At 32.3% G+C, this 129,588-nt stretch overlaps 10 protein-coding genes across 12 annotated transcripts; 3 read left to right on the top strand and 7 right to left on the bottom strand.

The window, feature by feature from the left end:
• Positions 1-10,906: 10,906 nt before the first annotated feature.
• LOC110619407 (3-phosphoinositide-dependent protein kinase 2) lies at positions 10,907-16,819 on the top strand. Of its 2 annotated transcripts, none has more exons than XM_021762835.2 (11): positions 10,907-11,696; positions 12,776-12,956; positions 13,099-13,151; positions 13,597-13,698; positions 13,768-13,876; positions 13,961-14,039; positions 14,255-14,420; positions 15,040-15,174; positions 15,277-15,440; positions 15,956-16,178; positions 16,295-16,819. In XM_021762835.2, exons 1-11 carry the CDS (start codon positions 11,463-11,465, stop codon positions 16,460-16,462), a joined length of 1,614 nt encoding a protein of 537 aa, XP_021618527.1. In that variant the 5' UTR covers positions 10,907-11,462; the 3' UTR covers positions 16,463-16,819. The 2 variants fall into 2 exon arrangements, with proteins under 2 accessions (XP_021618527.1, XP_021618528.1); XM_021762836.2 differs by having other exon boundaries at positions 10,909-11,696; positions 16,479-16,819.
• A 2,036-nt stretch (positions 16,820-18,855) lies between these two features.
• Positions 18,856-19,953, bottom strand: LOC110619408 (metalloendoproteinase 3-MMP). Its single transcript, XM_021762837.2, has one exon. The coding sequence runs from the start codon at positions 19,883-19,885 to the stop codon at positions 18,959-18,961; it is 927 nt and encodes a 308-aa protein (XP_021618529.1). The 5' UTR covers positions 19,886-19,953; the 3' UTR covers positions 18,856-18,958.
• Positions 19,954-25,306: 5,353 nt separating this feature from the next.
• LOC110619037 (metalloendoproteinase 3-MMP) lies at positions 25,307-26,351 on the bottom strand. Its single transcript, XM_021762296.2, has one exon. It carries the CDS (start codon positions 26,337-26,339, stop codon positions 25,413-25,415), a length of 927 nt encoding a protein of 308 aa, XP_021617988.2. The 5' UTR covers positions 26,340-26,351; the 3' UTR covers positions 25,307-25,412.
• A 5,968-nt stretch (positions 26,352-32,319) lies between these two features.
• Positions 32,320-33,479, bottom strand: LOC110619036 (metalloendoproteinase 3-MMP). Its single transcript, XM_021762295.2, has one exon. It carries the CDS (start codon positions 33,395-33,397, stop codon positions 32,471-32,473), a length of 927 nt encoding a protein of 308 aa, XP_021617987.2. The 5' UTR covers positions 33,398-33,479; the 3' UTR covers positions 32,320-32,470.
• A 4,940-nt stretch (positions 33,480-38,419) lies between these two features.
• LOC110618618 (metalloendoproteinase 3-MMP) lies at positions 38,420-39,605 on the bottom strand. Its single transcript, XM_021761794.2, has one exon. It carries the CDS (start codon positions 39,517-39,519, stop codon positions 38,593-38,595), a length of 927 nt encoding a protein of 308 aa, XP_021617486.1. The 5' UTR covers positions 39,520-39,605; the 3' UTR covers positions 38,420-38,592.
• A 7,771-nt stretch (positions 39,606-47,376) lies between these two features.
• Positions 47,377-49,733, bottom strand: LOC110618608 (uncharacterized protein HI_0077). Its single transcript, XM_021761782.2, has 4 exons — positions 49,525-49,733; positions 49,309-49,428; positions 48,421-48,651; positions 47,377-47,920 (listed from the first exon to the last, which is right to left on the bottom strand). The coding sequence occupies exons 1-4, from the start codon at positions 49,717-49,719 to the stop codon at positions 47,531-47,533; spliced, it is 936 nt and encodes a 311-aa protein (XP_021617474.1). The 5' UTR covers positions 49,720-49,733; the 3' UTR covers positions 47,377-47,530.
• Positions 49,734-58,531: 8,798 nt separating this feature from the next.
• On the top strand, positions 58,532-67,529 carry LOC110618679. 2 transcript variants are annotated; one of them, XM_021761893.2, is made up of 2 exons: positions 58,532-58,945; positions 67,210-67,529. In XM_021761893.2, exons 1-2 carry the CDS (start codon positions 58,664-58,666, stop codon positions 67,345-67,347), a joined length of 420 nt encoding a protein of 139 aa, XP_021617585.1. In that variant the 5' UTR covers positions 58,532-58,663; the 3' UTR covers positions 67,348-67,529. The 2 variants fall into 2 exon arrangements, with proteins under 2 accessions (XP_021617585.1, XP_021617584.1); XM_021761892.2 differs by lacking the exon at positions 58,532-58,945 and adding an exon at positions 59,560-59,946.
• Positions 67,530-71,019: 3,490 nt separating this feature from the next.
• Positions 71,020-76,044, top strand: LOC110619658. The gene is made up of 7 exons (XM_021763189.2): positions 71,020-71,938; positions 73,318-73,450; positions 73,553-73,606; positions 73,687-73,778; positions 74,904-75,139; positions 75,222-75,392; positions 75,506-76,044. Exons 1-7 carry the CDS (start codon positions 71,232-71,234, stop codon positions 75,601-75,603), a joined length of 1,491 nt encoding a protein of 496 aa, XP_021618881.1. The 5' UTR covers positions 71,020-71,231; the 3' UTR covers positions 75,604-76,044.
• Positions 76,045-80,694: 4,650 nt separating this feature from the next.
• On the bottom strand, positions 80,695-83,846 carry LOC110619356 (protein PSK SIMULATOR 1). Its single transcript, XM_021762750.2, has 2 exons — positions 83,643-83,846; positions 80,695-82,970 (listed from the first exon to the last, which is right to left on the bottom strand). Exon 2 carries the CDS (start codon positions 82,950-82,952, stop codon positions 81,156-81,158), a length of 1,797 nt encoding a protein of 598 aa, XP_021618442.1. The 5' UTR covers positions 82,953-82,970; positions 83,643-83,846; the 3' UTR covers positions 80,695-81,155.
• Positions 83,847-90,837: 6,991 nt separating this feature from the next.
• On the bottom strand, positions 90,838-118,566 carry LOC110608052 (GABA transporter 1). The gene is made up of 8 exons (XM_043958180.1): positions 118,431-118,566; positions 118,211-118,347; positions 116,091-116,321; positions 115,600-115,697; positions 115,304-115,490; positions 114,984-115,114; positions 114,573-114,809; positions 90,838-91,319 (listed from the first exon to the last, which is right to left on the bottom strand). The coding sequence occupies exons 2-8, from the start codon at positions 118,326-118,328 to the stop codon at positions 90,939-90,941; spliced, it is 1,383 nt and encodes a 460-aa protein (XP_043814115.1). The 5' UTR covers positions 118,329-118,347; positions 118,431-118,566; the 3' UTR covers positions 90,838-90,938.
• Positions 118,567-129,588: the final 11,022 nt, after the last annotated feature.

Genomic DNA, 129,588 nt, shown 5'->3' with positions numbered 1-129,588 from the left:
AGAAAGAAACAAAAAGACACAAGTAAAAAGCAAAAGATGATGGAATCAATGTAAATCAATGCAAAAAATAACCTAGTAATACCCCCACACCTATGACAAACATTGTCCTCAATGTGTAAGCATATATATATAAAAAAAAAAAAAAAATTAAGGAAAGAAAGGGAAAGGGACTTCCTGGCCTGTGGGTGATTTGGCCAGTGATTTGGGCAAGCACTGGGCAAATCACTGGGCAAATCGCTATCTGTCACGGTGCTGGGGCAGAAAATGGTCCACCAGCAGGTCCAATAGGTGCTCCATCCTTTGCATTCTGTCTTTGATTCTGGTGAGATGAGCCTCCACCGAATGGTCTTGAGGTGCCTTTTATGTCCTCCAAGGTCCACCCAATTGCTTCTTTATGCTTCCTCAACACATCAAGGAGCTTTTCGTCTTCTTCTTGGCTTAGCTGGTTAGAAATAATTACTGGAAGTGAATTTCCAGCTTCCAAGTAGGCATATTTGAGGTGGCTGGGCAATGGTTTCAATTCTGGTGCAGTTGCTGTTTGTGCTGATTTCTGCTGTTTGCTGTCTGATTTGGGCTGTGATTTGGGCAGATTATCTGGTGATCTGGGCAAATCACTTTCTGTCAAGTCTGTCTGCTCCAGTGATTTGGTCTGTGATTTGAGCAGATTATCTGGTGTTGTGGGCAAATCACTGGGCAAATCACCCATATCCAGCAAGTTACAGCAGATTGCTGTTTTTTCTGCTTCAGTGATGTTGCTGTCCACTTCTCTTTCCTTGCAAAGGCCATCATAAAGTAAATTTTCTTGTTCAAAATCAAAACATTCTTGACTTAGATCATCAATAACATCGAGGCCATAAACAGGAGAAACATCATTGGGGAATTTCATGGCATCATAAACATTAAATTTGATAACTTCCCCTTCAAACTCCATAGTCAAAGTGCCATCATGCACATCAATTTTTGTTCTTGCTGTGCTCAAGAATGGTCTCCCAAGTAAGATGTCAGAGGTGGTGTTGCTCTTGTCTTCCTCCATGTCAATAACATAAAAATCTGCTGGAAAGACTAATTGGTCTACTTGCACCAACACATCTTCTAGCACTCCCTTGGGGTAGACAACAGATCGATCAGCCAATTAGATCATAATGCTGGTGCCCTTGAGTGTACCTGCATTCAACAAGTTAAAAATAGAAAGAGGCATGACATTTATTGAAGCTCCAAGGTCACACATGACCTTCTTTATTCTTATGTTGCCTATTTTGCATGAAATGGCAAACATTCCTCTATCCTTGCATTTGGTGGGAAGTTTCCTTTGAATGACAGCTGAGACACACTCCCCCACACTTACCTTTTTATGTTCAGCAAGTTTCCTCCTATTGGTGCATAGCTCTTTGAGAAATTTAGCATACCTTGGTATTTGTTTGATAGCATCAAGTAGGGGTATGTTGATTTCCACTTTGCGAAGTGTCTCCAATATCTCTTTTTCCTCTTTCTCCTTTTGGGATCTTGCAAATCTCTTTGGAAAGGGAGGAGGTACCTTGAATTTCTCCATAAGTTGCTGTTTCTGCCTTTGACTGGATTATGCCTGGTCTGTTGATTTGGGCTGATCACTCTCTGCCTTCTCTGGTGATTTGGGCAAATCACTGCTGGACAGCTCAGTTTGCCCAGCGATCGGGTCAGTTTCTACTAGTGAATTGGGCAAATCACTGCCCTGATCACTTTCTGGCATAATTTCTTCCATGGCCTGTTTTTGCAATTTTTTAGCTTTGTTGTCTTGCAACTCTTTTCCACTCCTCAATGTGATGGCACTAACATTTTGTCTTGGATTTATCTCAGTTTGGGAGGGTAGCTTCCCTTGAGACTCAAATTTGCTCATTGAAGTGGCCACTTGGCTCACTTGTTTCTCAAGACTTTGCACAGTATTTGCTAAATTCTTCACAATCTCTTCAAGAGGTGCATTGGGGTTCTGAGGTGCAGCTTGAGCTTGATTCCTTTGCTGGTAGCTTGGATATTGATTTCCCCTTGCATAGCTGAAATTTGGATGGTCCCTCCAACCTGGATTATATTGCAGATCTCTTTGGTAGTCATGGTAGTGGTCTGTCCTAGCATAGCCATAGCTCATATTGTCTCCCCAACCTGTATTGTATGTGTCAAGGTAGGGATTATGTCTTGGCTGTCCATAGAATCCTTCAAATGCATGTGCTTGTTGAAGTTGTTGAACTTGTCGAGCTTGACCATAATTTCTCACAATAGAGGTTAGTTCAGAAATTTGAGAAGAGAGAAAAGACATACTTACCGTAGCCATGCTTGTAAGGTCTTGGCAGTGTGTTCAATTTCTGGATCGTAAAAAAGAGCTTCTTTACGATCAGCCCTGATCATAAAAGGAAAATACGTTAGTTTACATCAATTCCCCGGCAACGGCGCCAATTTTTGATAGGCGGTTGTCGAAGCCGTCAAAAATAAACCTATTAAACAATCAACAATAAACTTGTAGATAGTGGCAATAGGGTCGAACCATAGGGAATTGACACCAATAATTTTCCTAATAATGACTAGGTCAAGTAAATAACAAGTAATTAAAAGAGGGGGGTTTTGATTTGATGATTAAAATTAAATAGCAAAAGAAAGCAATAATTTAAATAGATGAGAATTTCAATGAGAAAGAGATTCTAGCTGAAGTGTGAGTCTAATTCAGTTTGTTCAGAATTGATCATTGATTATTAAAGACTCCTATTTGATTTCAATAAATCAGTTTTGGTTGTGGAAGACGCTTCTCACAATCCAAATTCTTCCTTAGTTCTAGTTTGATTAGGAAACATTCGCTAATCAAACACTAATCAACAAGTTGCCAAGGAACGTCCTTGGGGCATTGTAGCATCGAACAACTGTTGACTGCATTAAGACTTAGAAAAACCCAATTCTATCCTTGCCAACCGCGTGGTCAAATTTAGATTATGCAACTTGATTAAATGTGTATTTGAACAACCTAAGCAATTACGGACCTAAATCATTCAAACAATATTACTTAAGCAATTTAAAAGCAATGGGCCCTTATTGATTCTAAAAGCAAAGTAATAATTATGGAAAAGATCAGTTTGCATAAATATTGAAACAAACAAGAGTTCAACAATGGAGTATTAAACCTCCCAATTCATCACAAATCTGAATATTCTCAACTTCAACTAGAAAAGGAAGGAAATTAGCCACTCATGGTGGACAAAATACACAAAGAAAAGATGAAAAGAAGAAAAGAGAATTTCTGCAGAGTTTCTGGTGCTGAGAGATGATGCTGAGTTGCTGACCAGATGATGCCTTTGCTGGTTTGGAGGCTCTCCTTTTATAGCTGAAGAATTCTATCTATCTAGGGTTTTGAAATCCCTTTTTGATTTGGTGTTTGACTCCTCTTTTGATGTTGAATTTAATTGCAATTGGAATTCCTTGGATGAGAAGCTCTTTCGTGGCTCTTGGTTTTATGTTGGTAGTGATTGGGTTGGATTTGGACATCTGAAAATTCGGATTTCTGTTTTCTGCCCAATTTCCCGCTCTGCTGTCAGTTTCTGCTGTCAAAGTGATTTGCCCGGTGATTTGACCAGTTTCTTCAAGTGATTGGGCAAATCACTGACCCAATCACTTTTCTGTGAATCAGTCCAGTTTTCTGTGCTCTGTCTTCTGCGAGTGATTTGGCCAGTGTCTTCGAGTGTCTTGGGCAAATCACTGCCCATATCACTTCTGCCTGTTGCCTCCAGGTTTCTGCTGTCAAAGTGATTTGCCCGGTGATTTGAGTGTTTTGGGCAAATCACTGACCCAATCACTTTTCTGTCAATTTTCTGCACTTTTTCTCCAATTTTCCAATTTCTTCTTTTTCTGTAAAAACAAGATAAAAACCATAAATTAAACTAAAAAATGTGTAAATAAGCAATAAAAAGGATAATAAAAATGCGGCTAATTTATGCTTGATCAGCTCCTATTTTTTCTACTACTTTCATCATAATTTTAAAGTAGTATTCTCCATCTTTATGTGTCACATTGGATGGATCAACAGACTTGTGGAACACTGTGCCTCTATTTGAGTAGACTAGAAAATTTATTATATTCATACATGTTGGCCCACTCCAATCATCACACATTATAGTAACTCCTATTTCCTTCCATTTCTCATCAAATGAGACTATATATTTTTTTATTTTATTGTACTCATCTTTCAGATAAATTTCTGCAATTTCATAAGCACTAGGTGGATATATATTAGGCTCAATTTCTGCTGCTATTCTTAAAAGTGGCTTTGTCTACAGTGACTCAATAATGCTAAAAGGAAGTCTATTATGTACAACAAAATTTTCAAATGCTTTCAACATTTTCTCCTTCTGTGCTTTCAACATTTTCTCCTTCTGTGCTTTCAACCATTTAGTTTTTACTTTTGGCTGCTTTTGTTGAGCTTTCCCTTTTTTTAGCTCAACTTCTATGGCAGCCAACCGAGATGTCGGTGTAGATACTTCTACATATCTTTGTGTTTCTCTACCTCTTTCTCGTGTAGTAGCAAAACGATCCAATACCTAGCTGCTACTACCACCAGTATTAAATCTAAATCCATTTCTCCTTCTAAATTCATTTTCTACTCATCTTTTAGAAGAAATTAGCTTGAAGTGAAGTAGAATTTAAAAAAATAAAAAAATATAGGAGCTAAAACTAAAAATACAGAAATATTAACTCACCTTTTAGAAGAAATTAGCTTGAAGTGAAGTAGTTAATGGTAGATCTAAACTTGTATATGAAAAATCTTTATAAAAGCTTGAGATATTTGAGAGAAAAAGAAGATGAAGTTAGAAAGCTTAGTTTGAAATTTGAACTTTTGAATTGTTGTGCTGCTTGCTGGAGTTTTTTATTAAAGAAGGAAAAAAAAATTAATGGTTGACTGGCTCCAGCAGAAAAAGATGAAAAGACTCTAAATTCTTAAATTTGTATTAAAGTAACAGTCGTTATCATAACATCACTATCGGTAACGGTCATTACCGTTACATAACAACCGCAACTCAAGAGGGGCTGTTACTCTTGAAACTGTTACATAACGGCCGTTATTTAAAATATTGACTATAACAATACTTATAAAATATTTTCTATATTATGATTAAAACCCAACGACCCCTTGAAACCGTTATATAATGGCTATTACATTATGTAACGACCATTATTTAGAACTCTGACTATAACAATACTTATAAAATATTTTCTATATTATGACCAAAGAGTAAATACCAAAGTTATTAACAACATCTAAACCAAGGAGGAGTATTGAAGTTACAATTGGGGGTGAGTAGTATTCGGTTCAAATCGAAAAAATCGACCGAACTGAATTAATTTAAAATTTTGGTTCGTTTTTTATTAATTTCAGTTCGATTTGATTTTTAATTTTAAAAATTTTGATTATTTCGGTTCAATTCAATTTTGATCAGAAAAAATAAAAAAATAGAACCGAACTGATTAGTGATAATCATATATTATTTTTAATAATATAGAGAAATTAAATCATATTAAGGTTAAAATATTTTAATTAAATTTTAAAAAAATAAAAATAAAGTGTAAAAAAATTATGCACTTGATGCTCACTTTAATCCTTAAGATGCCACATTACCAATTCATAATTTTGAGTTGAAATTTGAGAATTCAAATTGAACAACTATTTGTAGGAACTTGCTATTCAAATAGATTTGGCATTACAATTTTCTAAGAAAAATGCTACTAAAGTTTCTTTGAATTTGCATTCAAATACTACACTTTAGAAATACTAGTTGTACTTTGATCAAATGAATTTCACCTTGCACCATAATACAATTGTACTTGCATTTTAATTTCTAGGACACATTTTACTTGAACCAATTGTACAAAACATATTGCAAATTGTTTTAGTACCATCATTCAATTGTTTCAATGCTATGATCACCATTTCTTCAACTAAACCATAAGCCATTGTTATTATAATATCAAGAAATAATAGACTAAAGCTTATTGACTTTAGTATGCTCTACTTTTGCATCTAATTCCTAAGAAATAATCAATCAAGATTCAATTGTACCTCACGTCAGCAATTCAATCTTAGTTGCACACTCATATTTCTCATTGTACATTAGAAATTTGCATTACATTTCAAACTCATAAGGCATTCCCTTTACTTTTGCAATGATACCTCTTTAAATTCTAGTAAAGCAACTTCCACAGAAAATTATGCCAAAATCGTGTTAAGCCACTAACTATATAATGCTAAGATGCTCCCTTAAAGATCTCACCTGTTGACGTATTTGACATCTGCTTACTAGATTTACACCAACACCACACTTGCATCCTAATATTAGATATGCAACTATGCACAGATCTTCATCATTCATTCTTAACAAGTTTTATACAAAGCTCTTCCATGTTGCTACATTCTTTTACTGTTCACTAACACATCTTTTTCAGGTTCTTACAGCACTTATGTTAGAGCTATTATATCCACCACCATTGCTATTACTACTAGGTACTTTGCTTGTTTTCTTGTATAAGTACTAGTGTCCCTTTTTTCTTAGATTAACCCAAACTTCCTTATAATGATTTTTATCACCTGCATTTATCACTTTTGCGTCCAAAAGTGGTATCAATGGTTCGCCATTCACTAACATTACAAGCTCTTCTACCTGTATGTCATCTTTTATTGTCTCATCTCTCAGGTGAGCTCTTTTGTTGCACGAGTTAGTTGTTTTGTCTTTCCGTCCTTTTACTAACTTGTTTTGTGCACAGACTAGCACTAATTCGTCAAACTCCTTCATTAGTCTAGTTATGCCTTTTGTTTTTATTGGCACAACAATGTCTACAGTTCTAAGGTGAGCATTCTCAAAACTAAAGACATTCTTACTTCTATTTGCTAATCCTCACTTCTCTTTACTGCAGGGCCGCTCTCTAATCCTCTTTGCAGGCCTTTGGTACTTGTCTAGGTCTGTCTAAGCTTAGAAGAACTAGCACTTTATGAGCTACTCTTGTTGTCTAGTTTTGATGAATCACGACTTCAGTGATGGTTAATCCACTGTGCCTTAGGATTCACGATGTCTTTGCCAATTTTGCATAAAGGTTGGAGTAGATGGATTGACCAGCTACGACCATATTTCAAGCCACTACTGAGGCAATTAGGCATTAAAATGGTAGTTGAGCATAATTTGGGTGGATATTACATGGGATGAACACTTACTAGAGGTACTTCTCTTGTTATGATATAATCACCCTACAGGATGTGGTGGCAATAATGGGATTACCAACTATTGGAGAGGCCCTGCCTGCCATAGTTGTCCATTCTTTCTTGGAAAAGATTATTATTTCCACAGCTATTCCTTTGTGAATTTTATCAAATCTCATGTCGGCTCTAGCAATATTACTGAAGAAGAGCATGTTCTATTTCTCCAAGGCCTTATCAACAAATTTGTCTTCTGTCTTACTTTAAATAAACATTCTTTAATGCTTCTTTATGGTTCACAAAACCTCTTTCAAGTATCTGCTTTAACTCTACACTGTTATTTTCATAATCATTTTTAACCTTTCTCTTATTTCAACAGGTCATACCTTGAACTTATGTCCACCACTAAAGAAGGTTAAGGCAACCACTAAGAACACTTTTATCTGCTGCTTGTGCAGTGTTCATGAGGATAACATGATAGACGAAACGTATTAGAGTTGTTCATCTCCTGCTATACACGTTAATAAGAGCGATTCTGAAGTTCATTTGCCACATCTGACTGCTTTGATAGCACAAACTGACACAATCTAAGATTATGGTTTCTAATGTTTATGACAGAAACGATCAATGTACTAAGATCATAATTGAAACACCACTTTATGGAAATAGAATTGGTAGCAAAATTCCAACAGAGGATGAGAAGGATGACTCCTTTTAAGTCCATGCAGCTCCTATACTCTTGCCCTTATATATCATTCTTTTAACATGCATAATTGTCATATTTCATATCTTTCAGTAGGTTAATCTTTTTCTCTTTTTCAATTTTGTAGAGCTAGTTGGTATTTCTTATCCATCTTAGTCCTGGACTGTTCATCGAGTCTCTAGGTTGGATAGTCACTAGCCAAGTTGGATTTCTTTTTTTTTTTTTCTTTTTTTCCATTATAGAGGCTCCATCTACTGTTCTAGCTTATTTCCTCAGCATACTGGCATTCTGGCTAAGCAAATGAAGCTAAACTACCTTTTCTTTATGTCACTAAATGGATTGATATAAACAACAAGTTAACTGTTGAGGCCTTAGATTCTAGCAAAGCCATTCTAGAGAAACTCCATGTGGAGCTGTACTGCCTATTCAAAACTACTAAGACTTCAGCTCAGATGATTCATCCTCGACCATTAGCTGAAGAACTTCCAAATGCCAAATACCAAGCTAGAGTGATCGCAATCATCCATAGTGGCTATAGATGATCAGCTTGATTAGATCTTGGAGGACATTGCAGCTATTCAACATCGAATGTATATATAATTATTTAGTTCTCTAATTTCCACTAATAATTATTTAGTCTTGCAATTAATGGGAAGGAATAAATAGATAATAATTTGAAAATACTTAGATTTTTCAGTCTATTTTTGAAAATAAAGAGATTGAATAGTTAATTTCATTACATCACATAAATTAAACAGTAATTTTTTTTTCTTTTAATTCTGTCAATAATTTGATAGAACTGAACTACTATATTGATTTTTATTAATTTTGAATAGGTTCTAAATTCAACCCTGCCGAATTAATTTTATGTTAATTTCAGTTTTTCCCTAGCTTATTTTTATTAAAAATTTATAGTTCTTTTAAATTTCATTTCATCAAATTACTTTTTTTTTTAAATTTTATTATTTGTTAAACATTATATCATATTAATTTCTATCAGTTTCTATATTTATGTTCATTATATTGGTTATTTTAATAGTGAATAACTATTCATCAGTGGTAATTAATAAAATATTATAAGAATTAATTTTTTATAATTGATTCCATCAACCACTAAATATTAGTATCTTAACTCAGTCAAAATACTGATTATTAAATTATTAAAATTTTAAAAATTAAATTAAATCGGTAAAATCGTTTGATAATCCGAATATAACTTTCTTTTACTAATCCTCTTTAATTCTAAAATTCATTGGTTTAAGATTTTTTAGGTTAACTGTATCCATCTTTTTATATTACTACTGCTTTGAATATTTTTCAAAATCATTTTAGTGCATTTAAATTAAAATGTTGATCAAAATAATTTTCAAATTAAAAGGTTAAGACTTGTTATCTATGGAATGTATTTTATAACTAGGTAAATTTATTTATTTAATTTTTGATAAAAAGTGATGCGGTTGAAATAATGATCAATAAAAAAAATGTGAAGAAGTCAGCGTCTGGTTAGAATAAAGCTGTATTACGATTGAAATAGTCAGCGTCTGGTTAAAATAAAGCTGTATTGCGATTAGGCAATCTGCAAGAAAGAGAATGTAAAGTGGTTGACGTTTACGGTTATCACTTTAATGCTCAAATTAATAAACTAAAGAGAATGACAAATATAATATAATTGCTTAGAATTATATAAGAATTGTATATTTTTATCTCTAATCATTAATTTTTATATTATAAGATAAGGGAGTTAATTATAGTATTTTTTGAAAATCCGATAATAATGTGGTTAACTTGTTAATAAGAGATTTTGTCGATTAATTGATCGAAAATTTCCTGATTACCTGCATAAAAGAAGTCTGCTGGATTATAACCGCTAATAATCTCCAATAAAGACGAGTTTTGATAAAAAGCCGAAATTTAAAGCGTTCAAATCTTTTTTTTATTTAGTGAGACTGAATATCACCTACTTAGATATTTATCATATTACTCCGTCCTCATTTACCGCGAATTTATTTAGATTATTATTATTATTATGTAATCTCATAAGTTATAAATATTTATTTTTATATTAATCATAGTAAGGTTAGATAATTAGGTATATAAATATTATTAATTTTATATTTAATTATTTCATTTTATTTAAAATACATTGATAAAACATAAAATAGTCAATGTAGAATACAAAATGATTTAATAATTTTGATATAAAGCAACTTTAATTAAGAATAAATATCTTAGTTTCGAGTTTATAAATTATGATTTTAATAATAATGTTATAAAGGCTAAATATGGTATTATCCAACGCTTCGTTAAAAAACAAGTCTTTAAGGTTACGAAAAAAGGAAATTTCTCAAAAAAAAAATTCTACTTATTTCTAAAATTTTATTTTCAAAAATTTCGTATAATAACCTAATAAATGTATTTAGTTAAATCCATTCTTTACAATTTTTTTTATAAATTTAATTTAGGCTATATTCAGTCAAAATCAAATTAAATTAAAAAAATTAAAAGATTAATTTTAAAAATTTAAAAATTAAATTCAATTAATCACTTTAATTTAATTTAATTTGATTAGACCAATTTAATTAGTTAAATTTTTTAATAAATTTTTTAATTTTTAATATTTTATATTTTAAAATTTAATTAAAATATTTTAAATTTAATTTTATTAGTAGTAATAACTAATTAAATAATATAAATAAGAAAAAAAATAAATTTTAAATTACAAACTATAAAATTTAAAAAAACTCTTCAACTAGATATATTAATTTATATAAAATATTCAAAAATAATTATTCAATTCTATTTGGCTTCGTCAAAATTTTTAATTGAAATAATTAAAATTTTTTAAATTTAAAATCTAAGGAAGCTAAAGAGAAAATAAAATTTAAAATTTAAAATTATTAATTTAATTGATTTTTCGATTTAAATCCAATATGGTAAACCTAAGTTTGGTAGGCTATGCTCTCTGATATGATATACCCTCTTAATTTTCATTGAATGAAAGCGTTAAAGTTACTAATCATGGATGCCATTAAGCATGGCAAAGGAGTTTCTATATTCTAACAGAGAGAGAGAGAAAGACTAGGAAACTAAAAAAGAAAAGGAAAAGGAAAATTGGAAGCTTGAATGAATGAATGAATTATATCCATCATTGAATCTCATGTTTCTCCTCTCTTCAATCCCCAAACCTCCCTCTCCTCCATCAAAATCCACCTTCCCTCTCCTCAATTATAACACATAATCCACCTTCTAGGGCTTTGAGAATTTTCATCACCAAACCAAAAGCTGATCACGTTCAGATTGTGCACATATACCCATATATATGCATATGTATATACATGAGAGAGAATCTTATTCACCTTTTCCTTTTATCAGAGAATATAAAGAATCGAACTTTCCCTCTGTTTCTGATCCATTGGCTTCTCTTTTGACTTGAAAACTCTCCTCCCAAGATTTCTAGACTGAGAAATTGGGTTTTCTCTTTGGGGAGAGAAACTGGGTATTGGCTAATATTTATTATTATTATTTGTGGAGATAATTTGATAGAGATACAGAGAAAAAATACAGATGTTGGCAATGGAGAAAGATTTTGATTCCAAGCTAAGGATTCAGAGCAGCAATAACTCCTCCTCCTCCACCACCTCCTCGTCTCCTTCTTCCGCCTCTTCTACTTCTTCTAATAACACCGACACTGGGAATGTGCCGAGATCTAAGAGCTTCGCATTCAGGGCTCCTCAGGAGAATTTCAGTATTCAGGATTTTGAGCTTGGCAAGATCTATGGTGTTGGTTCTTATTCAAAGGTTTGATTTTTCTCCCCTTCAATTTTTTATTCTTCCTTTTTTTTTTCCACCTCCTTGCTCGGATTCTGTTATGTGGGGTTGATAGTTCGTTTTGTCTTTATGATAGACTGGTGGGTTGTATTGGTTTGGTTATAATATGTTATTATCTATTGTTTACTTCATTCATAAACCTGTATATGTGCGATTTAATTAAATTAATACCAGTTTGTAAAGATAATTACTTTTTTGCTATTTTTTTTAATGAGTAATAGTGCTTGATTATGATAAAGAGTCTTTTTACAATGAATTCATCAAGTGGCCATTTATATATGTATACTGGAGCAAAGTAGGGTGTGCAGGGACATGGAATTTGATTATTTCAATTATTTTTTTGCTTCTGAAAACATTGAGGCAAGATGGGAGAATGAAACTTTGAATCTTAGTTACCTGTGATGTTGATTCTTCAATTAACAAAATAAAACATGTGAGGTTCTTTTGGTTATTCATATCTATCTACATTCTCATGTCTCTGATGCAGCCAATGAAATATGATAAGTGTAGGAGCTTTTAGTTATTAAAAATTAAGGCAAAAAGATGAACTGTTTTGGTGTTGAGAACGTTAGATTCAAGAAAAAGATTGTTGTTTTGAAGGTAATATGTTATTTGATCATCTTAATTGATCTGGTATGTGGATTTTAGTAGGACTAAGGGTCTTGGACCTTCTAAATAGAAGGTTGATATATCATCTTATAATGCCTATTAACTAGTAATGTTAAAAGGATATGCAAGTACTTATCGGAGCAATCCATAACTTAACCCTTGCTTGGTGATGTAATCATAGGTTATATATGTGGGCAACCTGTCTTTTTTCTTTTTTCTTTTTATCTTGATAATAGTGTTCATCTTGGGATTGCTATAAGATACATACACATCCAAATTGCTTTGGTTTTGGTCTGGATGTGTTGGATGCTTATAAAATAACAGAAATTACAGGTCTTTGCATTTGGAGGAAAATGGTTTTAATATGAATATGATCAATGGTCTTTGAGTCTCAGTCAGTGATGACTTACTCTTGAGTATCATTTTAATATATCTGTCAGGTAGTGAGGGCAAAGAAGAAGGATACTGGAGTAGTATATGCCTTGAAGATCATGGACAAAAAGTTCATCACCAAAGAAAATAAAACAGCTTATGTGAAGTTGGAACGCATTGTTCTTGATCAATTGGATCATCCAGGAATTGTGCGGCTATTTTTTACTTTTCAAGATTCTTTTTCACTTTGTAGGTATCCTTGGTAATAATATTTTCCAAATTTCAATGTGCTTGATTTGGTTGCGTCCTTTCTTTAGCTCCAACACCGAGTATTATGGTTTCTTTTGTTTTGTTATTATATGAAGTTTGTCTCATTTATTATATCTTGCAGACATGGCACTTGAATCCTGTGAAGGTGGAGAACTTTTTGACCAAATAACCAGAGTAAGATAATATAAGAAACTCTTGGCAGCATTCATTTCATTGTGAGAAAGAAGTTCCAACTTTCCTAGACATTGGCTGCGACCATTTGTGAATACCAGCCATCCGTAACATTTTCATGAAGCATGGAGCCTGAAAAATTGTGCTTTTAAGCATGCCATTTGAATTTTTTTGCATAAACATGGCGAATCTTACTGTGCATTCTTGGATTGCAAACTCAATATTGTTCTAAATACATCTACATTATAGCTCAGGTGCTTTCTTTAGGATGATTTTTTCCCGACATCAAGATTTGCATTTGAAACTTATTCCCTATCTGTAAGATGCATAAAATTTGCAGATCTGAATGTTCATAACTTTGAAATCTGTATTTTATTTCCAGTACATGGTATGTCACTTCCTCTTTTATTGCCAATAGCAATTATGAGGATTCTTTGCACGTGTGCAGAAAGGCCGTTTATCAGAGGATGATGCTCGCTTCTATGCTGCAGAAGTTGTGGATGCCCTTGAATACATACATAATATGGGGTTAATACATCGAGATATCAAGGTAACTTCCTATCATGCATGGACTTTTTGGTTGGTACCTGAAAAATGCTAAAAGTTTCTTAAATTGCAGCCGGAGAACTTACTGCTTACAGGGGATGGACATATTAAAGTTGCTGATTTTGGGAGTGTGAAGCCAATGCAAGATAGCCGCATCACTGTTCTTCCTAATGCAGCCTCTGGTAATGCTAGAATTCTGTCACCTTTAAACTGTTTGAGTATGTTTCTGAGTCTTGGATTAAGTATTTTGTTGTTGCTCTGCCCAGATGACAAGGCTTGCACATTTGTGGGCACTGCTGCATATGTCCCTCCAGAAGTCCTCAACTCTTCTCCTGCAACATTGGGGTAAGAAACTTCCCTTAAATAAGCCGAGCATGCTTATTATGCTAAAATATAATTACAGCTGGAATAATATTATAGGAGCATTAGGCATTTGGTTTATTTTGTGCTAGGGGTAACTAATTGGTGGTTCTTGTAGTTAAGATTCTCAATTAGCTTTGCTCTTAATACGTCTTGCTTATGTAGGATAACCTTTTTTCTTTTTGATCAAATTCGAACAGAAATGACCTCTGGGCACTTGGCTGCACCTTGTACCAGATGCTTTCCGGAACTTCTCCTTTTAAAGATGCAAGTGAATGGCTTATATTTCAAAGAATTATAGCCCGGGATATAAGATTTCCTGACTATTTTTCGGACGAAGCTAAAGACATCATTGATCGGTTATTGGTAAGCTACAAAATTAGACTCTGTTTTTGGCATGAATTTTTTTTTCTTCTGTATTAATTCTACTATTTCAATTATTTTCAATTGTTTTATAAATTATTTTCTTCTTTATCTATGCATAAAATGGGTGTGTACAGTGTAGAACTGAAGATACATGCTACATTCTTTACGATGAAAATTGTCCGAAAATGGAGTATAAACAGACAATATTAATTTACTCAACCATATGGTGGGTATGCTCTAAGGGATAGCATGTCTTGTTATTGCTTTAAAAAGCATGGGAAGTGAACTTTTTTTCTTTTTTTTCAGTTGATGATGTGTACAATGTCGATATTGCTTTTTATGTATTGGCAAGCAAACATGGGTGTTGATGTTAAATTTTTTAAAGGCACATAACTAGTTGACAAAGGGCTAAGTTTTTTCATGGGGCTTCGCAGTCTTGTTTTTATAAGACATTGATACTACACGTCACAATCAATGCTTTAAGAAAGTTATAGATCATATATCTTTTATTTATTCTTTTACTTTATTGCCAAGTATCAATCATTAGTGATTAGGGAGCCCTTTATGAGTTATGAAGTTCATAATTGCTTTCTTTGTTCGCCATGCAATAATATTGTAGGATGTAGATCCCAGCAGAAGACCTGGTGCTGGATCTGATGGTTATGCTGCACTCAAAGCGCATCCTTTCTTTGAGGGAGTTAACTGGAAGAACATCAGAGGGGAAACTCCTCCAAAACTTGCTTTAGAACCAGTGGTATAACTTCAATTGCGTTTTATTTATTTATTTTTTTCATCCTTCGCATTTTTCTGTGTTGAGATGCTAAGATCTTATGGTCTGGCTTTATTCTTTTTCCAGGCACAGTCTGGTGAGGGTGATCATAATGATGAATCTTCAATGAATCCTACAAATGCTGGGGATGGATCTGTAAGACAGAGTGATGGAAACCTTGGAGCTTCAGCTGCTGAAGCAACTGCTTCTGTAACTAGACTTGCCTCTATTGAATCCTTTGATTCTAAATGGTATTGGCTCAACACCCTCCTTTGGTCCATCATTGCTGTAATCTTTTTGTTTGATTGTCTCTTTTTTATTTTTTTGTTCTTACCTCAACGAATGCTTTCTGATTCTTTGCATGCACATGTTGTTTGTACCTGGTAAGATACATTAGCCTTTGATTCTCTTGTTGCCTCTCAATTCTTAATAGCAAAAAAATATTGTAAAGGTAGAAAAATATACTTGGGACTTGCTTGGTATATACCCAATCTGTTGTAATATGACTTTCCCCACAATTTACGACCCCCAACGTTGTGCATTTATATCAGTTTAAGGATGATCCATGGTTTTAAATCGCGGTTACGGTCGTGAGTAATGAATCAGTTTTGTGTCCATCATAACATAACAGTAACAGCCAGTCTAAAAAAGCTTGCAGAGTATGAAATTAGTAGATATTATTTTCAGTCTTAACTTAATGGCATTTTTGCAAGTTCTCTTTGGACTACATATGGTGTTTTAACCCCTTGGTTATGAATGCTATCAGGCAGCAATTTTTGGAACCAGGGGAATCTGTCGTTATGATCTCAATGGTGAAAAAATTACAGAAGTTGACAAGCAAGAAAGTGCAGCTTATTCTCACTAACAAGCCAAAATTGATTTATGTGGATCCTGCAAAGTTACTGGTAAAAGGAAATATAATTTGGTCTGACAATTCTAATGACCTCAGTGTGCAGGTTTTAAGTCCTTCAAACTTCAAGATCTGTACGGTACGCATTCATTTCTTCCATCATCTTCCTCAAAGTTCCTTGTATGCTAATGGAACCCTTGCCTGAAAACAATTTTGAAAACGAGTAAAATCCTTTCTTTTTACCTGTGTATATAGCTTGCTCAACATGGCATCACTTCTACATTTCAAGGTTTATGCAATAACATTCTAGTAGCTTATTACCTTAATACTATTAAGAAAAAATGGATTATATCCCCGTATCGACCTCTCCTCTTTTTTTCTATTGTTGTCCGCTGTTCAGTCTTCTGTATTTCTGATTCCTAGCTGTGTACTGATTCAGCCAAAGAAGGTAATGTCATTTGAGGATGCAAAGCAAAGGGCATCACAGTGGAAAAAGGCGATCGAGAATCTTCAGAACCGGTGAAAAATCTGTTTGTGATTTTGACAAGGCATTCTTTAAAATGTCAAGAAATTGTAGAAGAATATTGGGATTCTTACACAGTTGATATCCCTGTAGATTATTTATTTTGTGAAAGAGATTGAAGATGTGCATTCCACTTTCATCAGTGTCTTATTGTAAAATGCATCTGCCAATTTAAGGGTTTGTAGGGTTCTGAGGTTCAGAACTTGTTTACTGTATTTAACATTACAACACATCAATGAGAATTTCTTTTCATGAAATCCTTAATCCCATGAAAATATTACCACTTTGTTTTTTCTTACCAATTGACATGAGTTTGCTTGGAATGTAACTGAACTTGTCTTTAATTTTTAGATTCTTTCTATGATATGATATGGTACTTGGACTCTTTGGGTCTTTTGCAAAGAAACTCTTTAATTTTCATTTAGCTAAAAAGTTAAATTTGCTACTGCATTTTATGGTAAGAGTTTAAAAATTTTTATAGAAAATATTTTTCTATTTTTTCACACATTTGGTGTATTAAAAAAATTAATTAACAGAAAGTACTTTATTGGCTAAAAGAAATATTTAATCATGTGCTAAAAAAATAATTTCTTAAAAAGAAAATTATTCTTTATTTTAAAAATTTTATAAATATTCATATATATAAATTTATTTATATATTTTATTTTTTAAATTAAAATTAAACAATAAAAAGTAAATTATTTTATTAAAAAATATTTTTTGGAGATTATTTTTCATAAAATATATTTTTTAAATAAAATATTTGATAAATATAATTACTTTTTACAAATAAATAGAATTTAGTGTCTAACAGACCTGCATAAAGATAGCAGATTACTCAATTATGGACAATTTATTATTTAATCCGTTTATTATACTAAATTTATGAGTTGGTGTTTTAATTTTAAAAATATTTTAATATTTTAAAGTCTATTAATTAATCTCTCACCTCAAAAATCTATTAAATTAAAAATAAAATTTATAATAATATTAATAAATTTACTAACTGATTTCAAAATTCACCTGAGTTCATAAAAAACAATTATGTAAAATTCACAAATAAATTCGAAATCTCCTAATAATTTCAATAGATTACTAATAAATTTTAAATTCGTAATACTTTTAATTTATTATTATATTTTATAATAAATTTAAAAATTTATTACTCCTTTTTATAATTTTTATTCAATTTATTTTTCATACTATTAAAAAATATAATTTTTTATTAACTTTTCAATCATATTCATTTAAAAAATATTAAATTTTATTAAATATTAAAAAATATTTTGATAATTAATGAGAGATTATTTTAAAAGTAAAATAAAATTGTAATAATTAATTTATGTATTAACTATATGTGAAAAGAAAAATAAATAATAATTTTAAAATAATAAAAAAATGATGGGCAATAATTACGGAATAGAGAGTAATAAATTTCAGAACACTAAAATTACCGTAGTAATAATTTTTGGAATGGATTAAAAATATATTTTTGAAATTTAGAAAAAAAAATACTACATCTTTAATGATTAGGTTGAAAATCATTGAGAACATAGCTTAATTTATTAAGGGATAGAGTATTTATTAGAAGAACGATGTAGTGTAACTCTCCAAAAGTCAAGTTTTAGCATAAATGCTAAGAAGAATATTTTTTCAAATAATTATCTAATATTATATTCTCTTTCATACGATTAGTTGATTTATTATATGTTTTTAATTAATTATTAATCGATATATTTTTTTATTAATGAAATAAAGAGTGTTAAATAATTATTAATTACATCGTTTTGCTTCGCAGTTTTTATACGGTTTTTTAAAAAAAAATTTATAATTTCAAAAGGATTTAAATTATAATGTAATAGAAAATGATAGGAAATAATTAATTTTAAATTTTATAGCATATTTGAATCAATTTTAATTTTTATTGTCGATATCTCATAGAAAATCAGAATAATTTTTCGGAAAGAAAATTTCAAAACGCATGACTTTTAAAAGGGTAATAAGAGTCTATTACAGAATTTAAAATGAAAATTTCACCGTTTTGAAAATCAATTTTATATTTTGATTATTTTTATAAATTTTTAAAATTTTTTATTATAAATAATTTTTTCTGACTGTTTTGATATATTTTTAATATTTTAAAAATTTTAATAAGAGTTTCGACTTCTGGTCTTTAGTTTCTATTGTTTCGTTTTAGCTAAATATTACCGGTTAAAATTTCTAACAGAGTTTAATTAATTCTATATTTTTCAACAGTTATATGATTTTTTTATATATATATTTCTTGGTGATATAAATGAGAAATATTAGAAATATTAAATTCGAACAATATAGCACCAAGCCTTCAAAGCACATTGGACCTCAGTTGCTCTTATTACAATAAAATAATGCAACTATTACTGCAATCCATACAGAGTACGAATTCCTTGAATATCATCAGTACCCAATTCCCTTTTGGTAATCCCATAATCAAAGGTAGAATACATTATAGCATTTCGATCCTCACTATGGTCAAGACCCAGAAGATGCCCTATTTCATGCACTGCAACTGATTCCAAGTCCACCTCATTAGGTCCAGGATTTGCACTCCATATCTCATCTCCATCAAAATGGCACCTTCCATTAGTTGGTGCAAATGCATGTGCTAAAGTCCCTGATATTCCATCAAAAGGGTTCCCATCTCCATGGAACCTCCTGTGAAATCCAATCTCGATTTCTGCCTCAGAATTAGCATCAACTTCCTCGAATGTGAAGTGGGTAACTTGTGCCCATCTCTGAAATGCTTGTGCACATATGGACCTGAAGTTTTCAGTTCCAGGGACTTGCACACTGGAACGAAACCTGTATCTTAAATGGCTTCTCTCAGCTGGCCATCTTCGGGGTCCAGGGAAGAAGTTGAAATGGGCTACTGAGTGGATGGATTTGGGATTATGGTAGTGCTTGTTTGTGCCATTTTTGACAACATCTGGCACCCCACATCTAGGTTTCGTCATTTGAGATACTGTATTATTGTCTAAAACTCCTGTGGCTTGCAGGTGATAGTAGTGTTGGTAATCCTTGATTGCTGCCTCCAAAAGATCATCAAACTCATCATCATTTGCATGGTTGTTGCTGTTACTTTTGGCGTAATTCAAGTACCCAAATTTCTCAAGATATCGTTTAAGGTCCTTGAGCCCACTTATAGATTCACCCTTGTGGCATCCCTCTAGGTGTTGGATAAACCCAAAAGGATTTCCGCTTGGTTTTGATTGGATTCTGTTTGGTAACTGAAACAAGAAGAGGAGCAAAATAGCTCCAAAAAGTTGGAAGTTTTTAGGAATCATTGGATTGAACTGCTAAAATTCTCCGACTACCAATCAATTGAGGTTGGAAATTAGTGCTTTTGCTTGGTGGGAATGAATGGAGTTTCTGTATCTATTTATAGTGCTTAGTTTCTATATATGATTAGTAGGAAAGACTTCTAAAAGTCTTGTCTTCAACAAGGGGTTAATTTAGACTCAGGGAAAATGCTTAATTTCTATGTTAAAGTATATGAAAATTTCTGGCCATCAGAAGAATAGTCTACCTAGTCTTCCTCTTTAATTATTTATTTATTGATGTTTATCATTTCCTAGTAATTAATCTCATTAAGTGGTCTTATTTTCCCGTTGCCAATAAGGAAAAGCAAGTGGGAAGTCAATCTAATTATTTAGTTGCTTGGAACCCACTGCCCTTGACGCACTACAAAGCCTTCCTAAAAAATGAGGAAATTGAGAAAATTATTTGTTCAATCCAAATTATTGATACACTCAAATAAATTGTTAATTTGCATATTCAAAATTTTATATTAAATTTTGGAGACACATACACGAATTATTGTTAAATTTTGGAGAAACATACAGTTTCTTTTTTTTTTTTTTAAGTCTGTTTTTACTTTAGATTTAGGAGAAAATATTGTCTTTTCTCTTTTTGGAAAAACTTGTTATTATATATATGAATTGTTTCGTCGTTTCCAGTTCTTTTTTTTTTTTCTCAATTTATGTCGACAAATCAAATCAACACTTTTAAGACATTCTTATTAAATTCCTTTATAAACAATGAAAAGCAAGTGGGGAGAAAACTATTTCATAGGCATTATTGTTATTGACACTCTAGAAGGTCTTCTAACTAATTAATTATTTGATATCTTTAGATGGATGCAAGATAAGTTGATCTGATGTGAATTAAATAATAGTATATCGTTTTAACTTTTAATTTAATTGATTAAAGCTAGAAATAAATCATCCAATTATTTTAGTATTTTTCGAGCTCGAACTTTTTAATCTGAGTTTCTCGAATTTAAATTTAAATTAGATTTATTATTATATTAAATAAATTTTTTACGAGTTAAATTAGGCTCATTATTATATTAAACGGGTTTTTAAAGTGTCGAGTTCGAACCGAATTCTATTATAATATTTAATTTTTGAATCGAGTTGAAGTCAGTTTGAGGTCGAGTTTCCAAAATTTTTTAATAAACAAATGTGTGCTTTATAAAAATTAATTCGACTCGATTCAATTATATGTCTGATGAATGTTTTTTTTAAGTGTTTTTCGTAAGTTTTTTTTCATTATAGGAAAACTTAAATTGCTTAATTCAACGATGACTAAATTAATTTAATTAGTCTTGTAATATGGAAAAACAAATTGAATGCATTGGCATAACTCATTGCTTAAAAAAAATTAGGAGCTTAATTTTATTTGAATTAAAAAAATATATTAATTCAAAAGGAATAAATTGCAATTGATAGTGCAGTGTAAACTGAAAGCTAATCAGAGAATAATCACTATCAAATTAAAAAATGTTTTATTTACCTGTTAAATATAATTGATAATAGTTATTGATAGTTTATCGCTGGTAATTAATTTTAACTGATATACCTTATGTGTTTTGTATATTATGTCTTTTTTTTTTTTTTTGAAATAGGGGTTGGAGGAGTCAAACCTTAGACCTTTCAAGGCTACAGGATGCACTTTCCACCAGGCTAAGCCTGCTTTTGTATACTATGTCTAGACATATAAAATGACTAATGACGATATTATTAATTTACTATGTTAATAAAATAAATATAAAAATATTAATTTATTATATAACATATATAATATAATTGAAAATATAATTATTTTTTATATGTATATAATTTTTATTATATAATAATAAATATTATAACCAATTTAATTATTATCTATAGTTTTTAATTTATATACCATGTATTATAATTTTAAATAATTTATTAATAAAAGATCAGTTTGTAAATGGAGCAACCAAATCATCCATCTTCGTATTGATTTATTTGTATTAGGTTTTGTAATTTTCTCAACTTTTACACGTATAAAAGCTTCTTTTAAAATCCATTCTTCTGACTTAATTATGTTTTTTTATTAAATAAATTTAAAAACTATAGTATTTATTTTTGAAATATTAATTTGTAAAAGAAGTGTTTATTATTGTGTACATTGAACCTTGAATGCATAAATCATGATTTTATAATAAATTTTGTTAATCAAAATAAGAGGAATATATTCATATATTATTTTATAATTATGTATTTTGATTTGTAAAATAAGTTATTTTAAAATAATTTTTAATAGGTGTCGAATCCAATAAAAATAAATCATGCTCTTATTATAAATAATTATAAATATAGTGAGTAGGATTAAATTCAAAAATTACTGTTTAATTTTATTCCTTGATAAAAATAAGGGTAAACTACAATTTAGTCCCTCTAGTTTAGTGCAATTTAACATTTCGTCCCTCTGTTTTAAAAAATCATCAATTTAGTCATTGTGATTTTTAAAAATTATGCCATTAGTCCCTCCCGTTAGATTTTCAGTTAAGTCATCGTTAGTTTTAGTTAAAAAACTAAAATACCCATTCTCTCACCCACCTCATCAGTCTATCAATGGATTGTGTTTCTTCAAAACTCTTTAGAAAACAACTCTAGCAAGACAACATCATCAACAATTGTGGCAGAGAGTGTTTTAAGCAACAGATCAAGCAATGGTAACAGTAAACATTAAATGAAGCCACCTACTTCTACCGAACACTTAAGCTACAGATTTTGATCACATATTTTGCAGCAAGTGTATTCTTCAAAGATGATGGACAAAACGACATCGCAAAGCATGTCGGAACTGGAAATTATCCAGGCACCAGGCGGTAGCGAGCAAGGCGAAGACCTTTCTCCATATTTTGAAATCGAAAGACAACTCCTTTTGCTACGGATATCTTCTCCAGTTCCATTCACAAGGACACAGAGATAAAGAGCGATCTTTGAATAGGGAGAAGATATGGTGAAGGTACGGATGAACACGGCCGATGTGGCCGCAGAAGTCAAATGCTTGCGTAGGTTAATCAGCATGCGCTGTTCTAATGTCTATGATCTTTCTCCAAAGGTTCTTTCCAATTCTCTCCAGCTATTTTCTATCATGGAATTGCAGTCGATGGAATTGTGGGTGAGAGAATGGAGTTCTAGCATCCATATCTGCAAACCCACGAAGCAAAACTCTCGATTCGGGCTTTTTTTAGGATGATTCGAAATGAGTACTCCTCCATCTTCAAGATCCTCTATCTTAAAAATTATGCTATTGGTCCCTCTGTTGTGATTATCAGTTGCTTATTTAAAAAAATTTTGTTTTGATTTCAAAATCTGAACATCCAAAGTGGGATCCAAGACCAAGTTCTTTGGTCTTATCATGTAAAATTTCTTACTAATTGTCTGTAAGATTTCTTTGCCACTGTTAACTTAACACCCTTGTTTTTCTTGTGGAAGCTCTAGACATCCATGGCAACAGAGGACACAATTCCATGATAGACTGATGAGGTGGATGAGAGAATGGGTATTTTAGTCTTTTAACTAAAACTAATGGTGACTTAACTGAAAATCTAACGGGAGGGACTAATGGCATAATTTTTAAAAATCACAGTAACTAAATTGACGATTTTTAAAAACAGAGGGATGAAAGGTTATATTTCACTAAACTAGAGGGACTAAATTGTAGTTTACTCTAAAAATAAAGTAAAATAAAATATAAAAGTATGGGGTTTTAGATTAAAGAGATTTAATTGAATGTAAAAGTAAACTAATTAAGAAGCAAATAATTAAAGAGATTAATTAGATTTAAAAAATATTTAATTTCGAGAGTATCTTGGTGTTAATTTTCGAGATTGATCATAGATGCAAGAATATTTAAATTAATTTCTGGTCAGCTAGTTATAATTATTGACACGTTCTAACAATTTAATTTTTCGTTAGATAATAGACTAAAAAGGATCAGTTTACTAATTAGCCCCTAATCAACAAACAAACTATATGATAAATTTAATAAGATTTAATTTGATAACGGCATTTAAAATTAGAAAGACCCGATTCTAACCAAGAAGGTCATACCAGCGCAACTATGAAATCATAATATCTTATTTCACAATAAAATATTGTTTGTCACAAATATAAAACTCACAAATAATTACTGACTAAATGAATATGAATGATTATATGTTATTTACTCAATTGAGCAATTGGATAGATTACATCAACTAAATAAATAAAATTCTAAAGAATAAAAGAATAATATAGAAACTAGAAATAAGAAGAGACTAAATGAATTTAAATGATTATATGCTATTTACTCAATTGAGCAATTGGATATATTACATCAATTAAATAAATAAAATTCTAAAGAACAAAGGGATAATATAAAAACTAAAAATAAGAAGGATACACCTCGAAAGTTCCCTAACTAGATAAAAAAGATTTGCCACCGTAACTCATGTCGCAACCAATTATAAAAGCAAAAAGGTAAAGTATAAGAAGTTTCAAAAGTTCTCACTTCAAAGAACTTTTCTTAAGAGAAATAAAAAAAATCTAGAAGTAACCATCTAAAAGTTTTTTTTCTTTCTAAAATCAATTCTTCATAAACTGGTTTCTGCAATTTAATAAAGAATTAGATATGAAAATCCCGTGATATTGCATAAGTTATGCTACAAATCTGTGTACGCTTAGTCCAAGGTTTACTCTATGGTTTTATTTGCTTCTCAATGAATTCTATTTGCGACCATGATTTGAAGCGTGCCTAAGATTTATTTCATGACTCTATTCATTGCTCCGTATAAGTCATTTAATGTAAGTTGTGCTCACTGTGTGTGAGACGTACTCAAGACTAGCTTTACGACTCCAATTCTAATTCTTGTCTAAACATTCAAAATAAAACTTTTCTTTTCAGAATGAATAAAATCTGTCAATACTACAAAAGGAAAAGAAATAACTATAATTTAACAGAATCAAATCAAATTAAATACGTTAAAATATATATTAAATAGGCAGAATTTGCATCCTATCACTTTTATTATTTAAGAAATTATAAAATTAAGATAATGGTGAATCTCACTACAAGAAACTTCTGCATTACCAACAAATTTTTTCATTGGTAATCTAATAAAAATCCATTGATAATTTGTTTACCAACGGATTACAATCCCTTATTAAAAAGCTTGTCAACGATTTTTAAATCTATTAGTAAATATAAACATATTTACTAATGGAATTTCCGTTATTATTATTAACGGATTTTAGATTTATAGTAAATTAAAAGAAAAATAATTTACTAATAAATATAAGATCCATTAATAAATCCATTAAAATATTATCAGTTAAAACTCTTGACGAAATCTAATTAGTCCTATATCATAAAACCTTTAAGCAGCCATGTGATTCTTTTAACCGGTGATATAAGGGAAAAATATTAGAAATATTACATTCGAACAATATAGCACTAAGCCTCCAAAGCATATTGGATCTCAATTGCTCTTATTACAATAAAATAATGCAACTATTACTGCAATCCATACAGAGTACGAATTCCTTGAATATCATCAGTACCCAATTCCCTTTTGGTAATCCCATAATCAAAGGTAGAATACATTATAGCATTTCGATCCTCACTGTGGTCAAGACCCAGAAGATGCCCTATTTCATGCACTGCAACTGATTCCAAGTCCACCTCATTAGGTCCAGGATTTGCACTCCATATCTCATCTCCATCAAAATGGCACCTTCCATTAGTTGGTGCAAATGCATGTGCTAAAGTCCCTGATATTCCATCAAAAGGGTTCCCATCTCCATGGAACCTCCTGTGAAATCCAATCTCGATTTCTGCCTCAGAATTAGCATCAACTTCCTCGAATGTGAAGTGGGTAACTTGTGCCCATCTCTGAAAAGCTTGTGCACATATAGACCTGAAGTTTCCAGTTCCAGGGACTTGCACACTGGAACGAAACCTGTATCTTAAATGGCTTCTCTCAGCTGGCCATCTTCGGGGTCCAGGGAAGAAGCTGAAATGGGCTACTGAGTGGATGGATTTGGGATTATGGTAGTGCTTGTTTGTGCCATTTTTTACAACATCTGGCACCCCACATCTAGGTTTCGTCATTTGAGATACTGTATTATTGTCTAAAACTCCTGTGGCTTGCAGGTGATAGTAGTGTTGGTAATCCTTGATTGCTGCCTCCAAAAGATCATCAAACTCATCATCATTTGCATGGTTGTTTCTGCTTTTTTCGGCGTAATTCAAGTACCCAAATTTCTCAAGATATCGTTTAAGGTCCTTGAGCCCACTTATAGATTCACCCTTGTGGCATCCCTCTAGGTGTTGGATAAACCCAAAAGGATTTCCACTTGGTTTTGATTGGATTCTGTTTGGTAACTGAAACAAGAAGAGGAGCAAAATGGCTCCAAAAAGTTGGAAGGTTTTAGGAATCATTGGATTGAGCTGCTAAAAGTCTCCAACTACCAATCAATTGAGGTTGGAGATTAGTGCTTATGTTTGGTGGGAATGAATGGAGTTTCTGTATCTATTTATAGTGCTTAGTTTCTATATATGTTTACTTAGAAAGACTTATAAAAGTCTTGCCTTCGACAAGGGGTTAATTTAGACTGAAGGAAAATTCTTAATTTCTATGTTAAAGTATATGAAAATTTCTGGCCATCAGAAGAATAGTCTACCTAGTCTTCCTCTTGAATTATTTATTTATTGATGTTTATCATTTCCTAGTAATTCTCATTAAGTGGTCTTATTTTCCCGTTGCCAAAAAGGAAAAGCAAGTGGGAAGTCAATCTAATTATTTAGTTGCTTGGAACCCACTGCCCTTGACGCACTACAAAGCCTTCCTAAAAAATGAGGAAATTGAGAAAATTATTTGTTCAATCCAAATTATTTATACACTCAAATAAATTGTTAATTTGCATATTCAAAATTTTCTACTAAATTTTGGAGACACATACTCGAATCCTTGTTAAATTTTGGAGAAACATGCATACAGTTTTTTTTTTTTTTTAAAGTCTGTTTTTAGTTTAGATTTAGGAAAAAATATCGTGTTTTCTCTTTTTGGAAAAACTTGTTATTATATATATGAATTGCTTCGTCCTTTCCTTTTTTGTTCTTTTTCCCTCAATTTATGCGGACAAATCAAATCAACACTTTAAAAACATTCTTATTAAATTCCTTTATAAACAACGAAAAGCAAGTGTGGAGATCCTATTTCATCGGCATTATTGCTATTGACACTCTAGAAGGTCTTCTAACTAATTAATTAATTAGTATCTTTAGATGGACGCAAGGTAAGTTGATCTGATGTGAATTAAATGATAATATATTGTTTTAACTTTTAATTTAATTGATTACAATTAAAAATAAATCATCAAATTGTTTTAGAATTTTTCGAGTTGGAGTTTTTTAATTGAATTTTTCGAATTTAAATTTTTTAATTCAAATTTTCATATTAAAGTTGAAATTAGACTCATTATTATACTAAATGAGTTTTTTATGAGTCAAGTTATTAGATTCGTTATTATACTAAACGAGTTTTTTATGAGTCGAGTGTGAACTGAACTCGATTATAGTATTTAATTTTCGAATTGAGTTTAAACCAGCTCGAGGTCGAATTTTTAAAATTTTTTAATAAATGAATCTAAATTTTACAAAAATCAGTTCAGTTCAGTTTGATTACACTTGTGTGAATATTTTTTTATGTGTTTTTTTAATTCAAAGAATCTTCCATTTTTCCATTCAAAGAACTAATCATAAAAGCAAAAAAGTAAAGCATCATGAGTTTCAAAAGTTCTCCCATTCAAAGAACCTTCCATTTTTTAAACGAGAGTAATCCTAAACTAAAGAGAAATAAAAGAAAATCTAGAAGTAACAATCTAAAAGTGTCATTTCTTTGTAAAATCATTTCTTCCTAAATTGATTTTTACAATTTAATAGAGAATTAGATATGAAAATTCTGTGACATTGCATAAGTCTGTGCATGCTTAGCCCAAGGTTTACTCTATAGCTTTACTTGCTTTTCAATAAATTCTATGTGTGACCTTTATATGAAGCATGCCTAAGATTTATTTCATGACTCCATTCACTTCTCACTATAAGTTAACTCATATAAGTTGTGCTCACAGTATAAGACATGTTCAAGGCTAGATTTAGGACTCCAATTCTGATTCTTGTCTAAACTTTTAAAATAGAATTTTTCTTTCTAGAATGAATAAAATTGGCTAATATTATAAAAGGGAAAAAAATATTCATAATTTAGCAAAATCAAATCAAATTAAATATATTAAAACATATACTAAATAGGCAGAATTTGCATCCTATCACTTTTATCATTTAAGAGACTGTAAAATTAAGATAACAGTCAAATGATTGTTAAGAAATTTTTGCATTATCAATGAATTTTTTCGTTAATAATCTAATTAATTAAAATTTATTAGTAATTCGTTTATAATGATTACTAATGGATTACAATCCGTTATGAAAAAATTCGTCGATAAATTTTTACCAATAGTTTTTAAGTCTATTAAAAAATATTAACATATTTATCAGTGAAATTTCTGTTATTATTACTAATGAATTTTAAATTTATTAATAAATTGAAAGAAAAATATTTTATTAACAGATACTGTTGATAAATCCATTAATAAATTAATAACAGATTGCAATTTGTCACTAAATTCATATTAAAAATTTAAATAATTTAAAAATAATTATTATTTTAATTAAATAATAAATTTTATTATTAATATTATTTTTTATTACTTCAATAAAATTTAAAATTATATTATTATTGTTACTAAATTCTTAATTTATATTCAATATTTATTAGAAATACATAAAAATAAAAATAAGAGAAAAATAAATAATATAGATGAAGAGAAAATGATAAAAAAAGAAAATAATAAAAAAATAAAAATTATGAAAAAAGAAGGAAGAATGAATATAGAGTAAAATAATGATTAGAGAAATGAAAAAAAAGGGACAAATAATTATACAAGAAAATAAAAAAAAAGAGAATAATAGAAAGAAATATTGATAGAAGAAAAATGATAAAAGAATATAATATGAGAGTAATTAATGCCCTTATTTGGTATGCAATTCATTAAAAAATTCAATTTATTTCTGAAAAAATTCATTTATTTAGAATCAATTTAAATATAATAGAATTCAATTTAACTCATTTATGTTAGACAAATTAATAATAAAATTTAATTTAATTTAATTCATTTATATTCTTATTATTTTTAAACAAATATAAATATTTATTTTTATAAATAACATTCATTTTTATCACAATCATTATTAATATTTAAAGTTTGAATTTTACGTAATTTTTTACCATTAAAATATAAAAAATATTTTTAAAATTAATAAAATAATATAATAAATTTGTTAATATTAATTATAAATGCATTAAATATTAATAGTTACTATTAAATTAAAATAATTTTTATAAAGAGTAATTATTAATTAAAAATAAGAAATAAATTTAAAATTAAATTTAAAAAAAAAATTCAATGGCTAATTAAGTAATTTTGATGTAACTTTAAATAAAATTTTTTTTTTGTAAAAATTCAATAATTTTGGCAAAATTTACTTTTAATTCAAAATCAATTCTCACGAAAATCAAGAAAATTAAAATTTTATATTATTGATTGTACCAAACACAAAAATTTAATAAAGGAATTTATTTATTTTTCGAATTCTTTCAAAATTTGACATTTCAAATAAGGGCAATATGAATGAATTATATAGAAAATGAAGAAAATGAGAGGTAAAGGGAAGAAAATGATGGAAAAATAATGGAGAAAGCTAAAAGAAAATTATGAGAAAAAAATGAAAAAAATAATAAAAGAGAAAAGAGAATGAGAGAAAAAAAATATAAGAGATAGAAAAGAAAATAATAGAAAAAATAAAAAAATTATGAAATAATAAAGTGAAAAAGAAAATAATAGAAAAAGAAAAAAAATGAGAGAAAGGGAAAAAAAATAAAAAAAAATGATAAAATGAATGAGTAATAAAAGAAAAAGAGATAGTGTTATATTTATAAATATGAATTAGTAATGGATTCATAATTCGTTACTAAATTTTACAAAAAAAGAAATTAGATTTTTTCTCGACGGATTTGAAATTCGTCATTAACCGACAACTATAAATCTAAAGAAAAAGTAAAAATTTTACATCTGATTTCATTTTAAATTTATCAATGATTTACTAATGGATAACATCGATAAATTTAATATTTTTTTAATTTATTAATATAATAATAAAATTTAATAATAAATTTTTAAATTCGATAATGATTTTTTAAATATATTAGTAATAGATTTATAATTTGTTATTAATTTAAATATTTTTTAGATTTACTGACATATTGAAATTTATTAGTAAATTATCAAAGAATTTACTAATAGGTTTTAAATTCGTTAGGAAATTTCATCACCGATTATTTTAATTATTTATAAATTACCACTCATTTTTAAATTTTTTTAATAATACATATAAATTATATAAAAATTACTAATTAATTTTTAAATTTATTAAAATTATTAACAGATTAAAATTCGTTGATAAAATCTGTGGATAATCCGAAGGTTTTTTTATAGTGCATAAGGTAATTCACATTTTATAGAGAAGAACTAAGTAACTTTGAAATAGAAAAACCTATGTTTGTATGGCAAATTTATTATTGAAGAATTATCTTGTTATAATTTTTCTCTAGATGGATTTGTTAAAGATATATTTAAAAATAAATTAACTTTTAGAAATCATTTTAATCGATACTTATCTTGTTTAGGGATGTAAATGGGTAGGGTACCCGCGAAATTGAGAGTACCCAAACCCAAACCCGATTATATATACAATTCCCGAACCCGTCCCAAACTCGTTTAATATTTTAATTTTACTATCCGAACCCGTTCCAAACCCGTTTAACAATACCCGCACAATACCCGAACTCGATACAAACCAGCAACTCAGCAAATAATTTTTTTAATTTCATTCAATGACAAAACCAAATAAACTATCTAACAGTTGCACAATTCAGTAGGAGGAGAAATGTTCAATGACAAGAACCAGCAACTCAGCAACCCAACAAATATTGATTTATAATCAAATAATTAGATAATTGTCCATAAATTTTAAAAATCAACAGTATTACATTAATCAAATAGCAAATAATTAGATTTTTTAATATATCCAAATAATCAGATTAATAGTTTATAAATTATAAAATTCTTTAAGAACATACACATAAAAGATCTTGAAACCTGAAGAGAGTTCTAGTCAAAGCAGATGTCGCCGATTGAGGAGAGAAGGGTTGTCTCTAGCGTCAGTGAAGTGCGGGGAGAGAAGCGTAAATTGAAAAGAGTAGATTTCACCCGACTAGGAAGAGAGAAGGAGATATCGCCGACGTCGACCGGGCACAGGGAAGAGTTGTCTTCAACTGGAAAGTCGGAGATGTCGCCGCTGGAGAGAGAGAAGGAGATATTGCTGACGGAGGAAAGAGAAGATTTATCGTCGACTGGGGAGAGAAAGGAGACGTCGCCGGTGACGACTGGGCTGCCGGCAGTGAAGTGGGGGAGGGGCGTGGCTGAGAACTATGGGAAGGGAAGCGAGGGAGAGAGAGATGTAGATGAAGAGAGGAAAGAGTAAAATAAAAAAATAAATTAGAGATTAGGGTTAGTTTTGTTAGTATAGTTAATCGGGTTCGGGTAATGGGTATCCGATTACCTAATCCCGAACCCTACCCGAATCCGAGACGGGTAAAATTTTTCAAATCCGAATTCGCCCAAATCCATTTTGTAAAAACCAAATCCGTCCTAATAGGGTTTGGGCGGATCGGATACCCATGAAAACCCGCCCGCCTGCCATCCCTAATCTTGTTATAATTTTTCTCTAGTTGGATTTGTCAAAGATATATTTAAAAATAAATTAACTTTTAGAAATCATTTTAATCAATACTTATAGTTCCCGATATTGAAAAATCATAAAAAAATCTTGGGACTTCTGCTAAAATTTAAATCAAATCCTTCTACATATTGAATATTGATTTCTCTGTTTTAATTATGTCTTTCCACTAACTAAATCTAAAAATTATAGTATTTGCTTTTAAAAGATTATTTCGTAAAAAAGTATTCATTCACTTGTAATAAAGTTGGTAAATTGAAATAGATGGAATACATATATATTTTTTAATTATATATTTTAATTTGTAAGATAAGTAATTTTATCATTTAAAAGGACTGTAAAATTAAAATAATAGTCAAATGGAAATAAAATTAATGCATTATACAAGTTTAATTAATTATACTCAATACTGATCATTAAGACATTTGATTTTTTTTTTTTTCTTTTTTACATCTTTGTGTAGAGATTTTATAAAGAAGTCATATAGTTTTAAAAGGATTTGAAATTACAAAACCATGAGATTTCTTTTATTTATATATTTCCTAGTGATACAAATGAGAATTATCAAAAATATTATATTCAAACTACGTAGCACTAAACCCTCCAAAGCATATTGGATCTCAGTTGCTCTTATTGTAATAAGAATAATGAACTCATTACTGCAATCCATACAGAGTACGAATTCCTTGAATATCATCAGTACCCAAATCCCTTTTGGTAATCCCATAATCAAAGGTAGAATACATTATAGCATTTGGGTCTTCACTATGGTCTAGACCTAGAAGGTGCCCGATTTCATGCACTGCAACTGATTCCAAGTCCAACTCATTAGGTCCAGGATTTCCACTCCATATCTCATCTCCATCAAAATGGCACCTTCCATGAGTTGGTGCAGTTGCATGTGCGAAAGTCCCTGATATTCCATCAAAGGGGTCACTATCTCCATGGAACCTCCTGTGAAATCCAATCTCGATTTCTGCCTCAGAATTAGCATCAACTTCCTCGAATGTGAAGTGGGTAACTTGTGCCCATCTCTGAAATGCTTGTGCACATATGGACCTGAAATTGCCAGTTCCAGGGACTTGCACACTGGAACGAAACCTGTATCTTAAATGGCTTCTCTCTGCTGGCCATCTTCGGGGTCCAGGGAAGAAGCTGAAATGGGCTACTGAGTGGATGGATTTGGGATTATGGTAGTGCTTGTTTGTGCCATTTTTGACAACATCTGGCACCCCACATCTAGGTTTCGTCATTTGAGATACTGTATTATTGTCTAAAACTCCTGTGGCTTGCAGGTGATAGTAGTGTTGGTAATCCTTGATTGCTGCCTCCAAAAGATCATCAAACTCATCATCATTTGCATGGTTGTTTCTGCTTTTTTTGGCGTAATTCAAGTACCCAAATTTCTCAAGATATCGTTTAAGGTCCTTGAGCCCACTTATAGATTCACCCTTGTGGCATCCCTCTAGGTGTTGGATAAACCCAAAAGGATTTCCACTTGGTTTTGATTGGATTCTGTTTGGTAACTGAAACAAGAAGAGGAGCAAAATGGCTCCAAAAAGTTGGAAGGTTTTAGGAATCATTGGATTGAGCTGCTAAAAGTCTCCAACTACCAATCAATTGAGGTTGGAGATTAGTGCTTATGTTTGGTGGGAATGAATGGAGTTTCTGTATCTATTTATAGTGCTTAGTTTCTATATATGTTTACTAAGAAAGACTTATAAAAGTCTTGCCTTCAACAAGGGGTTAATTTAGACTCAAGGAAAATGTTTAATTTCTATGAAAGTATATGAAAATTTCTGGCCATCAGAAGAATAGTCTACCTAGTCTTCCTCTTCAATTATTTATTTATTGATGTTTATCATTTCGTAGTAATTCTCATTAAGTGGTCTTTTTTCCCGTTGCCAATAAAGAAAAGCAAGTGGGAAGTCAATCTAATTAATCAGTTGCTTGGAACCCACTGCCCTTGGACGCACTCATTTCCTAAAAAATGAGGAAATTGAGAAAATTATTTGTTCAATCCAAATTATTAATACACCCAAATAAATTGTTATTTTGCATATTAAAAAATTTTATTACTAAATTTTGGAGAAACATACAGTTTTTTTTTTTTTTTTTTAAAAAAGTCTGTTTTTACTTTAGATTTAATTAGCAAAAAATATCGTCTTTTCTCTTTTTGAAAAAACTTGTTATTATATATATGAATTGCTTCATCGTTTCCTTTTTTGTTTTTTTTTCCCTCAATTTATGTCGACAAATCAAATCAACACTTCAAGACATTCTTATTAAATTTCTTTATAAACAACGAAAATCAAGTGGGGAGAAAACTAATTCATCGGCATTATTGCTATTTACACTCTAGAAGGTCTTCTAACTAATTAATTAATTAATTATTTAATATCTTTAGATGGACGCAAGATAAGTTGATCTGATGTGAATTAAATTAGAATTTATGGTTTTAACTTTTAATTTAATTGATTAAAACTAGAAATAAATCATTAAATTGTTTTAGTGCGCTCGTTTAAGTGGAGTTTCTCAAATTCGAATTTAAATTAGATTAGTTATTATACTAAATGAATTTTTTACTAGTTAAATTAGGCTCATTATTATATTAAACGAAATTTTCAAAGTGTTGAGTTCGAACTAAATTCAATTATAATATTTAATTTTTGAATCGAGTGCAAGCCAATTTGAGGTTGAGTTTTCAAAATTTTTTAATAATCGAATGTGTGCTTTATAAAAATTAATTCGACTCGATTCGATTATATTTCTGGTGATTTTTTTTAAGTGTTTTCTGTAAGTGTTTTTTCATTATTATTTGCTTTTAAAATATCAATTTATAAAAGAAGTGTTTATCCTCGTGTACCTTGAACCTTATGTCAGGAGGTAAATGTATAAATCATAACTTTGTAATAAATTTTGTTAATCAAAATAAGAGGAATAGATTCATATATTATTTTATAATTATGTGTTTTATTTATAAAATAAGTCATTTTAAAATACTTTTTGATGAGTGTCGAATCAAACAAAAATAAATCTTACTCTTATTATAAATAATTATAAATATGGTGAGTGGAGTCGAATCCACAAGGGACGATTTAATTTTATTCGTTCATAAAAATAAAGTAAAATAAAATAAAAATAAAATATAAAAATGGGGTTTTGAATTGAAAATATTTAACTGAATGTAAGAGTAAACTAATTAAGAAACAAATAATTAAAAAATTAATCAGATTAAGAAAATATCTAGTTTTGAGAATATCTTAGTATTAATTTTAAGGAATATATCCAAATTAATTTCTAGTCGGCCAGTTATAACTATTGGCACAGTCTAACAACCTAATCTTTCCTTATATAATAGACTAAAAATATCATCTCACTAATTAGCCTCTAATTAACAAATAAATCACCTGATCAGCTCAATGAGATTTAATTTGATAATAACATTAAAAATTAGGAAGATCTGATTTTAACCAAAAAAACTCACACTAGCACGACATGTTATTCCACAATAAAATATTGTTTATCATAGGTGTCAAACTCACAAGCAATTATAACTTTAATGAATTTTAATAACTTTATGTTATTTATTCAATTGAGCAATTAATCAGATTACATCAACTAAATAAATAATAATCTCAAAAATAAAGGAATAACATAGAAATTAGAAATAAAAATGAGAATTAAGATTGATTCGATCTCACAATTCTTGTAAATTACACCTCGAAAGTTAAGAGTAAATTACACCTCGAAAGTTTCCTAACTAGATAAAGAATATTAGCTTATGGAGCTCATGGTGCAATCAATCATAAAAGCAAAAAGTAAAGTATTAATATTTCAAAAGTCTTCCAATTCAAAGAATCTTCCCTTTTTAAAAGGAGTAATTATAAACAATCCAAAATTTCCAATTCTTTCTAAAATCATTTCTTTCTAAACTGGTTTATGCAATTTAATAGAGAATCAGATATGAAAATCTTGTGGTATTGCATAAGCCGTACCCAAAGTCTGTGTACACTTAGGCCAAAATTTATTTTATGGCTTTACTTACTTCTCAGCAAATTCTATCTGTGACCTTGACATGAAGCGTGCCCAAGGTTTATTTCATAACTTCATTCACTTCTTAGTATAAGTCATCTAATACTACAAAAAAGTTACAATTTACCAACGGATTTTACTAACGGATTTAAAATATGTTAGTAATAATAATGAATTTACTAACGAATTTTAAATCCGTTAGTAAATTTTAATGTAAAAAATTTTGTATAAAAATTTATCAACGAATTTGAAATCCTTTGATGATCTATTAGTATTACTAACAGATTTCAAAATCCGTAAGTAATTTATAAATTTATAAAATAAGTAGTATTAAAATTTACTAACGGACTTAAAATCCGTTAGTAAATTCGTTGGTAATTCACTAACGGATTTTAATCTGTTAGTAAATTTAAAAAAATGTTTAAATTACTAACGGATTTAGAATCCATTAGTAATGTGTTCAAAAAAATACTAACGGATTTGAAAATCCGTTACTAAATTTTAAAAAAAATATATTGAATCTATCGGATCTGTTAGTGAATCCGTTTGTAAATTTAAATTGATATCCCGCTTAAAATTGACGTTTATTTTTTAAAAACTCACATTTTTTTATTACCAACGGACTTAGTAACGGATTTGAAATTCGTTAGTAATTTTTAGAGGGAAAAAAACCCACTTTTATTTTCGAAATTTAGTAACGGATTCAAATCCGTTATTAAATCCGTTAGTAATCCATATTTACAAATATAACATCACTTCTTCTCCTTTTATCATTCATTCATCTTATCATTTTTATTTTTTTCACTTTCTTTTATTTTCTCTAATTTTCTTTTTTTTCTATTACTTTCTTTCAGTTCACTTTCTTATTTCATTTTTTTCTTCTCATTTTTTTTATCTCATTTTCTTTCATCTCTTATCCTTTTTTATCTCATTTTCTTCCCTCTTCTATTATTTTCTTTATTTTCCTCTATAATTTTCCTTTCACTTTCTCCATTTTCTTTCACATTATTTTCTTCTCTTTCTTCTCTAATTCTTCATTTTCTCTATAATTATCTCATTTTTTTCATCTCATTTTTTTTCTATTATTTTCCTTTTATCTCTTATCCTTTTTTATCTCATTCTCTTCTCTCTTCTATTATTTTCTTTATTTTCCTCCATAATTTTCCTTTCACTTTCTCCATTTTCTTTCCCATTATTTTCTTCTTTTTCTTCTCTTATTCTTCATTTTCTCTATAATTATCATTCATATCATTTTCCTCTCATATTATTTTCTTCTATCATTTTCTTTCTATCATTTTCTTTCTATCTATATTATTATTCATATTATTTTCTCATATTATTTCCCTCAATTTACTAACGGATTTAAAATCCATTAGTAATAGTAACGGAAATTCCATTAGTAAATCCGTTGGTAAAAATTTACCAACGAACTTTTTAACAACGGATCGTAATCAATTAGTAATCCGTTGGTAATTTATTTACCAATGGATTTTTACAAGATTACCAACAGAAAAATCCATTGGTAATCCATAAATGTTTTGTAGTGTAATAGAAGTTATGCTCACAGCGTGAGACGTGCCCAATGCTAAGTTTATGACTTCAACTTAAGTTTTTACCTAAAACTTTCAAAATAGAATTTTTTTTCAAAAATGTCTAAAATCTACAAATAAACTTTCAAAATAGAGTTTTTTTTCAAAAATGTCTAAAATCTACTAATATTACAAAAAGAAAAAGAAAATATTTAGCAGAATCAAATTAAATTAAATATGTTAAAACATATGCTAAATAGGCAGAATTTACATCCTATCACGTTTATTATCTAAGAGACTGTAAAATTAAGATAACGGTCAAATGATTGTAAAGTAATTACGTTTTATAAAAAAAACTAGATAAATCTGAAATTTAAAAAAAAATCCCTATGTTTGTATGGCAAATCAATATTTATAGTTCTGGATATTGAAAAATCATAAAAAATTCAAGGACAGAAACTTAAATCAAATCATTCTACATATTGATTTATCTGTTTTAATTCTGTATTAAGTTTTATAATTTTCTCAAGTTCTATAATTACACAAGCTCCTTCTAAAATCTATTTTTCTGACAGAGTTATGCCTCTTTTCGCTTATTAGATTTAGAAATTATAGTTTGTAAAGAAGTATTTATTCATTTTTACTTTAAACCTTATGTTTTGAAGTAAAGGCATAAATCATGATTTTGTAATAACCTTTACAAATCAAAGCAAAAAAAATACATGCATTTATAATTTTTTACTTACGTATTTTGATTTGTAAGATAAGTAATTTTAAATAATTTTATCATTTAAAAAGACGGTAAAATTAAAATAATAATCAAATGAAAATAATATTAACGTATTATATAAATTTAATTAATCATACTCAGTAACGATAATTAAAATTTGTAAATATAACACCTTTAAGAATCGCCGAGAATGAACTATTATAATCTTTTTTTTTATAAAAAGTTTAATTCGTACATAAAATAAACTTATATTAAAACATTTTATTGTTTTTTTTAACATCTTTGTGTAGAGATTTTATAAAGAAGTCATATAGCTTTAAAAGGATTTGAAATTACAAAACCATGAGATTTCTTTTATTTATATATTTCCTAGTGATACAAATGAGAATTATAAAAAATATTATTATTCAAACTACGTAGCACTAAACCCTCCAAAGCATATTGGATCTCAGTTGCTCTTATTGTAATAAGAATAATGAACTCATTACTGCAATCCATACAGAGTACGAATTCCTTGAATATCATCAGTACCCAAATCCCTTTTGGTAATCCCATAACTGAATCTAGCATACATTATAGCATTTGGGTCTTCACTATGGTTTAGACCTAGAAGATGCCCGATTTCATGCACTGCAACTGATTCCAAGTCCACCTCATTAGGTCCAGGATTTGCACTCCATATCTCATCTCCATCAAAATGGCACCTTCCATGAGTTGGTGCACTTGCATGTGCTAAAGTCCCTGACCTTCCATCAAAGGGGTCACTATCTCCATGGAACCTCCTGTGAAATCCAATCTCGATTTCTGCCTCAGAATTAGCATCAACTTCCTCGAATGTGAAGTGGGTAACTTGTGCCCATCTCTGAAATGCTTGTGCACATATGGACCTGAAGTTTTCAGTTCCAGGGACTTGGACACTGGAACGAAACCTGTATCTTAAATGGCTTCTCTCAGCTGGCCATCTTCGGGGTCCAGGGAAGAAGTTGAAATGGGCTACTGAATGGATAGATTTGGGATTATGGTAGTGATTATTTGTGCCATTTCTAACAACATCTGGGACCCCACATCTAGGTTTCATCATTTGAGACACTGTGCTATTGTCTAGGACTCCAGTGGCTTTCAGGTGATAGAAGTGTTGGTAATCCTTGATCGCTCCCTCCAAAAGATCATCAAACTCATCATCATTTGCATGGTTGTTGCCGCTATTTTTGGCATAATTCAAGTAGCCAAATTTCTCAAGATATCGTTTAAGATCCTTGAGCCCACTTACAGATTCACCCTTGTGGCATCCCTCAAGGCGCTGGATGAACCCAAAAGGGTTTCCACTTGGTTTTGATTGGATGGTGTTCGGTAACTGAATCAAGAAGAGAAGCAAAATGGCTCCAAAAAGTTGGAAGGTTTTAGGAATCATTGGATTGAACTGCTAAAATTCTCCGACTACCAATCAATTGAGGTTGGAAATTAGTGCTTTTGTTTGGTGGGAATAAATGGAGTTTCTGTATCTATTTATAGTGCTTAGTTTCTATATATGTTTAGTAGGAAAGACTTGTAAAAGTCTTGCCTTCAACAAGGGGTTAATTTATGAAAATTTTGAATAGATGAAATTATTAAGTCTATCTTATTTTCATAATTCATATATGTAATTTATTTATTTATTTATATAAATAGTTTTTAAAATTATGAAATATTGCTGTCAATATATATAAATATCTGAACTTCTTGGTCTTTGCTTAGTCTTTAGGTTTGTTTTTTAGTCTTAAGCAAGTACGACCTTCTGTTTACTTTGAACAAATAAACTGTTCAAAGTCTTATTTTCCCATTTGCCAAAAATGGGGAAATCAGTCTAATTACTTAGTTGCTTGGAAACCACTGCCCTTGACGCACTACAAAGTCTTCCTAAATTAAATGAGGAGAGGAGAAATCGAGAAAATTATATTCTCAATTTAAATGATTAAAAGAAATAATAAAATAATGTAATTAATTTAATTTAAGTAATAAAATAAATTATTAAAAATATTAATTATTGACATTATAATTTTTTATCTTCTCTTTATGATTGTTATCTATTATTTGTTATTTATTATTTTATTTTAATATAATTTAAGACATTGGTTATAAAATTCATAGTTTAAAATATTAACATATAAAATGCCCGGTTCAAAGGGCAAGCCTCTTGGTCACATGATATGGGGTACCAAGGACAGAGTCTTGCTGCCTATCACAAAAGATTTTTTTTTCCTATTAGATAATTTTATGAAAAAAGGTTTTTGCCTTAAATCGAATCAGATTTGGTTTCAGATTATATTTGATTTTTAATTAAATCGATCTGATTAAATAATTCAATTCGATTTTAACAATCATAATTTAGCTTAAATCGAATCAGATTATATTTAATTTTTAATCAAATCAATCTTACTAAATGATTCAGTTGGATTTTAATTATCAATATCAGATTTGTATTAAGTAGTAATTTTTGTTTGCGGTAAATCAATTTTATTATATTTTTAATTTGAATATTAAATTTATTTTTTTAAATATTATTAAACTCCCTATTATCTTTTATTGCAGATTTTTTAGCTAATTAATTAAAATATTATTTTTCTTTTCTACTTCTTACATAATCTAATTTTTCTAATTCAAATTTGAAAGATTTTAAGTATTTTAACTAATACTAATATATTTAAACCAACATATTATATGTAAAATTAATTTTTACTATTTCTAATGATTAAATATAAACTTTTTAATTATTTTAAATAGAACTAAATGTTTTTCCTTTTCTTACTTATTTGTCTTTTCATGAAATTGAATAATAAATAGATATTCAAGTATTTTGTATTAATTCAAAAAAATTTAAATATTACTATAATATTATTAATTTTAATTTTAATTTGTTAAATATTATTATTATTATAATATTATTATAAGTTGCCAGTATTGAAAATAATTTACATATTTTAACAAGTAAAAATATTTTCTAAAAAATAAATTAATTCAATGCTCTAAATTTTTTCTTTTATAATTTACATGCTTTATTAAAAATTAACAATTAACATGATTAAAAAAAATTCTACAAATTAAAATATATTAGAAAATACTGACAGTATAATTAGATAATAACTAAAATAATCAAAATAAACAAATATCTCATTAATAATAATAATAATAATATAATTCCTTAAAATTAATAATATATTTAACAAATAATATTTTAGTTTAAAATTATGGTAAAAAACTAAACATGTGTTTTTTTGAATGAGATTAATAAAAAAAATTGGACAAAAGTTATTAGAAAATAGAGAAAAAAATATTTTATATATATATTTTTTAACCTCTGAACCTATAATAACAGGTAATAATGAATTTTATGATAATAAAATCAAAATTAAAAGAATTTTAAGAATAAAATTTAAGTTGAATGATAAAATTAAAAATATAACCAAAATTAAAATACTGCATGTGAAAATTATCTTAGTATTAAGTGAATTTTTGGTAATGGACATTACTGTATTTACTAATGAATTGATATCTGTTACTAAATCGTATAAATTAAAATTATATGCAAATTTAGTAATTAATTCGTAAATTCATTATTAAATTAATAATAAAATCTAGTAACGAATTGAAATTTAATAATAGATTGCAATTTATTATTAATTCTATTTGTTTCATGAAAATATTTTTTTAAAAAAATTTCAAAAAGAATTTTTCAAGGAAATATTTTTTAATTTTTTTTGTAATTAAAATATTGAGAAAAATTAATTAACAAAAAGAAAATTTAACTCATTTATGAAAAATAATTTTCTTTTTTTTTAAAAAAAATATTTTTCATGAAAATTTTATTAATATCTTTATTTAATAGATTTATTAATATATTTTATTTTTTAAATTAAAATTAAACAATTAAAAATAAATTATTTTATTAAAAATATTTTTTATATAAAATATTTATTAATACAAATTATATTCTACACGTACGGAACCTAAATTTTATAATGGATTTGGCAATTCATTATTATATTTGTGAGTAAATTTAGCAATGCATAAAAATTTATTACTAAATTATTGTTAATAAATTTTGAAGTGTTTTTTTTTTTTTAATTGGGAATTGAAAATTAAAAATTGAGAATTGAGAATTAAAAGTGTAGAATTTGAGAACTCTTAAATTTACTCTGATACACTTATCATCAGACTAAATATATGTGAGTTCAAAATTATATATATATATATATTTTTGACAAGTTGACACTTTACGATATTCTTATGGTGTGGTCTTAAAATCTCTTCACAAAACAACGAGCAGCAAGTGGGAAAGAAAACTAATTCCTTGGTGCTACTGCTATTGACACTCTAGAAAGTCTTCTAACTAATTAATTTATATTTTTTCTTACATTTAATTAATATGTAATATATATGAAAGTGAGAAATATTGGAATTATTTAAAATATTCTTAATCTTTAAATTATTTATAATAATATTTAATTTTTAAAATATTTAATAATTTTATTATTTAAATTATGTTTAGATTTACGTAAAAAAATCTTAAATGATATATAAAAATAAAATAAATTTAAATAAGGATAATTTAAAACTAAATAATAAAATTATTACTAAAATTAATTTTAAATTTTGTTAAAAAAATTAAAAATATATATAATAAGATTAAATTTCAAAATAAGAATTATTAAAATTGACTACAATAATACGTAGTTTATAATTTTATTCATTTAAAATTTTAATTTTAAAAACAGATGATAATTTTATTATTTAGATTATTTTTAGATTTATTTAAAAAATCTCAATGAATATATAAAAAGATTATAATTTTTAAAATAAGAATATTTTTAAACTGTTTGATAAAATTATTATTTAAATTAATTTTACAGCTTATTAAAAAACCTGAAAGTATATATAAAAATATAATAAAATTAAATTTCAAAATACGTATTACTAAAATAAATCATATCTCTTGTAAGAATATTGAGATTTTTCAAAATATGCTTAAACCTTTAATTTATTTTCAATAATATTTAATTTTTAAAATAACTGATAATTTTATCATTTAAAATTTAATTTTTAAAATAGATAATAATTTTATTTTTTAAATTATTTTTAGAGTTACTTAAAACCTCTCAAAGGATATATAAAAATACCATAAAATTAAATACTGATATTTTAAACTAGATAATATAATTATTATTTAAATTAATCTTTGAATTTATTAAGAAAATTTAAAAATAGATATAATAAGGTCAAATTTCAAAATAAAAATTATTAAAATAGATCATAATAGTACTTAATTTTTAAATTAGTAGATAATTTTATCATTTAAAATTTAATTTTACAAATAGCTGATAATTTTATTATTTAAATTATTTTTCAAGTTATTTGAAAAAAATCTCAATGAATATATAAAAATACAAGAAGATTATAATTTTTAAATAAGGTTTTTTAAACTAGATAATAAAATTATTATTTAAATTAATTTCATGACTTATTAAAAAAATATAAAAGAATATATAAAATTATTTGCTTCCAATTAATATTCTATAACAAGCAAACTCAACTTATATCAATTCTTTTTATAATATCTTTAATACTTATTTTTTGTCATATTAACCACTTTAAATATTTAGCTATTTAATTATTAAATTTATTATTATTTTTATTATCTTTTTAATATATTTTTATTTTTAGTGAAATAATTTTACCTCCTACCTTTTTCTTTTCAATTTAATTTTTTTAAATCAATAAGAATAATGCTAGACCCCCTTTAAATTTTTATTAATTTAATCTTATCAATTAATTTTTAAATTTTATTTAATTTATTTTAATTTTAAATCACATAATTATTTGTACGATAATTTAATTGTTTTTTAATGTTTGCTTTTCTTTCACTAGCATTTTAATTATTTTTATTAATTAATTTTTTGCTTATTAAATCTACATTATTTATCATTACTATTGTCTTCTTAAATAGTTTTGAAATAATTTTTTTAAATGAATTTTAATTTATACACAACATCATATTAATAAAATACAATCTTATTATAAGAAAAATATTATAATAAAATTTTCTACTTTTTTGGTTATAAACAATGCTTTAGGTACATTACTGTCCTTCTATTATAATATTAGAATTATTACTGGTGTGGCTGAAATAGAATTATATTGCGATTGGTCAATCTGCAAGTAAAAGAAAGTGAAGTGATTGACATTTATGACAGCTACTCCGACGCTCAAATCAATAAACTGAAAAATGGCGAGTGTAATAAAATGTTTTGAACTCAAAAGTAGTTATGTAAAAATGCGTACCTTGGTTTCTATATTCATCTGTGGAGTTAGTTACTATATTTTATGAAAATCCGACTAGTACCAATTAGTAGATATGTATTCCTGTGATGTATGTGTTCACACAGACGGCGCCAATTGATGGTTGAGATTTAGTAAGGGGTCAGGTTGAGAGTATATTTTGGTAAGTTTGGTTCGTTTCTCCCCCTCGTTTCATTTTATTTCTTCTCTCTTTTGTCCTCTAATAACATGTAAACGTCGTCCTGCGCTTGTACTCCTACTCCCCTGTCATAATAACGTTGGCCATACGTATGAATGTACTGTGTCATTTTCTACCATCAGGTAGCCATTTAATTTCATCAGGCAGCCATTTAATTTCATCAGGTACCACTTGAACACAATCTCAAACATTACAGGATTCGTTGTCACACGGGGCTAACGGATATCTGAGGCCAGGTCTCTCACATGCAGGTCCGCATCCAACTTGACTCATCGGGGCAAGTCCTGGGCTTGTTCAAGGAGTAGGCCCATACATTTGGTCCTAATAAGACTAAAATCCAGTCTTTCTAGCGTGGGCTTAACCGAGGCCTGAGCGCCTAGGGCCCGACTGTCATCAACGGGTATCCGCCAGGCTGACAACCGGATGTTAGTCCCATTAATTAAGACATTTTATACCAAGGTCACGAGGTGAGTATTCGGCAGACCGATGACCGAGTGTTAGTCCCGCCAATGAAATTATTCAATGAATTTTTATGCTGACGCCACGAGGCGGGTAACCGCAAGGCGAGCCACAAGGTGAGTAACCGTTAGACATTTGACTGGATGTTAGTCCCATTAACGAAATTATTGAAGGCATTTTAAGCTGACGCTATAAGGCAAGTCACTGTCAGGCGAGCTATAAGGCGGGTTACTGCTGGGTGAGTCCTCGGGTGCTAAGGCAATTTTTGTCAAAAAGCACCACAATGCGGGTAACTACTAAGAAAAATATCCGGGTGTTAGTCCCGTTAAGAAAAATTTTTAAGGATATTTATGCCTAAGTCATAAGGCGGATAACCATCAGGCAAAATATCCGAGTGTTAGTCCTGTTAATAAAAATTTTTAAGAGCATTTATGTCTAAGCTGCAAGGCGAGTAACTGCTATATAAATGTCTAGGTGTTAGTCCCATTAATAAAAATTTTAAAAACATTTAGCTGGCCGATGAAGGTTTGAATGTTAAATTTATTAATTCTCGCCGACTCAAGAAGCAAAGCAACACCATTTATCATCAGAACAGTCGAAGCATACGAGCATGAAGCCCCAATTTGGACATGCCACATGTCCAAGGTTGTGAAGATAATTGTAACCTTCGAATTTGAAGAATCGAAAACTAGTGGAGGGACCTCTGATGCGAACATAATAATCGCCCAAAATAAGCCATGAGTTGTCACCATAAGAGAAGACCACATGGCATGGGTCTAATAAGCTGATACGCGGTAACAGAGGTCTCACCCATAGGAAGGAAGACCAAGACACCATAACGCTCGTGTTCCACCAAGACTCACCCATTCCTGAGTACGTAAGTGTTTATAGAAAGTTACCGTTAGTAGATGTAATCTAGCAGATCTCAACTACAACTATAAACACAAAATCTCTAATCCATTAGCTAGTGCCAGTTAGATTTTTAGAAAATTCGATAATCAGTTCCATCTTACAGTATAAAAGCAAATGTGCACAGAGATGAAGTACGCATTCTAACACACTCATTCTAAGGTACACATTCTAACTTGACTTGAATATCGGAGTGACCGCTCGTAAGTACCAATCACTTCATATTTTCTTTTTTGCAGATTGACCAATCACATTTTAATTCTTGTCAGTCGCATCAAAAATATTAATATATCAATCTTTAGTTATAATAATTTTTTTCATTTAATTTTATTTTATACATTATACTTCCTAAGCTATAAAGTCAATTTCTAATACGTTATTTTATTTTAAAAATTTTATTTTTAATTAATTTTATTTATTAAGTACTTATAGTAATTATTATACCAATTAATGAAAGCGACTATATTTCTAATAAAATGTTAATATAAATTGTTTTGTACGAGAAAATAAATCGAATGCTTTAAAAATGCAAGCCATTGTGTTAGAAAAACATAAATTGGACATTTTAAAAAAGTAAATAATTGTGTACTTAGAAAAGTAAATTGTGTTTACTTTTTTTCTAAATTGTAAATTGTGTTGCTTAGAAAGTAAATTATAATTTAAAAGATGAATCGTTCTGCTGAAATATTTACTTGATTGCAGTAAAACTAAATTACTTACTTGAAATGTAAATAACAGCACTTTCGGAAATAATTGAAAGGAAATGAGTTTGATTAAATTTAAATTGAACATATATACCAACTGAAAGAAGAAAAAAAATGCTTTGACAATGAGCTGTAAATCAAAACTATTAAATGTTGCTAAATAATTTTATGTCTAATACTTTAAAGGATGCAAAGGATAAGGTCATGTTTTATAATTTAATAATCTTATTAACATCACTAATTTTTATATATAAATTTATTATTTATTTATTTTTTAGCATTACAACCAAAAGAATGAAAAATACTTTTACTGGAACATATTTTTCACATATATAAATTATTTTCTATGAAACTAAGGGAGGCTATGAGTATGCATTGCATGTTAAGGGCATGTGGGATTTTATTGGTTTGCGAATTTATTGGCTTGCAAAATGTAAAACGATTATGCTAACAAGAAACACCAAAAAATGGATTGCAGAAGTTTCTTAAAAATGGAAAAAAAATTTCTGGATTTGGTTCGGTAGACCCAAGACACAGGAAAGTAAATCTCTCCATGAAAAAATTACATGAAATCCACTTCTATTTGTCATAGTTTATGGTGGACTGGATCATCTAAGAATTTCTCTCTTGACAATGGGATTCGCTACGACACGTATTGAAAACAAATGCACATAAGGTAGCAGCATTGCACGAACTGTCAATTCAATTTTCCAACTGAAGAAGTTTTTAAAACTCATATAGGGCATTGCTGATAAAAGACAATAGCTTAAAATAATATTTATCGGAAAAAAAAAAATCGATTATCCTCACATTTGTATAAAACTGCATCCTGAATCGAGCTACTGTAGGCATTCTGGATTGACCTCTTTGACAGCAAGTGGTTCATACCATTGAGGGCCAAATCCAGCGGATTTCCTTGCTTCCTCATTAAAAGGTGGCTTTAGTGGTCCTCTGAAGTGTGTTCTCACTATAGCATGGAACTTCTGAACAACCTCTTCATTCTTGTCTGTAATTTCACTGCCTGCCTCTCCACTTTCTTGAAAACTTAAGCTTTGCTCGGAAGTGGAATGTTTAGGCTTCAAGCATAGATACTTAAACCACTTGACTCCAGCAGCACAATGGGTGATTTCTTCTGGGTACACCACACTCTTCAGTAAATCAGCTGTTGCATTGTCACCTCCATTACGGAACCGAGAGATAGTTGTTGGCAGCACATCGAGTCCCCTGGCCTGCATTCCATCAATTCATCCATCAAACATCTATACATGAAATATTCTAATAATATACTAACTTTGATTGTTTCCAAAGGCATAAAACAATGCATCATCTTCTCATGTCGGCCAAAAGTTTCAACATCTAGATCAATTCAAGAAACAAGTAGTGGCAATATATTGTGCACAAGCATTTGTATGAAATTGCAATCTTATTCATGGTGCTTTCCTACTTGCGAATAAAATTCCTTGTCGTTCTTTACCTTAGCCCATAAAAGGCCTAGCCATTCTCCTTTAAGCATTACAATGGGCACTAAAGGCATAAAGTACAAATATAAATGACAATGATGCATAAATGCCAGCATACCAAAATGAATTTACGGAGAAACGTTTTCTAAATGAACCTTAAATACATTCCATATCCTTATATGCCAGAGCGTTTGACCTCAAAACTTTATGCAAAACACTAGTTTCTGAATTGTTCTAGACTTCTAGCAGACTTCAAAGCAAATACCCACCTCATGGACACAATGCTCTATTGCTAAACGTGCCAATAGGTCCTTAGATGTAGCAATGGCTGAATCCCATAGGCCATCATGAGCTGGTAATGCTCCATAAAAAGAACCAAGTTCCTCAAGTCGTTTCGCAAGGAGAGTGAAATGTCTTGCCTCATCTTGAGCCACCTTCACAAAATCTGTAAAGAAGTCTCTAGGCATTGCCTCTTGCTTACCAAAACGAGCAATTATGTCCTAAAATGAGGTCATGTATCAACTGTTATTGTTCAAGCAAATAGCAGGAAAATATAGCACTAGAAGAAATCAATTGAGCTTATTTTCTAAAGCTACTATGTAACATCAGGTAAAGTAAAATGATGTGAGTAATTTATACGTTTGTTAAAGCATCATCAGAGTTCGTTTCATCATTCCACGATATCAATTTCTGATTCAACTTGAAAACAATGCAACACAAAATGAAGGATCTTGTTCCAACTCAGGTACCTATATTAGGCACAATCAATGGTCTATTTGCTTATTTGCATATTTGCATACGCACATAAGGAAGTGAATCATTGTCATAATACCAAGGGGAAAACACAATTTATCCGAGGCAACCATATAGATTTGGAATTTAGATCTAACAAGTGTTTGGCTGCAGAAAGAAGTAAAAGACAAAACGTATAGATGATTCAAATAAAATTAGAATGCAATAGAAAATTATGAATGACCAAAATCATCTCACATAACCAGAGTACAACAAGTGAAAGCAAAGCGTTTGGCGAGTTACAACTAACAATAATTCACTTCAAATAGTCAATCCAGTAATATAAGAAAATAAAGTGTAACGCTGAGCTCAAACAGACCCCAATATTGCTATAGCAAGAAGAAGACGAAGAAGAAGAAGAGTACCCAAGACAAGTCAATAGCCCAACTCTCAGTGTGAACAAGACTATGCACAATGGCCTGCCTGCTCTGCAAGCTACCTGCTTTTCCAAGCTTTGGCATTAAACCAGGAGCCAACAACTTAACCTGCACCGTATTTTGCATTACTACTTCATTAACGCATTTCACCGAACATATAATACGCACAAAACAAATTGCAAACCCTTCAGAACAGAAGCATACGTTGGTGAGACGAGCGGGACGATCAGGTACGGGGAGGTTCACGGAGGGGAGGTAAGGCTGAAGAATGGTCCCTTGTAGCCATCGGGAAGCGACGGAGTCACTTAGCCTGGCCTTCTCAAAAGGGTCCGGCGTGTTAAGGATCCTTAAGGCCGCTTCCACTAGGGTCTCTGTTTCTGATTCTCGTTGCGGGCTCATCTCCTCCACAATAGGCCTTGATTTTTGTGCGTATATATTATGTGAAATTTATTAGTTAATTTATTAATTTTAAATATTTTTAATATTTTAAAAATATTAATTAATTTTTTTAATAATTTATATCTATAAAAAATTTTAAAATATTTTTAATATTGAGAAACGAATTGATAGATTTTATACAAAATAGAGAGATTAATTAATAAATTTTTTTAAAAATATAAGAAGTATATAATAAAATATTTAATAGATAAAATTAATAAAAAAATTAATTGATATTTTTTAAAAAATTTTAAAATATTTTAATTTATTTTTAAAATTAAAAAATTAATTAATAAATTTTTCGCAATCAAAGGAAATTGTCATTGTGCCACTACATTTGCTTCAATGCCACTCGTTTTGTACAGAGACATAACAATATTTGAGATGACGCGATAATATCTAAAGTGATACATTTTTAAAAAATTTAATTTTAGGTATTTTAATTTAATTTTTTTATAGATATCTTTAGAAAAATATATTACAAAAAATTTGATAATTTTTTGATGAGTTTTTTATTTTTTATAATTTTTTGAATTTTTAACACTTAAAAAATAAAAGAAGATACCAAACTTGATAAAAAAATTTAAAAATTTTTATGGTAAATTTTTCAAAATTAAATTGAGGTTCCATAATGCTCCAACACATTTGCTATGGGATAACTAACACCATTCCATTATAATTTTACAAACTAAATTAAAATCTTCCTATTTATATTATATTATAATATTTCTATTTTATATAGACATATTGAATAAAAAGAATTTAAAATAAATTTTCACATTTATATTTTAAATTTAAAATTTTGAACAATAAAATTAATTCATTCATATTTATCTTAATTTTAGCTATTAGACTCAATTAATTTTGATCAAAATTTTTTTAATTCATATGTCATGCCATGTCTTAAGAGACCTAAGATAATAAAAAAAATCTAAACGTTAAAACTTTATATTTTGAATAGACATATTGATTTAAGAGATCTATGACTTTTTGATAATTTGCAATTTAATTTAAATTTATAAATTTATTTACAATTACATCTAACTGGAAATCTGAATTTGGAGGAAATTGTCTAGCTGAGGTGGTATGCACACGTGGCCTTTTTTATTATTTTTTTAAAATATCCCAAATGACACTTAAATCCACTTATTCCACTTTTGCTAACTATGATTAAATACTCTAAACCTTGAACCAATATAAATCTCTAAAATTAAAATCTTTAACCCTAAAATTACTATAAAAAATAATGAAATAGCAATCAATTTTAACGACTAATTTATTTTGATCGCTAAACAGCGAGCTAAATAGCGACCAAACTACGAGCCTTTAATAACGATATAAATATGAGTCTAAAAAGTCATATAGCGACTAATTTTTTGTCTCTATTTGATTTTTATATAGCGAGAATATGATATGTGGTTTGGTCGCTGAAAATTGACATCAAATTTAGCGACCATTTAGTGATAAATATGCAGCGATTAATATGTAGTCGATAATTACTTTAAAAAAATTGTAAAACTTGTGACAAAAAGTAGCAAACTAGCGACCATCTTTTAGTCGCTAAATACTTAAAAAAGTAAAATAGCAACTAAATTTGCTTTGGTCACTAAAATTTTCTTATTATTTTTATTAATTAAATATTATGCAATTATTTTCAGTGAATAAAATTATCTTATAATTTAAACATAAATTATTATATTTTTACTTAAAAGAATTTTAAATTAAAATTAAATTATAAAGTATTAATAATTTATAATAAAAATATATTTAAATCACTTAGAATAAAGACTCTATCTTCACTATTGTCAATTAAAAAACGGTGCATCATAAACATTTATGACTATTTAGAAGTCTTCAATTCGCTCGTTATCTTGACCTAAACTATTTTTATTAAAATTTCTATAATTGTCATTTTCAATATTATTTTTTTTGAACTCAATATAAATTTTAAAAAATAAAAAATTATTCCCTTCTTCCCACATGTGCTTCACCTCTTTATCATTAAAAATTAGTGTTGGAAGTCTCACTTTCTCCTTGATTTATAACACCCAATTTTACACACTTCACCCTAGCCTTCACCTTTACACCTCTTAATTATATCACCATAACTCATATTTGTATATTCTATCCAATCACCCGTCCATCCTAAGTATTCAAAAAGTAGATTATCAGTGAATTTTCCATGTAACAAGGCAACTGTGTAAAATATCACATTGATATTTCAGTATAAATAACAACCTAAATACTACTAAGAACCCTAATTTGCATGGAAATAAAACCTCATGCATTATATATTTAGTACATTAGACATTAAACGACAAATAGCAAACAAACGAACATTAATATTTTCAAGTTTGTAAAGTTTATAAACACATGTATTAAAAAGTTACCTCTTTCTCTATTTCTGTCGAGATTGCTTTGACCTACCACCTTTGGTCTGCATTTTACCTCTAAATATGTTGAAAAACACTTTTAAGTATATTTCCTTCATCGTGTGGACCACTAAACATGAACTCAAATTCAAAAATAATGGAGTCGCCTATAGAACGATAGGTCCACCTGCTTAGTCGCCTTCAAATGTCACAATAATGAGTCCAGAGTAATTGACAATACTAGGATAATCTTTCATCACTCGATCAGAAGATTAAGAATTCTCACTCTATCAAGAATTAGGGATTCTCAATATATTAGAAATAAGACAACTCTTATACCACATAAATATTTTTTTTCAAATCTTTAAAAAAAAGTCTATTTGATAGATAAAGTTTTACGTAACGAAACTAGAGCAATTAAATTTCAACATTTTTTTTAGGATTAGTAAGCATATTTTTAGAAACATATCCCACACTTTTAAATATTTTAGGTTAATCTTATAAAAAAAATTCATAATTCATAAGAGTTTTATCAATTTTTTTTATTGCATTACTCTTAATACTACTATAAACAAAATAAATGCAAGCATGCGGAAGAATAATAACACTTCATAATAATAATAAAAATATTGATAATAATAAACTCACCTGATTTTATTGTCTACCACAAGCTTTTAACAGCAATAATTTTCAATAAGATCTTAGAATGGACTTTTACTTATTTTCTCCCACTATTGAAAGATAAAATTCTCTCTCACCATGGAAGGACAAAAATTAAATTCTTAAAATTGTTAAAAAATAAGACAGAATGATAAAAACCTGTGTTACTGTCCTTAAGAATTTATTCTCTTAGATTCTTCTGAAATTTAAATTTTAGGATCAAAATAATAATTTATTTCTAATTTATAATTCAACAGAAAACAATGAAAAAACAATAAAATACAAAGATGCAGACTATTTATAGTGGAAAAAATGGCCAGCTGTTATAAAAAATCTTGAGATAATATAATCAAATCTGTATAAAATCAAAATAATCATATTTAATATTAGATTTAAATATCAAGCTTGGAAAAGCAAACAAATATCACAAATAAAATGTTTAACGGGCATAAAATATTATAAGATGAGATAATTATATTTGAAATTTAAAAATATTTGAAAATTTAAAAATAAATATTTATTGAAAAGTAAAAAACTTTTAAAATTTAAATTCATTTTACAACAGTCGCCAAAGTTTGAGTCAATGCATGCAGCATTATTGCCATAAAAAATATGAGAGGAGTTCAAGTATGAGATGGATATGGGGTCGAATAGAAAAATATATATATTTTTTTATTATAAATAATGTCTCTTCACTCTTATTATATGGCCATGAATGTCACATTGTGAAATTCTAACATATTTTGGCATTATTTAGCTGAGTTAGTAAATATTCTGAGCAAATTTAGCCAAAAAAATGAAATTAATTAATTCATAAGTAAAATTTGTATGGTTGATTTCATATTCTATAATCCAATATGCTATTTAAGTCCATATTCAAAAAAAAATTGCATCAATAATATTACTAATTTAAAATTTTAAAACAAAATAAAAATAAGGGAAAATTATTTTTTAGTCCCTGAGGTTTAACGTAATTAATACTTATGTCTCTCTATTTTGACAACCCAACACTTAAGTCCCTCACTTTCTCTTCCATCCAAATTCATAGTCCTTCCGTCCATTTAAACCGTTTGGTCAAAGAGTCAAAAGTGAGATATGATAATTTTTTCCAAAAATACCCTTCTTTCAATGTGAAATTCCAGAAGAAGAAGAAGAAGAAGAAAAAGAAGAAGAAGAAGAAGAAGTTGCAGAAAGGGTAGGAAGAAGAGGAAGAAGAAGAAGAAGAAGAAGAGGGTTAATTTTGTCAATTCACGTGTCCCAAACGGTTATTTTGGATGGAAGGACTACGAATTTGGACAGAAAAGAAAGTGAGGGACTTAAGTGTTGGGTCGCCAAAATAGAGGGACAGAAGTGTTAATTACGTTAAACCTCAGGGACTAAAAAGTAATTTTCCCTAAAAACAACAAAAAGATAAATGACAAACAAATGGGAATAGTATCCTTTATTTAAAAATTCTTTTATATGATTTATTTTATAGATATCAACATGAAAAATTTGTTTGTAAGTTTTAGTGATTTAATTAAAATCTTTAATTCTTAACACTACAAGTCAAATTCTCAAATATTTTAATGATTTTAAATACTTTCAAAATATAAGTTGGGAAAATGTGTTTATGTTGATATGGCAAAATCCATGTTATTTTATATTATTTTCTTAGGGGCCCACGTGTCACATGGTAAGTATCTATAGACATACATTATCCAAAATTTTAATTCTTGGTATGATTGGCCAAATTATTAAATATTTTGAAATTTTTATTTTGAAATAATTTATAGAGATTTTTTGAGGTTTGATAAAATCACAAAATAGTGATTCATTAAATTTTGGGTAACAAATTAATTTCTAAATTTAATTTCTGTCTAACAAAATGATTTTTTGTTAATAAAAAATATATATTGCTATTAGTTGACCACTGACGTCTATGATTTTAAATAGTAAATATGATATATCTGATAGAAACACCTAACCTGTATTTTCTTTTTTTTTTATTTGGATTTTTTTATAGAAAATTTAAAAAAAGATAAATGTGAAAAAAAAAATTGGATAGTAAGGATTTTTAATTTGAGAAATTATAATCATAGCATTTGAATTAAAAATAAAATTATCAAAATGTTTGAAAATTGGACTTGTCATGCCGAGAATTAAAGTTTTGGATTAAATTTTAAAATGGTATAAACTTTTTTTTTTATGACAATAGACCTATTTTCAAAGAAATGATTATCCTTCATGCCATGTGGATCTCATGAAAAAATAATAAAAAATGGCATGTGTAATACTTATTAACATGAACACATTTTTCTCGACTTTAATTTTAAATTTGGATAAAATCACTAAATAGTGGCAAAAATTAAAGATTTGAATTAAATCGTTAAAAATTTGTAAGAAATTAGCTTTTATTAATTACTAAAAGGCATTTCAATACTACCCATCCTTTTCAAGCCTATAAAAGTTTAATAGGCTTTATTGTCTAATCTAACTAAAATAAATATCTTTAAATCTATTTAAGATCTTATAAAAAATTTAAATTATAGAAAATATAATCTTATGCCGTCTTTAAAAAAAACTTTTATAATCTACTAAAAAATAACTTTTATAATAAAATTAATTAAATAATTTAATTAATAGTCACTTTTGTAATTTCTAAAAAATGAAATTAAAAAATTTATAATTGAAAATGTATGTCTTAGAGATGGATTTTTCTCTGTTTGTGGTTACTTGTATTGTAAGATAGTAAAATCTTGTTTTACCGGAGATTGACAGACGCATTTGCCTTAGTACAGGGGTGGTACGTGGCTTTCTTCCTCCCTTCTAGGTGAGGTTGCATTATTTTTTTTATGTGTATTCTGGGAGGTTGTGTTTACTCTGTGGGGAGAAAATTTAGACCTTGCCTTGTTTTATTTTTTTGGTTTGTTCTTTTTCCATATCCAAGTTATCTATGATAAAAATAGGGAACAATAGTGGCTTGTGGATCACTCTCTCTCTCTCATTGGCATCCATCGATATGGGTTTGAGAAATTACAATAATAGTGTTTGAATTAAAAATAAAATTATCAAAACATTTGAAAATTTGACTTGTCGTGCCAAGAATTAAAGTTTTGGATTAAATCTTAAAATTAGTATAAATGTTTAGATTTTTTTTATGCCAATAGACCTATTTTATTTTATGTCCCATGTGGACTTCATAAAAAAAATAATAAAAAATAATATGTATAGTATAATATCAACATAAAAATATTTTTTCAACTTTAATTTTGAATTTGGATAAAATTTTCAAATACATGAGAATTTAGCTTGCGGTGCCAAAAATTAAAAATTTGGATTAAATCGTTAAAATTCACAAAATTTTGAATTTTTCATACTAATATCCCTTTATTTTATTAATCAACTAAAAGAAATTTCAATACTACCCAACATTTTCAAGCCTACAAAAGTTTAATAGGTTTTATTATCTATTCTAGCTAAAATAAATATCTTAAATCTATTTAAGATCTTATACAAAATTTTAAATTATAAAAAATATAATCTCATGCCCTCTTTAAATAAAACTTTTATAATCTACTAAAAAAACTATTATAATAAAATAAGTTAAATAATTTAATTAATAATCACTAATTAGAAAATTTATAACTGAAAATGTGTCTATCTAAGTCTTTTAGAGAGATTTTTCTCTCTTTTGAAGAAGTAAGACCTCATTCTTGTATCGGAGATTGATGGCTGCCTCTGTCCCTACCGAGTAGAGATGACTCTTACCACTTTGTCCAGACGTGAGTTTTCTCCCTCCATTTCTGAGTAAGGATATACATATTTTTTTGTTGATATGTGTTTTAGCGGATTATGTTTGCGCTCCGCCAAGAAAATTTGAATGGTATCTTATTTTTCAATTTAGTTTGTTCTTCTTTTTCACGCACTAGGAAAGCGTTTCTACATTCAGAAGCTAGTTCTAGATCGGAGTCTTTTTGAATTGCTTTTGGGTTTAAGGTTATGTGAGTTTAGAAACTTTCTTTTATGAATCTCAAATTTTGCTTTTATTATTTTATACTTTTAGGCATAGGGTCTTATTATAATGATATGATCTTTAAAAAAAAATTATAATGTGAAAAAATATATTTTATTTCTAAAATGATAAACTATTTTATTTTATTAATATTTTTATTATTTCATTACTTACTTAGTGGCGTCTTTTTATTATCTATACAAATAATGCATGAACATGTATTAAAAGAAAAATGCATACATTGCTCTCTAGACCCAAATTGCATATAAAATTTTAATATATTAAAATATATTTTTCATTGATATAAATGAATTTATCATAATGAAGATTTTATTGTAAATATTTTTATTATGATATATTATCATTTAAAAGTTTTATAATAAATTGAGAAAAATAATTTTTTTCATTTGAAAATTATATAAATAAGTTTATCTTGCTTATTTATAAAATATATTAAAATACTAATAAATTATATAAATATATTATATTATCATTATATTTAAAGTAAATTAGATTTTAGTCTCTAATTAATAAATTAGTTTATTATATTTTTAATTTCAAACACTTAAATTCCTATATAATCAATCTGTCCAAATGGGAGGTGATTCCATCTATAATTCCGTTAGTCAACTAGTCAAAGGAAAATGGAGAATAAATATTTCAAATACTTAAAATATCCTCGTAAGTACTTAAATCCTTTTTAATATAGGTGAAAAATTTTATATCGTATAAACTATATTTTGGTCCCTAAATTTTAGTGTAATTGATAAATCAGTCATTATATTTTTAAAATTAAATCCTTAAATCTCTATATAGTCAAAGGGAGAATAAATATTTTAAATATTTAAAATACTCTCATGAACATTTAAATTCTTTTCAATAGATACAATAATTTTATATTGTATAAACTACACTTTGGTCTCTAAATTTTAGCGTAATTGGCGAATCAATCCTTATATTTTTAAAATTAAATCTTTAAATCTCTCTATATTTAATCCGTTTAAAAATATAATTTTTCCATCCATTATAAACATTAGTTCAAAATTAATGGATGGTCAAATTTCTTCTAAAAGTATAATTTCTTCCTAAAATAATTTTTTATAAAAATTTATGATCTATTTAAAAGTTATTTGGTACTACTTAAAAATAACTGAAATGGTAAGTATTTTCTGAAAGTTTTAAAATTATAAGTATCAGAGTATTTTAATGATGAAAATTAAAAAATAAAGAATATTAAAAGTTAGTTAAATGAAATATTAGAGACAAAAATTAATATTCAAATAAAAAATGAAAGATTCAAATATTTAAATTATAATAGAGAAGGACGGATCGATTACAGAGAGATTTAAATGTATGCTTTTAAAAATATAAGAACCGATCTATTAATTAGGGTAAAAATAAAAAACTCAAAGTCGATGAAAGAATTTTTAATTTGAACAGATTGATTCTATAGGGATTTAAATACTCGGTTTTAAAATATAGTATGTTAATTATATTAAAATTTAAGGATTAAAATATAATTTATTTATATATTTAAAGAAACTAATATTTTTTTATAATATATATTTAATATCGTTAAACTTTAACTAAATTTAAAATCTTTAATTAAATCACCTGATCAAATAAAAAACACTGATTTTATTTAAAACAATTAAAGCATTTTATATGCAAAAAAACAATTAAAAGCATAGTTGGTCCTAACTATGAGCGACTGCACATTCTAGAAAGAATATCATCATCATCATCGTCACTTCCAAAATCTAGTACTTACAAGAAAATCCATAATCCAACTCTTAATAATTTCAACTACAGAGCCCAAAAAAACACAGAAAACAAAAAAAAGAAGAGAGAAAGAAACGGAAAAATAGCCATTAACGAGATGGGTGATGGGAAGAAGAAGATTGAAAGCAAGCAAGAAGAAGCAGAAGAAGCAGAAGCCTCCAAGAGCAATCTGTTTCTGGGTTTTCCCAAGATTGAACTCAAGATTCCTCCATTTTTTAATATGAAAGATGTCGCTTCAGGCAAAGAAGAAGAGAAGAAGACGACGAGTCATAAACATGAGGTGGTTAGGTTTGGAGAGCCTAAACCAGTAACGCCTCCTCCATTGAAGATTCAAAATGATGAGCCTGTGAAGCTTTCTCATCCTCTTGCTGTTTTCCCGGTATGTAAATTTTCCTCTCTCTGTGTATTTCATCAATTTTTATTTTTTCTTTTTTAAAAAATATTGAGAATATAATTGGTTATTGAGACTCGATTGTTTCGCTGCAAATATTTTTCTAAAATATTTTTATATTTTTTTAGCGTTTGGGAAATTATAAAAATTAGTTAACAAAATAAGTTTTCAACCTTTAAAAAAAGTATTTTAAAGAAAATAATTTAAAAATATTTAGCAAAATAAAAAAAAAACATAAAAATATCTAAAACTATAGAGATAGATTTATTAATAATATTTTTATTATATAATCTTTATTTGTTTTATTGTTAAAGGTAAAAATCTATTAATTAATTTTTTTATATTAAATAATATTTTAAATTCTTTTATAATATTTAAAGAATAAAATTAATAAAATAATTAATTAATAAATTTTTAAAACATGATAAATATTTTAATATATTTTTAAATGTTGAAAGATTAACCGGTGATTTTTTCTATTATTTATTTTTATTAATTTAATAAAAATTTTGCTTAGAAGTAAAAACAAAGCTAGGAAACTTATGCACGTGACAAAATAAAAATGGCCCTGAACCTGCACGTGACGTGGCCTTACGACTCTGCTTCTGCAAAAACCTCCAACAAAAACCCTTAAAAAACACCAATCCAGCACCAAATTCTCCGTCACTCAAGAGACCATGGCTGAAGCTGAAATGGGCAAAATTGTGACCCATCAATATATCTCAGATAAACCCAAAAATCTGTTTTCATTCCTTCCAAGATTTGACCTGAAACTTCCATTCTTTAATCAAGAAAAGAAGGCGCCACCACAATCTGTGGTAAAGGAGGAACAGAGAATGGCAGTTGTTGGAGAAGGAGAAGCAGAGAATGCAAAGCAGAAACCAAATTTTGTGACGTTCCCAAACACTCGTACAATAATGCATCCGCCTCTCGATGTTGAGCTCGAAGAGAGCAGCGGAAGGACTCACAATCCCGTAGTTATCTGGCAGGTCTGTGTTGTGTAGTTTGGATTTTTGTATTTCTTCACGCTCCCAAAAGTAAGAGGATTTTTAAAACCTGGGTTTGTTATATTGGATTGCTTTAGATTTTTGCCTCTTTGGGTATCCCTCTCTCGAGGTCAATGGAAGGTTTTGGAGGTGGATAATGTGATATTTAGCAAATATTGATAATTTAGGATCAGTGAAGTTTGAAGTATAACTTCTGGTTGAAGAGGAAGTGAAAAGTTAGATCTTTTGTCATAGGGAAACTTTGTAGAGAAAATTGAGATTAAATGTGGGAATATGTGAGAAATAGGCGTAAGCAGTTAGGCCTGTTTGACATTGCTGTTAGAATTGCATTGGGGAAAAGCCCTTTTTAAAAAAAATTTAAAAAAAAATTAAAAATTATTTTTGACATAATTTAGTTATAAGAACACCAAAACAATTTTTTTCCAAACTGCTTTCTTCAACGGCATCTAAAATGGTGCTTTTTTTGAAAAACACTTTTTTACCTCCAAACTCAATGCCAAACAGGTACTTAGAATAGGAGATGATGAAATACATTGGGTTTGTTCTGTTATTGGCCTGTAAGTTCTGCTATTAGTTAAGCTTGACGTCAATTTTGGCGTTTCATTTCAGACACATTCATGTTATAACATGGTATTTTTGCTAGATGCTTCAAATTCAAAATGTAGAGTTAAAACTGTTTGACAGTAACTCCTTACTATTACATAGAAAGTGTTGATATTAGTAAAAACATTACTTCTACAAAGAAAGACCAAGAAGGATTAAAGTCTTTGATGGATTTGATGTGATGTGCAGTGGATCCTTGGGTTTATAAGCAAACTCTACGTGCAATATGTTTTCCTGTGCTTGTGATAATCTTATTGCACCTCTCCCAGTAAAATTGCTGTTATTGTTAAGCTGTCTTCATAATAAAGGAACTAGATTGTGGCAGATGTTTATGACTCTTTTCTTTAAAAGGAAGTGCTAAGCGTAGAAGTAGATACATGCATTGAAGGTTTTATATATTGTCTAGGTGATTGTTTATTAAATTGTAACGGCATCATAAAGTTTGTTGCTGCTGGTGGTTTTTAAGCTGATTGTGTATTTCTATTTGGAGGAGGCTTGCAATGCAAATGATTGGTGGAGCACTTAAATAAGGGTGTACTGTGCTGTACTACCTGTAGTTATTTACTTGCACCATTGAAGCTATGCAGAGAGTGGACCTAAAAGTTCTGCATGATTTCATTAAAAGGTCAGTTGAGATGAAATGGACATGGTGGATGAATTGGAGAAGTTTATCTATTTTGGACAGAAGTGGGGAGGCAAATGATAGTTTAGCTCACTGAATATATTTATAACTATTATTGTTCGGATTTATTGGAAATAGAATAGTGGTGGGAACGATATAAGTAGCCTTTACATGATTTATTTGCTAGCCTTTAGCAGTTTATGGTACTTTTGATCATTTATTTGTATTTTCTTTCTTCTTTTATGTGTTGCTGGTGGTGGTGGATAGTTAATTTTGGATTTAACACATTGTTTAGGATTACTTATAGCAATCTCTTCAACATTTTAAAGGGAGTCAAAAGTACTCAGTCCTTACTAGCAATTTACAATGATTGGACAATTGGAGATCTCAGATAGATGTTATGACAAATTGAGAAACCTCTTTTATAGCAGCATGGCTGAGCAAGTGGGTTATTAAGATGGATTGGCAGTTTTATGTTGCTTGACTTAGTGGAGTGATCATATATGTCTCTCTTCTATCAAAGCTATTGAAATATTGACATTCGAACTTATTTATTTATTTTCAGGGAAGGTTTTGGGTAAAATTCACTTGGGTTCCCTAGTATCATCCTCAAAAACTTCTTTTGTGTTGTAGGCAAGCAATTAATCATTAGATTCACTCATATGACGAGCTTGAAGCTTCCCTTGAATTCAGTTAAATGGTTAAATGCAAAAGTGCCGTGAATTTATTTATTTATTATTTTTTTATAAATTATACATTGGTCTTTACTGTTTCAAAATTAGTAATTTGGATCCCTGTAGTTTTTAAGGTCTCTACATTTATAGTGGATTATAAAATTAAGAGTTTACCATTTGGTTATAAGGCTTGAAAATATGAAAATTCTAGCACTTATAGTCTCTTGAATTTTTATATCCTAGAATACTTTAGTCTGTCAAAATCTTGTACTTTTCAAGATGGTGACCAAATTTTATTTTCAGGTAAGCCTCAAGAGTTCTCTTTTTTTTTTTTGGAATTAACTTAATTCATATGGTAATGTGATCTTTGAAACTAGTAATATAAATATGGTTTTTGTACCGTAGTGGCTTGTTATACAATTTTTTTGGCTATTAGAATGAAAATCATTTCATCATTGTTTGAACCTCAAACCCTTGCTGAGCACATGTTTAACTGGATCTATATGGTTTGTGAATCAGCAAGAGAAACCAAATCACATTCATACTTTGGACATCTGTTTGAAACCCTTTGCGAAATTAATGCATAAATCATAATGATGTTTGTGATACATATATATATGATCTACCTTGCTTTTAAGCGTATTGTGTTCATGTGCTGCAGCTTATATTCCTGGCCTCTTAACAGTGATATGTAAATATATGAAATATGCGCAAGGTTACTTTTTTTCCTTTTAGTTCACTACTTCTCTCTCTCCACCCTTCTCCCTGTGTTAAGAAAGTATGCATTTGAATTGTTCCTGTCTCTTCTATATTTTATGAAATCTAGGTCTTGTGCATGTATGTTGATATTTAGAAATGTTAAAGTTTGCCATTATATTTTTGGTTCACTATGAAAATGAAAAGCCTTGCATTTCCACTAAATTTCAAACATGCAAAATTTCAACTCTAGTATTGGGCAAATTTTTAGAATTGCTGCCCGCTTGTTTTCTCAGAAGAAACATAATAGGAACTTTAGCTTTTGTTGGTCTGAATCCATAATCAGTGGTAATCCTGGTTTTTTGAAGCATGACCTCTTTTGATGGATTTCTTTTGGTCATTGTAGCCGATCTGTTTTCTTTTTCGGCTGAATTGTGGCTTCCTGGGGATCTTTCTCTCAGTTGCCACTTGGGTTTTGTTTCATTTTCTGTTTTCTTTTATGAATTGCTGGTGGATAGTTAATGTTGTATTTGACTCATTGTTTATTATTATTTATAGCAATTTTCTTCAACATTTTATAGAAAGTCAAAAGTATTTAGTCCTTACTAGCAATTTATAATTGTTGAACCAATGGAGACCTCCAAATAGATGCTATGACAAATTGAAAAGCCTCTTTTGCAGCAGAAGGGTTGACTTGGGTTATTGGGGTGGAATGTCAGTTTTAGCTTGTCTTGGTTTGATTGAGTGGAGTGGTCACATAGGTCCCTCTTCTAGTCAAGCTATTGAAATATTGGCATATGGATTTATATATTTAATGTTTGTTCTTGAGGAAAGATATTTGGATAAATTTCACTCTGGGTTTCCTAGGATGATCCTCAAAAAGTTATTTTTGTGTTGGAGGCAAGCTACTAGTCATTAGAGTCACTATTGAAGCTCCCTGGAATACACTTAAAGGGTTAAAACAAAAGCGCCATGATTGTTTTTATTATTTTATTATTTTATAGTTATACGTTGGCCTTTATTGTTTCAAAATTAGTAATTTTGATGGTCTCTACTGTCGTTAGATTCTGTTAGAATTGGTGTGATTCTGAGTTATAATTAAGGGGAGTATTATGAAAAGTTATTTCTATTTAATATCGGATTTGTATTCCTAAATAGATAGAATAATATATGTCTATATATTCCTAAAATAGGAGAATTTGATATATTTCTATTATAGTTGAAAAATCTTTTAGTTTATGGTATCATACTATATATTTCTTAGATCCTCCATTATAAACAGAGAAGCCAATGCATTGTGAGAAAAAGAATCTAATTCATTAAAGACGCTGCCTCTTGAGGTTTTGTGTTCATGGATGTAGGTTCTCATAGCCGAATCACGTAAATCTTATTGTATTATCTTCTTTTCTCTTCTATTATTCTAACTTTCACATGGTACCAAAGCTTTTAATTCTTTAGGGCTTGGGTACTGCTCATGGATGCTAGTTACTACTACTATTCATTGGTGTTATTTCAGATATTGTTTATGGGCACTGTTCACATACATTACTTATGGCATTATTCGTCGGTACTATTTATGGCACTGTTCATACCTAAGTTTCTATGTTCGATTAGTGCAATCCTACAAGTTGTTTTGTGATGATGTTTTCTTGCTAATATTGCCTTTGGAGAAGGACTTTGTGTTGATGCTTCCTCGCCGGCCTTGTCTTTGGAGAGGGAAGTACAATTCTAGGGGTTGTATTGTATTTTGGTGCTTTGTGTGAGTATCTTTGTATACGTGATTTTGAATATGCTCATGAGTTGCTGGTTGTAAGCTAATTGTGAGGAAGTTTTTTTTTTTTTTTTTTTTTTAACGTAAAATCAATCAAAGGGGAGTGCTAGGATCGATGAAATTTGATGCTATAATTAAGGGAAAGTTATTCTATTTATATAATTTTTGTATTTTTAAATAGATAAAATAATATATGTCTATACATTTCTAAAATAGGAAAATTTGATACAGTCCTATTATAGTTGGAGAATCCCTTAATTATGATACCATATATATGTATTGGATCCTCCATTATAAATAGGAAAGCCATTATTTTATGAGAAAAAGAATCTAATTCAATAAAAATGTAGCACTTCGAGGTTTTGTATATATGGATGTAGGTTATTATAGTCGAACCACGTAAATCTTCTTATGTTATTTTCTTCTCTCTTCTATTATTCTAACTTTCCCAGATTTTTAAGGCTTGGAAATATAAAAATTTTTGCAGTTTAGTCCTTAATTTTTATGTTATAAAATAATTTAGTCTGTCAAAAACTTGTACTTTTCAGGGACCAAATTGTATTTTAAGGTAAGCTTCAAGCGTTGGGTTTTTCCTTTACTTTTCTTTTTTTGGTAATTAACTTAATCCAGATGGTAATAGGATCTTTGAAATCAGTGGCATAAAGATGATTTTGTATCATAGTGACTTGTTACACAATTTTTTCGGCTATTAGAATGAAAATCATTTCATCATTGTTTGAACCTCAAACTCTTGCTGAACACATGTATAACTGGATTTATATAGTTTGCAAATCAAGAAAAAAAAATCTAAGCTTAGATTTAAACTTTGCACATCTGTATATGATTTTAAATAACGGCCGATAAGTAATGTAACTGCCATTATTTATGGGTTTGGGAGAAGGCCGTGGCCGTTAAGGCCGTTATTTAACGGTAATAAAATTTTGTTAGAGTACCGACTGTTACATAACGGTCGGTCACGGCCTTTACAGGCCGCGACTTAACAGCCGTAACTTTCTTTTCTCTACAGGAATTTGCAGAGAATGTTGTTTTTTTTTACTGAGACAGACTTCTTCATGTGATGTTTAATTAATTTGAAGGCTTGAAAATTCTCTTTTTAGCATTATCACTTTATTTTTCCAAGCCAAATTGCCAAAACTAAAAAAAATATTAGATTTCCCAAGCTCTCTTCTCAACTTTCTCTTAAATTTCTTTAAGCATGAATACTAAGGATTGCATATTCCTATGTTCACTTCTTCAAGAATCAAGAATTCTATATTTTAGAATTGTTTCAAAATCTTTTTTATTATTTTTTTTTCAACAAACGTTAGATATTTTTTGAATCATAGTCGTAGTTATAATTAGAAGTTAGAATGTTATATAACTTTGATTACAAAGTCAGAATTTAAGTTTTTATTATTTTTCAATGATATTTAGATTTTTTGAATCCCTTTAGTTTTTACTTTGTAGTGAATGTCTTAATAAAAATTTTTAGAAGTTAAAATATTTGATATTTTTTATTAGAAGATCATAGGGAATCTACTTAAGAATCTGCTAAACACTTATTTTGATGGAAATTGAGATTAATTATCATAATATTTAAAAATTGTAAATTTTGTATTTATTTAATATATTTATACTTATTATTAAGTTGTATAATTTAATTTTGATTGCACTTTTAAATATTTATTAATTTCATTAATTTTGTAAATTTTTCAAAAAAATTTGCATAGCAATAGCCTATTACCGTTACAGATCTGTTTCTGTTACTCTCAATTGCAAATGTGACTACGAACCCAGCCACGACTACTATTTAAAATCATGCATTTGTATGAAGCCCTCCACCAAATAATCTTTGTGATATATATAGGCATCATGGAATCAAATAACGGCCATTATACAATGGAATTTTTAAGGGTTGTTACTCATTTCAAAGTTATTTATAGGTCTTCTTTCCTGTAATTTATAGGTGTAACAGCCGTTATGACCATTATATAATGGTAAAGGCCGTATGACCATTACCAACGATTCACTTTTTAAATTTTTTTATTGTCTATATAATTATTTTAGTTAGTAATTAATTAATGATAATAATATATATAGCCACTATTTGACATGTTATGCTTTATCATATGGTTGTGTATTTTAATCTTATCTATATCCACCAATATTTATTCATTTTATGAATTTAGGCATGTTTCCCTTATTCGCGATTGTGACTGTGAATGTGGCCACGCCCGTGATTAAAACCGGGATAGGCATATATATGATCTACCTTGCTCTCAACTCCCAAGTGTATCACTGTTCATGTGCTGCAGCTCATATTCTCGGCCTTCTTTATATATTCTATTGTTATTGTTAATCTATGATTTCTTTCATTCTTGTTACAAATTTTCTTTTCTTACCTTGTACGAGGACGTGCACATATAGTATGGAATATTCGGAAGTTTACCTTCTCTTTTTTCTCCTTTTAGCGCACAACACTTTTCCCTTGCTTCATCCTTCCCCTCGTGTTAAGAAACTAGACATTTGAATTGTTCCCGTCTCTTGTATGTTTCATGAATCTAGGTTCTGTCTGTCGTGTTGATATCTAGAAACATAATAGTAACTTTAGCTTTTATTAGTCTGAATCCATAATCAGTAGTACTCTTGGTTTTTGAAGCATTGACCTCTTTCGAGGGTTTTTGTTTTACTCATTGTAACCAATCTGTTTTCATTTTCTGCTGAATTATTTGCCAGTTCTTTCACTGTATTCATCTCAACTGTTGTCTGGAAACTCAGATGACAGACAACAAATTCATTGTCATGATCATTTATCTGGGATTGTCTGATTAAGTTTTACCAAGTTTCTTACGTAACGAAATCATCTCATCTACTTTCAGGTTTATGCCATTGGTGGATTCATTATATTGAAGTGGGTATGGGCGAGATGGAAGGAAAGAAACCAGAGAGCGAAGAAGGCATCATCTGATGATGATCAATCTTCTGATGAGTCTCAATCACCAGCTGATGATAATTAATGGTTATGAAGCTTTCATACAGAAAATGCAATTTTAGGTAGTGAAGGTGAAGCCGATTAGTTTAGCCAACTGCAATTTTTGTAATTTCTTTTCTGGCTTGCCGTCTTTTCCATGACATACTATGTGATTTAAATGTTCTACTTTTGCTAAGTTAAAAAATGCATTTACGATATTGAATCTTATTCCCTTATTTGGAATCTCTAATTTTGAGATAATTTAAACGAATTGATTTTTTTACTCTTTTGAATTCCAAAACTAATTTTGAATTTAAAAAAAAAAAAATCTTATTAAATGTTTTATAAGAAATTATTTCGTTTAATGCTATTTGTATCAAAATTACTTAATTAGTTTTTGAGAATTTTACTTGTTTTCTTTTTCTTTCTTTTCTTGTTTATTTCAACTTTAAATTTGCTTGTATTTTTTAATTAATAATGGTTTTTTTAGAATTTAATATAATATTAAGTATTAATATTTAATATATTTATAATTGATATTAAAAATTTTATTATATTATTTTATTAGTTTTTTAAAAAATAGAGTTTATTTTAATTTATATTTTAAAGTTAAATTATGATTTTAGTATAATTAACAGATTATTTTTATATTTTTAAAATTAAATATTTAAATCTCTAATATATAAATGAGAGGTCTGTCGGAGAATAAATATTTTCATAAACATATCTTATGTAAACTATACTTTAGTTGAAAGGTTAATTAATAAATTTTCTAAAATATAAGAATTAAGTAGTTAATTTTTTAAAATTATAGAAATTAAATAATAAAATATTTAAAAATAAAATTAATAAAAAAATTAATTAATAGACTTTTTAAAATATTAAAAATATTTTAATATATTTTTTAAAAATAAATATCTAATTATTAAATTTTTTTACACTATGAAAATTAAATAATAATTTTTTCTTACTATTTTTTAATTGCCATCCTTTCCAATTGATTTAAAAAGTTCTTGCGTGTATTTAGATTTTTAATTTAATTTTTTTAATTTTAATTTAATTAATCCAATCTTTATATTTTGATATAATTTTAACTATTCTGTATATTCTAAATTCAATAGTTTATATAATAATTTAATAATTTAAATTGCATGTAATGTGTATTATTATTATTATTATTATTATTATTATTTATATGAATTAATAATTAAATAATTAAAAAAATTTAATATTTATATTATTTTATATTTTAATTTAAATGTTTAAATTTTAAAGGGTAAACTGTAATTTAGTCCCTCTGGTTTAGTGAAATATAACGTTTCGTCCCTCTGTTTTAAAAAACCTTTAATTTAATCCTTCACATTTAAAAAAACTGTAAAATAATCCCTACCGTCAAATTTTCAGTTAACCTTCTGTTTATTTTAATAAAAATGACAAAATTACCCTTAAGTAAAAAAACTCAATCAAATAGAATTCCCTCCATTTCCCCTCTTCCCCTCCTAAACCACATTTCTTCGTCAACCACATACAACCCAACAATCATGGTTTAAGTGGAAAAGAATGCTTCAAGAGTGGAGAAGAGGAAAAAACGAAAACCTGCAATTAGCAGCAATGGCGGCAAGTCCATCAGTAGAGAAACCCTCATATGATGAAAGCACCAAGACCTTGAAATTCTTAAAGGACTTAGCAATCAGCTCCAAAGTCTCATCCGTAACCACCATTCTCTTCAACCTGATCTCCTCCAGCCAAGGGTATGCGTTAGCCATGGCCTCGATCCACGGATAAACATAACCACCCCAACCGTCCGGGACGAGATTGAAGTCCGCGAAGTGCGGCTTCCCTTTGAGCTCAACCGATCTCAGCTCCGGAAATCTCCTAATCACCATTGGCGGACTGACGGCGTAACAGTTCCCGACGAAAATCCTCCTCCGGCACCACCTCTCTACCTCGTACCAGGACTTGCATACCAACGATATTGCGTTCCGGTCCTTATCACTGTGAATGAAGGAGAAAACCCATTTCAACTTCAGGGTATTTAACAAACAATTCCTAGGATTAGTAGCCATCTCCAACACATTTGAGATTGTGAAAAACTCGAATGATTCTACACGTGTTAGGATAAGAGCTTCCAATGGGTTCTTCTTGCAGGTGGCTTTCACTCTCTTTCTCTTCGGACTATACATAAAATATTGAGCATTTCCTTTTCCATTTACTCAGCAGGTTGGCAATTGCAGGTGAAAACAGAGGAGCTACTGACAGCCGATAATGCAGGTGGCAGCAACTAGGGAGACGATGACCCATCAGTATTTGTAATGAAAATTCTTTGAAAGATGCAGAGAGAGTTCCAAGTCACTAACGGTTATGGCCCCAAACTAGCCCCACAAGTTATGAGGGTATAGGAGAACAATTCCTCGATAAATTTGCATGAATCTTTAGCTCAACCTTAATTAAGCAACACCACGCTAACCTGTAAACTTGCAAATTTAATAATGTTACATTTCAGGAGCACTGGACGACATTCATAGTGGAAAAAGATTTCAAGTTCATATCTGAAAATGGACTAAACGCTGTAAGAGGATCCATCACCTCCAAAGCCTTACGTAGGAGGATGAGGAGAAAAGGAGGAGGAGGAGGAGGAGGAGGAGGAGGAGGAGGAGGAGGACGGATCGGGAAAAGAAGGAGAAAGAGAAGGAGAAGAAGAAAAAGAAGAAGGAGGAGGAGGAGAAGGAAAGGAAGAAGACGATCGGGAAAAGAAGGAGAAAATGAGAAGAAAAGGGTAGTTTAGTCATTTTTATTAAAATAAACAGAAGGTTAACTGAAAATTTAACGGTAGGGATTATTTTACAGTTTTTTTAAATGTGAAGGATTAAATTAAAGGTTTTTTAAAACAGAGGGACGAAAGGTTATATTTCACTAAACCAGAGGGACTAAATTACAGTTTACCCAATTTTAAATGAATTAATTAAGTTTATATTTGAGAGTAATTTTTATTAATTTTTAAAAATTAAAATGTAAGAGTTGAATAGAATATCGAATATAATATTTTATTATTTTTAAAATATAAAATAATTATATATATAAATAATATTTAATTATAATTAAATAATATATTTAATTTTAAAAATAACAGTAATTTAACTGTTTAACTAAATAAATTTTATTTTACATTAATAATTATAAATATTTTATAATAAATATATTATTTTTAATTATTTTATATACTGTTATTTTAAATTAAATAATATATTTATTATAAAATAATTATTATTATAAAATACAATTCATCACAATTGAATATATAAATTATATATTAACATTTAGATTGCTTATATTTAATTTTAATTTTAAAAATTAATTAAAATTATATTTAATCATGAATATTGAATAATTTATTTAAAATTTAAATATTCAAATTAAAATATATAATAACATAAACGTCAGATTTTTTCAATTAATTAAAAAATAATAATATCAATACAGATAATATCTCATTTAAATTATTAATTTTTCACATAAATTATTAAATTTTAAAATTGAAATATCAATTAAAATGATATTAAAATATAAAAAATTAAACTAATTAAATTAAAAATAAAAAAAATAAATTAAAATGTAAATATGTCGTGGCCTTTTTGAATCGATGGGCTTTTTTATTATTATTATTATTATTATTATTATTATTTGGTTTTTAACTCTCCGGAGCATACAAATCTAACCGGTAAACACCCGTTTCTTCTCTGTTTAAACGGATCCGTTACAAACCCCTGACTAGTTTTTAGCTCAACGACTTCAACCTCACTCACACCGTCACCGGTTCTCTCATCCATCTCTCTGCAGTCCGTCAATTTAACGCTAACGTCGTCTCTCTCTCTCTCTCTCAGCTCTCGTTCGAAACCCTAAACCTAACCCTAATTTCCTTTTTCTTCTCACATGGCCACCGATGATTTCCCTCTCATCGACCCCCACGCGCCCCCTCCTCACGCGCCAACGCGCCACCCTGATTCCGAATCCGTTAACGGCGGGGACTACTTTGCTGCATATGCAGACTCCGACCATGATAAATCCGGATCCGGAGCCCCGGCTACACCATCCTCGAATCGAAGCCACCAGATCCAGAACCAGCACCACCACTATTACTACAACAACAGCAACAGCAAAAGGCATAAAACAAGCGGCAGTAACGTGGAATCGGAATCAAACACTAATAATAACGCCACCGAGTACCGCACCGATTATCGGAAGGACCGGGAAGAATGGAGCGACTCAGCAATATCGTGCTTGCTGGAGGCGTATACGGAGAAGTACAACCAGCTGAACAGGGGGAATTTGAGGGGCAGGGACTGGGAGGAAGTGGCGGAGGCAGTGAGCGAGAGAGGAGGGAGCAATAACAAGAAGAGCGTAGAGCAGTGTAAGAACAAGATTGATAATTTAAAGAAAAGATATAAAGTGGAGTTACAGAGGATCAATAATAGTAGCGGGGGATATGGAAGCGGTGGTAGTAGCAGTTGGCATTGGTTCAAGCAGATTGAGGCAATTATGAGCAATCCTACAAATGCTAAGGCTAGTGCGGGTGCAGAAAGTGAATGTGATGCAGGAAGTGGTGGAAATGGTAGTTTGATGGCTAGACCACTGAAGAGGTATTGCTATTATCACATTACAAGGGTTTTTCTGTTTATTTTATTTTTTTTTGGTTTAATTTGGTGTCATATGTTTATGAGCTTTGGCTTAGTGGTAATAGTCATATCTAGGTTATAAAATTGTGAGCTCAAACCCCTTTTAGATTTTAATCACAAAGCAGAGTGTCATTTGGTTAAGTGTGAATAAGCCTGTAATTAGGTGGATGTCTATATGATGAGTGCTGTATGTGTGTTATGTGGTTGAGCAATCTGTGGGGTAACTTCGATTTTCAGCTTACTAGTTCTTATTTGAGTGCATTTGCTTTTGTGCTGCTTAATGATTTTTGGAGTTCTTCTATTTCCTAATCAAAATACAGTAGGTATGTGAAACATCTTGGTTGTTTTCATTTGCAATGTGTAGTGTCATTATGCAAGCTTCTGACTGCTTCTGTTTTCAATATCATTCTGTTTATGAGACTTTGCTATGAAATTTGTGTTTAGTTTGTTTTAGCCTAGCTTATCAAAAGAAATGGACCGTCAAAGCATATTCACTTGTGGAAAGCTGGGTTGTCTTATTTCTTAGAACTATAAAACAAAGTTTCATGTTTACATGTAGTAGTTTTTCAAGTAGGGAATTGGAAAACTAGTTTTTTAGTTTTCAAAATTTAGTTAAGATCTTCCTTTAAAAGTTAACTAAGATTTGTAAAAAGAAAAATTAAGTTATTTTCTATTATTTTTCTTTATAATAAAATTCATGTGCTCTTTACATTTTCTAGTTGGAACAATGACTTTTTTATAATCTAAATTATATTGTTATTCTATAATGATTTATTTATTTTTAATTATGAAAGATATGTTTAATTTTGTTAAAAAAGTTTTCTGGATTAGAAAACATTTATCTATTTGAAAGATGAATGGATTTTTATGTTTTCCTTTATTTTACATGGAAATTAAAACTTGATTTTCTTAGAAAATGGAAAATGAAAAACAAAGAACTGTATCACAAGTAAGAAGGCCCTAGACGTCCCTAGGAGAATCAAAGAATAAATGATATTTCTCCAATTACGCTAAATTGTTCTTGTTTGGTTGCCTGGCTTGCTTGTTTCTACTTGCATGGTAAATCCAGAGTTATAAGTTATTGTGCTTGTCGGGCTTTGAGCATCTCAGTTGATGATATTGAGATTTGAGAATAAAGCTTACTAGTTAACTGTCTTGTCTGAATGAGAGGGACTGACTTTTGCAGTATCTTTAGTTGTGTAACCAATTTGAAATTCGCATCTTCAATGTTGTGTTGGACGGAGGAAACTTTTGTTTAAGATGTAGTTGTGGATAAATGCTACGATGGTGTAAGAGGAATTGGTTATGATTCTTTAACTGAACGCCTTACATCTCTTATGCAGATATACACCAAACAGTGTTGCCGTTGCAAACAACATGAAGGCTAAATCAGTGCCTAATTTAAAATGGCGGAGAGTAGTGTTTAAAATTAGTGGTTCTGCATTAGCTGGGAACTGCCAGAACATTGACCCCAAGGTGCTGTTTCATCTATCATGTAATTGTTATGTGTTTGGCTTTGCTGTGATTAAAGGAACATTAAAATGAACACATTATTGTTATGTGTTTTTCTATTATCAGGTGGCCATGCAGATTGCACGGGAAGTAGCAACAGCTTGTCGCCTTGGGCTGGAGGTTTGCCCATATCCTTTCGAGTTGGTTTTCTTGTCTTTCTGATTCAAATTATAATTTGCAAATTTTATGTGATTCTACAGGTAGCAATTGTTGTTGGGGGTCGTAACTTCTTTTGTGGAGACTCATGGATATCTGCTACTGGCTTGGAGAGATCTACAGCATATCAGATTGGGTAATTTCCATATCATTAACTTGCATCATAATTTCTATTCAAGGTTCTTCTTGTATTGAACATCGTCCTGTTCTTATGTTCATTTTCGTTTTTCAACTGTGTAAATAATCTGAGATATGCGTGCATATTAATATTATTACTATACAAGTTTATTCTGAGTTATATTCAAGTGCCTGAAATAAGAAATTGCAGATAACTTTTCCAGGAGCTTTTCCTTTTTTGTTATTGGAGAATGAATTAGGGCATCGAACCCCACCCCTTCCCCAACTTGGAATTACTTTCAACAACGTCAGTTGAGTCAATCTCAGTTGGTTTGAACTTTGAAGGAGCTTCTTCAAAAGCTTGTTTTATAGCAATGAAAAACATTGTGCATATATGCAGTAGTTCCAAGTTCCAACCCCTCCCCCCCCCCCAAAAAAAAAAAAAAAAAGTTATATATGCATATTATATTAGTTTAAAATTTGGATAAATTCTATTTATGGTGATCGAAATTCCAAATCATTTTAATTCATTGAATAACAGGAGCCAACCCACAAAACCTCTAGAAATTGTGTGGACTTCATGTCAAATTATTTTGATCTCAATGGGCCTACCAAAATGGGTCTTCTCTTTGTTTGAATCAGTCTAACTTCTCCTTTATGCAACTTTTAACCAATGGCAGAATGTTATCACAAATTGCAAATTTGCTTGTTACATTTCCTTGAGGTGATCTCTTTTTCAATAGTTAGGGTTGATATTAGAACTTGTAGAGAGAGAATGTGACAACTGGCAATTATTATTATTATTATTCTAGTTTGTGAATGTTAGAGCAGAGAGAAAAGGGGGGTGGTGCTGCTTGAGAGTACCTAGTTCCGTGAGTTCATTTAAGACAAATAATATAGCATAGATTTCATTTTGAAGTAATGGATGCTTTTTGGTCTGGTTACTAACTAGAGTGATTAGATTGAGATGAACTAAACAAATTCAAAGATGAGATTAGAGTCAAAATAAATTTAGGGACCATAGTGAAATTTAATGCAAAGTTAAATAACCATTTGTAATTTATGCTGCAGATTTGCTTGTGCTGTGCTTAAGTCATTGCCACTTGCTAATTTTTGACCGTGGTAACTTACTATTTCATGTCAGTATGATGGCAACAGTGATGAATTCTATATTGCTTCAGTCAGCTTTAGAGAAGCTGGGTATTCAGTCCCGTGTGCAAAGTGCATTCACAATGCCAGAGTTAGTCGAACCTTACAATAGGCAACGAGCTATCCGACATCTTGAAAAAGGAAGAGTTGTCATATTTGGTGGTGTAGGTGCTGGTGCTGGAAATCCACTATTTTCTACCGACACGGCAGCAGCTCTGAGGGCTTCTGAGAGTATTGCCATGCTCTGCTTTTGCATACAATATACTTCACATTTTTCAGAATGATTTATCTGACATCCATATCTTTATGTCAGTTAATGCAGATGCACTCCTTAAAGGCACAAATGTTGCCGGAATCTACGATTGTCACTCTGCTAATACCAGCATGATAGTGGATCACATGTCTTTTAGAGAAGTGGTTTCTAGGGGCGTTACCTTCATGGACATGATGGCAATGACATACTGTGAAGAAAATGGAATTCCTGGTTTGTCATACTTTTAACACTTGTTTAATTGCATTATACTTAACTTTTCTCCTAGCCCCTAATTCCATTTCATCCGTTTTCTACTGTACTGATGTTATATCCCCTCCCTGTAGTTGTAGTCTTTAATTTGCTGGAGCCTGGGAATATTTCAAGGGCATTATGCGGAAATCAAGTTGGCACCTTAATTGATCAAACAGGAAGGATTAGTTAATGTTAATGAAGCTCCAGGATTTCTGACAAACTCGAGAAATATTATTGTCATGAAATTATGGCCGCAAGCTGATGTGTTCCGAAGATATATGATATTGGCGTTCCCATCGATTTAATGTTGAGCTGCAGGCTTTAATAAACAGAGTAAGAGGGAAATGCTTGTACTTCGGCTGTGCTTGATGATTCGAATGGTGAATAAATACGTTGAATGCACAAATGCTTCCTCGGGGCAATGGGTAAAGATATTTCAGGCTTGAATACCTCAATTCTGCTTGCAGCTTATGTTCTTTGTAAATCGTTTGTGTTCATATTTAACATGTTGCTGATGACATCGTCAATGTGCTTATGATGTAGATATAATACATTTTTTTTTAACAAATTAAAAGAAGAAATGTTCTGTAAAGTTGTGATTCGAGTGATTTAGATTTTTAATGCTTTTGAGTTCAACAATTTTTTTTTCTCAAAAGAGTTAAATAAATTGGACACAATTTCATGTGGTTTATGAAATATTTGCAATATGATCCTGGAGATCAATAGCATTACATGGCAGCCCAACTGGGGCGAAACTTCCCTTTTTGAGGAAGGGAACAAAGTGCATTAAACAATCCTGTTAACTTGTAAATGACTCACGGTCGAAATTGAAGAAACAGATGAATAGAGAAGAAATTGTGGATAATCAGCTCGATTATTCTTTAAAATTTTAGGCAAATCGAATTTGTAAATACCCAAATCATAAAAACTTTTTAATTAGTATGAATAATTTTATTTCTTATTTTAAGACATTATTTAAAAAAGTCATACTAATGAGTTTCAATTCATTGGTATCAAAGTCATTTTTCAAGGCTTTAAAGTTTTAAATTCAAATCGAAATCGGATGCTCTTTGTAGAGTATATATGGGATGCTCTTGGCTTTAAGGATTCTCTTCCTTAAATTGGAATATACCTATCATATATTACTAACTTATTATATATACAATCAACAATAGATCCTCCAAGAGATTGTAAGGATATTTGCTAACCGGCCATTTAAATTAATAAAACTAATAGCAATATATCCAACTCTTATGATGATCATTGGAAAAAAAGATAAAATATTAAAATTTGAGTTGCGTTGGACACTGTTCTTAAAAATTTATTTTGTAATATTTCAGGATTAAACATATTCTTCTAAAATTTAATTTTCAGGATTACAACAACAAGAATTTATTTTTAATTTATAATCTAGCAGAAAGCATAGAGGAGAGAAAGAATAAAGTAGAAAATGGGAGTGTCTTTTTTTGTAAAGGTGCAGACTATTTATAGTGGAAAAAATAGCCGTTGTAAGATATTAGACTCCGCAGGGGCGAATACTCTCCCGAATATGCCTATTCTTTAATAACTCTTCAACCTATTCTTGGAAGATTTCACTCTCCTTTAGACTCATCTTGTAATGAGGCAGATTTGATAATTTTGATCTAGGAATGAGATCAATCCGATGTTGAATATCCCGCAAAGGTAGAAAGGAAACTCCTTCCACAGCTCTTTGACGGGTGGTGTTATATACGGTGCATCCTCCACTGTACCTTTTGCTCTCACCCATAAAGTCAATATGCCTTCAGATTTCTCAACTGTAGCTGATAACCATTGCACTCCCGTATAAATAGCAACAACAGTTTCCCCTTCCATTTTCGATTGTTTCGTAAAACCAGAAGACAAAATGGTAATCTCTTTTCGATTCCATATAAACATGTATAAATTCTTCTTCTCCTTATGCAATGCATCAATATCAAACTGCTAAGGACGACCTAACAAAATTCTATAGCAATCCATATTCACAACATCACAATTAACAAATTCAGTGTAAGATTTATCGATCGAAATAGGCACGCTACAGATTCTATTGACTTCAATTGTTGAACCTTTCTCAATCCATCCAACTTTGTATGGCGAAGGGTAAGGCTATGTAGGCAACTGTAGCTTCTCCACCAATTGCTTAACTATCAGATTCTCACAACTGCAACTATCGATAATTAGCCTGCAAATCGCTTCTCCCACTCGACACTTTGCCTCGAAAATCTTCCTCCTTTGTGTCTTATCCTCCTGTTTCGTCAAGCATAAAAATTTCTTCATCACATAGGTGACCTCTCAATCTTCAAAACCAGTAATAGATCCATCGTCGTCATCCACGTCCTCCTCAGATTCAACCACATTAACCTGTTGGTAATCATTATTAACTCCTCTGTATTCTGGACAATTATTCGATCGATAACCAGATTGCTTGCAGCGATAACTTATGTCTCTAGTTAGTTTATGATAAAGATTGGTTTTGCTTCCTTTGTCTGCTGTAGTGATGACTGCTTTTTCCTTACTGTCTCTCCTTTCATCCACAGTATTCTGAGGATTGCCCGAATTTATTACCCTGGAAGGTTGTCCGCTGTAATTACCTTTATACTGCTGAGTTCCTGTCGAACCAGAATTTCTATAACTAAAATTCTAATTAGACTGATGTCGAGGCTGCCAATCAACATGTTCTTTCGCTCTTTTTGCCATCTTAATGACATCTGCCAAAGTGAAAATCGCAGCTAATCCCATCGTACAATGAATTTCATGATTCAGTTCCCTCTAATAATGAGCAACCTGCTGGGCTTCGTTCTCACAGTTTTCATACCTCGCTTGCAACCTCAAAAACTCATTTGTATATTCATCCACCCTTTGACTCTCTTGAATACAGTCATGATACCAATTATACAAAACTTAGGTTCCAGTCTTCTGCGATAGCGTTCGTTTTGAATAAAATTCCACCATGCTGCTGCATTACCCTTTAATTTATAAACCACAATCAAAACCTTTCGATCCTCTTCCACGTTCATAACTTCAAAGAACCGATCAACCTCTGCCAACCAATTAAAGCCAGATTCTACATCCAACGAACCAGAAAAGTTTTGAAAGTCTATTTTTATCTTATAACTTTTGTGATAATCTTGTTGGCGGTTTGCGACCATAGGATTTGGAACTGACTATGGGCGTTTGGCTGCATCGGGTTAGTTGTTATCCCGTTGTAAGGCTAGCTGTCCGATCATCTCCCTCAATTCTGCTAAGGATGCCTCAATTATAGCGAGTCGCGCCTCTTGATTGTCGACTATGGATGAACTTCGCTCTGATACCAATTGAAATAGGACTGATTAGACTCTATCAAGAGTTTTAATCAATAATGTTTGGTTAAGACGAAATTTAGAAAACGAGAGGTTAAAAGTTGACATTTCTTATTAAATTCTCAAAAATTGAAAAATATCTCATAAAATTTCTGATATGAAAAATTACAAAAAAAATTAAAAAAAATAATAAAAATTTAAAATTAACTGAAATTTTTATCTCGAATTTTAAAATATGTTTCGTTATACTTTTAAAAGTCGTGCGTCTTGAAATTTTATTTTTAAAAAATTATTATAAATTTCCAATAAATATCAACAATAAAAATTAAGTTTAATTCAAATCTACTCAAAATGAAATTCTCTTTTTATAAAATTATTATGAATTTCCAATAAATATCAACAATAAAAATTAAGTTTAGTTCAAATCTACTCAAAATGCTTATACTCTCCTGTTTTGGATCAGGCCAGTGGCTCACATGTCAGCCAGAGCTTCTCTTTCTTTTTCTGTGGGCAGTTGTTTCTATTGTCTATAACTGAATGATGATAGAGCTTTCTAATATACACATCCTTTGTTTTTTAATAATAATTATAAAAAAAATCATGATGGTATTTGAAAATTTGTCTGATATTTGTGAGCATAGTAAAGTAAAAAAATCCCAATGCAATGCTTTCACTTTTTACAGCCCATGAAGAGACAACAGAGGCTCTATGATTGTGTGTCGTTGGTTAGACCCACCAAAAAAGCAACTTCATCACAGTTATCAAGGAACCACTTTCCAACGTGTCCTTCTATTAACTTAATCTTTTTGTTTAAGCAAAATTCTATATGAAAAAATTAATTAATCTTAAACTTTAAAAAATACATTGAAGTTTAAAATACCATCATATTTTTCTCTTTGTAAAGTTCTTTGTATATAAAGGTAAATTTCCTATTTAATCCTTGTATTATAAAAAAATTTATTAATTAATATTTATATTTAAAAAATAAATTTAATATTTTAAAAAATATATTAATTAATTTTTTATTAATTTTAATCATTAAATATTATTAAAAAGTCTTAATAATTAATTGATAAATTTTTCATAAAATTCAGAAATTAATTAGAATTATTTTATATTTAACTGAAAAGACTAATTAATAAAATTTTTTAAAATATTAAAAATGTTTTGCAATATTTTTCAAAATGTCCAATAAATTTTCTTATATTTTAATTATAATAATTTAAAATATAAATTTTAAATTAATTTCTAAGCGTATCTACAATGATAAATTATCTTTAATGAGTAATTTCAACTCTCTACCAATGGTTTGAAAACCATTGATATTAGAATTATCTAAAACTGCTGACAGGTCTCAAGGAAAACAACATTTCAATTCTCTCAATCCCAAACTTTTCATTAGAGAAAAACCTCAAAACTAGGAGTTATGTCATGTTAATCAGTCCAATTAGCTTTTATTTATAAACAAAATAATAAATAAACAAACAAACAATTAAATAAGAACAATCTAATTGAATCAGCTCACACAAAAACCTCTGAACACTCTTCCAAGGAAATGCACTTGGTACATAAAGAAGCACATTGACACAGATCAATAGCACATAGCACAGAATGAGACCACAGCTCAAATGATCTGCTAAAACTAAAGTCAACTGAACAAATCAAAAGGAGAAATGGCAATATACAAGATTGGCTTCTGCTGGTCACTGACCAAGTTGCCAGTTTACAAGCCATACTATCACAACTTAGAGCAAAAGACAGTCTCTGTGTGGAAAACTTGCCAAAGTGCTGCTTTTTCTCCTTGGTATTGTAAAGTTGCAAGAAGCAAATAAGGCAACTTTAACAAGTTAAACAAATTGAGCCCAAGTGTGAATGGAGTGTATGAAGAGTGATTTTACAATTCAATTTCTGTTACCATGCAACTAAAAGTACCAACAATATGAAACAGAATACAGGTACCCTTTCCAAAAAGGAATCATGCTCAATCGCCATATGTGAATTAAAAACCTTATCTGGTAAATTTACAATTAATATAGATATGCATATAGCCGATAAATATACACAAATCATCAAATAATAGCTAAATTAATAAGCCTAGACTAGCTCCACGAAGACGAAGATTGAGAAGCCACTGTTATAAGTGGACAAAAGAGGGAAATCTCCACTCACATAATGAAAAATAGAACTACTATTTAGAAGCTCAAATATACCTTTTGGTGTAGTTAATTCCAGAGAGATTGCAAGGTTTGAACCTGCTCATCAGTCATCACCCAGCAAACTGAACAATGTTTTTCCAGACGAATTGAGAAGCCACATGGACCTGCCAGGTGTTGGAAGCTTACTGATATACGAATGTTGAATCCAGTCAATTCGTGAGATATCTGGAATCATGGTGGCAATTGCTACTGCCTTGATGATATCATCACATCTCAAGCTCCAAATATTCATCAAATACTCTTCCACTAGTACATTCCTGCAAAGCTTTTGTGTTGAGTTCTCGGCCCAATCTCCAAACATAGTTGAGACCAACCAGAAGCTCAGTTATGATTGCTTCTATCTTTTCCTGATTTGCAAAATAAAGGGTCTGTACCAGGAGTACATTTGTCCTAGAAACAAAATTCTGCTGCTCAAAGCTTCGATCTGATTGCCATCTTATCATGTTATGAGCAAGTGGAGCCAGCCATTCTAATATTGATGTAATTGCCTCAGTCCACTCTCCTGCAAGAGTAGTATCACATGCTGATGAAGCCAAGCTTTTAGAGTATGGCTTTAGCCTTGCTCTTAGTGCATTTCTCACATTAGCAGGCAACATTTTGTACAAATCATCTCTCGCATCATGACCAATCAAGTGAGGAGATGCAGCTAACTTTTCAATTACACTAATAACATTTGCATAGTGCAATGCCAAAGCAGCAGCACCAAGAGTTTCAGGAACAGCATCCAACAGCTTCAACCTGGAACTGAGTATTGATGTAGTATGAGCTATGCTGCCCAGAGAAAGGTGATCAGTGTTATTTTCCTTGGCTTCAATAGCAATACCTGAATGGTCAACAGCTTTACTTAAATAGCAATTAGTATCAGGCAAATTTGTAGCTACCATACACCCTTTAAAAGGTCCAATTTGAGTCGATCTATTTGCTTTCGGTTGCGCTTTTTTCTCCTGAAAAGCAGGAGACTGTTGAGTCTGCCACATCTTCCTGATTTTGCTTATTCTAGAAATGGGGCCTGCCTTTGTTGCTGGCTTTCCAAGGGGACCTGAAAAAAAGTCCATATTCCTATGCTTTCCAGAAATAGGGCCTGATTTTGCAATTGGATCACCAAGGGGACCTGAATAGAAATGGTTGGTTCTATTTGATTTTGAAATTGGACCTGATTTTGCTATAAATCCACCAAGAGGGCCAGAAGAAAATCTAGGAATGGTACTGCTCTCAGATGGATGAACTGATGATTGCAGTAGTGAAGAAACTGACTGACTGTGATTAAGAAAATCAGAATTCATAATTTTTGAGTGCTCTGAGGGAACCATTGAATTAAAGCCAAAGACCTTATTCATTCTACTGACTATTGTGAACAGAGATCTCACTAAAAGGCGCATTGTATAATCATATGTTCTATTCCAAAGTGAGATCTCCCTAAGATTCTTCACTTCGTGCTGCTTCCACACAAGCTTCTTCTGAAAGTTGAGCAAATTTTCTGGCTCCGAATCATTAACCTTCATTCTCCTCACAGTCTGCTCAAGATCTGAAAGCATTTCCATCTCTTGATACAAAGTAGCATTGATTGAAATGAAATGCTCCATCTTCTTAACTTTCTTATCCATCTTCTTATGGGAAAATTCCCATCCAAATGGATCAGTGCCAAGCTTGATCAATTCATCAAAAACATGTTCAAAACTCTTCAGAGTTGGGTCAGAGCATTTCTTCCCCAATCTGGCCACAGATTTCGCCACATGTACAATACTCTCAAATAACTCTGCACAAATCAAACCAACAATGAAATCATCATCCTCAGACACAAGCTTTTTTATACCCTCTGAATTTGATATCTCCTCTCTCAACCTAGAAACCTGTTTATCACTCAAGGAGTGCCATAGATGAATTAGCTTAGACATCAAGCTAGCAACTTCAAAAGCCAGAACTCCAATCACTGCCTTTTCAGTACCGGAATCATGCTTACGTGGAATTTTCCACAGACCACGAAACCACGATTCTGCAACCATCTCTTGCTCCCAAGATTTCTGCCCAAATATAATGTAAAGATAGAAAATTTAAGGCCAAAACCCAGATCAAATCAACTGGTTATGCAATGAATATTTTGGATCAACTACGAGTTAGCAAGTCAACAAATAGACTATAAAATTGACAAATAAAAATTATAAAGAAAACCAAATCCAAAAGACAAGCCCATAATTACCCAAGAATCAAATGGCAAAAATAATTCATAACAGCTTACTGAAATTGGATTCTTAAATAATTTGACTCAGAACTTTATGGTCTGTAAAACTAAATCTAAATTTTTCTCCAACTACAAGATAACGGGAAAAAGAAAAGAAGAAGCAAGTTTGATCTTCTACAATTTTCTTTACCAAAGCCCTCCCAACTAAACCTGTGTACTAGCTTCCTCAACTCAAACAAAATTGATTTTTTCATGCTCTCTCTCTCTCTTTTTTTCTTCTCTCTCAGTTAGATTCAATTCTAAACTCAGATTTCTAAACGGGCAGATTAGCAATAAATCAAAAAATCCAATAAAAATCCCAAAAAATTAACATATATCACTTCATCGCAGATACAAAATAAAAATAGAAAATTGTGCAAAAAAATTCAATAAAAAATCCAAACAAAAACTCCCCATCAAAACCCACAAGCAGTAATCAAACATTAACCCAAAAAAAGAAAGAAAGAGAACTTACTGATCACATGAACAGAAGAACGAAGGATGCAAGGAGGAAGAAGGGAAGAAAATGAAAGGGGAAGAGAAGAATAATTAAGTGGGAAAATAAAAAATAAAAAAAGGAAGAAAAGAGAGGAAGCAGCTACGAAGGAGCAGTGAAGGAGGAGAGTGTCAATAAGAACCACATAGAAAGGGCGAATAAAGAAAAGAAAATAGACGAAATTAGTAGAAAACTGACTGAAAATTAAAACTTTAAAAAATTAAAAAAATCACACACCCAACTCCGTCTTTAATCATTTATAACTAAGTACGTCCCGTCTTCTTCTCCTTTTCTTTTAGCCCTTTGCTTTTTCACTTATTTGATTTTCTGACCCATCATCTTTTATTTCTTTTTAAAAAAAATTATTATTTAATTTCTATAATATAGAAAATTTTTTAATTTTAAAAAATATATTAAAATATGATGTAATTTTAATATATTATTATAAAATTAAAGAATCAATTAATAAATTTTTTATAATACAAATATTTAATTTTTAAAATTAATAAAATAATTAATTAATATATTTTTTTAAATTTTAAAAATATTTTAATTTATTTTTTAAAATTAAAAAACTAATTAATAAATTTTTTATATTATAGAAACTAAATAATATTTTTTTTAATTAGTTGTAATGTTAATTTTAAAATATATTGTGATACTTTGTCCTATTTTTATTAGTTAACATATTTTAAATTATTATAATTTAAATTGATATACTTTAAATATAAATTCTTAAAAATTTTGAGTTATTTAATTTAAATTTAAAAAGCATAAACTTAAATTAATTTTAAATTCTTACAATTGAAATAATTCAAATTTAAATTTAAATTTGAATTTGAATATATTTATATTGGATACTAAATTTGGATTCTTGCATGGTACAATATGGGACTTGTAATTTTAGTTTGCTTTTATCCTTGGAATAAAAAATTTTAACCAAAATTTAATTTAATTTAATTATTTTTTATTAACTTTTTGTTTGAATTCTTATTTAAAATGGAAAATTTATTTTTTAATTTAAAAAAATTTTCATTTTAAAGAAATCACTAATTTATTTGAATTCTTTTTCTTTTCAAAATAAATCATGCCAAATAAATTTTATTAAAATTTATAATTATTGAAAATTTTTTAAACAATTATGTATATGGTTTAAATGGTTATAAGTGATTAATACACATATTTGATAACAAATAATTTAAAGTGTATTTTTATTAAAATTACTAAAAATAATATTAAATATAGTAATTATCAGTATTAAAATACAAAAATTCCTCCAATTTATTTTTTAACTTATAAGTTGAATTTATAAATTTAAAAAAATATAAATAAATAAACTAATTTATTTTTAAAATTTATAAACTATTCTGATTTATAATTTAAGATAATACTCTCTAAAACTCATTAGCATATAGTTTAAATTATATGATGCTATATTAAACTCATTTAAAATATACAATGAACTGTTATTATGAAATAAAATTACGTAGTAATAATTTAATAAATTTATATATAAAAAAAAAGATTTGGTCGCTTCAGATTAATTTTAAGACAGATCGAACAGACTTATTCTCTCTAACTTAAAGATGAATCTCTATAAAAAAAATTATCATTAAATACTGAGAATACAACAGATTCATAGAGACGAATGTTTGATGTCTTAAAGTTGAGGTCCTTTAAAAAGTAAAAATATAAGTCTATATTAAAAGGAAATATTGTTTTCATTAAATTTATTGTACAAAATAAAAATTATATACTTATTAATTATACTATTATAATAAAATAAATTTATTAAAAATCAATAAAAATATTACAAACGAAGCATAATTATTTTTTTTAGCTATCACATATAGATACCAAAATAATATATTATGAAAAAATAAAAAATAATGATAAAATTTATCGATTTAAATTATTAAAAAATAATTATTAATTATTTATCGATAATTTAAAATTCTTTTAAAACTATTTATTATATTTTTAGATAATCTGTAAAAAAAAGACCATACTATATTTTAGAATATATATATATATTTATTAAGAGATTAATTTCAAATAATGAAATAAATATTTAGTAAAATAATAGATTCTCCAATTAATTTTTTTTTTAAAATGTAATTGATTTTGTGTGGGTATAATATAAAATTGTAATAATAGGAGTTTAATTTTATAAAATAAAAAAATACAAGGACCTGTTTGTAAAATATCAAAAAGAAAACCAGATCCGTCACAATCATTAATGGCAAGTACGCGGAAACTGTACTGTTACAAAAATAACCTCTCAGGCTTAGGTTCAAAGTCGAGCGAACCAATCCATACGGTCGGTTCAAAACCTGACACAAATCCTATTTATTGGTCCAACCGAGGATCCGCAGATCATGCAGTGCGTCCTGCCGCACTACCTATCCTAACCCGTTTTTTTTTTTTTTTTCCTTTCAAAAATGTAAATAAAAAGCCAAATCTATCATAATTTTATCAATTATAATTATTTCAAGAAAAATTTACAATTTAATTTCCACAATATTTATTAATTTTAAAAAATATATTTATTTATAAAATTTTTTAAAATTTTTTAATTATTTTTTATTAATTTTAACTGTTAAATATTTTTTATTTTTCTTAAATAAAATGGTTTGAGATAATAATGATAAGCTTTATTGTCAAATGTTAGTTTCATATGCTTAATCTCGACAAACTTTAATTATTGGAGAAGTTATTTTAGTCAAATGAGTTGATAAGTAGCTAGAAATATAGCTCGATATTTTATTTTTGCATTATTCTTTTAGGATGTTAGATTACCTTAAATTGTAACGTAGTATTTTGAAGTGGACCATTTATTTATTAGAAATTTTTCTAATCTATATTAAAAAATTCAACAACTTATAAATGATTTTTATTATTATTATATACCAGACCTTATCCTGAAACTCTTTTAATATATTGAAGAATATAAATCACTTAGCTACATAAAAATTAAATAAGTAAAGTAATAACACTTCCAAGAAATATGTTGATCGTATTATTATGAGATATTTTAATTTACCGATCAATCTTTGATATCTATTAGTGTTTTTCAATGACTACCCTCGTATAGGAATAAATTTCATTTTAAATAATTTTTATATTTCATAAATTAAAATTTATTAGTAAATTTATTAACATATTTCAAAATTCATTACTAAATTTAACAAATTGATTTTATTAGTGTATTTTACCAACAAATTTTATAATCCGGTGGTAAATTTTAACAAATTTTACAATTTATTAGTAAAATTAACACCATTTTTTTTTATATTACAAATAAATATTGAAATACGTTGATAATTATCAATAAATTTTAAAATATATTATAGATATAAACCAATAACAATTATTTGGAAAGCATTATATATGCATTCATTACTATAACATAGAATAATGATTTACTTAATTTTTTTATAATGAATAAAAGTGTTGTTAAATATATTTTATATTATAAAATCAGACACCAATTTCGACTTATTATTAAAATAATATTATTATATAAATCTTAAAAAGTAGAAATATCAATCTATATTACTATAGCACAATAATTGTTGAATGTAAACCATATGCTCGCCCTCGAAAATAAGGTCGCGTGATTAAGGGAGAGCATTTTTCGGTCTAAACTGAAAAATCAAACCGAATCGATTGATTTCGGTTTATCGATTCGGTTAGTTGGGACGGTCAGTTTGGTTCGGTTAATATATTTAAAATTATTTGATTTTCGGTTCGGTTTGATTTAAACGTGTTAAATAACCAATCAAACCGAAATAATCAATTTAGTGGCTAGGCCCAAGCCCAAGTCCTCCCCTCCCCCTCTCGTACTTAACCCAGCACGCCAAGCCCTCCCTCCCTTTCGGCCCCAGGCATTCTCCTCCTCATTCCCGATTCCCCCCAGCCTGAAACCCTTATTCACTCACAGTCTAAATTAAAATCCCTAACAACGAATCATCGAATCCCATTCCCATTAATCTCTTTCTCTTTCCCGTCGACCGTCGACCGTCAACCTCTTCCTGTCGATCTGCTGAACGAAGTCATGAACCGCTCGCTCCCTATCAATCTCTTTCCCTCCCTCCCTATTGATTTGCTGAGTGTCGCCGCCCGTCGATCTACCGAACGAAGTCACAAACCGCTCGCTCCCCATCGATCTCTTTCCCTCCCTCCCTATTGATTTGCTGAGTGTCGCCGACCGTCGATCTGCTGAACGAAGTCACGAACCGCTTGCTCCCCATCGATCTCTTTCCCTCCCTCCCTATTGATTTGCTGAGTGTCATTGCCGATTGTCCTCTTTCAATGATCTCTTTCCCTCCCTCCCTATTGAGGTATGATTTTTGTTTTGTTGCTAAACAATGAATCTGCTTATTGAGTTCTTGCATTGTATAGAGTTTACTATGGAGTTTTTCTCTGGTTGGGTTTTTGTTTGTTGTATGAGGTTAATTGTTTATGGATTTTGGATCTTGTTGAAAGACTTGGGTCAGCTTTGTTAAAGGCCTTGGTTTATTTATTGATAAATTTATGTGAAATATTTATTGAATTATTTGTTGAAATTAGAAATAGAAAATTAAAAAAAAATTACAGATTTCGGTTTGAATTTAACCAAATCGAACCGAACCAATTTTTATCGGTTCGATTCGGCTCGATTATATATTCATAATCGATTTTTTTGATTTTTAAAATTTTAACACTTCGATTTTCAGTTTTTTCGGTTCGGTTCGATTCGAAACCGAACCGACCGATTGCACAGCCCTATGTGTGACAACGGTGATCTGATTAGAGAATACTTAGTCCCACCGAGAGAAAAGAAAATTTATATACTTTTAGTTTTAATTATTTATCAAGACTCGTCCTTTTAATTATGGGGCAAAACTTTACGAAAAGTTACTATTAGAAAACGTAATTCAATAAATTGCTGTTATTCAATAAATCGCTGTTACATAGTGACTAATGTGACCACAACTTTATTTCCGTCACAACATTTATAAATTCTAAACATGTTAAAAGTTGTTAGGAGGAGAGAGTAAGTGAGAAGTAAGTAAGAGGCATTAGATAATGTAATTAATTATAGCATGTTTTATGATGGGATTATAAAGCACATGCTTGGTCTATAAGATTTGTAAAATAAAATTATAATAGCATCATGACTTGATGAGTACTAATTGATTATAGTTGACTAAAATGGTTAGGTAAATTTCCACATCTTTATGCATGTGTATTCTACACTTGCATAGGCTTGTCCTTTTATAAATTGTTCCTTTTTTCCATTTTGTTATAATTATAGGTATTTATAGGAGTGAGCAGTATTCGGTTCAAATCAAAAAAATCGATCGAATTGAATTAATTTTAAAATTCAGTTCAATTTTTTATTTAATTCGGTTCGGTTCGGTTTTTAATTTTAAAAATTTTGGTTATTTCAGTTCGGTTAGGTTTGGATCAGAAAAAATTAAAAAAATCGAACCGAACCAATTAGTGATAATAATATGTTATTTTTAATAATATAGAGAAATTAAATTAAATTAATATTAAAATATTTTAATTAAATTTTAAAATATTAAAAATAAAGTGTAAAAAATTAAAAATTTATTAAAAATTAAAATCGATCGAATCAAACCAAATCAAACCGGTTTGGTTCGATTCGATTTTTATAAATACTAACATTTTGATTTTTGGTTTATTCAGTTTGATTCGATTTTGAATCGAATCGATCGAATGCTCACCCCTAAGTATTTATGGATCGCTGAATTGAATTAAATTTTAATCGCATCGAATTATATGTTAGAAGGTAAAATGTATATTGCAAGTATTTACTTCACTGATGAAAATTAAATTCTTGACTTTTTTTAAGAGAGAAAATATTAATTTTTTTTTAAGTTTATAAATTAAATAATAGCAGCAGAAAATAAAATTTTAAGTCTCAAATAATGATAAAAAATATTATAAATTTGAATTTTTTATTAAAAGTGTAAAATCTTTACCTTTGAGATTATTTTTTCTTGATTTTCTTAAATCCTTTCTCAATACTACAGTAATTCAAACTGATTATCTCAAATAGTAATCCATATTAGAATGAAAAGTAAATAATTTTTAATAGTTCAGAGATTTTTTAATATATTTTTTAAAATTAAAAAATTAATTAAAAAATTTTTAAATATTACAGATACTAAATAGTAAATTTATAAAAGTCAGTGAAACTTATACATTAATTTTTATATTTTTAAAAATTAGTTATGTGGCCTTGTAGTTTTAAAAAATAATAAATTAGTCCCTATCCTATTGGAATTTATGAAATTATAGAGACTAGAGTGTAAATAAAATGAAGAGACCTTGTAGTGTTAGAACTAATTTGTTAGTCTTTTCTTTTTTTTTTTTTTTTAAAAAAAATAAGGATTAAATAGCTAACTTCTATAAATATGAGATTAAAATGTAGGTTTTACTGAACAATAAATACTAAATTTTAGTTTACCCTAATTTATCGTGTGAGTCCTGGAATGCATTTTTTAAAAAAAAATTACTAAATAAAAAAAATTTATTAATTAATCTCTTAATTTTTAAAATATATTAAAACATCAAGAATATTTTAAAAAGTCTACTAATTATTCTCCTATTAATTTTAATTATTATAAATTATTAAAAAATCTAAAATATCTTCGATATAGAGAGATTAATTAATAAATTTTTTATAAAATTATAGACTAACTAATGCATTTTTTTAAATCATAAGTACTAAACAGTGAAATACTTAATGGTTAAAATTAATAGAAGAATAAATTAATAAATTTTTTAAAATTACAATGATATTTTAATATATTTTCTAAAATTAAAAAATGAACTAATGAGTTTTTTCATAATAATAAATTTTTCTTTAAAAATAATTTTATAAATTTTTAATGCTACATCGTATGTTTCCCTGAGTCCTTCATCGAAAATCTATCTCATGTTAAAAATACTATAAATATTAGTCCAATGAATTCACAAAAAAAGAATTTAGGTTCGACTTTTAAAGAAAATATTATCGAGAGAAATATTTACTATAAGTATCGAAATTGAAGGTAAAATATCAAATATCTCTGCAAAACTCCAATTTAATTAGTTGAAATAGTAAGGTTTTAAGAGATTTTATTTGAAACTTCCAAAAACCTTACATTACTTAAAAAAATTTCATTTCAAATGTGAATATTACTATAAAAACTCATGCTATCTCTAAAAATTTTCTCCCAAACATATTGTGAGATAGATTTTTAATATTAGGATTTAAGTTTACATGTTAGCAAACAAGCTATATGTCTTTGCATCAAGAACAATCTGTCTAACTGAGGCAACGCCCCCAATAGCTACTAAAATTGAAGAGACTGTAGCTATGGATGTGTTGATACAGAAGATAAGGCTTTGTTTGGATGGTTTGAAAGTTACATTGTAGAACAGCATTGGTAAAATGAAATCCAAAGGAATGATTCCAAATGCTCCAAACAGTGCTAAGATGTCTCCAAAGAAAGGCAACATTGCAGCAAGAAAAGTAGCTATAATAACTGATAATGAACGAAAGATCAACCTTGGCACCACATTGCGAATGGAGAATTGATCCATCTTTGTGTTGGCAAACCATTTCTCGAACAATTCATTTGTTGGTTGCAAGTAAATCTATCAAAAAACAAACAATTAATTTTAAATGGCGAAAACAAAAATAGAATATATTATGTTTTTTATAAGGTCCAATCCTAAATTTCACTTATAGGTTTTATTTTACTATCGTATCAGTTGACCGTCTTAATAGTAGTGATAAAAGACTGATTAGACTATGTCAGGAATTTTAACCAATATCGTTTAATTAAGACAATATAAAGGAAATAATAGGTTAAAAACCGAAAAATCTCATTGAAATTCATTAAAAATTGAAAAATGAGTTCTAAATAATTAAGAAAAACTATTTATAATAGAAAAAAATCCTAAAAAATAATTAAAATATAAAATTGACTCTCTAAACAATGGAATTTTTATCTTGAACTTTATGATAGACCTACAGCATTCATTACACTTTTAAAAGTTGTGCGTCTCGAAATTCTCTTTCCGAAAAGTTATTGTGAGCCTCTATCGGACATTGGCAGCAAAAATTAGAACCGGTCTAAATCTGCCGTAAAATTGCTCGGGTCAAATAGACAGATGTTTATGTAGTAACTAATCAAACATTATAAAAAGTACTTTTTCATCTCTCAGTAATACCCGGCTAGACTCCGGTATCGGAATTCCTACCGTCCGGTGGAATCTCGGGTAGGAATCTCAGGTGTCGGAAACCTCTAGAAGGGTAGTTTCGATCGCCGAAAGTGCCGCCGAACATGCATGAGTTTCGTCTCTGTCTGGGAGTTTCGGCCGCCGAAGGTGCCGCCGAACCTGCCTGACTTTAGGCTCTGGAGGGACTTTCGGCCACCGAACCTGCCGCCGAAAGTGCCCTGTTCAGCCTTCCTTCGCATGTTTTCCATGGATGTTTTGAGGTGTTTTAAGGGGGTTTTTGGGGAGTATTTTTAGAGTTATGTTCTAGTATGTTTGGCCCTTCATTTGAGTCCACCTGTGTAGGTTCGGACCCGAGGAACCGAGGACCCCAGCAGTGAGTCAGCTGCTTCAGTCATTGTCAGAGCTAGCTGAGGTGAGTAGAATAAACTCTTATCTTTTAAATGAAAAATGAAAATTTTAGCATGGATCATGCATCACGAATGCCATGTGATATTTTAGGTTGTTTGCATTAGAATTCACGAATATGTTGCATTGCATATCTTGATGTTGATGTGGATGGATGTTGGATGACCCATTGGTCCTCAGTATGATGAGATATGATATGATATGTAAGACCAGGTGTGGCCTGCACTACGCCCCTGGCACCATGTAAATGAAAGTCCGGGTGTGGCCTGCACTACGCCCCCGGCACAGTTGGACATGTATGCTATGATATATGTAAGAGAAAGATCAGGTGTGGCCTGCACTACGCCCCTGGCACAGTTGGACTATGTAGGGGACCCTTGGTGACAAGTCCATCCTTGATGTGAATTGTTTGTGATATGTTGCATTTCATGAAAGCATGAAAAATATAAATGTTCTATTATTCTGCTCACTGGGCTCTTGTAGCTCACCCCTTTCCCCTTATCCCCCAGGTTTGCAGGTACAGGGTAGACCAGGAGGTCAGCAGGATTAAAGTTTTTTTTTTATGTAATAGTTAGAAGTTGTGGACATGATGAAATTGTAAAGTAATGTCTTATGTAGTCATGATATGTAATAATGATATTGAGGATTAGAGGTTGTGCTTGACCCTATGTGTATGGTTGTCCCTTTTGATACATGATCTATAGAATGCTTTTATGATGTTTATGTTCAACCAGGCTTAATGTATGCATGTTGAGTTACCCCATTGGAGCATTTGATGAGAGCTCCAGTGAGTGGGTTATGTTATGTTATGAGTATGTATACAGGTTGAGCTTAGTTTATGGAAAGAAAAAGTTACAAGTTTTGAGTATGTATGATCATGTATGGGATTTGACAGGTTCACAGGTTATATGTCAGGCTTGCTACGGGTCCCGGCGGCCTTAAGCCGATCTGGATCCTAGCGCCGGTAGCGGTCCGGTTTTTGAGTCGTTACAGAATGGTATCAGAGCCCTAGGTTCATATGGTCGGACCTAGAGTGTCGGTGTAATACCCGGCTAGACTCCGGTATCGGAATTCCTACCGTTCGGTGGAATCTCGGATGTCGGTGACCTCTAGAAGGGTAGAATCATGTTTTATAAAAATATTTTCATGTTTTAATGGTTTTAAGTATGAAATTAAATGAGTTTTTTGCATGAAAAGTCCTTGGAGGAAAACCCAGGTTCGGCCGCCGAAAGTCAAGATCGGCCGCCGAACATGCATGCGTTTTGGAGGCACGTTAGGCCCCCGAAAGCATGAGTGAGGGAAGTCCAGGTTCGGCCGCCGAACATGGCATGCATGCGGAGGCACATTCGGCCCCCGAACGTGGCCTGGCCAGCCACCTATAAAAGGGTCCCTTAGCCGAAAATGGGCGAGCTTTTTCTCCCCATTTCGGCCAAGGTGAGCCTTCCGCCATCCTTCCCCAATCTTGAGTTTTCCCTTCCTTTTTCCATGATTTATACAAGTTTATAACTTTGGTTTTGAAGATCTTTGAGCTTAGAACGAGTTTTGGAGCTTGGAGACCAAAAGTTGGAACTTCTCCCATCTCCAAGTTTAGATCTCCTCAACCCTCGATCTTCAAGAGGTAAGAGCCGATCTTAAGCTCATAGTATGTTTTAAATAAGTTTTATGAAGTTTTATGGGGTAGAAATGTATGTTTGAGTTAGTTGAGCTATGTTAGGTTTTATGTGATTTTTGAACAATGTGGCATGTTTGAGTATGTTTGAAGTGTTGTAGATGGGGTATATGTTTGTTTGAGGCCCCTAGGAGCTTGTATGCATGTGATGGTTGAGATATATGCTTGATTTGAGGTTTTGGGAGGCAAGGGGTTCATGTGAACCAAGTTTCTGCCCTTCTGGCAGAAACCAGGTTCGGCCGCCGAAAGGAGTTTCGGCCGCCGAACCCCCTTTGTGGAGGCAGCATTCGGCTGCCGAAGTTGCCCCCGAAAAGAGACTTTCGTCTCTGTCTGGGACTTTCGGCCGCCGAAGGTGCCGCCGAAAGTGCCCTGTTCAGCCATTCATGCATACCTCTATGTGATATTTTCAGGATGTTTTAGGGGGTTTTTGGGGAGTAGTTTAGAGTTATGTTCTAGCATGTTTGGTCCCTCATTTGAGTCCACCTGTGTAGGTTCGGACCCGAGGAACCGAGGACCCCAGCAGTGAGTTCAGCTGCTTCGGTGTTGTCAGAGTCAGCCAGAGGTGAGTGGAACTAAACTTAATCCTTTAAATTAAATGTTTTGTCATGTTTCATGCATCATGATTATGCAATAGGATGATTGCATTAGTTTCACGAATATGCCGCATTGCATCGATTGTTGTTGATGTGGGTGAATGTTGGATGACCCAATTAGTCCATGACAGGAAGACCAGGACCCCATTCTACGGCCTGGCACGGAAATGAAAGACCAGGACCCCATTCTACGGCCTGGCACGATTGTGGACTCGAAGACCAGGAGCCCAGAGGAGGCCCTGGAATAATGGTAAGTAATGTATGTATGACAGAAAGACCAGGACCCCATGCTACAGCCTGGCACCATGTTAGCTTGGACTAATTGGTGACAAGTTCACCCAACCCTTATGTGAATTGTCTGTGTTATGATGCATTTCATTAAAGCATAGTGTTAAAATATTTTATAGTTCAGCTCACTGGGCTTTTAGCTCACCCCTCTCCCTTTACCCCCAGGCTTGCAGGTACAGTATAGTGCGGGAGTCCGGATAGAGTAAAGAAGTCATGTTTATGTAATAGCTAGCAATGGACATGCTCAAATTGTAATGTAAAAGTACAGTATAGTTATGTAATGAGTTTTATGGATGTTAGTGTGTGCTTGACCATAGAATGTTGTATCCCTTTTTATACATGATCTTGGTTATTTTATGTCATTTATGTAAACCAGCTCAACACAGGTTATGTTACCCTTTGAGGGCACAGATGAGATCCCACAGAGGGATCAATGTTATGTTAATGTTATGCACAGGTTGAGTTTGGTGATGTTTATGGAAAGAAAAGTTTTAAATTTTATGCATGTTGTTGATCATGTATGGGATTATACAGGTTTACAGGTTTTATGTCAGGCTTGCTACGGGTCCCGGCGGCCTTAAGTCGACCCGGATCCTAGTGCCGGTAGCGGTCCGATTTTCGGGTCGTTACAGAATGGTATCAGAGCCCTAGGTTCATATGGTCGGACCTAGAGTGTCGGGCTCATAGAGGTTATAGAAGGTCAAGCACAATAGGAAGATCATGTCCACTAGGATAGGATGTGGAGTCCTGTCTTGCATGATGATGTGAAATGCCATGACTTTATGCATGTGCATTAATGATATGCTATGACATGTGATGTATGTGATGCGGGTTCATGTGTGCCCACATGAACCATACGATGCTAATGCTTGCTTGATGTGTACTGTTTTTCAGAAAACAGGATGAGAGGAACTCGTCGATCAGCAAGATTGACTGGAGTACCACCTGAGGATGAGGGCATGAGCGCCCGTCCTCCAGCATTGCCTAGGGCAATGTCAAGCAGGTCCAACAGGGACAGAGTAGTAAGAGATCCTAGAAGGTCTTTGGATCTGGGTAGAAGCAGATCAGTGATGGGAACAGTTCAGGGAGGAATGTCAGAGGACATGGGGGATGATATGGATGTAGAGCAGAGGGGGGATGGCAGTCTGGGAGTTAGCATGTCAGAAGAGGGAATGGGAGAGTCCCAAGGAGGCACTCAGGCCTCGAGATTTGTTCAGCCACCCCACTACCCACACTTCTCACAAAATCCCGGGTATTCGATGGGAGGTACATCGGATTACCCTAGCTTTACCCCTTATCCCACACACATGCCATACCCACCCTACTACCCACCATACCCACAGTACCCAATGTATCCACCCCCACCCTACTATCCAAATCCATCTAACCCTACCTCAGAAAATGTTGCACCTCCTCCACCATCAGCAGAACCCACAGTTCCAGCAACCCATATACCTAAGCCTAGCTCATCTGGAGGGAGCAAGGTCAAGATGACCGACTACATGAAGCTGGGTGCTCTCCAGTTTGAAACCGGTGATGACCCGTTTGTGTACCTCGAGAGGGTCAAAACAATTACAGATGAGATAGGAGCTGATGACAGCAGAGCCATTCAGATGGCTGGGTTCACACTCAAATGTAAAAAGGCCCGTGAGTGGTTTAAGAACTATGTGAGCCCGAGGTTGGACAGTCTATCATGGGAGGAGTTTGCAAATGAATTTGCAGGATGGGCTTTTCCTGACAGTTCAAGAGAATTGAAGATGATTGAGTTTGAACAGTTAAGGCAGACAGAGGAAATGAGTGTAGATGAGTACACCGACAGATTCTTGGAGCTGTTGCCGTTTGCAGGGCAAACTCTTGACACCGATCAGAAGAAGTCAAGGAGGTATATCATGAAACTTCACTCCAGGTATTCCTCCTTGATTCAGTCCGCTTCCATGCCATAGTGGATATGGCTAGGAGGATGGAGGCTAGTGCTATCATCGAGGGGAAAGTCAAGCAGTCAGTGGCACAGCCTTCTGGTTCTAAGACCCCAGGCTCTTCTTCTCTGAGTGCAGCAGCTTCAGGTAGTAAAAAGTGGGACAGAGGCTCTAGAAAGTCTAAGAAGAACAAGTTCTGGAACAAAGTTAAGTCCAGTCTGGGATTTGGAGGTGGCTCAAGCTCTGGTGTGGATAATGCAGTTTGTGCAAGGTGTGGTAAGCCACACAAGGGAGTATGTCGGTTTGGGACGACAGCCTGTTACAGATGTGGTCAGGAGGGGCATATGTCTCGAGAATGTCCAAGAGCAGCCCCGATGGCACAGTCCCAGCAGACAGCTTCAGGTAGTGTAGCGCAGCCAGCAGCTCCAGCCACGACTCAGGCCAGTGGCAGAGGCAGAGGGAGAGGGTCAGCCTCTTCTTCAGCGGGTTTCAGAGGTGAAGGTCCATCAGCTCCAGCACGGATCTTCACAATGACACAGCAGGAGGCAAATGCATCTAACACCGTGGTGGCAGGTAACTTAGTCATTGGTTGTTCAGATGTGTATGCCTTGATGGACCCTGGTGCATCTCACTCTTTTATTGCGTCGAGAGCCGTTGAGAGGTTGGGATTGATGATCTCTGGGTTAGAGTGTCCTCTCTGGGTCAGTGGACCCAAGTGTGATCCATCAGTGGCAGAGTCAGTCTGCCAGTGTAGTCCTGTGTTTGTTGAGGGAAGATGCTTGTCCGCCGACCTGGTGGTTCTAGATTTGACAGACTTTGACGTCATTCTAGGGATGGACTGGTTATCTACCCATGTTGCTACCTTGGACTGCAGGGACAAGGTAGTCAGATTCAGAGGTCAGGATGGGTCAGAGGTCGTCTTCAGGGGAGACAGGAGGGGTACACCTAGAGGTCTGATATCAGCTCTTCAGGCTCGTAGGTTGCTTAGGAAGGGATGTCAGGGGTATTTGGCTCATGTGAGAGAGCTTAACAGTCAGGTTAGAGAGCCCGCCTCGGTGCCGGTGGTCAAAGAGTTTTTGGATGTGTTCCCAGACGAGCTGCCAGGTTTACCACCTGCTAGGGAGATAGAGTTCGAGATAGAACTGATGCCTGGAACCCGACCGATCTCTATCCCTCCTTACAGGATGGCACCAGCAAAATTGAAAGAGTTGAAGGAGCAGTTACAGGAGCTGGTAGACAAGGGCTTCATCCGACCGAGTACCTCACCCTGGGGTGCTCCAGTTTTGTTTGTGAGAAAGAAGGATGGATCCCTCAGACTTTGTATCGACTACAGGCAGTTGAACAAAGTCACTACCAAGAATAGGTACCCTTTGCCAAGGATCGATGATCTATTCGACCAGCTAGCAGGAGCGAGTTGTTTTTCCAAAATAGATCTGAGGTCCGGGTACCATCAGCTGAGGATAAGAGAGGAAGATGTGCCAAAGACAGCTTTCAGGACCAGATATGGGCATTTTGAGTTCCTTGTAATGCCGTTCGGGTTAACCAATGCCCCTGCAGCATTCATGGATCTCATGAACATAGTGTTTAGCCAGTACCTGGATCACTTTGTGATTGTCTTCATAGATGATATCTTAGTGTATTTCAGGAATGCAGAGGAGCATGCCCATCATCTGACGTTGGTTCTACAGACCTTGAGGGAGCATGGCTTGTATGCGAAGTTCTCCAAGTGTGAGTTCTGGCTGAGGAGCATTGAGTTCTTGGGGCATGTTGTGTCAGAAAATAGAATAGAGGTGGACCCCAAGAAGGTAGAAGCTGTGGCTAACTGGCCTAGACCCACTTCAGTGTCAGAGATCAGAAGTTTCTTGGGTTTGGCAGGTTACTACAGGAAGTTCGTTCAGGACTTCTAAAAAATTGCAGCTCCTCTGACCAGGTTAACCAAGAAGAATCAGAAGTTTGTATGGACCGACCAGTGCGAAGAGAGTTTTGAAGAGCTTAAGAAGAGGTTAACGTCAGCACCAGTGTTAGCTTTGCCAGCTAGCAATGAGGACTTCACAGTGTTCTGTGATGCATCCTGAGTGGGTTTGGGTTGTGTGCTAATGCAGAATGAAAGGGTGATCGCTTATGCTTCTAGGCAGCTAAAGAAGCATGAGTTGAATTACCCCACACATGACTTGGAAATGGCAGCAGTATTCTTTGCACTCAAGATGTGGAGGCACTATCTCTATGGGGTTAAATGTGAGATCTTCACGGATCATAAAAGCCTACAGTACATCCTGAGTCAAAGAAATCTGAACTTGAGACAGAGAAGATGGGTGGAACTGCTGAGTGATTATGATTGCAAGATTCAGTACCATCCGGGTAAGGCGAATGTTGTGGCAGAAGCCCTAAGCCGGAAGTCACTAGGCAGTCTATCCCACATCACGGCTGAGAGGAGACCGGTGGTGAAGGAGTTTTACAAGCTCGTTGATGAAGGTCTTCAGTTGGAGTTGTCTGGTACAGGTGCTTTAGTTGCCCAGATGAGAGTGGCACCCGTGTTTCTGGAGCAGGTGGCTCAGAAATAGCATGAGGACCCAGAGTTAGTGAAGATTGCCAGGACTGCTCAGTTAGGCAAAGATAGCGAGTTCAGATTCGACAACAAGGGGATCCTCCGCTATGGGAGTCGTTTGTGTGTACCAGATGACATAGGGCTAAAAGGAGACATTATGAGAGAGGCTCATAATGCAAGATACAGCGTTCATCCCGGAGCCACCAAGATGTATCAAGATCTGAAGAAAGTTTATTGGTGGCCAGCTATGAAGAGAGAAGTGGCACAGTTTGTGTCAGCCTGCGAAGTGTGTCAGAGGGTGAAGCTGGAACATCAGAAGCCGGCTGGAATGCTTAACCCGCTACCTATTCCAGAGTGGAAATGGGAGAATATAGCTATGGACTTTGTAGTGGGGTTACCGGCGACGTCCAACAGATTGGACTCTATATGGGTGATTGTGGACAGACTCACCAAATCTGCTCACTTCATTCCTGTCAGGAGTGGCTATTCTGTGGACAAGTTGGCACATGTGTATGTTGATGAGATCATCAGGCTGCATGGGGTCCCTGTTTCAATAGTGTCCGATAGAGGACCCCAGTTCACCTCCAGATTTTGGCGGAGTCTGCAGAATGCCATGGGTACCAGGTTGGATTTTAGCACTGCTTTCCATCTGCAGACGGACGGACAATCAGAAAGGACCATCCAGACAATAGAGGATATGCTCAGAATGTGTGTGCTGGACTTTGGCGGTTCTTGGAGGCAGCATCTACCTTTGGTGGAGTTTGCCTACAATAACAGCCATCATGCTAGCATTGGGATGGCTCCATATGAAGCTTTGTGTGGGAGGAAGTGCAGATCACTTGTTTGCTGGGAAGAAGTTGGAGAAAAGGCCTTGGCAGGGCCTGAGCTAATAGAGATTACCAACAGGATGGTACCCATAATCAGAGAAAGGATCAAGACTGCTGCAAGCAGACAGAAGAGTTATGCAGATATCCGCAGAAGGCAAGCAGAGTTTCAGGAGGGAGACCTGGTATTGCTTAAGGTGTCTCCTATGAAAGGAGTGGTTCGCTTTGGGAAGAAAGGTAAACTAGCCCCACGATACATCGGACCCTTTGAAATCTTGCAAAAAATTGGGAATGTGTCGTACAAGCTGGATTTACCTGCTTCAATGGAAAGAATCCATCCGGTTTTCCATGTTTCCATGTTGAGGAAGTTTGTGTCAGATCCGGGCAAGGTTCTTAGTGAGCCTGATGTAGAGATTCAAGAAGATCTCACTTATGTTGAGCAGCCAGTACGGATCATAGACACCCAGATCAGGAAGCTGAGAAACAAGGAAATCCCGATGGTGAAAGTCCTGTGGAACCACCACAATATGGAAGAATGCACCTGGGAGACACAGGAGTCCATGCTCCAGCAATACCCTTATCTTTTCTAAGGTTAGTTCCTTGTGAGTTCATGTGTTTTATGTTGTATGTTTTGCATGTGCTAGTTGAGGAACATTCGGGGATGAATGTTCTTAAGGGGGGGAGAATGTAATATTCGGCTAGACTCCGGTATCGGAATTCCTATCGTCCGGTGGAATCTCGGGTGTCGGAAACCTCTAGAAGGGTAGAACCGTGTTTTTATAAAATGTTTTAAAGTATTTTATGTTTTTAAGTTAGAAGGAAAATGAGTTTTTGCATGAAAATAGCCTTGGAGGAAGACCTAGGTTCGGCCGCTGAATCCCAAGTTCGGCTGCTGAACATGCATGCACTTCGGGAGTGCTTTAGGCCCCCGAAAGCATAAGTGAGGGAAGTCCAGGTTCGGCCGCCGAACATGGCATGCATGCGGAGGCACGTTCGGCTCCCGAATGTGGCCTGGCCAGCCACCTATAAAGGGGTCCCTTAGCCGAAAACGGGCGAGCTTTTCTCCCATTTTCGGCCAAGGTGAGCTCTCTGCCGTCCCTCACCAATCTTGAGTTTCTTCCTTCAAATCTTTCACGATTTTCACTAGTTTTCACTTTGTTTTGAAGATTTCCAAGTATAAAGCAAGTTTTGGAGCTTTGAGGTTCAAGAAACTCAATCTCTCCCATCTCCGAGCTAGGGCCGTTTTTGTAATACCCGGCTAGACTCCGGTATCGAAATTCCTACCGTCCGGTGGAATTTGGGTGTCGGAAACCTCTAGAAGGGTAAGAGCATGTTTTTATGAAATGAATTTATGTTTTTAATGGTTTTAAGTGTGTTTTTAAATAAGTTTTTGCATGAAAAATCTTTTGAGGAAAACCCAGGTTCGGCCGCCGAAACTCACTTTCGGCCGCCGAACATGCATGGACTTTGGGAGGCACGTTAGGCCCCCGAAAGTCTAAGTGAGGGAAGTGCAGGTTCGGCCGCCGAACCTTATGTTCGGCCGCCGAACATTGCATGGATGCGGAGGCACATTCGGCCCCCGAACGTGGCCTGGCCAGCCACTATAAAAGGGTCCCCTTGGTCCGCACGGGCGAGCTTTTTCTCTCCCATTGTCGGCCAAGGTGAGTCTCCACCGTTCCTCCCTCGATCTTGAGAGTTTCCTCTAGATCTTTCATGGTTTTAACAAGTTTATAACTTTGTTTTGAAGATTTGTGAGTTTTGAGCAAGTTTTGAGTGCTTGGAGGTTCAAAGAGCTTAATCTCTCCATCTCCAAGCTAGGATCGCTTTCCTCTCGTTTCTTCAAGAGGTAAGGGTCGATCTTGAACCCTTTTTATGTTTTAAACAAGTTTTAAGTAAGATCTATGGGTAGAAATGCATGTTAGGACATATGTTGAGTTTATGGGTTTTGAGGATGTTTTGAGCAATGTAGCTTGATTGTGTGTGAATGAAGTGTTGTAGATGGGGCATATACATGTTTGAGACCCCTAGGAACCTGTATGTGTGTTTTAGTTGAGAAATATGCATGATCTATGGTTTTGGGAGGCAGGAGGTTCACTTGAACCAAGTTTCTGCCGTTTGGCAGAAACCAGGTTCGGCAGCCGAAGGGAGTTTCGGCCGCCGAACCCCTCTTGTGAAGGCAGCTTTCGGCTGCCGAAGGTGCCCCCGAAAAGAGACTTTCGTCTCTGTCTGGCACTTTCGGCCGCCGAAGGTGCCGCCGAACCTAGCTGAGTTTCGTCTCTGTCCAGGACTTTCGGCCGCCGAAGGTGCCGCCGAAGGTGCCCTGTTCAGCCATTTCATGCATATTTTCTGTGACGTTTTTCATGATGTTTTAGGGGGTTTTTGGGGGATATATTAGAGTTATGTTTATATATGTTTGGTCCCTCATTGGAGTCCACCTGTGTAGGTTCGGACCCGAGGAACCGAGGACCCCAGCAGTGAGTGAGCTGCTTCAGTGTCTGGTCAGAGCTAGCCAGAGGTGAGTGGAAACAAGCTTAATGTTTTAAATCAAGTAATTAAATGTTTTGAGCATGTTTCATGCATCATGATGACATGTAATAGGCTGATTGCATTAGTTCACGAATATGTCGCATTGCATTTTATTTTGTGGTTGTGGGTGAATGCTGTATGATCCAATTAGTCCACGAGACTTTATGTATGTTATGACAGGAAGACCAGGACCCCATGCTACGGCCTGGCACGAGACTTTATGTATGTTATGACAGGAAGACCAGGACCCCATGCTACGGCCTGGCACGAGGCTTTATATATGATATGACAGGAAGACCAGGACCCCATGCTACGGCCTGGCACGAGACTTAATATGTGTTATGACAGGAAGACCAGGACCCCATGCTACGGCCTGGCACGAGACTATGTTGGGACTAATTGGTGACAGGTTCACCCTTGATGTGAATTGTCTGTGATATGATGCATTTCATGAAAGCATGAACTTTAATATAATGTTTTTAGTTTCTGCTCACTGGGCTTTTAGCTCACCCCTCTCCCCTAACCCCAGGTTTGCAGGTACGGGATTGATAGAGAAGAAAAGAAGAGAAAAGTCATATGTATGTAATAGCTAGAGTATGTGGACATGACAAATGATAAGAATGTAATTATGTTGTTGAGGATAGAGTTGTGCTTGACCATAGTATATGTTAATCCCTTGGTATGTACATGATCTTGTGTTTTGATATTGATGTAAACCAACTCACCATATGATGTATAGCCCTTGAGGCTTTGATGAGATCCCACAGAGGGATTAATGTTTATGTATATGATGAATACAGTGCATGCACAGGTTGAGTTTGGTGTATGAAGAAAAAGAAAAGTTTTTAATTCTTATGTATGTTTGTTGATCATGTATGGGATTAAACAGGTAAACAGGATGTATGTAGGCTTGCTACGGGTTCCGGCGGCCTTAAGCCGACCTGAATCCTAGCGCCGGTAGCGGTCCGGATTTCCGGGGCGTTACAGAGTGGTATCAGAGCCCTAGGTTCATATGGTCGGACCTAGAGTGTCGGGCTCATAGATGTTATAGCAGGTCAAGCACAATAGGAAAAGTCATGTCCACTAGGATAGGATGTAGAGTCCTGTCTTGCTGTAATGATGTGATATGCCATGATAAAATGCATGTGCATAAATGATGTGATATGCCATGATAAAATGCATGTGCATAAATGATGTGATATGTATGTGATGAGGGTTCATGTGTGCCCACATGAATCATATGATGCTAATGGTTGCTATGCTATGTGCTGTTTTCAGAAAACAGGATGAGAGGAACCCGTCGATCTGCGCGATTGACTGGAATGCCACCTGAGGATGAGGGCATGAGTGCCCGTCCTCCAGCATTGCCTAGGGCAATGTCTAGCAGGTCCAACAGGGACAGAGTAGCAAGAGACCCTAGAAGGTCTCTGGATCTGGGTAGAAGCAGATCAGTCAGAGGAACAGTTCAGGGAGGAGCGTCAGAGGATATGGGGGATGATATGGACGTAGAACAGAGGAGGGATGGCAGTTTGGGAGTCAGTATGTCAGAAGAAGGGATGGGAGAATCCCAAGGAGGCACTCAGGCCTCGGGATTTGTACAGCCACCTCACTACCCACCTTTCTCACAACATCCCGGGTATTCGATGGGAGGTACATCGGATTACCCTAGTTTTAACCCTTATTCCACACAGATGCCATACCCACCATACTACCCACCATATCCACAGTACCCAATGTACCCACCTCCACCATACTATCCAAATCCAGCAAACCCTACCCCTGGGGATGCTGTACCTCCTCCACCACCAGCACCTACATGCCCAGATACCCAGATACCTCAGCCTAGCTCATCTGGGGGAAGTAAGGCTAAAATGACAGATTACATGAAGTTGGGTGCTCCCCAGTTTGAGTCAGGTGATGACCCGTTTGTATATTTGGAGAAGGTCAAGATGATCACAGAGGAGATCGGAGCTGATGATAGTAGAGCCATTCAGATGGCTGGTTTCACCTTGAAATGCAAAAAGGCCCGTGAGTGGTTCAAAAACTATGTGAAGCCGAGGGTGGATAGCCTATCGTGGGAGGAGTTCGCTAATGAATTTGCAGGATGGGCTTTCCCTGATAGTTCAAGGGAATTGAAGATGATAGAATTCGAGCAGTTGAGGCAAACTGATGAGATGAGTGTAGACGAATATACTGACAGGTTTATGGAGTTGCTGCCTTTTTCTGGGCAAGACCTTAGCACAGACCAGAAGAAGTCGAGGAGGTATATCATGAAGCTCCATCCCAGGTATTCCTCCTTGGTACAGTCAGCAGATAGAGAGAGTTTTCACGCCATAGTAGACATGGCTAGGAGAATGGAGGCTAGTGCCATCGTTCAGGGGACAGTCAAACAGACAGTGGCACAAGCTTCTGGTTCTAAAACTCCGGGTGGGGGAAGGTTAGATCCCTCTACCTTGAGTGCAGCAGCTTCAGGCAGTAAGAGATGGGGTAAGCCCAAGGGTAAGAAGAATAAGTTCTGGAACAAGGTCAAGTCTAGTCTGGGATTTGGCAGTAGTTCTAGTTCTGGGGCAGATAATGCAGCTTGCGCGAAGTGTGGTAGGCCACACAGGGGTTTATGCCGGTATGGGACAACGACCTGCTACAGATGTGGGCAAGAGGGGCATATGTCATGGCAATGTCCTAAAGCAGTTCCTACGGCACAGACACAGCAGACAGCTTCAGGAAGTGTGGCACAGCCAGTAGCTCCAGCTGCTACACAGGCCAGTGGCAGAGGCAGAGGGAGAGGGTCAGCTTCTTCCTCAGCAGGATTCAGAGGTGAAGGTCCATCAGCTCCAGCCAGGATCTTCACCATGACGCAGCAGGAGGCTAACACATCCAACACCGTGGTGTCAGGTAATCTCATCATTGGGTGTTCTGATGTGTATGCATTAATGGACCCGGGTGCATCTCACTCTTTTATTGCACCGAGAGCCGTTCAGAGGTTAGGATTGATGGTCTCTGGGTTAGAGTGTCCCCTATGGGTCAGTGGACCCAAGTGTGACCCGTCAGTGGCAGAGGCAGTCTGCCAATGTAGTCCAGTTTTCATAGAGGGAAGATGCCTTTCCGCCGACCTTGTGGTTCTAGATTTGACAGACTTTGACGTCATTCTAGGGATGGATTGGCTATCTACCCATGGTGCTACCTTGGACTGCAGGGACAAGGTAGTTAAGTTCAGATGTCAGGATGGGTCAGAGGTCGTCTTCAGAGGAGACAAGAGGGGTACACCTAGAGGACTGATATCAGCTCTTCAGGCTCGTAGGTTGCTTAGGAGGGGATGTCAGGGGTTTTTGGCTCATGTGAGGGAGCTGGACAGTCAGGTTAGAGAGCCCGCCTCAGTGCCAGTGGTCAATGAGTTTTTAGATGTTTTCCCAGACGAGCTTCCAGGACTACCACCTGCAAGGGAGATAGAGTTTGAAATAGAGCTGATGCCTGGAACTAGGCCTATCTCTATCCCTCCCTACAGGATGGCCCCAGCTGAGATGAAAGAGTTGAAGGAACAGTTGCAAGAACTGGTGGACAAGGGTTTCATCCGACCGAGTACCTCACCTTGGGGTGCTCCAGTACTCTTTGTGAAGAAAAAGGATGGATCCCTCAGGCTTTGTATCGACTACAGGCAGTTGAACAAAGTCACCATCAAGAATAAGTACCCATTGCCAAGGATCGACGATCTATTCGACCAGCTAGCAGGAGCGGGTTGTTTCTCCAAAATAGATCTGAGATCCGGGTACCATCAGTTGAGAATCAGAGAGGAGGACGTGCCAAAGACGGCCTTCAGGACCAGATATGGGCACTATGAGTTCCTTGTAATGCCGTTTGGGTTAACCAACGCCCCTGCAGCATTCATGGACCTCATGAACAGAATATTCAGACCATACCTGGATCACTTCGTTATTGTCTTCATAGATGATATCTTAGTGTATTCCAGGAATGCAGAGGAGCATGCCCATCATCTGAGGATTGTATTACAGACCTTGAGGGAACATGGCTTGTATGCTAAGTTCTCCAAGTGTGAGTTCTGGTTGAGGAGCATCTCGTTCTTGGGGCACATTGTGTCGGAAAATGGAATAGAGGTAGACCCCAAGAAGGTAGAGGCTGTGACTAACTGGCCCAGACCCACCACAGTGACAGAGATCAGAAGTTTCTTGGGTTTGGCTGGTTATTACAGGAGGTTCGTACAGGACTTCTCCAAAATTGCAGCTCCTTTAACCAGATTGACCAGAAAAAATCAGAGGTTCGATTGGACCGATCAGTGTGAGGAAAGCTTCGAAGAGCTCAAGAAGAGGTTGACTTCAGCACCAGTGTTAGCTCTGCCAACCAGCAATGAGGACTTCACAGTGTTCTGTGATGCATCCAGAGTAGGCTTGGGTTGTGTGTTGATGCAGAATGGTAGGGTGATCGCTTATGCTTCTAGACAGCTAAAGAGGCATGAGATGAATTACCCCACACACGATCTGGAGATGGCAGCGGTTATCTTTGCCCTCAAGATGTGGAGGCATTACCTCTATGGGGTAAAATGTGAGATCTTCACAGATCATAAGAGCCTGCAGCACATCTTGAGTCAGAGAGATTTGAACTTGAGGCAGAGGAGATGGGTGGAACTGCTCAGTGACTATGATTGTAAGATACAGTACCATCCGGGTAAGGCTAATGTAGTAGCTGATGCCTTAAGCCGGAAATCACTTGGCAGTCTATCCCACATCACGGCAGAGAGGAGACCGGTGGTGAAGGAATTTTATAAGCTCATTGAGGAGGGTCTACTGATGGAGTTGTCTGGTACAGGTGCTTTGATTGCACAGATGAAAGTAACACCCGTGTTTCTAGAGCAGGTGGCTCAGAAACAGCATGAGGACCCAGAGTTAGTGAAGATTGCCAGGACTGTTCAGTCAGGCAAAGATAGTGAGTTCAGATTCGACAGTAAGGGGATCCTCCGCTATGGGAATAGACTATGTGTACCAGATGACATCGGGCTTAAAGGAGACATTATGAGAGAGGCTCATAATGCAAGATACAGCATTCACCCTGGAGCCACCAAGATGTATCAAGATCTGAAGAGGGTGTATTGGTGGCCAGCTATGAAGAGGGAAGTGGCACAGTTCGTGTCAGCCTGCGAAATATGTCAGAGGGTGAAGCTGGAACATCAGAAGCCGGCTGGAATGCTTAACCCACTGCCGATTCCAGAGTGGAAATGGGAGAATATCGCTATGGATTTTGTAGTGGGGTTACCGGCAACGTCCAACAGACTAGACTCCATATGGGTGATTGTGGACAGACTCACCAAATCTGCTCACTTCATTCCAGTTAGGAGCAACTACTCTGTGGATAAGTTAGCGCAGGTTTATGTGGATGAAGTTGTCAGGTTACATGGGGTCCCGGTATCTATAGTGTCAGACAGAGGGCCCCAGTTCACCTCCAGGTTTTGGCGGAGTCTGCAGAGTGCTATGGGTACCAGGTTAGATTTCAGTACTGCCTTCCACCCTCAGACTGATGGACAGTCAGAGAGGACCATCCAGGCCGTAGAAGATATGCTCAGAATGTGTGTGCTAGATTTTGGCGGTTCTTGGAAGCAACATCTACCTTTGGTGGAGTTTGCCTACAATAACAGCTATCATGCTAGCATAGGGATGGCTCCATATGAAGCTTTATATGGGAGGAAGTGCAGGTCACCTGTTTGCTGGGAAGAGGTTGGAGAGAGGTCCTTAGCAGGGCCTGAACTTGTAGAGATCACCAGCAGGGTGGTGCCCATTATCCGAGAGAGAATAAAGACTGCCACCAGCAGGCAGAAAAGTTATGCAGACATCCGCAGGAAACAGGTAGAGTTTCAGGAGGGGGATCTAGTATTGCTCAAGGTGTCTCCGATGAAAGGGGTGGTTCGGTTTGGTAAGAAGGGTAAGCTAGCTCCGCGGTACATTGGACCCTTTGAAGTCCTGCAAAGGATTGGGAATGTATCGTACAAGCTGGACTTGCCTGCATCTATGGAGAGAATCCATCCGGTTTTCCATGTTTCCATGTTGAGGAAGTTCGTGTCAGATCCGGGCAAGGTTCTTAGCGAGCCTGATGTGGAGATCCAAGAGGATCTCACTTATGTAGAGCAGCCAGTACGGATTCTAGACACTCAGATCAGAAAGTTGAGGAACAAGGAAATCCCAATGGTGAAAGTCCTTTGGAACCACCACAATATGGAAGAATGTACTTGGGAGACCCGGGAGTCCATGCTCCAGCAGTACCCCCACCTCTTCTAAGGTTAGTTGAGATGTGTTCCATGTGCTATATGTGTGTATGTTATGTTTGTTTCGCTATGCATGTATTAGTTGAGGAACATTCGGGGACGAATGTTCTTAAGGGGGGGAGAATGTAATACCCGGCTAGACTCCGGTATCGAAATTCCTACCGTCCGGTGGAATTTGGGTGTCGGAAACCTCTAGAAGGGTAAGAGCATGTTTTTATGAAATGAATTTATGTTTTTAATGGTTTTAAGTGTGTTTTTAAATAAGTTTTTGCATGAAAAATCTTTTGAGGAAAACCCAGGTTCGGCCGCCGAAACTCACTTTCGGCCGCCGAACATGCATGGACTTTGGGAGGCACGTTAGGCCCCCGAAAGTCTAAGTGAGGGAAGTGCAGGTTCGGCCGCCGAACCTTATGTTCGGCCGCCGAACATTGCATGGATGCGGAGGCACATTCGGCCCCCGAACGTGGCCTGGCCAGCCACTATAAAAGGGTCCCCTTGGTCCGCACGGGCGAGCTTTTTCTCTCCCATTGTCGGCCAAGGTGAGTCTCCACCGTTCCTCCCTCGATCTTGAGAGTTTCCTCTAGATCTTTCATGGTTTTAACAAGTTTATAACTTTGTTTTGAAGATTTGTGAGTTTTGAGCAAGTTTTGAGTGCTTGGAGGTTCAAAGAGCTTAATCTCTCCATCTCCAAGCTAGGATCGCTTTCCTCTCGTTTCTTCAAGAGGTAAGGGTCGATCTTGAACCCTTTTTATGTTTTAAACAAGTTTTAAGTAAGATCTATGGGTAGAAATGCATGTTAGGACATATGTTGAGTTTATGGGTTTTGAGGATGTTTTGAGCAATGTAGCTTGATTGTGTGTGAATGAAGTGTTGTAGATGGGGCATATACATGTTTGAGACCCCTAGGAACCTGTATGTGTGTTTTAGTTGAGAAATATGCATGATCTATGGTTTTGGGAGGCAGGAGGTTCACTTGAACCAAGTTTCTGCCGTTTGGCAGAAACCAGGTTCGGCAGCCGAAGGGAGTTTCGGCCGCCGAACCCCTCTTGTGAAGGCAGCTTTCGGCTGCCGAAGGTGCCCCCGAAAAGAGACTTTCGTCTCTGTCTGGCACTTTCGGCCGCCGAAGGTGCCGCCGAACCTAGCTGAGTTTCGTCTCTGTCCAGGACTTTCGGCCGCCGAAGGTGCCGCCGAAGGTGCCCTGTTCAGCCATTTCATGCATATTTTCTGTGACGTTTTTCATGATGTTTTAGGGGGTTTTTGGGGGATATATTAGAGTTATGTTTATATATGTTTGGTCCCTCATTGGAGTCCACCTGTGTAGGTTCGGACCCGAGGAACCGAGGACCCCAGCAGTGAGTGAGCTGCTTCAGTGTCTGGTCAGAGCTAGCCAGAGGTGAGTGGAAACAAGCTTAATGTTTTAAATCAAGTAATTAAATGTTTTGAGCATGTTTCATGCATCATGATGACATGTAATAGGCTGATTGCATTAGTTCACGAATATGTCGCATTGCATTTTATTTTGTGGTTGTGGGTGAATGCTGTATGATCCAATTAGTCCACGAGACTTTATGTATGTTATGACAGGAAGACCAGGACCCCATGCTACGGCCTGGCACGAGACTTTATGTATGTTATGACAGGAAGACCAGGACCCCATGCTACGGCCTGGCACGAGGCTTTATATATGATATGACAGGAAGACCAGGACCCCATGCTACGGCCTGGCACGAGACTTAATATGTGTTATGACAGGAAGACCAGGACCCCATGCTACGGCCTGGCACGAGACTATGTTGGGACTAATTGGTGACAGGTTCACCCTTGATGTGAATTGTCTGTGATATGATGCATTTCATGAAAGCATGAACTTTAATATAATGTTTTTAGTTTCTGCTCACTGGGCTTTTAGCTCACCCCTCTCCCCTAACCCCAGGTTTGCAGGTACGGGATTGATAGAGAAGAAAAGAAGAGAAAAGTCATATGTATGTAATAGCTAGAGTATGTGGACATGACAAATGATAAGAATGTAATTATGTTGTTGAGGATAGAGTTGTGCTTGACCATAGTATATGTTAATCCCTTGGTATGTACATGATCTTGTGTTTTGATATTGATGTAAACCAACTCACCATATGATGTATAGCCCTTGAGGCTTTGATGAGATCCCACAGAGGGATTAATGTTTATGTATATGATGAATACAGTGCATGCACAGGTTGAGTTTGGTGTATGAAGAAAAAGAAAAGTTTTTAATTCTTATGTATGTTTGTTGATCATGTATGGGATTAAACAGGTAAACAGGATGTATGTAGGCTTGCTACGGGTTCCGGCGGCCTTAAGCCGACCTGAATCCTAGCGCCGGTAGCGGTCCGGATTTCCGGGGCGTTACAGAGTGGTATCAGAGCCCTAGGTTCATATGGTCGGACCTAGAGTGTCGGGCTCATAGATGTTATAGCAGGTCAAGCACAATAGGAAAAGTCATGTCCACTAGGATAGGATGTAGAGTCCTGTCTTGCTGTAATGATGTGATATGCCATGATAAAATGCATGTGCATAAATGATGTGATATGCCATGATAAAATGCATGTGCATAAATGATGTGATATGTATGTGATGAGGGTTCAGGTGTGGCTTGCACTACGCCCCTGGCACCATGTAAGTGAAAGTCCGGGTGTGGCCTGCACTACGCCCCGGCACAGTTGGACATGTATGCTATGATATATGTAAGAGAAAGACCAGGTGTGGCCTGCACTACGCCCCTGGCACAGTTGGACTATGCAGGGGACCCTTGGTGACAAGTCCATCCTTGATATGAATTGTTTGTGATATGTTGCATTTCATGAAAGCATGAAAAATATAAATGTTCTATTATTCTGCTCACTGGGCTCTTGTAGCTCACCCCTTTCCCCTTATCCCCCAGGTTTGCAGGTACAGGGTAGACCAGGAGGTCAGCAGGATTAAAGTTTTTTTTATGTAATAGTTAGAAGTTGTGGACATGATGAAATTGTAATGTAATGTCTTATGTAGTCATGATATGTAATAATGATATTGAGGATTAGAGGTTGTGCTTGACCCTATGTGTATGGTTGTCCCTTTTGATACATGATCTATAGAATGCTTTTATGATGTTTATGTTCAACCAGGCTTAATGTATGTATGTTGAGTTACCCTATTGGAACATTTGATGAGAGCTCTAATGAGTGGGTTATGTTATGTTATGAGTATGTATACAGGTTGAGCTTGGTTTATGGAAAGAAAAAGTTACAGGTTTTGAGTATGTATGATCATGTATGGGATTTGACAGGTTCACAGGTTATATGTCAGGCTTGCTACGGGTCCCGGCGGCCTTAAGCCAATCTGGATTTTAGCGCCGGTAGCGGTCCGGTTTTCGGGTCGTTACACTCTCGACCATTAAATATTAGTATTTTAATTTGGTAAAGTATATATTTTTTTAAAGCATATTTGATAAAATATTAAACATTACTTTCAAAATTGTTGTGGGACAGAACTATATATTGAATTAAAAATTCAATTTAGCACATTTTAAAATTATTATAGTTCAAAAATAAAGAAAATAAAAAAAAAATTAAATTTTTTAATTTTTTGGTTAAATTAAGAAATGAAAACATTTAGTATAAAATTCAAGAAATTGAGTGACATTTTTTTATCAAAAACAAAAAGGAAGTGATAGACAAAGAAACATTTTGTTTTGCCTTTTTAGCTAAGTTTAAATTGAAACTTTTAGACAAATTTAGGTAAAAGTTGAAAGTATACTAAATAGAACATCCCAATAAGAATAGGGTGAAATTAAACATTTAACCTTTCTAGCAACTTTAACGCAAGATTTAACCATTAATATATTGATTTAACCTAATTTTCATCCATCGCTTAATTTAAACTGAAAAATTAAGTTCAATATTCAGTTAAAACTGAAAAATTTATTAAACTGAATTAATTTAAAAATTGAATTCAAATTTTTATTTATTTTGATTTGTTTCGATTTTTAATTTAAAAAATTTTAATTATTTTAGTTCGATTCGATTTTAATTAGAAAAAATTAAAAAACTGAATCGAACTTATTAGTGATAATAGTATATTATTTTTAATAATATAAAAATATTAGATATAATTAAAATTAAAATATTTTAATTAAATTTTAAAATGTTAAAGAACGTCTAAAAAAATAAAAAGTTTATTAAAAATTTAAAATGATCAAATCAAATTAAATTAAATCAAATAAATTTAATTCATTTTTTATAAATATTAAAATTTTAATTTTCGATTTATTCAGTTTGATTTAATTTTAATCGAAAATACCGAATACTTAACCTACTATCACCCACTGAAATTTTAATATTTAAATAAAAGAAATTGAAATAAGCTTCTTTTTTTTTTAAATATAGTACTACTTTTAGTTCTTAAATTCTTTAAAAATTAAAACGTTGATCTTTTTAATGATCTAATTAAATGAAATTTAATAAATTAGTATTATATTTTTAATAAAATCTAATTCTAGTTAAATAAGAATTAATTTTGTATAACTATATGAAATTTAAACTTATTAAATATATATGTATTTTAATTTTTTAAATGTAAATATTACGTCAGTAAATAGTTCTAAATATAAATTTTACATTAACCCCTAATTGTAATATTGCATCCAATAGATTATACTAAAATTGCAAACAGATTATATTAAAATTACTGATATTTATTGTTAAAAAAATTATTATCTTTCGTAAATAAATAAAGCCTTAATAAGAAAATAAGTGGATTAGAATTTATAAAAGTACATATTATTATATGTAAATTTCTGAATATATAAAAGATTTTTTAAAAATTATCGAAAAATGTTGATATAATAAGTAAATAATTATATAATATATTTTTAAAAATATATAATAAAATTATATGTATCTTCACTTATTTTTGCTTTAAATATATAATTCAGTTCGTGTTATAATATTTTATGATATAATTTTTACATTATCACTTTTTAATAATATTTAAAATTTACTATTAATTATTAATAATATAATATTATAAAATTTTATTTTGATATAAATTAAATTATAAAATTTGAAATTAGCGTATTTTTAATAAAAAAATAAATGCCATAGAATCTACTCCACTAATTGAGGGGAAAAAATAATACAAGACGACTTCATATGCTGTGATGTCCAACGCAATAGAATCCCCTCCGCCTCATTTATTTGTAAAATAATAATTTATATTTAAAACAATATTTTTTATAAAAAATATATTTTTACAAAATAAAATTTATAAAAAAAATTTATATAAAAATCTTAATAAAAATTTTAAAATTAAAAAATAATTTATTTAAAAAAAACAAATTATTTTTCTTAAAATTATTTAATTTTTTTAAGCGGAAAAGACTTTTTTTTATTAAAATAATTTATATTAAGATTTTTTTATATAAATTTATTGATATATTTTATTTTTTAAATTAAAATTAAATATTAAAAATAAATTATTTTATTATAAAATATTTTTTATAAAAAATATTTTTTAAATATAAATTATTTTTTTTAAATAAACGGAATTTTAAAAGAAAATTACAAATTTTGTCTAAGTCAATTGAAGAATGAAGTAGGAAGAAGAGAAAAGACTTACCACATTTATAGCAATGAGTTGCAAGAGAGTGAAAATATTGGTTATCAAGAAAAACCAAGAAGGCAACAATGGGTTGCCATCATCACCAGCAAAATTGGTGAGAATTATCCCCTTAGCCTCATTCCCAAAAGCCCAATAACCAGAGATTGCAACACTGAAAAATGTGGTCACTATCACTGAATAACATATGCATAATCCCTTCAACATTTTCCCCTTCACAGGAGTTGCTAATGTTGCCTGCAAAACAACAAAATATATACCATTCAGTTGGTTTGGATACCTACAAAACTCTAATCCTGCAAACCCTAATTTGGTAAGCTTCAAATTATCAGTGATTATTGAGTTTACCAACAGAATCAACCTTCATAGGCTTTCCAACAATTTTTTTAAAGAAAATAAATAAACAAGAACCTGTATTTCAGGGATAATTCCACATCCATATGTTGTAGAGATGATTGAAATAGCATTAAAAGCACCAAGAGCTCTATTTCCTTGAGATCCATTTATGGAGTAATCCTTATCAGGTGCATTTTCAGAATTTCCTGCAAGAAAATTATAAATATATACGTATCAATTAATCTCTAATAGGTAAGATGGGATGACACATGTTCCTTCTCTTTTAATTAGAGAATTCAAGTTCGAGCTTTAAAGTGTCTGGATCTGTCCAGCGGAAATCCAAATTAATCAAACCAATAAATTTGAAAGAACAGATGATTTAGATAAACCCCTACCTATATGTATGGAACCAGCAGTGACAAGAGCACTATAAGCAAGGCAGAGGATCAAAGAGACAAGATTAATATGCCTTAGTGAGTGAAAGGATGGCATTTGAGCCAAAACTAATGTTGCTGCTCCAAAAATAGTTATAAACTGATACAGCTTCATTTCTCCATTAGGGTTGTACACAATATAAATGAACTGAAAATTAAGTATAATCAATTAGTAACAGTGGGTTTTAATTAAATTTAAACAAAAAAAAAAAAATCTGAGACAAGAAAGAGAAATGATGAGATAAATAGTGAAGAACCTTAAGGCTTTGTCCTCCAAGAAGAGTGGAGGCAATGACAGCACCATAGCATATTGCAAATTGTAGTGGACCCACAAAATACTTGCCCCATCCTTGTCCTGCCATGCATATTCCACATTTCAAGCAGATTTTTTACTAATGTTTCTATGGATTAATGTTGAATTTCTATTCAGCCCATCTTTAACTTTTTATATAAATTAGTTCAAAAGCTTCAATTTTACAAAGATAAAAAAAAAAAAAGCGCTTCTTGATTTGTAGCTAAATCATAAAACAAAGAAATTTAACTTTTTGAAAATGGGAGAAAGAAGTAAGATTCTCACTAATTCATTTTGTAAATAAAGAGTTCAGGAAGATTTTAATTTTTTTCAAAAACAAAAAATTTTCAAATTAAAAAAATTAAATTTTTTAATTTTTAATAAAAAAATTATTAAAAAATTCGATTGAATTAAATAATTATAAATTTTTCATTGGAGGGAATATATAATAAGAACCTAGAATGTCAGCGGCCATGTCTCGGAATCGAAGCTGACGGTTGCCGAGTTGTGCATGATGCTCCAGAACCACAGACAAGAGATTGTAGGAATAAAAAGTCACCAAAGCTGCAAGAGTTATGCATAGAATTCCAGGGCCCCATCCTAACAAGCTCAGTGCAAAGGGAAGACTAAATATCACAGGACCAACTATTGATGTTGTCAAATGATATCCACAGTGTAGCCATGATCCTACATTCAATTTCATACCCACTTTAAAATGAATGTTTCAGGAGTTTCAGTTTGCCCATTTTTATTTTAAAGTAGTCTAGAGTTTCAATTTTTACTCAATTTAACTCGAAAATAAAGAAAAATTAAGACATTAATATTTTTTATTTTTTATTTAAATAAAAAGAGAAATTACTATAACTATTATTGTGATATAAAAAATTCATTAATTGATTGGATAAATTATATTTTAATTCTTGAATTTTGGCGTAATTAATAGATTAGTTCATATATTTTTAAAATCGAATACTTAAATCTCTCTATAATCAATCCATTGAAATTGGAGATCCTTCCATCTATAATTCGGTTAGTCAACCGGTTAAAAAGAGAATAAATATTTTAAATATCTAAAATACCCTCGTAAACACTTAAATCATTATCAATGTAGGTAAAATATTTTATATTGCATGAACTACACTTTAGTCTCTGAATTTTGGTATAATTAACGGATCAATTTTTTATATTTTTAAAATTAAACTCTTAAATCTGTCTATATTCGATAAGTCTAAAATTACAATGTTTTCTATTCATTACAGACATTAATTCAAAATTAATGGGCGATCAAACTTATATTTCTCGTAAAAGTTTACAACTTACTTAAAATTATTTGATACCACTTAAAAATTATCAAAATTGTAAATATTTTCTGAAAATTTTAAAATTATTAAGTACTTAAGTAGTTTAATGAATGAAAATCGAAAGATAAAAAGTGTTAAAAATTAATTGAATGAGATAAAAGGAACAAAAGTTAATGGAAACTTAATGTTCTTTTAAATGAAAATAAAGACTAATTATAGATGAGGGAAAATGAATGAAATTCTAACTCCTTAACATTTTAAATTTAAAAGGAGATAATAAAAACATTTTCTTGATTTTAATTTCAAGAAATGGGATGATTGGAGTTTAGATAGACTAATTATAGGGATTTAAGTGTTCGATTTTAAAAATACAGAGATTAATTCATTAATTATATTAAAATTCAAGGATTACAGTGTAGTTTAATAATTTAAAAAGGGTAATAAATATATTTTCATATTTTTAATGGCAAAAATAGATTAAAAAATCTCTGATTTAGACAGATTGATTATAAAAAAATTTAAGTATTCAGTTTTAAAAATATATGAATTAATATGTTAATTATTCTAAAATTTAGAGATTAAAATATAATTTATCTTAATTATTTATCAATTTTAAAAAAAAAATATCAAAATATCTTTGAAATTTTAAAAAACTACCAATTAGTCATTTTATTAATTTTACCTATTGAAGAAAAATTTAAAACAATCACAATAGGAGGATCAATATACACATATTTTGAAATTTGAGATATTTTTAAAATTAAAGGACCAACAATTAGTAATGAATTTTTTAATATTATAAATATTAAATAGTAAATATTTAATCATTAAAATTAATAAAAACTAATTAATAGATATTTTAATATTAAAGAAATATTATAATATATTTTTTAAATTCGAGTCATTAATTGACTAGTCTTATTTACCATAAGAATGAAATAGTAATATTTTTTAAACTATAAAGAAATTTTAGCTAAAAATGACTATATTTGGACAAAATTGAGACGTTTGAGTTGATTTAGACAAAATTACTAAAGATGAATTAAATCGAACTCCAAAATAAACAAAAAAGAAAAAGCTGAAATTGAACATTCAGCTTTTTCTCCGACAGATATTTGAAATGAAAATCTAAATCTAACAGCCAAACTTCCTCGCTATTTCAAATAAAAAAAAAAAATTTAAAGAAATTCATCTGGATTGATTTCTTTTTGGCTAATACTCATATTTAAACTTGAGATAGAGCATAAAAGGAGGGCAAGAGAGTAGTGATAATACCTTTTGATTTGAGAACAAACAGTGCACCAGCATCAAGCTTCGCTGGATCAGAATCAACTAAGCCAGTTTCTTTATCTGATAGAGATATGTTGATAGAATTTGGAGCCACAGTTTCCATCTGTCTCTGCAGATTCTACCTGTGAAACAATATCATGGATAAGACGAGCAATTAAAGTCAATCGTTGGATTTCTGCGTAATACAAATTAAACTATTTATAACTTTTTTGAAGATTTTCAACTAGACAGTGCAGTATCACAAGTTGCAAGAAAAATCCATTCCTTGAGAAGATATTTGATCGGAGATCTTAGATACAACTCAAATTGTTCCACTATTTAAAAAAAAAAAAATTAAAATTTCGGTAAGGGGGTTGTCAAAGGTCAATTATTGCTAACTATATTAAATTTAATTATTTAATAAATAAAAAGAAACAAGAGGAGAGAGAAAAGAAATGGAGAGAAGAAAAAGTAAGGTAAAAGACTATTCTAGGGAGGAGTCTATTGTCTTGACACTCTTTTTCTACCGTAATGGTTTTTTTTAGATATTTTTTTACAGATCTTAATATTTTGATCGGTAAGATACCATTTTAAAATATATTTTTCATTTTACTTTTCATTTGTTTCGATTTTTTCCAGTGTTTTCTTTATTTCAGGTGCACTGTCTTCGGAGGAGTTTTGATTGAAAGGATTTGAATTTGATTAATTCGGTTGCTTTTGATGCACTGTCTATGGAGGAGTTTTGATTGAAGGTATATGAATTTGATCGATTCGGTTGCTGCATGTGACTGTAGAAGAATTGGTGGTGGATCATCCTCGGAAAGTTTTGCGTCGAAAGGGAATTTTAGATTATAAATTTTTCTACATTATAAATGAATATTCTATTGATAATTAAATAAAAATCTCTTGATAACAATAAATTACTATCGAATTATAAAAATCATTTATAATTTTTTACTAATGAATTTCAGTTCATTAATAATTCAATAATTGATTACTAAGGGAAAATTCATTAACATTAGGAACGATTTTAAAATTTAATGGTAAATTGATAAATATTAAAAAATTAAAAATCAAATATTACTTTTATTAGTGAAATTATCAATGGATTTAAAATTCATGATAAGTTATCAATAAATTTTAAAATTTATTAATATATTGATAAAAATTAAAAAATAGTTTGTTAATAAGTTTACTATCAGATTTTAAATCTGTCAATAATATATTTGTAAATTGAAAAAAAAAATCAATTACGATAATGAATTTTATTACTATTTTTAGATGAATTTAGTAAGCCTTAAAATTATTATATATCTAATAATTATTACAAATAAAATTACTATTACTGAGTGAAAAATAAAGGTAATGAAATGAAAAAAATGAGAAAAATATAAAATTAGAGAAAATCTTAAAAATGATGAGAAAATAGTAAAAGTTAATAAAAAAAGCGAGGGAATGCAAATAAAATGAGAAAATGGTAAAAAAAAAGAAAAAAAGAGAGATAAAATTAAGAGAAAATGAAAAAAATATGAAAAGAAAATAAGAGAGGGGAAACCATTAAAATGAGAGAAAATTATGAGACAAGAAAAGAAATGATAATATTTAAAAAAAAAAAGAAATGATAATAGAAAATGTGAGAGAGGGTGAAATTAAAAAAAATATTTTTTAGGGGACCAACATACTAATAGAATTGCATGTTATTGATTGTTTTCAATTGATTTATTCAATTTTATAAAAAAAAAATTTTTTTATATAGTATAAATATATAATATATTTTTAATAAAATTTCATTAAAAAAAAATTCAATTTTATATTTTAAAGGGAGATTTACAAATTAGTCTCTAAGTATTGTTATTATTAACAAGTCAGTCCCTATATTTTTAAAAATCTATTAAAACGTCCTTATCTTTTTTTTGTCGTTAACGAAATAGTCATTCCGTCCTTTTTTCCGTTAAAATTAGATAAAGGATGAGAGAGAAAATTTTTAAAATCCAATTTTATCCTCAAATAAAACCTCTTATTTAGTTCTTGGATATTGCTATTATTAACAAGTCAGTCCCTACATTTTCAAAAATCTATTAAAAAGTTTTTATATTTTTTCATATCTATTAAAACGTTCTTATCGTTTCTTTCCGTTAATGAAATAGTCTATATCTTTTCTCATATCTATTAAAGCGTCCTTAGCATTTCTTTCTGTCAACGAAATAGTCTCTTCTCATCGTTTCTTTCCATCAACGAAATCGTCTCTCCCTATATTTTCAGAAATCTATTAAAATATCGTTATCATTTCTTTTCGTCAACAAAATAGTCCCTATCTTTTCTCACATTTATTAAAACGTTCTTATCTTTTTTTCCGTCAACGAAATAGTCCATTCTCCTCCTCCTCCTCCTCCTCCTCAAAAAAGAAGAAAAGAAGAAGAAGAAGATGATGATGATGAAGGAGAAGAAAAAGAAGAAAAAGGAGAAGGAGAAGAAGGAGAAGAAGAAGAAGAAGAAGGAGAAGGAGAAGAAGGAGAAGAAGAAGAAGAAGAAGAAGAAGAAGAAGAAGAAGAAGAAGAAGAAGAAGAAGGAGAAGAAGCAGAAGAAGAAGAAGAAGAAGAAGAAGAAGAAGAAGAAGCAGAAGCAGAAGTAGAAGAATAAGCAAAAGGAGGAAGAATCGATGAAGAAGAAGAAGAAGATGATGATGATGAAGAAGAAGGAGAAGAAGAAGGAGAAGAAGAAGAAGAAGAAGAAGAAGAAGAAGAAGCAGAAGCAGAAGTAGAAGAATAAGCAAAAGGAGGAAGAATCGATGAAGAAGAAGAAGAAGATGATGATGATGAAGAAGAAGGAGAAGAAGAAGGAGAAGAAGAAGGAGAAGAAGAAGAAGAAGAAGGAGAAGAAGAAGAAGAAGAAGAAGAAGCAGAAGCAGAAGTAGAAGAAGAAGCAGAAGGAGGAAGAATCGATGAAGAAGAAGGAGGAGGAGGAGGAGGAGGAGGAGGAGGAAAAGAAGGAGGGTAATTTGGTCTTTTACTATATTTTTAACGGCAAAAATAGACGGAATGACTATTTTGTTGACGAAGAGAAAAGATAAGGACGTTTTAATAGATTTCTAAAAATACAGAGACTAACTTGTTAATAATGCCAATACTCATGGACTAAATTGTAAATCTCTCTATTTTAAATTATACTCTATTAATAAGGGTGCATGGGATAATTAGTGTGATTGTAGGTATTTATTGTCTTTGATTTGGTTTGAATTTTATTGGATTGATTTGGTTATCGATTATCAGTTTAGTTTGTTTTGGAGTTCGGGTTTATGGTATTGCAGTTTTTTGGATTTGGTTTGGAATCAAATTAATTGAACGATTTGACCTAGATTTACATCATTAGAATTGGATGGTTTGGGCGTAATTTGTTAATACTCCATTGATATTATCATGTTCAATGTGAGTTGGACATTTTTGTCTTTTTATTCGTTTATTGTTCATAGGAATTTTTTTACTTAGATCTATTCATTTTACATGTATTATTTAATTACTGATTATAATGCACCGAGTTTAGAGAAGAAAATTTTAGTAAAATAAAATTTTAACCACTCTTTACTTGATATGCATGGTTTTATGGCTGTTCTAACATTTCTAGCCCGCATGATTACATGTATTAGGCAAATACAATAGGCGGAACTGGTAAGATATTAATGATGAGAAAAACTTAATCTTGAAACTTTGTTTGCAGCTTTATTTTCAAGATATATTAATAGTTAATATTTTACTTTTATATCAACATACTGATTAAAGATATTATGTCTTACTCAAAAAAGTTAGATGTATTCCCATTTTAGAGAGAGTTTACTGAACTCTAAATTTTTAAAGGAAATCGATGAATTTATACAGAAAGTTAAGAACTACCCAGATTGTTTAAATAATAATCAAATTTGTTATCCCTGCAACTGATTTAAGAGTCAAAACTATAGCTTTCAGGATGAAAATACAGTCAAGTATCATTTAATGAAGCATGATTTTGTGCAAAATTACCTTGTTTGCTACTTGCACAATGAAACTAAAGTGCATCATGGTTCTGATAATGTAGTATAAACAAGTCTCATGGTTCTAATAGGGTTGATCATGCTCATTTTAATCGGTTGGAGGATATGGTCATGGATGCAGTAGGTATTCATATAATAAATAATGAGACATATCAGATGTCAAATTTCGCTGCACAAAAACTGTATGATATGTTAAATACAGCTTAGCAAGAATTGTGGCCTGGATGCCAAAGTCACTCTCAATTATCAATAGTTTCCCATTTGCTAAATCTGAAGACAAAACATTATTTCTCAAACAGGTATTTTGATTAGATTTGTGAACTTGTAAAGGAGATGTCTTACCAAGTGATAATGTCATGACGGACAACTTTTACTTAACAAATAAATAGTGCAAGGATTGGGGCTTCCCATTGAAAAGATACATTGTTGTATTAATAGGTATATCATTTATTGGGGAGATGATACAGAACTAACCAGATATAAATTTTGTGACCATGCAAGGTGGAAATGCCAAAAAGACATTGTGGGGAAAGGTATGACTCTTATACCATACAAGAAGATGTATTACTTCCCTATAACACTATGTTTGCAAAGACTTTATACTTTTTCTGTTACAACAAAGTACATGACTTGGCATATGATTATGCAAATGAGGATAGGGTCATGCGTTATTGTTCAGATGCACCTGATTGGAAGCATTTCAACCAAACTCATCCAATTTTTACAATAGATGCCCAAAATGTTAGACTTGGCCTTTGCATTGATGGCTTTCAACCATTCGGTCAATCTGGCCAACAATATTCTTTATGGCTAGTAATCTTAACTCCATACAACTTGCCACCATGGATGTGTATGAAAGATGAGTATATGTTTCTGATTATTATCGTTCCTAGTCCTAAAAATCCTAAGAAAAAGCTTGATGTATATATGCAACCATTAGTTAATGAATTGAAAGAGCTTTAGGAAGTTGGTGTGGATACTTAAAATGCTTTCCATCAAAATAATTTCATAATATGTGCTACTTTAATTTGGACTATTAGTGACTTTTCTGCTTATTTAATGCTCTCAAGTTGAAGCACAGTAGGAGGCACTGCATGGAAAATATAGATGACTTTATATTGACAAGGGAAGGTAAACAAACTTGGTTTGATAGCCATTAGAAGTTCTCATCACAGAGTTTTGCACCTGTTTCCTTAATAGCCTCAGAAGAAACAAGGATAGTTTCTTTAGTTTGTAAAACTTTGGCCATACTCTTTCCTTTTCCCTTACTCTTCGTGTTGATAGTCGTGGCCCCATTCGAATTAGTACTGATATTTTGTAATAGTGATTGTTGTGCCGTATCCAAGCTTTCAGAGACAGAATTATTCCTTAAGGTCTCAAATCTTGATCCATTTAAGGCTTGATTTCCGGTGATGTCCAGTTTCTTATCTTGGCTTCTTCGACCATGACGGGTAGCAACCATCCATTCACCATAGTCAGCTGCTGGTGGGAGTGTTTTTTCTAGAACTATTGGTCTGGTTACATTGGACACAACAGAAGAGGTACCGGGTTTAAAAGAACATGTCATGGACATATGACCAACTCTTCCACACTCATAACATATTAACGGGATGCGTTCATATTTAATAAGTTGAACTTGCCCTTTTATATCCAATTTTAATATTAATGGCTTATTGAGGTTAATCGAGACAACAACTCTTGCAAATTTTCCACGTAAAACATCATCGATGCTCTCATTAACCTTGACCACTTTTCCCAGTGTGGATGTAACCCTTATCAGTATTTTCTTATGATAGAAGTGTAGAGGGAGACCCGAGAGCCCAAACCACACCACCGTTGTATCAATGCATGTGGACTTTGCATCAAAGGAAGGTTTCCACGGTTGAACTAGCAAGTAGCTCTCAAGAACAATCTAGAGGCCTTCAAGAATGGCCTTACAATAACCTGCATCGCTATAAAAGTTAACAAGAAAATAGTCATTACCTAGGTCAAGAAGATTGAACCTTTCCTCCTTCTATAGGATTTGAAGGTCTATTTCTAGAGCTTTAAACCCTATTTTGCGTCCCAAAAGGTGAACAACAATCGCATTCTTCCACTTTCTTGCTAACTCGTTTTCTAGAGCATTTGAAAAAGAGATGAAATGGACCAAACTAGACATGGTGATTGTAACCTTAGAATCATCAAAATCAATTTCCTCCGTCGGAATTTCAGTATGCTCAAAATCCATGCTTGTGGCTTCGATTACCTTGTCTTTGAAGGAAATATCCGCTTGTACAAAAGATGTGCTATTATCCCTATATTTCACCTTTTTTGTTGCTCGATTGTTCTTAATTTCTAGTTCTTCATAGCCTTTTTCTTGGAGAGATTGTGGAGAGAGCGTTTCCATCTAGAAAAGTTTTTTGATTTTCTTTCTTGTAGAGTCTTGCAAAATCTTGCAGAATCTTGGAGAGTTCTTTCGCTTTAGCAAAAATAACTTGAATGGAAAGGAAATTACATTCTGGATGTTTTTAATAAGCTAGGTTTAGACAAGAATAACCTTGCTAAGGTCACTTACCCGTTAGTGGGATTAGGGGATAAGACCGTGACAGTACTGGACACCATTAATTTCCCTCTTATGTTGGGTGATGAGAAGCACAAGAGTGAGCTGTACGCAAAGTTCGCAGTGGTAGACATTCCACTCGCCTATAATGTAATACTCAGTCGCCCAGTCTTAAACTTTTACGAGATCATTATTAACATGAGTACTATATGTTTAAAGTTGCCAGCTCTAGGAGGATTAGCTGTCATTCAAGGCAGCCAGAAATTAGCATAGGAATGCTACAAGCACTTAATGAAAAGCCTTAGAAAGGGAATGATGCCCTTCAATCTACTAGAAAAGCTAGATTCCCATAAAAAGCCGGAGCCAACAAACCTGGTGGAATAAGTCCAACTAGAAATTGATGAAAAGGTACACTTTAGAACTACATTAAGCAATGAAGTAAATGATAGCTTAATAGAATTGCTAAAACGCAGAATGACCACTTTTTATTGGTCTCTAAAAGATGTAAGGGTGTAGACCTAACTTTTATCACTCACAAGTTGTCCATTGATGAGACAATAAAACCGGTATAGCAAAAGAAAAGAAAATTTGCACCGGAGAGACAAAGAAAGTGATTAAGAAGAAGCTTAATAAACTCTTAAGTGCAAGGCTGATAAAAGAAGTCTAGTATCTTATATGACTCGCTAATGTGGTATTGGTTAAGAAGGCAGATGAGAAGTGGAGGATGTGCATAGACTTCATTGACTTAAACAAGGCATGTCCAAAAGATCACTACCCACTACCGTCGATCGACAGATTAGTAGACTCTACCTCTAGCCACGCAGTGGTCTCTTTCCTTAACGCTATTCAGATTACCACCAAATTTTGATGGACTTGGAAGATGCAGAAAAAACTACTTTCATCACTGATGAATGGGTTTTTTTGTTATAAAGTGATGTCATCCATGTTACAGGACACGGGGGCCACCTATCAAAGGTTGGTGTCGAGCATTTTTAAAGACTTAGTAGGAACAACGTTTGAAGTATACATGGACGACATGGTTATGAAAAGTCGAGCCTTAGAGGATCACCCAGGCGACATTTAGATGGTTTTTGACTTACTAGATAAAGCAGGTATGAAACTTAGCCCTAAAAAATGTACTTTTAGGGTAAGGGCTAGAAAATTTTTAGGATATATAGTCTTTGAAAGAGGCATAGAAGTAAACCCAGAAAAAATTAAAGCCATCCAAGATATGAAAGCACCCAGGTGCATAAATGATATTTTGAAATTAAATGGGAGGGTCACAGCTCTTGGCTAGTTTATTTTATTCTCGGTCAGGTGCCTCCCATTCTTTAAAGCTTTAAAAGGCAAAAATAAGTTTGTGTGGGGAGAAGAGTGCGTGGAAGCATTTGAAAATTTAAAAACTTTTTTATCGTCTCATCTCTTGCTAAGCTCATTCGTCGAAGGCGAATTTGTTTTTGTATTTATATGTCACACAAGAAATAGTGAGTTTTGTACTCGTATGGGAGGACAAGGGAGAGAAAAGCCTCTTCTACTATGACAGCCATGTCTTGAAGGGGGCAGAATTGAATTATCCCCTCTCGAGAAGTTGGCCTTCGCAGTCCTGATGTCTGCCACAAAACTACATTCCTATTTCGAGTCACACACCATAGAGGTAAAGACAAACTATCCTCTATAGATTCACAGGCCAACATTGTCGGGTCGTTTGTCCACCTGGGCGATGATGCTATCAGTATATGATATCAGGTATGTCCCAAGAAATGCGATGGAACCCATGCTTAGCTGATTTCATTACAAAAATGACTCCACCTCTGCAGACTTCAGAACCACTAGTTGAGGAATGGAAGGTTTGGGCAGATGGTGCCTGTAGAGTCAGGGGTTCTAGAATCAGAATCCTTCTACAACTTCAGATGGTTATAAAGCTCTGTTACGTAGCAAAGCTCGCCTTTAACGCTGTGAACAACATAGCTAAGTACGAGGACGTGGTTATGGCACTAAAGGTTGTCACAAAAATAGGTATAAAAAAGTCAGTTATTTTTAGTGGCTCACAATTAGTTGTCAATAAATATCAGGGATAGTTCAATGTTCAAGATCTTAATCTCATCAAATATGAGGAAAAAGTCTTGTCCTTAAAAATAGGGATCAAAGACAGGCAGGCGACTGCGAACTTCGCCAAGTGGCCAAAAGTGACAACGAGGAGACTGATCAGCTGGCAAAAATGGCGATGGCAAGAGAGCAACACTAGGCTCAGCCATTCTAGTTTGAAGAGTTGCATACTTTGGCAACTGATGAAGAGGAGTCTTTGCCCATTGAGGAAGGGAATTCGTGGATGAAGCCGATTTATAGGTTCTTGACAGAGGACGAGTTGCCAACTAATGAATTGTCGGCCAAACAGGCAATAACAAGGTCTTTTAGATATGCACTAATAAATGGTTGGTTGTATAGGAGGTCGTCAACACAATCGTGGCTATGGTGTGTAATAGAGGATGATGAATGAAGTATCCTAGAAGATATCTATGAAGGAGACTGTGGAAGCCATGAAGGAACTTGAACGATTGCCCGAAAAGTATTTAGGCAAGGATATTACTGGCCAACAGTAATGCAGGATGCAAAGGAACTCGCCTAGAAGTGCCGGTGGTGTCAAGTACATGCCATCATTTTGTGAACTTTCGATAAGATGCAAGCAGCAATCGGAAGCCCATGGCCTTTTTTTCAATAGGGGCTAGACATTATTGGCCTATTCTCAAAAGCAACCGGGTAAAGGAAGTTGTGTTGTGGCAGTGGACTATTTCAGCAAGTGTGCTGAGGCAGAGGTAGTCCAGTCCATCACCATGCAGCAGACAATCTCTTTCGTCAGAAAAAGACATATTTGCTCGGTTTGGAATCCCTAAAAAGTCATTATTGATAATGGGACTTAGTTTGTGAGTTTCAAGTTTAAAGATTTTTGCGAAAAATTAGAAATTAACTTAAGATTCAACTTGATGCATCATCCCTAAACCAACAGGATGACTGGGATGACAAATAAGACAACACTATAATGTTTGAAGAAAGGCTCGACAAAGCTAAAGGCAACTAGCCTAAGGAGTTGCCTCACATTCTCTGGGCATATAGAACAATCCCGAGAACAACCACAAGGAAAACCCTATTTTCACTTGTATATGGGACTGAGGCAGTAATCGCTGTGGAGGTCCAAGTAAGCAGTTTTAGGACACAACACCCCGAGTCTTTAGGGGACCTCGAGGAGATGCAATTTAACCTAGATCAAGCCAAGTTTTTACGAGAGTAGGTTGCAATCAGAATGGCAGTTTATAGAAACAAGATGTCCTAGATGTTCAATGTAATACCCGGCTAGACTCCGGTATCAGAATTCCTACCGTCCGGTGGAATCTCGGATGTCGGGAGCCTCTAGTAGGGTAGAAACATGTTTTCATAAAATGTTTTAAGGTATTTCATGGTTTTAAGTAAAATGGAAATGAGTTTTTGCATTAAAACAACCTTGGAGGAAAACTCAGGTTCGGCCGCCGAACCTCAAGTTCGGCCGCCGAACATGCATGCCTTCGGGAGCGCCTTTAGGCCCCCGAAAGCATAAGTGAGGAAAGTCCAGGTTCGGCCGCCGAACCTCAAGTTCGGCCGCCGAACATGGCATGCATGCGGAGGCACGTTCGGCCCCCGAACGTGGCCTGGCCAGCCACTATAAAAGGGTCCCTTAGCCGAAAATGGGCGAGCTTTTTCCCCATTTCCGGCCAAGGTGAGCTCTCCACCGTTCCTCACCGATCTTGAGTTCTTTCCTTCCAATCCTACTCGATTTTCATGAGTTTTCACTTGTTTTGAAGATTTTCAAGCTTTGAGCAAAGTTTTGGAGCTTTGAGGTCCAAGGGAACTCAACCCCTCCCACCTCCGAGTTTAGGACGTCTCTCTCTCGATCTTCAAGAGGTAAGAGCCGATCTTAAGCTCATTTCATGTTTAAAGTAAGTTTTATGCAAGATCTATGGGGTAGAATGCATGTTTAGCTCATAGTTAGGTTTTTGAATTTATGTTATGTTTTGAGCAATGTATGATGGATTGTGTTGTTGTTGTGTGTTGTAGTTGGGGTTTAAGTTAGTTTGAAGCCCCTAGGAGCCAATGTATGAATATTTGCATGTTTTGGTTGAGCTAAATGCATGATTGGAAGTTTTGGAGGCAAGTGTGCTTGAGGGAGCCAAGTTTCTGCCCTTTGGCAGAAACCAGGTTCGGCAGCCGAAGGAACTTTCGGCCGCCGAACATGGCTGGGGAGGCAGGCCTTTCGGCTGCCGAAGTTGCCCCCGAAAAGAGACTTTCGTCTCTGTCTGGGACTTTCGGCCGCCGAAGGTGCCGCCAAACCTGCTTGGGTTTCGGCTCTGGAGGGACTTTCGGCTGCCGAAGGTGCCGCCGAACCTGCCCTGTTTTGCCTTCCTTTGCATGTTTTCTATGATTGTTTCTTGATGTTTTAGGGGGTTTTTGGGGAGTAGTTTAGAGTTATGTTCATGTTTGTTTGGTCCCTCATTTGAGTCCACCTGTGTAGGTTCGGACCCGAGGAACCGGGGACCCCAGCTGTGAGTCAGCTGCTCCAGTGTCTGGTCAGAGCTACCCAGAGGTGAGTGGAATAACTTATTATATTTTAAAGCAAAGAATGAACTTTTCAGCATGTTTCACGCATCATGAATGCCATGTGATGAATTAGGTTGCTTGCATTAGAATTCACGAATATGTTGCATTGCATATTTTTATGTTGATGTGGATGAATGTTGGATGATCCATAGCCCTCGATCTATGATATGACGATGTGATATGTACGGTACGGAA

Source organism: Manihot esculenta, chromosome 7 (genome assembly GCF_001659605.2).
Source record: "Manihot esculenta cultivar AM560-2 chromosome 7, M.esculenta_v8, whole genome shotgun sequence".
Taxonomy (NCBI): domain Eukaryota; kingdom Viridiplantae; phylum Streptophyta; class Magnoliopsida; order Malpighiales; family Euphorbiaceae; genus Manihot; species Manihot esculenta.
Note: the sequence above shows the minus strand (reverse complement) of the source record. Positions and strands in the feature narration are given on the sequence as shown.

What these genes read in the sequence shown, in the direction of transcription:
- LOC110619407 (XM_021762835.2), top strand. Translation starts at nt 11,463, where the DNA reads ATGTTGGCAATGGAGAAAGATTTTGATTCCAAGCTAAGGATTCAGAGC. An exon ending in TCTTCTCCTGCAACATTGGG is followed by an intron (nt 14,040 to 14,254) that starts GTAAGAAACTTC and finishes AAATTCGAACAG; the next exon opens with AAATGACCTCTGGGCACTTG. An exon ending in ACATCATTGATCGGTTATTG is followed by an intron (nt 14,421 to 15,039) that starts GTAAGCTACAAA and finishes ATAATATTGTAG; the next exon opens with GATGTAGATCCCAGCAGAAG.
- LOC110619408 (XM_021762837.2), bottom strand. Translation starts at nt 19,885, where the DNA reads ATGATTCCTAAAAACTTCCAACTTTTTGGAGCTATTTTGCTCCTCTTC.
- LOC110619037 (XM_021762296.2), bottom strand. Translation starts at nt 26,339, where the DNA reads ATGATTCCTAAAACCTTCCAACTTTTTGGAGCCATTTTGCTCCTCTTC.
- LOC110619036 (XM_021762295.2), bottom strand. Translation starts at nt 33,397, where the DNA reads ATGATTCCTAAAACCTTCCAACTTTTTGGAGCCATTTTGCTCCTCTTC.
- LOC110618618 (XM_021761794.2), bottom strand. Translation starts at nt 39,519, where the DNA reads ATGATTCCTAAAACCTTCCAACTTTTTGGAGCCATTTTGCTTCTCTTC.
- LOC110618608 (XM_021761782.2), bottom strand. Translation starts at nt 49,719, where the DNA reads ATGAGCCCGCAACGAGAATCAGAAACAGAGACCCTAGTGGAAGCGGCC. An exon ending in GTCCCGCTCGTCTCACCAAC is followed by an intron (nt 49,429 to 49,524) that starts GTATGCTTCTGT and finishes AATACGGTGCAG; the next exon opens with GTTAAGTTGTTGGCTCCTGG. An exon ending in GGGCTATTGACTTGTCTTGG is followed by an intron (nt 48,652 to 49,308) that starts GTACTCTTCTTC and finishes ACCTCATTTTAG; the next exon opens with GACATAATTGCTCGTTTTGG.
- LOC110618679 (XM_021761892.2), top strand. Translation starts at nt 59,635, where the DNA reads ATGGCTGAAGCTGAAATGGGCAAAATTGTGACCCATCAATATATCTCA. An exon ending in ATCCCGTAGTTATCTGGCAG is followed by an intron (nt 59,947 to 67,209) that starts GTCTGTGTTGTG and finishes ATCTACTTTCAG; the next exon opens with GTTTATGCCATTGGTGGATT.
- LOC110619658 (XM_021763189.2), top strand. Translation starts at nt 71,232, where the DNA reads ATGGCCACCGATGATTTCCCTCTCATCGACCCCCACGCGCCCCCTCCT. An exon ending in ATGGCTAGACCACTGAAGAG is followed by an intron (nt 71,939 to 73,317) that starts GTATTGCTATTA and finishes TCTCTTATGCAG; the next exon opens with ATATACACCAAACAGTGTTG. An exon ending in TCTACAGCATATCAGATTGG is followed by an intron (nt 73,779 to 74,903) that starts GTAATTTCCATA and finishes ATTTCATGTCAG; the next exon opens with TATGATGGCAACAGTGATGA.
- LOC110619356 (XM_021762750.2), bottom strand. Translation starts at nt 82,952, where the DNA reads ATGGTTGCAGAATCGTGGTTTCGTGGTCTGTGGAAAATTCCACGTAAG.
- LOC110608052 (XM_043958180.1), bottom strand. Translation starts at nt 118,328, where the DNA reads ATGGAAACTGTGGCTCCAAATTCTATCAACATATCTCTATCAGATAAA. An exon ending in GTTTGTTCTCAAATCAAAAG is followed by an intron (nt 116,322 to 118,210) that starts GTATTATCACTA and finishes AATTGAATGTAG; the next exon opens with GATCATGGCTACACTGTGGA. An exon ending in AACTCATTGCTATAAATGTG is followed by an intron (nt 91,320 to 114,572) that starts GTAAGTCTTTTC and finishes GTTTTTTGATAG; the next exon opens with ATTTACTTGCAACCAACAAA.